Here is a 144,179-nt window from a genome sequence, read left to right as displayed (position 1 = left end):
ATCTTTTTAAGTAGGAGAACTTGCACAATTGGTGGCTGACTAAATATTTTTTTGCCCCGCTGTATTAACCCACTTGAGGACAGAAATGTGTAATAACTTAATTGCCCTTACAAAGGATCTAAAAATAGAAACATATATATTGCAAAAAGGATTGCAAAAAAAAACAAAAATCGCAAAACGCAAGAAATTGCAAAAAAAATCGCAAAGAATTGCAAAGAATTGCAAAGGCAAACATGTACAATGATAAAATTCCAAAAAGCTACAGACAGACGAGAAATTGGAAGATCTATATGCTGTGATTGAAAACCCTTATTATAAATTTTTCAAAAAAATGTCCCTTTTGCAAAAAAACTGCAAAAAAGGGGATGATATATGTAGGAGAGGAATTGCAAATGTAACAACTAAGATGATGAGATTTAAAAATTAGTAAGGAAACAATTCAAATCAATGACAATGTTCAGGCCTTTAGGCTGAAGGGTGTCTAAAATAAAGATCCACTTGGTCTCGCTTTGAGAGAGGAAAAGACAAGAAGATTCTATCCAAGAAAGAAGCGAAGTTTTTAGTTCCAGAAGCGGCAAAAACGCCAATCATTTATTATGTACCCAAGATTCATAAGAACCAAGAAAAACCACTGGGTAGACCCATAATAAGTGGGATAGACTCCTTCTTTTCAAGGTTAAGAGAATATTTAGACACTTTTCTACAGCCACTAGTACCAGAGGGTAAATCCTACCTGAAGGACAGCAAACAACTAATTCTGGATCTAAAAAATATGGTGACAGCAGAAGATTTTTTAGTAACCATTGATGTGAATTCACTGTATACCAACATTATACAGGAAGATGGCATAAGTAGTGCTGAATGGGCTTTGTAAACTCAAACACAGTTGCAACAAGCCCAAATCAACTACATTTTAGAAAGCCTAAGAATGGCAATGAGCCATAATCTCTTTTGGTACAAGGGAGAATACTATACGCAAATTAAGGGAGTAGCTATGGGGGCCAAATATGCCCCCAGTGTAGCGAACCTATTTCTTAAAAGATGGGAAGAGGAACAAATTTATGGTGTGAGAAGAGACAATCTAAAGTTGTACAAACGGTACATTGATGACATCATTAATATCTGGAGGGGTACAGAAGAAGATCTGAAGAGCTTTCTTGACTATATAAACCAGAACATTTATGGTATTACCTTTACAGGAGTGTGGGACAAACATAGTATTGATTATTTGGATCTCCAAATTTTCAAAGCAGGAGGGGAATTACATACCAGAACCTTTTTAAAAAAAACTGACCGTAACAGATACATCCCCACGAATAGCTGTCATCACCCTAAATGGGTAGGAAATGTACAAAAAGGTCAACTTATGCGCATTCGGTGCAATTGTAGTACCCTCCAAGACTATGACTGTCAGGCCAATGTACTCATTGAGAGATTCATGGAAAAAGGATACAAAAAGAAAAATCTGGAATCTCTAAAAAATGTAATTAAAATAAAGGACAGAAACAACATGATAGAACAGAAGAAAAGTGAGAAGAACAGCCGGTACAACGATATGGGCCTTTCTCACAGGATTCAGTCGACAATACAAACTGGTAGAAAGGGTTCTTAGGAAACACTGGGCCATTCTACAGTCTGACAATATTCTAAAAAGTATACTTATCACTCGGCTCCATCCTGTGTTGGGAAATCCACTATTTCCCTCTGGCTACACAGACAGCCGTTTTAAGCAAATTATGCGCCATGGCAGATTTCGATTAGGGGATTTTCTTGAAGCATCAAGGTTGAAGACAAGGTCGGAAATGCAATCGCTGTTCTGTCCGCCGCTGGATCCATGGCGGATGCAACAGCTTACACATTTCCTAACCTCCCTTAATAGGGGGGAAAGATCAGACCGCTTAAATGCACCATTAGAAAATGTATGCCTTTTGGAAGAGCCTTCTGCACATGGAGTATCAGAGGTATATAAAATATTAATATTAATAGATCCCTCTGAAGACTTTGTCCCAAGATTTCTTTCGAAATGGGAAAGAGATCTGGACATTACACTCTCCAAAGAGCAAAGGAGCTCTATTTTACACTTTGCTCATTACTCCTCAACTGCCAGCAAATACCAAGAGTTATGCTACAAAATTCTTACAAGGTGGTATAAAGTTCCATCATTACTACAAAAAATGTATCCAGAGCGGACAAATAAATGCTGGCGATGTGGAGAATCAGAGGGTAATATGCTCCACATCTTTTGGTCATGTCGAAAGTTAGTAGATTTCTGGTCTAAAGTACGAAAAACTGTAAGACAATTAACAGGGTCCGACCCAGCAAGATATCTTCTTCATCTTTCGGATCTCTCAAAGTGTACATATCGGAATTCTCTTGTGGCCCATCTTTTGAATGCATTATTTTGTAGCATTATTTTTTTCAGATGGTGATCCTCTGATCAGGAGGCTCTCATCACATCACTATACAGTAGTATATAATAGTGTGAACATCAATTAGTGTTTTTTGCTTTTTTTGTGCTTTTTCACCTCTTTGTCATACTATTATTTAAATACTGCCAGCATTTTTTGCACATTTGCACTTCTTATGCACTTTAGCACATACTAGCACCAGGAATCCCTCATGCATTTAGAGGGTCTGGAAGTAAGAACAGCGCCATTTCTATCCCCTTCTTCCCATATTATTCTATTTTCACCTCAGGGTGGATTTTATTGATAGAGGCTGCAGTTCTTTATATATGCTTTGTATTTTCTTACCATAAGCGCGGGAGTCTATACTATTTTGACTTGTCTCCGGGTACCAAGCAAGGTACAGACCAGTGCTGTTTCTTGGCCTAGGCCGACAAGGCCCAGGCCTAGGGTGGCACTTTGCGGGGGGCGGCAAAAAAGCTGCCCCCCTGCATGCAAAAAAGCCCCGGTTCCCGCGGCCGCACAAATACTGCCCCAGTGGCCGGCTTGCTGTAGCTTGTATTGTGGGCAGTATATGGAGCGCGCTTGGCCGGCGGGGAGGGGGTGGGGGGCGGCAGCGATGACGACGAGCGTCCCGATAGGCAGCCGGTGATTGGCCAGGCCGGCTGAAGGTAATCTGACTGGCGGAGGCGGAGCTCAATGCTCCGCCCACTCTCCTCCGCACGGCTAACTTCTTCACTGAATCTTCTCCCTGACCCTGGGTGATAGGAGGAGGAGAGAGAGAGAGAGAGAGGAGCACGAGGGGAATCCCCAGCCAGCGGCCAGGAGAGATGGTTATTTTACTATTACTAATGTGTGTCAAGTGCTCAATATTGAAGTTATTATACTGATGGCCACTGATAGGCTGCACTGATATGGGCACTGATGAGCTGCACTGATATGGGCACTGATAGGCTGCACTGATATAGGCACTGATATGTGCACTGATGAGCTGCACTGATATGGGCACTGATAGGCTGCACTGATATGGGCACTAATAGGCTGCACTGATATGAGCACTGATGAGCTGCACTGATATGGGCACTGATGAGCACTATTAGGCTGCACTTGTTGCCCCTGATGAGGCCACACTGATGGGCACTGATAAGGATTCTCTGATGGGCACTGATAAGGCTGTACTGATGGGCACTGATAGGCAGCACTGATGGCCACTGATGAGCTGCACTGATGGGCACTGATAAGGCTGCACCGGTTGCCCCTGATGAGCCTGTACTGATGGGCACTAATAATGCTGTACTGATGGGAACTGATAAGGCTGTACCAGTTGCCCCTGATGAGGCTGTACTGATGACACTGATAAGGATGTACTGATGGGCACTGATAAGGCTGTGCTGGTTGCCCCTGGTGAGGCCGCACTGATGGCCACTGATGAGCTGCACTGTTGGGCACTGATGGGGCTGCACTGATGACCACTGATAAGGCTGCACCGATGGGCACTGAAACGGCTGCACCAATGGGCACTGATAGGCTGCACCGGTTGCCCCTGATGAGGCTGCACTGATGGGCACTGATAGACGGCACTGATGGGCACTAATAGGCTGCACTGGTTGCCCCTGATGAGGCCGCACTTATGGCCACTGATGAGCTGCACTGATGGGGTTGCACTGATGAGCACTGATAAGGCTGTACTGATGTGCACTGATAGGCGGCACTAATGGGTGCTGATAGGCTGCACTGATGGCCACTGACTGATGAGGCCACTTGGTACCCACTTTTAATGTACAGAGCAGAAGAGGTGGAGCATAAATAGGAAGAGGTATGGTTTACAGATAGGGCAAGTCTTAAACAGGAATGGGTGTGGCCTTGACAGGAAGGGGTGACCCATATTTTAATTAGGGGTGCATGAGTTTAGTTAGGCCTAGGGCAGCACAAAACCTAAATACACCACTGGTACAGACCCACAGCAATTGGAAACCACATATGAGCAGTAAGGTTGTAGTAGCAGAACACAACTGCACCAGAGTCAAAAACAAACTTTAGCCATAGAATACTGTTTAACAAGTCCATTCTGCTATGTGTTATCTTCAATCATTCTATTGACTTTTGTACCTATTTATATATCCTTACAATAAACATTTATTTTAATATTCTTTAGTTTTCATTGCCCTAAAAATCCCTTTAGAGGTTTATGCAGTTTTTTTAACAAGTCCATCCAGCCAGAGGACAAACAAAAAGCAAAAAAAAGGAACAAGAGTCTGAGGGGAGACACGGCATGACTCCAGGTAGTACATGAGTTATAGTAATCTCCTTTAGCAGAGCTGTGAGTCAAGCTAATTGGGTCATAGCGAATTGTCAAAGCAGAAACAACTTGTGAGAGCATTTCCCTCCAAAGCTTGAGAGGTAACTGGTACTGGCCCTAGCTTTTGAACTGTAGGCAGATAACAGTAACATTGTAGGGCCATGGTAAGTGACCAAAATGCTTTAGAGTTATTAGCTGAGGGACATTGAGGGAGCCAACAACCTGTGTGCCACATCAGGATTCAGCTGAGCCAGAAGTAATTTCCACAGGGAAGGCTCATTCACATCCAGCTAATATTATGCCTCGAAGGCCTTCTCAAAGAAATGGGATTGCCCCAATGCTGTGATCTGAAGTCTGGCAGGGTACAGCATCGCATTGCATACGCATAAAATGTAGCGAATATCCTGATGCTTCTCTTGCAAGACGCAATATAATCTCCCGATCCTTGTAATTTAAAGGGGTTGTAAAGGTTTGATTTTTTTAAAATAACAAATATGTCATACTTACCTCCTCCGTGCAAGGGTTTTGCACAGAGGGGCCCCGATCCTCCTCTTCTGGGGTCCCTTGTGGTGCTCCTGGCTCCTCTTCTTCTCAAATGCCCCCACGGAAACCCACATTCCCTGGGGGCACTCGTGTGGGCGTGCTCCCTAGTCCTGCTGCTGTGTCCATTGACAGCAGGACTCGGCCTTGCCCCCCGGCTTCCGTGTCACTGGCTTTTATTAACAGCAGTGGGAGCCAATACTCCTGCTGCTATCAATCCAGCCAATGAGGACCCGAGACATCGGCTGGAGCTGCTCTGCTCGTCCCCGTTGCTGGAACGATTGGGTTCAGGTAAGTAAAAGGGGGGCTCTGGGGGGCTGCTGCACTACAAAAGATTTTTCACCTTAATGCATAGAATCCATTAAGGTGAAAAACCTCAAGGGTTTACAACCCCTTTAGGAGTCTAGCTAGAAATGGTCTTGGAGGATGACTTGGTGAAAGCGGATGAGTAGGGGTTCTATGAGCCCATTCGACTGCAAAGTGCAGTGTAAAGGCCTCTTTGCCAAATAAGGTGATCAGCCATTGCTTTATGAAGTCTGTTGGGTCCCTGCCCTCAATGCATTCTGGTAGACCCAAAATTCTAACATTGTTTCATCGCAGATGATTTTCAAAGTCCTCATTACGAACATTATTAGCTTTGGCGAGTTGAGAAGTATAACGGGTCTCAGCTATCAGCGGTGGCAGCTTATCTTCCACACCGCTCACCTGGCTTTCATCAGCAGTGTGCGCTCATGTATTTTCTGCAGGTCCTGCCGGAGCAGAGAGACTTCCACCTTCAACCCCCCCAGCTGATCTTGTACCGAGTGCACTGACGCAGTGCAATTGTGCACTGCCTTCAGGATATCGCTAAGCGTGGGTTGAGGGTCATCATCCTCCATATCTGTGTCAGGATCCAGATCAGGGTCTGCCTGGTCCCCTCTCGGCAGTGGCAGGGCATGGGTCGTCGCAAAGGCCGCTTCTAGATCCCCCTGTACCCCTGGGACCTGGCAGCTTTTGGGTGAAGAAGAGCATGTTTCTTGGGGGATCCTTTTTATAGAATTTTCCCGCCTTACTCACTTTTTCCTTTGTTTTATCCCTGGAGCCTCATAGTGTCCATTGTGGGTGAGAGGGTTGGGCACCATTTTGGGAGTCAGCAGCCGCTGTCTTTTCTCAGTTTTTGTGGGTCATAGCAGGACTCAGTAAGGGCCAGACTGCACCTTCGACATCCTGGTATCACTCACGATCGGTTCAGGTGGTCTGTATCAGCTGAAAGTGCCGGTAGAAGGATCATTGTGCGGATCGTCAGTGGGAGCTCCATGAAGCACCTCTGTTCACATGCCCATTCAGGCCACACCCCCTCTAGTTTCTTTTTTATGATAAAACCTGCCAGGTTTCTGCCTTTGAAATGTTGTCTTAGTAAATAAAGCTGACATTCTGCAAATGGAATCTGTATAATGCTTCTGCTTTTGTCTCAGAAATAATAAACTCTAAATATTATTTCATGAAAAAACCTGCATTGTCTTTCTTCTTCAATAGTAAAACCACTTACATAATGTGCAATGAGACTATACAATAATTCTTACTGTTGTCTCTGAAATAATACACTTTAATTTTTATTTAATGATAAAACCTGCCCCTTCTTTCCCTTTCAGAAGAAGCTGAAGAGAAGTTGGTGGTGCCACAAAGGGACCTCGCAGGCATTATACCATTGGAGCTAAGGTAAGTATTTTGAAGTTTGGTTACACTTGGTTACATAAGTCTGGATATAGAGAAGGCTCTTGATTTCTTTTGACTCTTTATAGTGGCTTTTCTTTCAGGTATACTCCAAATCTTTGATCCATTTTCAGGGTCATTAGGACATTATAGTCATTGTTATCCTAAGTATCATAAGAATAAGCAGTAGAACATGACTGTAGTGTTCATAGTCTCCAATATTCTTCCCACTGGTCATTAAGTCCCTATCTCTTCAACTGGAGAACCAATGTATACAGCAGCAATCAAAGTTTCTTCTGGCGGTGCATATAAACGTGGTTTTTATTTATGAAGTAGGAGCTCACTTTATATATTTTACATCTTTTAACTACCTATCAGAGGTGGGTGTTCATCTATACACTGGCTTATCAATGAGAGTTTTTTTTTTACATAAACTACGCCAGCTTTTATTTATATATAAATGTTATGATTGCGTTAAAGTACCATTAGAGTTCTATAAAAGCATGCTAACAGAATTTTATATTTATCCACCAAATATGAACATATCTTGTTAGACTGGTTTAGCAGAAAGAAATGGAAGTTTCAGCCAATTCAGTGTTTTCTACAGAAGTAAAAGGGTAATGAAACGCATAACATTTGCTTTAGAATCAAAGAAATGTCTAATGTATAACCTTCTTCATTCCACAAATTTCTTCCTTGCCCATGGCTCCAATCATAACAATGTAAAAGCCATGGCATCTCCTTCCTGGTTTGAACTTGAGATGTTTTCACTAAATGCAAACAACCCGTACTGACAATATGTTGAGTACATTCTGAAATGACTGATGAGCATGAGAATATCATTGAACCATGAGCTGTATACAGTATGTCATCATGCCTCTAGATGAAGGGCATTACTCTATAGCCATGTTTTCTACAATGTAAAAAGCAATACTCTATCAACATAGCAGCATGTGTTGCACATACAGGTAGCAGATCAATCTGGTCCTAATCAGGTTCCAAAAGGTGAAACGGTGTGCAGAGATTTACAAAAGTTTGCTTTTATATAGAAGTTGAATGTTAGAAATGGCCTGTAAATTATAATTTGTTAACTTTTTTTTTAAAGAGATTTTATTTGCCATACACATACCAAGTACTTTCTTTGCCACAAGTGATACATTCCATGTGTTACAGAGCTTATAGAGACACATTACACAGTCAAATCATTGGCATGTGTTAGCAAAAGATCAAGTTATGCAGGAGTACAGCATCACACAGCCAGATTGAGTCTAGCTGTTTAAATATACCTGGGAGTTCTGTAGCATTCTTAGTTGTATGACATCCATGTATGCATAAAGTACAATACAAGGAAAACAATAACTATGCAGCAGTATAAACCGAAAAAAAAATTGTGGAGTGCATTAGTTTTGTTGCTAGAAGGGCTAGAGATAACTTGCATTACATGTTACCAGTCTAGTGAGCCCGGTGAACTGTAAATCAAAGTATTAGTAAAACCAAGAACCATCTTCTCCCCTACTACCTAAGGGTCAACTGCCAGACATGTGACCCCATCCACTACACATAACTCAGTTGGTGTCCAGGGTCTCTTGTGAATCCCCCCATCTAAACCATATTTTGACAAATATTTTGGAACAATACTGACCCGGTCAGAGCGGATCCACTGGATCGCTATCACCTTCCTTGTGTAGAACTATAGTATACATAGAAATAATTTTTTTTTTCACAATAAAGTTTATTGTAAAAGTAAAGAAAAAATGAAAGGCAAAGAATGACAAGGTATATAATAGCACCTAGTATGCAAGTAGACAGCAAAAGGTAAAATGTTACTTCAAATATATACAACTTGTGTTGAACAAATTAGGTATGGCATAACAAATGATAGTTATTTGTTCATATAAAATGGAATCAATATAATTGTGAGTAAACAGAAGTTAAACAAGTATTCAGAGTTAGTAAACTGTTATCAGCAACAAAACTGTTATCAAAATGTTTAAGATGAAGACTTTTATTCATTTTGAGGATAGGAATGGATGATGAATATCGAAGAGGAGTACTGTTTTATATAGTATAATGTGGGTAAGGGTGTAGCTCTTAAAAGTAACTGCATCAAGAGTTTTAATTAGAAAGGATTCTTTTAAGGTCTCAGAGTGAAAATATATTATTATTATTATTATTATTATTATTATTATTATACAGGATTTATGCAGTTTACACAATAAAATACAAGAGGATTAAGAGGACCCTGCTCAGAAGAGCTTACAATCTAATAGGGTGGGGCAGGTGGTACAAAAGGTTGTAACTGTGGGGAATGAGCTGTTGGAAGTGGTAGGAGATTAGTTGGAGACGTGATAGGCTTTCCTGAAGAGATGAGTTTTCAGGGATCGCCTGAAGGTAGCAAAGGTAGGGGATAGCCGGACAGGTTGAGTTAGTGAGTTCCAGAGGATGGGGGAGGCTCTGGAGAAATCCTGGAGACGAGCATGGGAGGAGGAGATGAGAGAGCTTGAGAGCAGGAGGTCTTGAGAAGAGTGGAGAAATATACCAAGGTTTCCATCTAATGTGGAATTTAGTTGTGGTTTCTCTTTTTATTGCAATGGTTTCCTCCATTTCATATATTAGTTTGACCTTCAGTAACCAGTCTTTTATTGTTGGGGTATTTCTGTTTTTCCAATTCACCAGAATCAGCACTTTGGCGGCATTAAGTGTTGTGTTAGGTAGTTTTTGTATTTTTTGAAGGAAAGATCATATTTTTTGTATTTTTTGTATGAAAGAAATAATTTAGTGGCATCATCCAATTCTTCATCATCTTTCAAACCCAGCAAGCATCTCTCCGGGTTGCATGTATTGGGGGCAGATCGAAACTGTCTGCAATAAATTTTGTAACCTGAGACCAGAAGAGACGCACTTTGTCCCAATATCAAACCATACTGTATGTATAAATGAACCTTCTGCATTATTACACTTATGACGTAATGAGTTATCGCTATCCTCCCCATTTTAAACAAACAAAGAGGTGTGTAGTATGCTTGATGGAGATAATGCACATGAATCATCTTATTTTTAGATAAGATAATATTGGCCAAATAAGTAAAAAGGACTTCAGTCCATTATTCTTCTGATAAATCTGACAGAAAATCCGCCCATCGTTCCCATGCACGTTTACTGCTTTTCTCTCCAGTAAGAGTCTGGAAGCTGTAATATTTAGATACCAACTTAGAATGATCAAATAAGAATGAGCAATATAATAGCGGGTTGATTCATAGGGGTGCATTAGGTGATCTAGACAAAGGAAAAAACCCCACTAACTTGGAGGCCAGGATAAAGATTTTCCAGGAAAGTGGTAATAATCCATTCCCCAAACTCAGGGCTAGTCATTGAACATCTAACTAATGAATGCAACATGGCCTTATAATTTGTTAATTTTAATGAAAAAATAAATAATTGTTAACTGATATGATTTGTCTTTTCTTAAGTACCCTTTGAGATGTGTACATCTATTACTGGTACACCTTAATGCTTGGCATCCATGGCTCGAATTTCGGCTAAATCCTGCTGAATCAGCTGAAATTCAAGCCAGGGTCCCCCCCATCAGCACCACCTAGCTTAACAAAGTTAGTTTAAAAATCGACTGAGCCAGCTGGAAAATTGGCAGCTGAATGGTGTGTGCATCTTATTGGATGCAGTCATCATTCGAGTATTGAGACAGCCGCAAGTACTGGAGCTGTCTAAATACAATAGTTAAGTTCATCTCCCTGCATAAAAACTGTTTAGTATTGGTTGAATGAGATAAACCCACATGTGTATGGCTTTTCCAAATAATCCCTTTTGTTTTCAAATACAAAAATACCTACCTTAATTTGTCTTATATAAGATATATTTTCTAATATCCTAAACATTTTCTGTTTTTACCCCTCCTGTGTTTTTTTTTTTTTAACTATCTGTCAAAGCAGTGTTTTACTCACCTAAGTCCACCATCATGATCCCTTACTGATGCTGTTCTAGGTGCAGGGGATCAGTAATCCAGTTCTGTAGGTGTGCACATGCAGGACAGTCACCTTATGCTGTGGTCATCACATGCAGATTCTCTTCTAGATCTTGATAGGACCCCTAAGCTGGACAGCCAATTGGAAGTGTCCAAATCATGTAGGTGGTGATGTTGATACACAAAGAAGAACATTAAAGGGGTTGTAAAGTCAGAAGGTTTTTTTATCTTAATGCATTCTATGCATTCTAAGATAAAAAGCCTTCTGTGTGCAGCAGCCCTCCAATACTTACCTGAGCCCCATCTCAATCCAGCGATGGCCACGAGTTCCTCGGTCATCCAGTACTCTCCCTCCTGATTGTCTGAGACACATTGGCTCCCACTGCTGTCAATCAAAGTCAGTTAGCCAATCAGTAGAGAGAGGGGGTGGGGCCAAACCACAGCTCTGTGCCTGAATGGATACACGGAGCTGCAGCTCAGCTCGGGTGCCCCATAGCAAGCTGCTTGCTGTGGGGGCACTCGACAGGAGGGCGGGGCCAGGAGTGCGGAAGAGGGACCCAAGAAGAGGAGGATTCTAGTAAGTATAACATGTCTGTTATTAAAAAAAAAAAAAAAGAGACTTTAGTATCACTTTAATGCATTAATGAAGGTTTTCTTTTTTGCCAGCAATTAATTAGAGAGGATGAGGGAGGCACTCATGGGCGTCCGCAGAACTTTTTTCGGGGGGGCATAATTTTAAGGTCACCCATGCTCTGCGCCTTTTCGGCAATGTCATGAAGGGGAGTGGCTTAGTCATTACCAACATAAAGCCTCAGGCCAGGCCAGGGTCCCCATATAAATCCCCCTTTAAAGCAGGCCAGGGTCCCCCATATAGATCCCCCTTTAGAGCAGGCCAGGCTAGGGCAAGTCCCCCATAGAATAGACAAACAAAGAGTTAGAATAGGTTCCCCTTTACTTAGTCTTCTGACACTTACCTTTTTTTCACCTGTATATAGAGAAGAATCTCCAGGTTTTCCTGCAGCACCACACTCCAGGCTCTCCGGCCTCTCCACCTGCAAAGAATATATTACATATATATATTTTACACTCCACAAGTCCTCCTTGCTTCCTCCTCCTCTTCCTCGGCTTAGGGCTGCCTGCCTGTTCTCTGGTTCTCTCTCCCTCGCTGGGTGGCCACTGCACAGCACAGTCCCTCCCCCAGACAGTATCATAGATCACTCCGCAAGCAGGCAAGACTCCACCACCACTCCACTTGAGTGGGCGGCACCAGCCGGATCTACATCTCTCTCTACACATTACACAGGAGGGATTGGAGCCGAGTGGCTGAGCCAAAGCCCGAGCCTTCACATTAGGGATGAGGGAGGGATGGTCTCAGTGAGTCAGAGAGCAGCAGACTCAGAAAAAAGACTGCGGTGGCCACGGCGGACCTTGCAAGGACAGCTCATGGACGCCAGTGTCGGTGTATGGACACCTTGTTGATCCCTGATTCCAGGTTGCACTTGCCCACCCTTTCGGATGCCCATGGAGCCACTGTATGGGAGGGGAGAGGGAGCCCATAGTTCAGCTTTACATTACATACAGAATATTCACAGACATGAACATACTTACAGTGCACACAATGTAGACCATACTATCTTAAGGAAACCACGCTGGAAGAAAAATCTTGGGGGTATTGCATTTATAGTAACCCAATAGCAAAGGGGTGGTAGCCATGTTTCTACAATAAACCTCTCAAACAATAAAATATATAAAGTGGACTAAGTAATAAATTTGTATAGACAGGCTTTGAATAAACTATTCTATGCTACAAAATGTGAATCAGAGGTCAGCAGGGTCATCCCATTATCAACAACATCTAGCATGTGTCCTGTCCTGGCAGATAAGCCTACTGTGCCTAAATTCATGGGGTCATGGGAAGTCACTATTCACTAATAACTAAAATCACTGTTTGCTGAGCACTGAACACTCTACATACCAATAATTACACCATAATGATGCTTCCATTGGTGTGGTTAAGATTAACAGCTTATTGTAGAATCATAAATGGTCTCATTGAGGACTTCTGGTCTAATAGCTGGCATGCCTCCCCTATCCCTGCTGCTGACACAGAGCTGAGTTTTAACATTTTTTCTTGACAAAGGATTTGAACCAACTATAGTATTATGCATTTGTGTATTTAGCTTTGCACTAAATATCTCCTATAGAACAGAAAGTATCTGTTCTGGAATATTTAGTGCATAGTTATCAATATAAGTACATAAAACTATAGAGTTTAGAATGTTGTTAAAATATATATATATATAGATATATATATCTATAGATATATATATCTATAGATATATATATCTATATATATACACACTTTATCTGTTATATGCCGCATATACTGTACATATACTTTTTTGAAAGTGAACATAGCTTCGCCACACTGAACATACAGGGGTTGATTTACTAAAACTGGATAGTGTAGAATCTAGTGCATCTCTGCATAGAAACCAAACAGCTTCCAGGCTTTTTGTCAAAGCTTAATTGAACAAGCTGAAGTTAGAAGCTGATTGGCTACCATGCACAACTGCATCAGATTTTGCACTTTCCAATTTTAGTAAATCAACCCCACATTGTGCTTACAGAATAATCTCTACACCTACACTTGTAGTAAATCAAGCCCAGTGTCTCAGTCTTTTTTCAGTTAGCATTCCTTTTTTCAACTTTAATCATCTATGCAATCTTAAGAGCCACAGCCTGAAAGTATGCTGCTGCCAATCTCTTCCACATTAGACATTTGCAGGTTTTGTATCTCAGCGAAAGCCTTCTGCCACCTCTAAAAACTTGTCTTTATAATTATTTAGTCTTTTCTCACACCCATCTCCAATTTCCTCTTATCTCCTGGTGTTTTTATGCAGTCTTTAAGGCTTCATGTACACTTGGCCGTCATTTACCGCACTTTGTAATTTCCCACAGCCAGCGGTCTAAATGTCCCTGTCCTGAATGCAATTCCTCCGCGTTAAGGAGAGGGTGGTTGAACCTCACCTAACCGCAAACAGCTCAATAATAATGCCCCGTACACACGATCGGACATTGATAGGACATTCCAACAACAAAATCCATGGATTTTTTCCGACGGATGTTGGCTCAAACTTGTTTTGCATACACACGGTCGCACAAAGTTGCCGGAATTTCTGATCGCCAAGAACGCGGTGACGTACACCACGTACGACGAGAGTAGAAAAGGACAGTTCTGAACCAAGCGCGGCACCCTTTGGGCTCCTTTTGCTAATCTCGTGTTAGTAAAAGTTTGGTGAGAGACGATTCGCGCTTTTTCAGACTCGTGGTTTTCAGATCATTTTCTGCTGTTCAGTTTGTGCTTGTGGGTTTGTATCTGCTCTTCCGTGCGTGCAGTCAGTTCCTATTGGATTATTCAGTGCGATCTTGTCCACTCATTGCTGTTTTTCAGGTCGCTCTTCACAGGCCTTGCTGTTCTTCAGTGCGTTCTGTTACTTCGTTCTAAGCAGCCGACCGTTTTCTAGCCATGCTGCGTATACGTACTCCTCGTAGAGTTCGTGCTGTGCGGGGGCTTGGTGTTGGGGTCCTTACCTTGACACAAGTCCAGTCCATGACCAGGGTGGGGAGGAGTTCATGGACCAAGAATTGGTTGCTCCAGTGTGACCAGTTCTGTCATATGCCTTTGCTCCGTGAGATCCGTGAGAATAATCCTGACGATTTCAGGAACTTTCTCCGGATGACGGACCCCGTACTTTACCGTTTGTTGGCTTTGCTGATCCCCTATATCAGCATGCAGGATACCTGCATGAGGCAAGCCATCACTCCGGAGCAGAGGCTAGTCGCCACCCTGTGGTACTTGGCGACTGGGAGAAGCCTGCAGGACCTCAAGTTCTCAACAGGCATCTCCCCCAGGCTCTGGGGATCATTATCCCAGAGACCTGTTCTGCCATCATTCAGGTCCTGCAGAAGGAGTATATTAAGGTAAGATTTTTATCCTTTAACATCACATTTTATTGTATTTAATGTTTGATAATATATTGTATTTCTTTCCTCATTCCCTTATTACCATGATTGTAATATGCTGTGAATGTCCCCTTTGTTCTCATGCATGCTGGATTTTTATGTAATAATTTTTTTTGTCCTTCATACATATTTACCTTCACTTACCTCCCCAGCATGCTCTCCTGGCCCTATATTCACCTCATGTAGTCACTTAACAATGTATTTTGTCAGCTCCATAGTAGTGCTTTACCCTAAAAACCCCCTAAAATGTGAAAAAATGTGATTTGTGCTTTAAATTCAGGCAGAGTGCCAGAGTCTTTTTTTTGGGTCCCCAAATCATTTGGGACCCTCCCTCCCACCAACTGCTAAGTCAGCTGATACCAATTCTCTATCTATCCTCAATTCTCTATCTGCTGACTTTGCCAAACCCATACACACTATACCCATCTCTTTTGTGGTCAGATTTATGGATGAATTCCCCAAAGCATGTAGTGCAAGGGCCTGCCTGTATACTTTCAAATGGTACTGTTTAAAGTTTTTGTATACTATTCTTATCTTGATAGGTAATAGCAGAATGTAAAAATGTGCTAAAATGTGTACAATGTGTATTTATATCTTTGTATTATGACACTTCTTACCTGTCCAGCGGGCTGTCAATAGTGTAAGTAAGGAGGGGCTGGCCAAAGTAATACACATTATTTAGGCATTCATCTCTTAATGAAGTGGAGAGGGTTACCTGTCCAAAAGATCCCCCCCAAAAAATGTTAGAAATGGCCCATGGGGGGAGGAGGGGGAATCTGATAGGTGGACCTTATACCTTGGTCTTTCTAAACTCCCTAAAATAAATGTTATACTGATGTTGGGAAGAATGTTTGTGTCTAATCTGCTTTCGCTGTTTAGGTGCAAAATGATTAATTTATTTTTCTTGTTTGACTCCACAGTTTCCTTCCAACCCACAGGAATGACAGACTGTGGCCTCCCACTTTGCCCAGCGGTGGGACTTTCTCAACTGCGGAGGGGCAATTAATGGGAAACACATTCACATCGTCCCACCACCCAACTCAGGGTCATACTATTATAATTATAAGGGGTCCAATAGTATTGTGATGTTGGCAGTGGTGTCGGCTACTTATGAGTTTCTGTATGTGGACGTGGGGAAGAATGGCCGGATGTCCAATGGTGGAGTCATCGCCCAGATGGAGTTCTACAGGTGTCTCCAGAATGGCAGCTTGGACTTGCCACCTACAGAAGACAATGTGGAAGGACTCCCATTCGTCTTCATTGCTGATGAAGCGTTTGTGCTGGGGGACCATCTTATGCGGCCATTCCCGATGAGGACCCTCACCCCCGACCAGAGGGTTTTTAATTACCGGCTGGCCAGAGCCAGAAGAGTGGTGGAGAACACATTTGGAATCATGGCCAGCCAGTTCCGCTTATTTCTTACATCCATACACATGGCGGAGTACAAACTGAATCACATCATCCTGGCGTGCTGTGTTCTACACAACTTTTTAGGGCAAAATTCTGCCAACTATGCTGACTCAGTTTGGCCTGAAGCCGGAATTCATAATGAACCAACCCTGACGGCGCTTGAAAGTGGCCGTCCTGGCTTGCCCCCCCGAGTGCCCGTGAGGCCCGTCTTAGATACCTAGAATACTTTGCGGGTAGAGGGGCCATTAATATGCCAGACAATGTCTGAAACATTTTTCAAATAAAAAAATCATTTTAACTACTAAAATCTTTGGTGACATTTACTGCTTGTGTTTCTTTTAACTTACCCTGACAGAAATGTGGTGAGTCCTGAAAATGTCGTGATTGTGTAACATTACAAAGCACTGTTGGGTGTTATTTACTAAAGGCAAAGACACTTTGCACTACAAGTGCACTTGAAACTGCACTGAAACTGCACTTGTAGTGCAAAGTGGATTTGCCCTTAGGAAATAACCCCCATTGTCACAGAAAAGACCAATTTGAGCACAACAAAAGTGAAACAATAATCCACACATTCTTGATTATCAATCTTTTTAATACCAGCACAATCACATGTGCATTTGTAAAAGGTTTTTAAAACAAACCAACATGTTTGTTGTATAACAATTTTTTGGGTCACATTACTAAAAGTAGAAATGTCCATTTAAGGTAAAACAGGCATGTTTAAAACCAACAAGAAAGACACAAATCTGGAACTTACAAAGTTAAATTTTTGTAGAAATTGAAGGCAATATCATATATGAGTATTTCTAAACTGTGTTTGATATTGTGTTCAGATGGGGTGAAGTCACCACTGGAAAAGCCAAATTTTGAAATTGCACACAAATTGCCAAATGTCAACATGTGCTACCTGCCATCACGGGGTATCAAGGGATGTGTTTTGGGGGTGCAACCCCTTCCTCCCATCTACTTTATTATTGAGGAAGGGGTTGCACCCCCAAAACGCCTACATTGATCTCCTGTGATGGCAGATAGCACATGTTGACACACTGTGTGCATCTTCAAAATTTGGCTTTTTTCGAATATGTCTAAAAATGTTTGAAAATTTTAGATCCCCAAAAGCACCAAAAACTGAAAGGATTTGGAGGGGTTTTAAACTCTCCCTAAAACATCAGTGATGTTCTTCATTTTTTTTGAACATCATTGATGTTTTTCAGGATGTTTTCCAAGTCCCTATTACACCCCATGATCTCCCCGATCAGGATCTGTGCACTTTCAGAGGTGAAATGACCTGGATCCACAATATCACGATCACCTAAAAAGATAGAAACAAAAACACACCATGTATTATAAATCTGCCAGAATCCATCTCTTACGTGAGCCTGTGGTCGAAGACACTCACCTGTTGTGGTGACAATTTCCACCACATCTCCTTCCTCATTCTCCTCATGTTGTCTTTGGTGGGTCTCCACTTCTTCCTGAGGTGGGGGGTCTTTGGTCTCCTCGGATGAGGGGTGTCCTCCGAGTCTTTTCTCCCCTATGTGAAAAAAAATAGGTATACATAGCACACAGATATTTCATGGCAGAAATAGAAATATGAAACATTGCTTGGAAGTGGGGTACAATTGTCTCTTTTGGCAGAGTTCCAAGATGAAGAAATATTTTTTTCCTTTGTCAAGCTTGAATACTTACCTGCTTTGTAAAGCTTCACAGATGGAGTCACCCCTATAGTATACACTGGAGCACCTGTGTGGGCCCCCTAATAAAAAGGGTGTTCTGGTGACCCACACTAGTGCTCCAGCGTCCAGATGTGAAAACTGCTGCTGAGTGTCCTCTCCTTACACAGAATCTAGTTTGCATTTCATTCTAGTTACAAACCCATCTACACAACAAAATTATTTTAAGAGAAGTAGGCCATAAAAAATTTATTCAAATACATATGGCCAAAACAATGGTGTTTTCTAGGCCGAACGAACAATGTTTAATACGAACAAATAATGTGCCCATGAACATGAAGGTTGCCATTTTAAACTGTACAACAGTTAAGAAAACCACATGGAGCAGCACGAATGTCATAAAAATAAGGAATAGGAACACAGCACAACTACTTACTTTTTTGCAGCACTCTCCTGATCCTTCTGTACTGCTCGTGCTCCCTTAATTTCAGGTCTGACCACCGCTTCCTGAGCTGATCCTTGGATCGTCGTACCCCAAAATTCCGGTGCAGACTTTTGACTACTTTTGCCATGATCTTGGCCTTTCTGACATTGGGGTTGGGGTAAGGTCCATACTTCCCGTCATAGTTGGCCCTCTTCAGGATGTCCACCATCTCCAACATCTCCCCAAAGGACATATTTGATGCCTTAAATCGTCTCCTTCTGGATCAGGACATTTCAGGCTCCGGGCTTTCTTCCTCCTCCTCGTTGGTGTAATTATCAGACACCTGCTCTGTCTCCGCCATGTGCTCTTCCCCACTGCGACGAACGAGAGGGGGCGGGGGAAAAGACTAGAAAGAACGTCAGGGGCGGGCGGAGTTTCACGCGTGCGCAGTGTCTATAAAGCATAAATATGATCTGTGAGTGGAGGAAGGAGTAAGGGAGGCGCCGATCGTGATAACGAAGGTAAGATTTAATATTGGGCCTATACTGCTTCGAGATTGAGGCCTGTATTTGCACAAGTTTAGAAGACTTTAGGCTGACATTAGGTTTTGTCTTGTGTTGTGTCTTGCAGTTAAAATGGATATCTTGAAGGATCATGACTTTATGCCAGTCTTCATAGATATGTTCAGGGAGCTGCCCTGTCTGTGGCAGATAAACCACCCTGATTATAAGAACCAAACAAAGAGGAAGGCAGCGCTGGATAATTTGCTGCAATTTGTGTAGTCTGTGATCCCCATGGCAGACATCACCTATTTGAAGATCCTAATTGGTGGCCTGAGGAGCACTTATCTAAGGGAGCACAAGAAGGTCTAGGATTCCCAGAGATCAGGAGCTGTAGATGACATTTATGTCCCCAGGCTGTGGTACTATGACAGGCTGCATTTTCTGTCAGGTCAGACTGAACCCAGGCCAGCACTCTCCACTCTTCCTTCCACGCTTCCTTCCCCCCCAGCTGAGGCTTCTGACACCCAACCTGGGCCTTCCAGGCAGCAACATGTGGAGGAGCCCAGCTTGAGCCAGGTATAGCATTCTTCTAAAGATTTCTAGTTGTCTAATCAATGATGTTAAATAGATGTTAGTTTGGAGTACTAATTTATGATTGTGATTGATGAACCAAAAACTAAAACGATGTCCCTTTTTCATACACAGGGAAGTCTCAGCCAGGAGGTGGCCGGGCCAAGCAGGCTGCCCGATACCCAGGTCCCTACCCTCCGCATTCAAAGACAAAGTGGCATGAAGAGGAGTAACCTGGAGGAGGCTGCCATAGGCCTATTTTGGAAGGCTACTGTGGCCCTCAGAACACCCCACAGTGTGGAGGAGGACTTTGCTGCCATAACTGCATGCAACATGATGCAGATGGAGGAGGGACAACGACTCCTATGTGAGTTTTTAATTTTGGAAGCTCCAAATAAGGGGTTAAGGAACCAAATCACATGTGCAACTCACATTTGTCACCTCACCCATAGTCCTCCTCCTCCTCCTCCTCCAGGTCCTCCTCCTCCTCCTCCTCCAGGTCCTACTCCTCCTCCTGCCACACCTCCAACACCAGAGCCACAGCCGGGAAGGAAGCGTGGAAGGAAGGCCAGAGAGTGATGACCTGGGTTCAGTCTGGTCTGGCAAAATATGCATCCTCTTGTAGTACCACAGCCTGGGAACATACATGTCATCTGCTGCTTTCATGATCTCTGGGACTTCTGGACCAGACTGCGATCCCTTACATATGGACTCCTCAGGCCACCAATTTTGCTGTAAAATAATTGATGTGTGCCCTGGGGGCCAAAGGCTTCACCAATTTATGATGTTTATCCAGCGTTGCCTCCCTCTTTGTTTGGTTCTGAGCCCTTAATAAATGATTTTTTGTTTCAATTATACTCGCCTATGTGAGTTTTCCTTCAAAAAAGACAGTTTGTTTGTGAGGATTCAGGTACATTTCACATATACAATATGAAATTAACAAGAGACACCAACGCCAAACAATCTCCTTGAGATTAAATAATACAAGATAATAATGGTGTTGTGGTAAATTGACACACAAAACACACACAAAAATATTCAGGATGTAAAATCAAAAATAAAAACAAAAAAAGATCAGCCTTGAAAAAAATACAACCCAAAAAAAAGAAAAAAAAAATATAAAATCAGGCTTGAAAAAAATACAAAACAAAAAAAAATAGTATATAGATTTTTTGTCAGATGTGACAAATCAAAATATATTGAGGGAATCACGAGAAATAATAAAGAAAGAAGTTTGTGAGAAGTCTGTGTGAATATGAGCAGCAAACTATTTCATTCTTCTCACATTATAAAGAAGAAGAGAGTGCGCTGTATTACATCATTTTAAACATTGCAGCCTGATAAAAGTGCTATATCCATTCCGAATGCTAATTTTACCAGACCGAGCTGTTCCGTCTCAGAATTTCTTCTGAGCATGCGTGGCTATTTGTGCGTCGGAATTGGCCACACACAGTCGTAATTGACGCGATCGGATTTTGTTATCTGAAAATTTTATAGCCTGCTCTCAAACTTTGTGTGTCGGAAAATCCGATGGAAAAAGTCTGATGGAGCCCACACACGGTCGGAATTTCCGACAACAAGCTCCGATCGCACATTTTCCGTCGGAAAGTCCGACCGTGTGTACAGGGCATAAGTGTACGTTGACACATAGGCTTTTATGGAGTTGAGTTTGGGAGCTTTGGCAAAAAAATGCCAAAGCTCCTAAACTCAAGTTTAGGATCTGCTAATGTACATAAAGTGTTAGTTTTCACCATCATCTTTCCATTTAACCATTGGATGTCGGCAATGATTCTGTCCTCCATGATCCTTGTCTTTCCTTCCTAACTGTGAACAGCAGTCTTCTGCTGGTCATTAGAGTTACCCTGAAAAAATCCTAAGCACTACATTATTTTAGATGTACATTAACATGATTGCTACTGTAGACCTATAGCTGATTGCTGTCTTTGCCTCTCATAAAAATATCTGTAAAGTACTACACAGTGACAAGAGACTGCAATAATTACAACAAAATTGGTGCAATTATATCATCTACAGAAGGGGTGTCAAACTAAATTTCTTTACGGGATGCATTAGCATTGTATCTGGGTGGAGCTACATACAGAGTGCAGAGTTCAGGAGTGTGCTACATACAGAGTGCAGAATTCAGAAGTGTATTATGTACAGAGTGCAGAGTTCAAGAGTGCGTTACATACAGAGTGCAGAGTTCAGGAGTGTGATACATACAGAGTGTAGAGTTCAGGAGTATGCTACATACATAGTGCAGAGTTCAGGAGTGTATTACGTACAAAGTGCAGAGTTCAGGAGTGCATTACATACAGAGTGCAGAGTTCAGGAGTGCATTATGTGCAGAGTTCAGGGTGGTCCAGGGGTGTGTTATGTACCGAGTGCAGCATTCAGAGCTGTGCTGTGTACAGAATGCAGGGTTTAGAGGTGCACTATGCATAGTTTGCAACCCCAACTCCCTCCCACAAAGCTTCCTTGCATCTCTTTCACCTAAATGGCCCAGCTCTCGTACGTCCCTGTGTAGGTGCCATGTATTTGTAGGGAGATCATTCTCTCTCTGATTCTGGAGAGCTGTCCCCGCCGCGCCACACCGTGAGTGCTTGCAGGAATCTGTTAGCTCTGGGAGCCGCTGAGGGCAAAGCTGTCCCTTATAAACACAGAAGCCTTCTGTGTTTACAAGTGACAGTGAGAAGCAGAGGGTGAGAGCTGGAGGTGGCAGAATGCAGCAAAACTGGTTGTGAGGGCCACATGACAAGGCCTGGAGGGTCGCATTTGGCCCGCGGGCCTTGTGTTTGACAAATGTGATCTACAGTATACTTGTGAACCTCGCAAGTATGGGTATGTGTTTCAATAATACTGTTCATTCACAGTTGTCCTGATATGGAAATCATCCTAAGTACAGCTGTATTTCAAAAATGTTCTCAGAAATGCTCATATTAATTTGAAACTGTACATATTCCAAAATTTTTTCTTAAAGTTTGTGAATGATAAAAGTTGAGATTACTGATCTAACAATAGATGTCTCCAATTTTTCCCTTTACTTAAGGGGGGGGGGGGTATGTCAAAACTTCTTTGTGGGAAAGTTCTAATGAAGTCATCCACTAGACCCCCCCCCCCCCCCATTTCTGCTGCACACTAGTTCTGGGGCAAGTGAAGGTAAATATATTGGCTTAGTCTCTTGGATTCAGAATTCAACACATAAATCAGCAAATGGCTTCTTTTATCAGAGCCTTTTCACACAGGTGTTCTGCTTTAATACTGGACATTGTGCTGTCAGTCTCTTGAGAAATGCAGAGCTAGACTAAATTGTATAGATTCTCTGAAGCAAGCATCTGAGTCTATGTTATAGCTACCTGCAATGTAAGTTACAGCGTTTCAAGTGTAATTTAATTTTCCTTTACTCATTTATTTCCTTTTTGTTTATCTCTTCTTGAGTTATCACTGAAATACACATTTTAATTGTATTGTACCATTTTCAAACATCTCAGGCTTTTGAACATTTGCATGACATTTTCATTCAACCTACCTTCACTCCAAAAAAAAAAAAACCTTGATTCAGAACTTGGCAGGTTTTGCAAAAGTAATGGAAAACTTTCCATTGTTTGTGTTCTAATTGAAGTACCAAGAAAAACAAAATCAATTATTTTTGAACTAGATAGGAAAACCTAGAATGTGGATTCTGCTAGGTAACAATGGCTGATACAATTTTGTAAGCAATTTCCTAAGTCAAACAGTATTTTTTTAAATTCTGCTTAACTTTGCATTTAACAATATTACATAAAATTATTTTTAATTGTCATGTAGTATAATGTGATAAAGCAAGTAGCAAAATAGATTACTATTAAAGAAAACTGTTTGCAAGAGCAAACCTCAGCCTAACCTAAGTGCTGAAGACAACATAGCATTCAGTGGGTCCTTTTATCCCCCAGGTCGCTTTTTGGTTAAAGATTTCCTACACAAAGTGTTGTTTATGATTGGTGGAGTAAAAGACAAAAACGGCTGTTGGTCACTTCATATATATATATATATATATATATATATATATATATATATATATATACAAGTAAAAAATAAACATACAGGCATACCCCACTTTTAAGGACACAATGAGGCTTATTTACTAAAGCTAGAGAGTGCAAAATCAGGCTCACTTCTGCATAGAAACCAATGAGCTTCTAACCCCAGCTTGTTCAATTAAGCTTTGGTAATAAAACCTGGAAGCTCATTGGTTTCTATGCAGAAGTGAGCATGATTTTGCACTTTCCAGCTTTAGTAAATAAACCCTATTGTGTACTTAAAAGTGAGGTATGCCTGTATACAGTATACTGTATGCAAGTACAAATATACCTTTTTGGCATTATAATTTGATTCCATACCTTGGTTATATGTTTAAAACAAATGAATTACATATTGTGCCCTTTTCCTATCATGCACAGGAATTGCAAAACCAGGTGTGAGCTTTTAAGAGGTCAAATTTGTGATGATTATTGAAAAAAAAAAAAAGTATTTTCCTGAAGCACCAGCGAGAGGTTAATATACATAAAACAAGCTTGGATAGACTGGTGTCTTTATTCAACCTTACCAACTATGTAACTATATGTAACACACCTCAAAATACACTATATTGCCAAAAGTATTGGGATGCCTGCTTTTACATGCACATGAACTTTAATGGCATCCCAGTCTTAGTCCATAGGGTTCAATATTGGGTTGGCCCACCCGTTGCAGCTATAACAGCTTCAACTCTTCTGGGAAGGCTGTCCACAAAATTTAGGAGTGTGTCTATGGGAATGTTTGACCATTCTTCCAGAAGCGCATTTGTGAGGTCAGGCACTGATGTTGGACGAGAAGGTCTAGCTCGCAGTCTCCGCTCTAATTCATCCCAAAGGTGTTCTATTAGGTTGAGATCCAGACTCTGTGCAGGCCAGTCAAATTCCTCTACCTCAAACTCGCTCATCCATGTCTTTATGGACCTTACTTTGTGCACTGGTCCAAATCATTTGGTGGACTGGGGAATATGAGCTTCCCAGTGAATGGCTGTGCAGCGGGGGCATGTTAGGACAAGCCTGATCATTGGAGGAGAGCACACTAAGTTCCCAGCATAGCTAGAGAACTGACCATGGTGTGCTCTCCAGCTTAGTGTGGTCAGTTTTTAATAGGAAAGCAGAGGGGCTGGCAGGAACACAGGGATATCACATGAAGGAAGAATTACAAATTTTCCAGGATACTTTCTCATACAAGTACATGGAACAGCAGGTAGATATCAGGAATATGAGGTTTTGGGGTAACAAACTCTTTAACCACTTGTTGACTGCCTAACTAAGAAAATATGTCATGAATTTGCAGTTTAATACCGAGGTTATGGCTGTAGCTAGATGCCATAACCCCAGTATTAATTTCAGCAGCCTCTGCTCTTTCTGCTAGAAGTGATCCAAGCGGCTGATTAGCCACTGAATAACTTTTAGAAGCACTGGTAGGAGCTCATTGCGAAGCCCGGGAACAGATCCAGCGGTGGCAGCAGCAGGTTTTAGAGATTAGCAGAGGAAAGACAGACTTCACTCATCTCTATGGCCTAGGAGGCTCGGAGCAACGTTTGGACAGTTCTCGGCCAATGTAAACAAGGCCATTTTGTTTTTGGAAAGCATTAGATCAGAGATGTGGGATCTTATTGAACCCAGATCTCTCCATAAGGAGGACCTGTCATGCTTTATTGTTGTCAGTGGAGATGTTTACATTTCTTGTGACAGCAATAAAAGTGATAAAACATTTTTTTTAAAGGGGCAGTGTAAAAATAAATAAAGTACTTGCGTGCAGTGACAAACATATGTAGGTCATACCCACATATGTAAACGGTGTTCACGCCACACAAGTGAGGTGTCGTGGCGAAGCAATATTTCTAGGACTGGACCTCCTCTGTAACTCTAAACTGGTAACCTGTAAACATTTTTAAAGTGTCGCCTATGGAGATTTTTTATGTACTAAAGTTTGGGGTCATTCCACAAGTGTGTGCAATTTCAAAGAATGACATGTTAGATATCTTTTTACTCGGTGTAACATCTTCTTTCATTTTTTACAAAAAAATAGGTTATATATTGTGTTTTTTTCTAATTCATTAAAGTGTATTTTTTTTTTTAAAATGTGTTTGAAAAACCACTGCACAAATACCGTGCGACATAAAAAATTTAAATGACCACCACTGTATTCTCTAGGGCCTCTGCTAAAAATATATATATATAATGTTTGGGGGTTCTTAGTAATTTTCTAGCAAAAAAAAAAAAAAAATACAGATGTTTACTTTTATCGGTTTGACACTCTTCTTTTATCGTTCAGTGTTCATTGACAGGATATATTGGACCTTCCTCAAACCTACATTTGACCTCCTTCTTAGCTGCATCATCCTGCTTTAAGCTGCTTTTTCATTCCAATAGACTTGAATGTAGAGAGAAGCATGTGAACAAAAGCCTCTCGACAAAGGGCCATAACACGGTCATATTGCACTATAGGCATGTGCCTAAGAAAAGCATACTCATCTTGGAGTATACAAATTATAATATACTATCTATTTCTGAACAACACTAGATTGGATACAGTTGATTGCCTTGGAAGTAAATTTTTTAAACTCTATTCATTTATAGCTACATGTCTAATGCCGCGTACACACGAGCGGACATTACGGCGGACTTTGCCCGGCGGACTTTTCGATGTACTTTCCGACGGACTTTCTGAATGAACGGACTTGCCTACACACAATCCACCAAAGTCCGTCGAATTCGTACGTGATGACGTACGACCGGACTAAAACAAGGAAGTTCATAGCCAGTAGCCAATAGCTGCCCTAGCATGGCTTTTTGTCCGTCGAACTAGCATACAGACGGCGGACTTTTCGACCGGACTCGATTTCAACGGATAAATTTTAAACAAGTTTCAAATCTAAGTCCGTCCAACTTTTGAGAAAACAAAGTCCGCTGGAGCCCACACACATCGAATTGTCCGACAAAATCCAGTCCGCCGGGCAAAGTCCGCCGTAATGTCCGCTCGTGTGTACGCGGCATTAGGCTCCATGCACACAAGACGTTCAAAAAAGTCTTTTGGACTTCAGATTGCTGCCAGGAGACTGCTGCTTTGAAAATGCGCTTTTAAAGCGGAGGTCCACCCACTGCTGCAAAAATTAAAAACCAGCAGCTGCACATACTGCAGCTGCTGACTTTTAATAATCGTAAACTTACCTGTCCTTGAGTCCAGCGATGTCGGCACAGCATCTATCAGCTGTTGGGTGCATGCTGCCTCCATTGCGAGTAAGGGAATCCAGTAGTGAAGCCTACTGTGCATGCGTGAGGCTCCGCTCCTCTCTCCTACTGGCCCGGCGACCGGCGGTGACGTCAATACCCGTGGCTTAGGCTCCCGGAAGTGTGAACAGGATACCTGTGAAAGACAGTTATCCTGTCCCCCCCTAAAAGGGCCAAATGTGGCACTGTGGGGGGGGGAGTACAACAAGCGGAAGTTCCACTTTTGGGTGGAACTCCGCTTTAACAGTGTTTTTCTATGGCGTTTATGCACGCTTTTTGTGTGTTTTTCTGAGGCAGCGGTTTTGTAAAATTACAATAGCTTACATTCAGCTCTGTGATGTAAAAAAAAACGCTGAACGCTGATGAAAGCGCGTTTATGCTCATTTTTCAGCATTGAGTGTTTTTTGTGGTCACTGCTCTTGAACGTGACTTTAGGGCGTTCAGACAACAGCCCATAAACTCTCCTGCTGATAAATTTTTAAAAAACATCCATGTGTGCATGGACACATAGGAAAACAGAGGGGAGTTTAAGGGCTGTTTAAAAAAAAACGCCACAGCTGCAGTGTGCATGAGGCCTTACTTAACGTAACACATTTTATTTTTCCTAGAAGAAAATTTTTGTTGGTCACACCATTGGATTTACATCGCTAAGATACCTATCATATCCGGTATGTACAGTGACTTTCTTGGGTGTTTCAATGGTTGCTTACCTATTATAACTAACCAAGTAAACATACATGATTATACTGAATATTATTTTATGTGATTATGCTTTTAATTAACATATATTTTTTGCAACAAGGCAGCATCCATGTGCAGCTAACAGGCTTTTATGCAAATATTCCCATGCATTACATGTTAAGAAGTAAACTTAGAGGCAGGAATCCCAAATATTGGTGTGCTTACAACTTGCTTTGTGTTACACGGATGCTCCAGGGCTTTCTGCATTGATGTAGGAAAAGAGGTAAGCATTGTTTGGTCTGAAAGACAATATAAACTGTTGACATTTCTTGGGAAAAAAGTGTTCTTTTCTACAGCTCACTGCCTTCAAACACATTGTTTGTTTCTCTCTTGCTACTTGATTTAAAGATGTAAACACAGCTAGTATAATAATATTTAGCCTTGTGCATCTCTTCTGTTTACAACTGAAGTGTTTTCTGACAATGGAATTATAAATGCATGGCCCTTGGTCCAAATTTTTTAAAGCAGTATTAACCCCAAAACAATTTTTTTTTATACTTTTCAGCTTACCAATCATTAGACGTGGTGTCTGCATTCATTTTTTTAAGGCTTTTTTCCCACTGTTTTCACCTGGTGATCTGGCCAGTAACACGCCTCCTGTTTAGGAGTGCCTCCATTCTGGATGAAGGAGCACAGGGATCACATTTGCACAGCAGCATTGTCAGTCTGGGGGGTAGGAGAGTGTTAAATTTGCTAGCAGATTTGAATACACTAACAAATTGAAGCCAAACTCCAGCTTACGGCTCATATTCAGTTACAGCAAGCAGATATTTTCCTTTTAGGATAAAGGTAATACATGAATATATAAAAGCTGTTTATCGTAAGCATCTCTGTCAGCATTAAGTGGTTTGTCTCTTTCCTGTAAACTAATACATCTGGAAGAGAGCTTATTCTTTTGAAAAACGACTTACTGGGTGAATCACCAGATGAAAATAGAAGAAAGGAAGCCTAGAAAAAAAAGGAATGCAGCCATCACATCTATGAATTGGTAAGCTGCAATATACAGTAATAAATGTTTGCTTTGGGTTTAAGATACACTGCATGCAAACATGAGATTTAGACCCGTTTCACACTGGGGCGCTTTGCAGGTGCTACAGCGCTAAAAATAGTGCCTGCAAATCGCCCTGAAAGAGACGCTCCTGTCTCTCCAGTGTGAAAGCCCTGAGGGCTTTCACACTGGAGCTGTGCGCTGGCAGGATGCTAAAAAAAGTTCATCTTTGGAGCGGTGAAGGAGCTGTGTGTATACTGCTCCTCCACCGCGCCTGCCCATCAAAATCAATGGGCACCGCAACTGTACCACCGGCAAAGTGCTTAGCGCGGGTTTTAACCCTTTCTCGGCCGTTAGCAGGGTGGGTAAAAGCGCCCCGCTAGCGGACGAATAGCACCGCAATAATGATGGTAAAGCACCGCTAAAAATAACGGCGCTTTACCCCCAACGCACCCACCGCCCCAGTGTGAAAGGGGCCTTAAAGAGGAAGTAAACTTCCATACCTGACTTTTACCTTAAGGTAAGCCTATAATAAGGCTTACCTATAGGTAGTGTAAATATCTTCTATATGTGTACCGTTTAGAAGATATTTACATTACATGCAGCCAGTGACATAACTGGTGCATGTGCTCTGAAGGAACGGCCACCCATGCTGTTCCTTTCGAGCCCTGTGCCAATCACAAAGCCGAAGCCCGCAAACCCGGAAGCAAGACGGGTGAAGATGGAAAAAGCTGCAGCGCTGACATTGCGGCACTGAAACAGCTTCATTTTAAGTTTCATATAATGTGCTAGTATGCGATGCATACTAGCACATTATAACTACCTTGCAGGGGGAAAAAAAGGCCAGTGTACAACTGCTTTAATAAAGTGACTGCTGACTGGCCCTCGTTTTTTCGCTAGAATTTATTTTCAGCATCTGATGTTCATAGCCTCAATGGCACTTAATCTGAGTTTGTAAAAAGACAAGCCGAGTTTTGTTGTTGTGGAGCTTGCAAGCTTGAGATCATGATCATCTTAAAGTATAGGTAAACTTCTCTTACTTGCTACCTCTTGGTCTGCTTTGTTTTTTTGCTATCTTTTCAGTGGGTGAAAAAATACCTAAGAATTAACAAAAATCTTTTGAGCCAATACCCAATACCATCCTTTGCTCTCTGTTTGGATGCAGGGAGGTGTTATGGAGACAAGAAGGGGGTAAGGAGATGAAGAGAGCTTTGTATTCTTTGTAATGCATCAGAAAGTAAGTAGGCAGGGCTGGCAAAACTTGTTTTGGAATTCACAGCCAAAATACACTGGGGTCGATTTCCTAAAACTGGAGAGCGCAAAATGTGGTGCAGCTGTGCATGGAAGCCAATCAGCTTCTAACTTCAACTTGTTCAAATAAGCTTTGACAAAAAACCTGGAAGCTGATTTCTATGGAGAGCTGCACCAGATTTTGTACTCTCCAGTTTGAGTAAATCAACCCCACTGTATCGTTATGTCAAAGAGGAAATTTAGACATAGGGAAATGTGCATGTATTAAAGAGTTGTACAAAATATGCTTTTTTTGTGTTTTTGCCTTGGCAATCACTTACATTTTGCATCAGTGATCAGCTCATCTCAGGATAATAACATTTCAGTTTAATAGTCTTATCTAAAAACAGCTTGTAATACTCACACAGGTATACATATTGAACCAGACGGGGTCTTAATGTTTAATACATAAACATTACTGGTCTACCTGGCTTCAAAATGTTGTACACTAGAGAACAGAAAAACAATTTGATATTCTGGTATTTATTACATAATTACAGAGCTACATAGTTACATATAGTTACATAGTTAATCAGGTTGAAAAAAAATATCATCTAGTTCAACCAATAAAAGGGGGGAAAAAAATCATACAATCTCATATACACAACCCTATACCCACAGGCAAAAAATCCCACCAAAGCATAATCCAATTTGCTCCAGCAGGGGAAAAAATTCCTTCCTGATCCCCAATCGGATATTCCCTGGATCAACTTTACCTATAAATGTTAGTATCCAGTTATATTATATACATTTAGGAAAGAATACAGGCCTTTTTTAAGGCAATCTACTGAGCTGGACAAAACTAGCTCTTGAGAAAGTCTATTCCCCTTTTTCACAGCTCTTACTGTGAGGAAACCTTTCTGTATTTGGCAATTAAATCTCTTTTCCTCTAGACGAAAAGAGAGTCCCCTTCTCCTCTGTGATGACCTTAACATGAAAAACTCAACATCAAGTTAACTATATGGACCACTTATGTATTTATACATGTTGATCATATCCTTCTTAATCTCCTCTTCTCAAGAGAGAATAAATTCAGTTCCTCTAATCTGTCCTCATAGCTGAGCTCCTCTATGCCTCTTATCAGTTTGGTTGCCCTTCTCTGCACTTTCTCCAGTACCCCAATATCCTTTTTGTGAATTGGTGCCCAAAACTAAACTGCATATTCCAGATGAGGTCTTACTAATAATTTGTACAGGGACAAAATTATATTTTTCCCTCTGGAGTCCATACCTCTCTTAATACAAGAAATGTCTTTGCTCGCTTTGGAAACCACAGCTTGGCATTGCATGATATTATTAATCTTATGATCTACCAAAACACCTAGATCCTTCTCCACCATTGATTCCCCCAGTTGTACTCCCCCTAGTATGTAAGATGCATGCATATTCCTAGCCCCGAAGTGCATAACTTTACATTTATCAACATTAAACCTCATTTTCCACATAGTTGCCCAATTAAACAGTGCATTGAGGTCAGCTTGTAAGTTGGAGACATCCTGTAAGGACGTTATTCCACTGTATAGCCTGGTGTCATCTGCAAAGACTGAAAAGGTACTTTTAATCCCAGACCCTATATCATTTATAAAGATAATAAAAGTAAAAAGTAAGGGTCCCAACACTGAACCTAGGGGTCCACCACTGATAACCTTAGACCATTCAGAGTATGAATCATTAACCACTACTCTGAGTTTGGTCTTTTAGCCAGTTTTCTATCAATTTGCAAACTGATGTTTCCAAGCCTGTAGAGTTTACCTTACACATTGGCCATGTGTGGGAAACTGTGTCAAAGCTTTTGCAAAATCAAAGTATACCATGTCCACAGCCACCCCTCTGTCCAAGGTTTTACTTACCTCCTCATAAAAAGAAATTAAATTTGTTTGACAACTTCTGTCTTTCATGAATCAATGCTGTCTGTTGCTCATATATGTGTTTTTTTATTAAACTGTCCAATATCTTGCCAACTTTAGAAGTTAAAATAACAAGTCTATAGTTATGGTACTTGGTAAAGACTTTGATGCTTTTTAAATATAGGCACTAGGGATGTTCAGTTCGCACCAGAACTTGCGAACAGGTAAAAAATTTGTTTGAACACGCGAACACCGTTAAAGTCTATGGGACACGAACATGAATAATCAAAAGTGCTAATTTTAAAGGCTTATATGCAAGTTATTGTCATAAAAAGTGTTTGGGGACCTGGGTCCTGCCCCAGGGGACATGGATCAATGCAAAAAAAAGTTTTAAAAACGGCCGTTTTTTCAGGAGCAGTGATTTTAATAATGCTTAAAGTGAAACAATAAAAGTGCAATAGTACGCCTGTAAAGGGGCACATGTTTCCCGTGTTTAGAACAGTCTGACAGCAAAATGACATTTCAAAGGAAAAAAAGTCATTTAAAACTACTCACGGCTATTAATGAATTGCCGGTATGGCAATCCACATAAAAGTTCATTGATAAAAACGGCATGAGAATTCCCTACAGGGGAACCCCGAACCAAAATTAAAAAAAAAAATGACATGGGGGTCCCCCTAAATTCCATACCAGGCCCTTCAGGTCTGGCATGGATATCAAGGGGAACCCCGGCAAAATTAAAAAAAAAATGGGGTCCCACTCAAAATCTATACCAGACCCTTCAGGTCTGGTATGGATTTTAAGGGGAATCCCGCGCCAAATATAAAAAAAAAAACGGCGTGGGGTCCCCCCAAAAATCCATACCAGACCCTTATCCGAGCACGCAACCTGGCAGGCCGCAGGAAAAGAGGGGGGATGAGAGAGCGCCCCCCCTCCTAAACCGTACCAGGCCACATGCCCTCAACATTGGGAGGGTGCTTTGGGGTAGCCCCCCAAAACATCTTGTCCCCATGTTGATGGGGACCAGGGCCTCATCCCCACAACCCTTTCCGGGTGGTTGTGGGGGTCTACGGGCGGGGGGCTTATCGGAATCTGGAAGCCCCCTTTAACAAAGGGACCCCCAGATCCCGGCCCTCTCCCCTGTGTGAAATGGTAAGGGGTACCATTTCACAAAAAAACTGTCAAAAATGTTAAAAATGACAAGAGACAGTTTTTGACAATTCCTTTATTTCCTTTCTTCTATCTTCTATCTTCCTTCGGTTTCCTGCGGCCTGCCAGGTTGTGTGCTCAGATAAGGGTCTGGTATGGATTTTTGGGGGGACCCCACGCCGTTTTTTTTTTTTTTTTTGGCGCGGGGTTCCCCTTAAAATCCATACCAGACCTGAAGGGTCTGGTATGGAATTTAGGGGGACCCCCACGTCATTTTTTTCTTTAAATTTTGGTTCAGAGTTCCCCTGTGGGGAATTCCCATGCCGTTTTTATCAATGAACTTTTATGTGTATTGTCGGACCGGGAATTCATTAATAGCCGCGAGTAGTTTTAAATTACTTTTTTTTCCTTTGAAATGTCATTTTGCTGTCAGACTGTTCTAAACACGGGAAATATGTGCCCATTCACAGGCATACTATAGACACCCCCAGGTACAAAATTTAAAGGGATATTATACTTTTATTGTTTCACTTTAAGCATTATTAAAATCACTGCTCCCGAAAAAACGGCCGTTTTTAAAACTTTTTTTTGCATTGATCCATGTCCCTTGGGGCAGGACCCAGTTCCCCAAACACTTTTTATGACAATACCATGCATATAGGCCTTTAAAATTAGCACTTTTGATTTCTCCCATAGACTTTTAAAGGGTGTTCAGCTGCATTCGAATTTGCCGTGAACACCCCAAATTGTTCACTGTTCGGCAAACTGGCAAACAGCCGATGTTCGAGTCGAACATGAGTTCGACTCAAACTCGAAGCTCATCTCTAATAGGCAACACATTGGCCAATGTGTACCAATAGTACGACCAATCCAGTGGTACTATGCCAGTCATTAAAGAGTCCCTAAATATTAGAAACAATGGCTTTGAAATGACAGAGCTCAATTATTTATGATCCGTGGGTGGATGCCAGCTGGTCCAGGTACTTTATCCACCTTTATTCTGTCTAAATATTTCTGGACCATATCACTTTTGAACCATTGTGGATCATTTGGGGCTGTGTCAATACCATCCCTATTATGGACTTAAGCTCCCCCATGCTTCTTTGTACACTCAGAGCTGAAGAAAGTATTTAATACATTTATCCCCAGTCACTCACTCCAGATTATTTTGTAAGGGGCCTACATACTCAGACCTGACCTTCTTACTATTAATATATTTGAAGATTTTTTGGGGGTTTGTTCACTATCTTTTGCAATCTGTTGTTAGTTTTGAATTTTTGCATCCTTGATTTCCTTTTTACATATTCTGTTATATTCTTCTGATAGTGTTCCTTTATTTTTACTCTACTGGGCTTTTATTTTCATTAAAACTGTATTTTAACATGATAAAGGAACCCGGGAGATACACCAGATTTTCCAATATCATATACACTCAGTGCATCCTTTTAGGATATTTATGTTTTTCTATCATTTCTTCTTTAAAACCCCCTGTTAGAACCCCAGTAGTGTTGATGTGCTCCAGCAGAGCTTGTTGTGTGCCAGCAGCATATTGCTTTTTTAAGAGAAGATTTCTGAACGTTCCATCTGCTGAGGAGCATTTAAACTGATATAAGCATAGCAGAGGTCTTGCATGCTTATGCTGCTCTGCTCATACAGATATTAATGATTATGCCTGGTGAACCAGCTGATGTTTATGGTGAGGCACCATACTTTAAAAAATTAGTCAAGTAAAAAAGTGTTATTAATTACTGTAAAATGAATTTATTTAAACCTGGTGAGTTGTATTGCAGCTCAAGCAATCATTGCTGTTGGCAGAAAAAATGATGGGATGATCACTATTCATTGGAGAAAGATAAAAATTAAGACAAATCATGTTGATACTCTTCTTTTTTATAATCAACAGGATGGACTGCGTCATTCAGTCCTGATAAATTCAGGCATTTAATCTAGTATATTGTGTTTGTATTGTTAGACTGGTAAGTTTTTAGACTGTGTATATGTGTTAAATATATTTCCTCCCTACAGATTGTGAGGGGCTCCAGGATTTGTGTCTATTATGGAGAAAATAAACTTTTTGTTTTCTCAGATCCTAATACATTCTGGTCTTGGCCCTGAAGCCCAGAGGCTCTGTAAAGCTTTTGGTGGGGTAAGCTTCCATCCATAGGACCACATTTTATCTGTTAAACCTAGTACACACTGCTAGTTTTTTTTTTGTTCAACCCAGGGGGCTGAATGAAAAAAAAAAACTGACAGTCCCGGTGTTGGAACTGCTTTACTAACAATCTGATGTTAGTACAGCAATCTCCCCTGCTGTCCTATTGTGTTCAGACAGGAGACAGCCCCCTGCCAGAACACTCCCGTCAGCGTTCTCAGCCATTGGTTGAGAGCGCTGATAGGGAGCCAGTCGGCAGACCTTTTTCAGTTATGCCCCTTCAATAGAAGCCAAACGTCCATTTTCTGTCAGACCAGCTGCAGTGCGCACGGGTTTCTATTGAACTAGCCGATGCCACCCAACATTAAGCCCGTGTGTACGTGTCTTACGGCCGGGCTTCCAGATTCCGATAATCCCCCCGTCCGCAGACCCCAACAACCACTGACCAGGGTTGTCGGGAAGAGGCCTTTGTCCTCATCAACAAGGGGACAAGGTGCTTTGGGGTGGGGGTGCAGGACCCCCCTGGCCCAAAGCACCCACCCCCCCATGTTGAGGACATGTGGCCTGGTATGGTTCAGGAGGGGGGTGCTCGCTTGTCCCCACCCACTTTCCTGACCTGCCAGGCTGTGTGCTCGGATAAGGGTCTGGTATGAATTTTGGGGGGCCCCACTCCGTTTTTATGACGTGGGGGTTCCCCTTAAAATCTATACCAGACTGAAGTACCTGGTATGCTCTTGGAGGGCATTCACATTCCAAAGTTGGATCAGTTAATACAATGATCCGACTTTGATCTGACTTCAATGATATTCAATGGGCTGAAGTAGGATCAAAGTTGGACCACAGTAGTGCAGGAACTTTTTTCAAAGTCAGACCAACTTGTGTCAGACAAGTTAAGATGGCTCTCATAGGGAAACATTGATTTGCATACATCATGCGACATGAGCTCCCAATGTCAGAGCGTTTGTCATACTAGTGTGAACCCAGCCTTAGGCTGGGTTCACACTATACTACACGACAGTAGTACGACTTTCATACTACTTTGCTCTGCGACATCAGTCCTACATTGGTCCTACATTGATCCTACATTGGTCCTACATCCATCCGACTTTCATGAACAGGATACTACTTTGATCCAACTTTTCAGATAGTATACTTGTCCTTTGACCAATCAAAACTAACACACAATGGGAGGGGCTACAGAAGGGGGCAGGAAATAACACAATGTCGGATGCCAAAGTCGGATGGTTAGGACAAGGATCCAACTTTGATCCTACTTCAATGATAGTCAATGGGCTGATGTAGGATCAAAGTCGGACCAAAGTAGTACAGGGAGCATTTCTAAAGTCGGAACAACTTGTGTCGGACCAGTTAGGACGGCTCCCATAGGGAAACATTGAATTTCACACGGCATGCGACATTAGCTCCCAATGTCGGAGCGTTTGTCGGACCAGTGTGAACCCAGCCTTAGTCAGACTTCATTGATTAGTCTCAGCTGTGCAAAGGCCCTTTTATATTAGCTGACTGAGGCTCAGGGCTTACTCTCTCTGCTGTGAGAGCCTGCAGCTAGGTGAAAAGGCTGACTGCTAACAGAACACTAAAAAAAGGTACATGTTCTGCTTGTTAATTGTAGAATCCATTATTCTATGAACATACTATACAAAGCCCTCCTTCATTAAACTGTGTTTGTTTACTGCTGAACAAAAGTGCAGGGCAACTCCATTTGGACTGTTCCTGAGTGCCCCTGTCTCATGCATGGTTATTGCAGCCACTATCAGTTGAGCATGTTCCCCTTTTCCTGTCCCCTTATATTTTAAGATTAGAGGCCCTTTAATTAGATCTTGCTGCATAATGCCAATTCAGCAGTTGTGTATTATTTTGAAAATGTTCTGGAAACACCCGTATAAACATGTTAACAAATGTAACACATCAGCAATAAAAATAGCAGAGTACTTCAAAGCGCAAATAAAAGGTGATAATAATGTTTAAAAATTAGGGTATTGGTTTTTTGTTTTTCATCTCTTTTGAAGAATTAACTAAAGCCAACAAAGCAGAAACTATAGTCTCGAACTAAACAAACATTTAACAGTCAGTTGCAACTGTTTTCTAGATGATATGGTAAATAGTTCATAAGGAATGCATTTTATTCAAACACTCGCTGTGAAGCACAGTCGTCTAATCCCTTTACTTATGTGTGATGACATTTCTAAGTAAAAGAAACACAGGAAATGATACATGTAGCTATTGAAGAGAAAAATAATTTCTTGCTAAGAAAGTGATCATCAAAATCAGACTTTTTTTCTGTGGATCTATTGCACAGAAAATGATGTCAATGGTAATTTCCCCAGCTAAACTAAAATTTCTGCAATGTAAAAAGATATATGTGACCAATTATTTGTTAAGAATTACTACAGTAATTAGCAGAAATGTCAGTTCTAACATATGTAATTTTTGCCACAAAATCAATTTTGCACAAAAAATATTTTAAAGGTGCATTTATTTGTACACATTTTTATTCTCTTTACTTTCTGCCCAGAGGATGTCATATGACATCCTGGACTTTGTAAAAGCAATCCTGGTAGCTAAATAGCTAGATTGCTTTTACATGTGGCAGGAGGGGTCCCCTCAGCTGCCTTCCACTGCCTTTCCATGCTCTCCTGTGTCACCGGGGAGCCCGGGAGGCCGGTATTTTGTCACTTCCGGTTTTGCCAGGTTTAGCCATTACTTTCTTGTGAAAGTCCCGCATGCTGTATTTGCATCACATATGTGAGGTATCGCCGCAAACATCAGAATGAGCGCAATAATTCTAGTGCCAGGCCTCCTAACTTCTAACTTCTAAGCTGTTAACCTGTAAAGGCTTTTTAAAATGTCACCTATGGAGATTTTTAGGTACCGTAGTTTGACACCATTCCACTGGCGACGCAATTTTAAAGCATGGCATATTAGGTATCTATTTAAAATTGCAAAACCCTCCTTTTTATTCTCTAGGGCCTCTGCTTAAAATATTATGTTTAAGGGTTCTAAGTAACTTTCTAGAAAAAAAAATATGATTTTTACATAAAAAATGTCAGAATTGGCAGGGAAGTAGTTGCATTATTTAGGACATTATGATTACATTTTTTTCTTGAGTGAGAACTATATTCTATGAAGGTATTAATTAGTGGATTGGCTTACGGAACTCAATATTTTGCATACTGTTCAGGTTTTAAATATTTATGTACTCTAAACTGTCAGGCTTTATAAACTGGCAAAGTCTTCTTATAATACATTAGATGGCAAGGCATTGAGAAAAATGTGTGATCTGATTGGCTTGGGCCATGTTTTCATAGACATGTTTTCAGGACAAATAAAGCTTGATTTTTTTTTAAACTACAGGCCATTCTTCCACATGAAACAGCATCATTGTTAGGAATTAGCTAGCATTAGACCACATGGACCTAACAAGAATATAACAATCTGGTATATATTTTTTTTCAGTCTTCCTGAATTCAAGTAGAGTGTGTATACCGCTCAGGTGAGTGTTGAATAGCAATCCAGTGTGGGTGCCTGGCTCACCACTGCAGACTCCAAAAGAAACACTGGCCACACACCACACGAAGCTGTAGCAGATAAGATCCTGCCAGAAAACAGGACAGGACCAAATGTTGACGCGTTTCACACAGACATCTCGTGCTTAACCACTTGGCGTCCACGCGAAATTCAGGTCAACAGCGTGAACCCGAATTTCCAGGAGGCCGTCATATGACATCCTCCACTTTACACGCTCCCCTGCAGGGTGCGCACGGCGCAAGCTGTGATCACCGAGTCACTGAGACTCAGGTGATCACAGATCTCAGTAAGGGGCCGATCCCGGCCCCTTACCACATGATCAGCTGTCAGCCAATAACAGCCGATCACATGATGTAAACAAAAGCTTGGTAATCTTTTTTTTTTCTCCTCACACTGACAGCGTGAGGAGAAAAAAAGCCGATCACCAGTGTATGTGCAAGGGACAGTGGTCCCAAAGAGGAAGAGGCAATTCTGCCTCATCTGTGCCCACCAGTACCCCCTGCCAGTGCCACCTGCCAGTGCCCACAGTGCCCACCAGTGCCACCTATCAATGCCCATGAGTGCCACCTATCAATGCCCACAAGTGCCACCTATCAATGCCCACCAGTGGTGCCAATCAGTGCCACCTAGCAGTGCTGCCTATCAGTGTAACCAACCAGTGCCGATCAGTGCCCATCACTGCCACCCATCAGTGCCCATCACTACCACCCATCAGTGCCCATCACTACCACCCATCAGTGCCGCCTCATCAGCGTACATCAATGAAGGAGAAAAATTACCTGTTTGCAAAATTTTATTACAAAATATAAAAAAATATAAAACATTTTTTTTTAAATTCGGTCTTTTTAAATTTTTTTAACAAAAAATAAAAACCGCAAAGGTGATCAAATACCACCAAAAGAAAGCTCTATTTGTGAGTAAAAAATGATAAAAATGTCATTTGGGTACAGTATTGTATGACCACGCAATTGTCATTCAAAGTGCATCAGCGCTGTAAGCTGAAAATTGGTCTGGACAAGAGGGGGGTTTAAGTACCCAGAAAGCAAGTGGTTAATGATCGGTTATGATTAAGCACAAGATGTCTGTGTGAAACGCGTCAACATTTAGTGCTGTCCTGCTTTTCTGGCTATAGTGACAATAAAGGATTTTATCTGCTACAGCTCTGTGTGGTGTGCAGCCAGTGTTTCTTTTACATCAGCAGGGTCTGACCAAGATTTGATCCATCTATGGGCAGGTTGATTGTACCCAAGTTGGTACAACCAGCATGTTGGATTTTTAGCATGTGATTATTGCCAGCTGCCTGCTTTAGGGATCAGTTCTCCCTACTGTGTCGTAAGCAATTAAGTGCCTGTACTTATTTATTGTATTAGGATTTAAAGAGTTCAATCCAGATTGCAAAACAAAGGGTGCAACTATGAAAACTACTTACACATTAAATCAGTGATTGACACTTTCAAACATTATTAGATACGTGAATCCCCAGCATAGTTGTTCTGAAATGCCTGTTTAAAAAGATATTGATCTGCTCTTTTAGGTGATGTGTAGTGAAATGCTATCTGAAGCTTGTTCCCCTTAACGAGGAAGTAATTTTGCTACCTTTAATGCAAAATATGGTAAAACTCAAAGTTCTTGCTCCAGGAAACATTATTTATAAAAAAAAAAAAAAAAAATGAAAAAAAAAACAGGTGTTTGCTAGGAGCAATTAGAACCTCCAGTACTCTGCCACCTTTAGCAATAGTCTCATAGGATGTGGATTTGTTTTGAGCTACAAATGGGCTGGATGGTCAACTGCTGTGCTTCTTGTGCAGTTGAAATCCTGTGCCTGGAGCAGTACTATATTATTTATGCTGGACAAGTCATTTTGATTTCTTAAATGTGTTAACTGCTCAAAGAAATTGCAGTTGATGTGTATGTCAACATGTGTTTAATATAATAATTTGTAATCACTACTTTGTACAACTTCTTTCATAGCTCACACTTTAATTTTTACCCTCCTCTGTTGCTGGGACCCACATTCTACAAAATTTTGAATAGCATGTGTTCTTCAATAGATTCTAATCATATATGTTATAGTAATGTATAGAAATTAAATATAGATGCCTCACTTACAATGTTGTTGTTTTTATCTAGGTACCTCTGAGTGGGTTTGAAAATGATTGTAGGTACTTTAGATGACTGTGATATTTTAAAATACAAATTTGTAAAATATCATCAATTATATATCAATATATCAATAACGCTACGATTTAGTAGGATGATTGCCGCATGAATAATAATTAGTAAATTAAATTTGGGTACCTTCATCCTTCATTTCTCTATACAAATTCTTTATGAAGGATGAAGGTACCCAAATTTAATTTAATAATTATTATTCGTGCGGCAATCATCCTACTGAACTGCTTTTGGGTGGATAACACACCCCGATCTTAGGATCAAAAAATTCTTCCTTTCTAGATTTGCCAGTAACTAAAAGTTTATGTTTCAAACTCGAGACCTTTCTTTTCCCTCTACTTTCATTTGTTTGTTCATGAACCAGTTTGATCCAGTCATCATTCATTTTCCTTAGGTCATTGTGGGAATTGTTCCTATTACGGTTGAGATTAGACAATGGATGTTTTAGGTACAGCTTGGGGGGACTTTATGTCCAATATCCAGGCAGGGTGCCTTACTAATTATAAGACGGGTGATGAAACAAAAATCTTCTTGGATAGGATGTTTAATCTCTTAAAAAGAAAATCTCACTTATATTGGCAAATCCAATACTTTGAATCTTACGTCAAAGAAAACGTTTGCCCCCTAGGCCTTCGTATACAAATGTTTCCGACTATTAAGGACCCTTCCCCTGATTTCAAGAAAGCATGGGAAGGTACCTTAACGCAATGCAGCTTGGAACTGATGAAACAATTGACCATACAATATCGATCAGATATGACGATGTTGGACGGTGAAATTGAAAGATTGATAAATCAATTTCCAAATATAAAAGATTCAGCCCCCTTTACGGATAAGTGGAGGGAGGTAAAAGAACGTTTAGAAACTATCAACAAGCATATTATAACAAAAAAACAGGGTAAATTTCTTCAGGACAAGTTAGCATTCTCGGAAGGATAAGCGTATAAATGGTCAGGAAAATTGCATTCGAGAAAAAATAATTACCGTAATCGGAAACCCCCAAACGCCACAGTAACAGATTACACTGAGTCTGATTCTTCCTTGTCTTCTTTATCCTCACAGGTCACAACACAATCCACCATTCCACGTACACCCAGCATTCCACGGAAAAGGTCCCTCACGGGCGACAACCATCCCATCAAATTCCCCAAAAAGGGTAAACAACACGGTAAAACACTGAAAACACAACAGACACCTCGAAAGGGTTTGCAGACCCCCTCTGAGGGATCTACACAACCCACTTTACACAATATAATTCCCAAACTATTACAACCCAACATTCAGACACTTTTGTCACAACCTGGTTTTTTAGTGCAGGCAACTCCAGAACCCAACAAACAAGGGAATCTGGACGCGCATATACAAAAGACCCCACACCCAGGCACTTCTCACAACTAGACACAGTAGAGTCTAATGGTAGTGTCCACACATTGAACATTATCAATTTGACATCTTATTCACTCTCTCCTGAGGAAGAACAAGTCCTACAATTAGGACTGGGCTTTTGTCCCACGGAACCTATTAACATTTACAAGACCATAAAAGATCTCTACCTTTTTGCCAGGAATCTAACATTTAGCTATATTTTTGATCACGATCGTAAAAAGCTCAGGTTGGAGAAAGAGTTGGCAGAAAAAACAAAAAAAATTTCTATGGCCAAATTCCGAGCATTACGTGATTTAATGCTCTTGTACAATGAGGGAGCAGTAGACTCACAGGATGCCGATACTGACAATGATCTTTCTCAAATAAATTCAAGCAATACTAATTCTAGTCTTACTCATAAAGATCCCCTTAACAGTTTCAAACCTAAATCCCGAGCTTTCCCCGACCTAATGACATGCCCCTCTATTTGGGCCTTCTTACATGAGTGCATTCTTTCTCTCAAAAAAGAACAATGCGTTAGATCACCATCGAATTTAATCATCGAACAAAACAGAGCTATTAGAAAACTTAAAAAAAAGCCTGATTTAATCATAAAGCAGTCGGATAGGGGTGGAAATTTGGTATTGATGACGCACCAACAGTACCAAACTATGTGTTTAAAGATCTTATCGAACTCTAGTTGGTATTCCCCCATAGACACCTCTTTTATTCAATCAACTATTGACAAATTCAGGCACCTCATGGTTGGGGCCTTTTGCGAGGGCCTCATCGACGAGGATACCTTGAAATTCGTCAATACCCAAATGCCACGGACACCAACATTTTATGCACTCCCAAAGACGCATAAAAATTTGATGTCACCACCAGGCCGCCCAATCGTATCGGGTAAAGGATCACTCACAGAAAATGCGAGTAAGCTAGTAGACACATTCTTAATGCCACACGTACAAAGCTTACCCTCGTATATTCGCGATACCACGGACTTATTAAAACACATCGAGGGGATTCAAGTCCCTCTGGACGCCCTGCTCGTGGCCGTTGATGTCAAGGCTCTCTACTCGAGCATCCCCCACGAGCAGGGCGTCTGGATGGCTGGATCTTTCCTCATGGAGCAAGATCATAATACTTGGCCGGTTAACAATTTCATCCTAAAGTTGCTGGATTTTATCCTCACTAAGAATTATTTCACCTTTTTGGATCAACTTTGCCTTCAAACCCAAGGTGTCGCAATGGGCACATCATGTGCCCCGTCTTATGCCAATTTATATCTTGGTGACTGGGAACGTACTATTTTTGGGGATGAACAATTAGAATTCTTCCTAGACCATACCCTATGTTGGTATAGGTATATTGACGATCTATTGATCATCTGGACAGGTACCATAGAACTTCTCAACATGTTTATAGAAAGGCTGAATAACAATCAATACAATCTATACTTTACATATACGTATGATCTTCAGAGTGTGTCATTCCTTGATGTACAGATTACTAAGAACCCCTCAGGGAAATTGATTACGGATTTATTCCGTAAACCTACGGCAGGCAACACTCTATTGCATGCGTCTAGCTCACATCCCCGTCCTCTTATCCGCAGTATCCCTTATGCTCAATATTTGAGACTAAGAAGAAACTGCACGGAGGACGGGGACTTCCATCGACAGGCTGACGCACTACATACACGTTTATTAGCACGCGGTTACAGCCGCACTAACTTGAGAAAAGCTTTCAATAAAGCCTATGCCCTGGATCGTCAGACACTGCTGTATTGTCCCCCTCGTACCAAACGACCTCTCAATGCGGCAATCATTACTAGATATTCCACCCACCATCACCAGCTGCGCAATATACTTTCCAAACATTGGCATTTGCTGACTGACCATCACATTGTTAAAAAATACATTAAATCTACCCCTGAACTAGTATTCAGAAGGGCCACTTTACTGAAAGATAGACTTACCCATAGTCATTACAGAACTCCTAGGATTACATCCAAAGAGCCCCGTGGCACTTACAAATGTGGCAATTGTCCACACTGTCCATGGATTTTAGAGGGACACCAATTGATGCTCCCCAATGGTGAGCTACTATCCCCAAGACATTCGGCCAATTGTGGCACGAAAGGCATTATTTATTTAATGATCTGTGACTGCGGGGCGTTTTACGTGGGGAAGACCATTAGGGAGCTGAGGCAATGACTGGGAGATCACTTGTATGCATCAACAAATGGCAAACTCACTACTGTGGGGCGCCATATTGGGATTCACCACAAATTCAACCCGGATCATGTGAAATTTACTATATTGGAAGTCATCTCAGAGGACCCCAGAGGGGGTGACTGGGATCGAGAAATCCTGAAATGGAATCTTTCTGGTTAGAACGATTGAACGCTCTTACTCCCCCGGGCCTCAATGAGGCACATACATATAAGCATTTTTATAGCAAACACGATGATGCTTATGATCTCCCCAGCCCTGCGGCCGCTCCCTGATGGTACCTCTCTCCACTAATATTAGGTCACCCTATTTCCAGTCCCCCTCCCCCCTTCTCCTTTTCCTCCCCTCCCTTTCTTTTCCTTTTTTCTTCCCCTTCCCCTCCTTTTCCCATTGGTATTTCCCCCACTATCGGAAGTCCCTCTTGCCTTATCTCCCACACGTGAATATTATAGGCAGTCCTTTTCAATGCCAAGAAAATATGTAATATAATGACTGGTTTTCATATTTGTCTTTGTTTTTGTAATTTTGTGTATCAATATTTTGCGATTATTATAACATTACAAGGACTGTTCAGGTTGATTATTTACATGCATTTGGATTGGTCGATCGAACGCAATGTACAGAACTTCTGTTTGTATCACATTGTACTCTTCGCTTCAGCGATTTAAGATGCCCACCACTACTGTGCAGTGTGAGGAGTTTATTCTCCCCCAGTGGCAGGCATGTGGCCAGGGCCGATCCTAGGGTCACCGGCGCCTGGGTGCAGAAATATTTCTGGCGCCCCCACATGGGCGTGGTCATCTTACCAACTCCACCCGTTTACAAATGATTCTATGGCAATGACTCAAATACAGAGCTGCTCCCCTAAGAAGTCTTTGTTACCCTGAAATCCTCCCATGATCTCTTAACAATAAAGAAAATACAGGAAGAGAGAACACTAATGAGACCTGGAGGGGAGTCTCGCTGATCCACACAGAGAGGGCTTCTGTTAGAAAGAGTCCCCAGACATAATACAGGAGACGATCAGAGACTGCAGACATAGTACAGGAGATGGTCAGAGACTGCAGACATAGTACAGGAGATGATCAGAGACTGTAGACATGATACAAGAGACAGTCAGAGACTGCAGACATGATACAGGAGATGATCAGAGACTGCAGACATGGTACAGGAGAAGATCAGAGACTGCAGACATGGTACAGGAGATGATCAGAGACTGCAGACATGGTACAGGAGATGATCAGAGACTGCAGACATGGTACAGGAGATGATCAGAGACTGCAGACATAGTACAGGAGATGATCAGAGACTGCAGACATGGTACAGGAGATGATCAGAGACTGTAGACATGGTACAGGAGATGATCAGAGACTGCAGACATGGTACAGGAGATGATCAGAGACTGCAGACATGGTACAGGAGATGATCAGAGACTGCAGACATGGTACAGGAGATGATCAGAGACTGTAGACATGGTACAGGAGATGATCAGAGACTGCAGACATAGTACAGGAGATGATCAGAGACTGCAGACATGGTACAGGAGATGATCAGAGACTGTAGACATAGTACAGGAGATGATCAGAGACTGCAGACATGGTACAGGAGATGATCAGAGACTGCAGACATAGTAGAGGACGTGGTCAGAGACTGTAGACATGATACAAGAGACAGTCAGAGACTGCAGACATAGTACAGGAGGTGGTCAGAGACTGCAGACATAATACAGGAGATGATCAGAGACTGCAGATATGATACAAGAGAAGGTCAGAGACTGCAGACATGGTACAAGAGAAGGTCAGAGACTGCAGATATAATACAGGAGATAGTCAGAGACTGCAGACATAGTACAGGAGATGATCAGAGACTGCAGACATAGTACAAGAGATGATCAGAGACTGCAGACATAGTACAGGAGATGATCAGAGACTGCAGACATGATACAGGAGATGGTCAGAGACTGCAGACATGATACAAGAGAAGGTCAGAGACTGCAGATATAATACAGGAGATGGTCAGAGACTGCAGTTCCTATGGACATTAGTAGATAATGGCCGATTGGCCCTCTCACCTGACCCAGCGATGGTTCCTCTGATCAGGAGTAAGCTCACTCTGAATTGCCCGTGGTGACTCCGCTGGGTAGCACCCAGATCTGTATTCTGGCAATGACTCCATATTTTCTCCGCCAGGGATGGCACCAGGCTGTGTGGCTTTCCCTCTGGTGGCGCAGGGCAGTGGGGTTTCCTCTCTGATGGTGTTCCCTGAGCACTGCCCTCTCCCTCTGGAGTCCTGGGTGCACTTCCCTGAAAGCTTTCCCAGGCTCCTGTATCTCTCTCTCTCCCATTCAGCTGAGCCTGCTGTGTGGACTGCAGTTTCCGTGTTACAGTGGGGCTGCCAGTCCTCGGGACTACATGTCCCACAATCCTCTTCTCCTTTTTCTATTCTATTTTTCCCTGGCTGATATGAAGGCGGGGGAAGAAACATAGTGGGAGGCTGTGCTGGCCAGCGCCGCTCACTAGTATAGCAGTGCACGTGCGGAGGAGAGGGAGAGGAAGGGGCGAAAGAAGAGCCTGCAGCTGCAGTGACGTCACTAGGGTTGGTGTCACCAGGTGCGGTATAACATGGTGTCACCCTCCTTCCACCAACTTTAGTCGCCCCTCAGTACAGACCTCCCTCCACTAAGTATAGACCCCCACTAAGTATAAACCCCTCTCTCAGTACAGACCCCCCTTCATCAGTATAGACCCCCCCAGGACAAACCACCCCCCCTCCATTAGTAGACCCCCACCAGGACAACCCCCCCTCCATTAGTACAGATCCCCCCCAAGACAAAGCCCCCCTTCATTAGTACAGACCCCCCCAGGACAACCCCCCTCCATTAGTACAGACCCCCAGGACAAACCCCCCCCTCTATTAGTACAGACCCCCATGACAAACATCCTCCATTAGTACAGACCCCCTAGGAGAACCCCCCTCCACTAGTACAGACCCCCACAGGACAAATCCCCCCTTCATTACTACAGACCCCCCCAGGACAAACCCCCCCTCCATTAGTACAGACCCCCCAGGACAAATCCCCTCCATTACTACAGACCCCCCAGGAGAACCCCCCCTCCACTAGTACAGACCCCCACAGGACAAACCCCGCCTTCATTAGTACAGACCCCCCACCAGGATAAACCCCCCTCCATTAATACAGACCCCCCACCAGGACAAACCCCCCTCCATTAGTACAGACCCCCCCCAGGACCCCCCCTCCCTTAGTACAGACCCCCCGGACAAACACCCCCCCTCCATTAGTACAGACCCCCCAGAACAACCCCCCTCCATTAGTACAGACCCCCCAGGACAAACCCCCCTCCATTAGTACAGACCCCCAGGACAAATCCCTCCATTAGTACAGACCCCCAGGACAAATCCCCCCTCCATTAGTACAGACCCCCCCAAGACAACGCCCCCTCCATTAGTACAGACCCCCCAGGACAACCCCCCCATTAGTACAGACCCCCAGGACAACCCCCCATTAGTACAGACCCCCAGGACAACCCCCCATTAGTACAGACCCCCCCAGGACAACCCCCCATTAGTACAGACCGCCCCCCCAGGACAACCCCCCATTAGTACAGACCGCCCCCCCAGGACAACCCCCCCATTAGTACAGACCGCCCCCAGAGGACAACCCCCCCATTAGTACAGACCTCCCCAGGGACAAACCTCCCTCTATCAGTACAGACAGACACATTAACACCCGGGCAGCAGCTAGAGAGGACAGTGTGCAGCCGCGCCGCCCGGGTGAAGAACAGATCGAGACAGGCTGCAGGCAGCAGCTTAGGCGGGAGTGAGAGACAGCGGAGGAGAGAGAGAACCTGTGTCAGGCTGCAGGCACGGGCCGCCCCCCCCTCCTCCCCCCAGCGAAGTCACTGCGCGGCTGGTCTCTCTCAACACAGAGACCAGCCGCTCCGATCTCCGGCGGCTGCTCTCCTCTGACAGGAGGAGGAGGGAGGGGGGACAGGCTCTAGCAATGTAAAGCACAGCAGCGCCGGCGCGGCCGCTCCGCGGCGGTGAGCTGCTGCGGACAGAGCTACTTCTGGACACGGAGGGGAGGAGGAGGAGGGAGGGGAGCACTCTGGCGCTTCAGCGCCCCCACCTCTCTGGCGCCTGGGTGCACTGCACCCCGTGCACCCGCCTGGGACCGGCCCTGCATGTGGCTTTCCAGGCAGAGGAGGGGCCCCTCCTCCGGATCGGGCCTCCTTCCTCCGCCTCCTTCGGCGGTGTCTATCACCGCCAATCTAACGGGCTAGGCGCAGGCATGGATTAAGGTCCGTACTTGCACTCTAGGTGAAAGCCTGACCCGGAACCAATGTTGCAGATGCCTGAGCGCCGCACTTCTTCCGGGTTGGGGGTTTATAAGGCCGCCGGTATGGCGGCCTTGTATCTACGGCAGACACCTGGCAGGTTACCCATGCAGGGATGAGCCACAAGTAAGTTTACATTTGAATCCCCTTCTGTTTTCTCTACTTACCTGCTGTTTACTAGCAAACATTCTTTATCCTCAAAAGTATGACGGCGTTTTTCTCTTGTTCTCAGCTTAACTCTACAGGTCCGCTGTGACCATTGACATCCGCAGTATTTACCTATTACTTTTTTTACCTTCAAAAGCTGCAATGTTCTAACCTGCAATAACTGTCATACTATATGGTCCCCAAGTCAAAATCCTGCCTAAGGTGCAAACTATTGGACCCTCATTGACACTTTAGCAATGGTGGGTGTTTTTTGGTTACTCATCCATACTTATTAGATATACTATTGGTGGAGGACTGCTCCTTCCTCATTTTTCCCCCCTTTCCCCCCTTCCCTCCCTCCCCCTTTTTTCCCCCCTTTCTTTCCCTCCCTCCTCCTTTCTTTCCCCCCCTCCTTCCCTCCCCTTTTCTGCCGTTGATTCTGACCCTGTTCCCCTCCCCTTTCCCCCCCGGTTTCCCCCCCCTTTTTATTTTTTCTGTGTCCCCCAATTTCTGCCTCTCTCTTTTTCTTTTTCTTTCTCTTCTGTCTATCTTTCCTTACCTCTAACCCCCCTCTTTTCTCCTATCCCTTCCCCCTTTTTTCCTCTCCTCTCTCCTCCCACCTCCACCCCCTCCCCCCCCTCTGTCCCCTCCCTTTCTTTCCTACCCCCTCTCCCCCCCTCCTCCTCCCCTTTTTCTTTTCCCTCTTTCCCCCTTTCCCCCCCTCCCCTTTTCTTTTTTTTCTTTCTTTCTTTTTTTCTTCCTTTTTCTCTTCCCCCCTTCCCCTCCTCCCTCCCTTTCCTCCTTCTTTCCCACCCTCTTCCCTTCCCCTCCTGTTTCCTTCTCTTTCTTCCCTTTTCTTTTTCCCCTCCCTCCTTCCCCCTCCCACCCCCCTTTCCCCTTCCCCTGGTCACTTTACCATAATTCTTACTTCACCCGGGTGGTTCTTACTTACCTATAATCGATCCCTACCTTTATTATCTAATATATTTTTTATTCCTTTTACATATTAGTGTACTCTGCCGTAAAAAAAACCCCGTGCTCGCCCCCGGGGGAGCGCCCATTTCTTTTGGGCGTCTCACAGTGCCGTTCAAGCCCGGATTGGGCAGTGGTTGGTGTGTGTATACTTATCTGAAATGATTTATCACTCCAATATTCATGTTATGGTCAATGCATTTATTGTTATTTACTATATGTATAAGGGTAGTTATTTGATCCTTAGAGAATTCACTTGGACGCCTCCCGAAGAAGCGGTCAGAGATATGTAGAAAGATGTGATGTATACGAGAATAAGTTCTATGGGGAGCTGAAAAGTGAGTATAATCTCTAGCATTGGGATGTAATTCCCTCCATGTGTCTATCATTCCTAGTGAGTGTAAGAGCCGAGCAATACGGAGGCTCTGCTTGGGGGGTCGTTTGAGTTTGGAATTGCCTCGAGCTGATTTGCCAAGCATGTGATCAAAAGCAACATTTGAATCTCCTCCCATGATCGCTTTGCCCTCTAGGTGAGGAGAGAGAGGGAAGTTACCATCAAGGAGAAAAAAGAGGCCTGGCCTTTGTTAGGGCCTTAATATAAAATGGTGGAGAAGACTGTTCCATTTATATGTCCCTTTACTAGTATGTACCTTCCTTCACTGTCCTTAATAGTTTGGGAGATTAAAGGGGGTGCGTTTGGATATGAGGACAGCTACTCCTCTTTTTTTATCATCCGCGTTGGCTAGGAAGAAGGTGGGGTAATTACGGTGCATGAAGGATGGATTAAAGCTCTTCGGGAAATGGGTCTCCTGAATGAGGATGACTTCAAACCCCTTCGAGTGGTAGTTATGGAAGGCCTTACGCCTTTTAACTGGGGAATTTAGGCCTTGTGCATTGTGGAACGCTATTTTGAGGAATGTCTGTGTGAGAGGTTCGTCAGCCATGAACATGAGGGGGAAAAGTCGCATACACTGAACTGTTTCTTACCCGGTCCAGAGGAGTAGATCCATCCATCTGGGGAGTACAAGTCAAGCCTTGGGACCCATAATACCAGACACGACCAGCTCTCCTTGAAGGCACCTGGGGGGGGAGAGAGAAGGGCAGAGGAAGTAAGGACAGTCCAGGAAGAGAAAAGAGAATAGAAGAAAGCGAAAGAGATTGAGTCCAGCATACGATATATACTGGACCCTTTGGTTGCAGGACTGGGCAACCAGGACCTGCGCCGAAACACTAAAATATGAGGGGTTCGGTGAAAGGGCAGCCCTAAAAAGGGCTGCAAGCCTGTTATCACCAAGGGATCAAAAAAAAACTCCCCTAGCCCACAACAGGTGGAATGGCATTCGGCCCCGCTCCGGCCGCAGGGCACCTTGAAAAAGTAATGTGGGGGAGAGCCCCATACAGAAAATAACTAATTAAGCTCATAGAAGTAATGGCTAATGGAAGTAAACTAAAATCTCGTAGGTTGAGATAAAAACTGTAAACTGAAATAAACAGAACCAGTAAAACCAATAAGGGGAAAGACCGGCATTTCGCTTAACTGTGCAGCAATATGATGGGGAATCAAGACACGGGAAAAGGGTAAGGAGGGGGAGGGAGGTGATATGGAGGGATAAGGAAAGGGGACTGAGGAGAGGGGAGGTGGGGTAGGGTAAAGCATTTATGAGTTTGGGAATGTCCCAAGCTAAAACGTCTTCAACAATTACAAAGATGAAGTTCTGCAATCTTCAGGTAAGGAAGGGAGATGTAAAGGAAAATAAGTAGGGGTAACATATAAAACATAATTGCGGGTGATTGGGGAGAGTAGGTCCAGCGAAACTCCGAAGAGATCGGGAGTGTGTAGGAGAAGCTTCTACACCAACACAGGTTCCCGTTGAGATGGGAAGATTAGGGACATGGCCCTAGGGGTCAGTCATAATCAGTGATCATCTTGGGGGCATGGATTCGCGCTGCCTCTTTGGTTGCTGTTTCACCCACAACGGGGTAAGGGGGCTGTTTGGTGGAGGCCTCTTGGAGGAGTTTGGTCGGTTCTCTGAGTGGTGAGGAGACAGTCCCTGAGAGATGAGCCCAAGTTGGAGAAGCATGTCCTCGCCATATTGGAAATTCAAGAAACTGTAGGATTTTTCTGTGTAGTGGAATTGCAGGCGGAAGGGGAAGGCCCATTTGTACTTGATCATCTTCTGTAATAGAATGTCAAGAAGGGGTCTGAGGGATCTCCTTTTCTGAATCGTGGTTGGGGAGATGTCAGCAAAAATTTGAATTTTGTTGCCAAGTAAAGTGATATCATCCCTATAGTGAGATCTTTTCATAATTTCTTCTTTTACCCCATAAAAGTGTGGTTTAACCACTATATCCCAGGGGAGACCATCTTGGCGGGGGACTGGAGCAATCTGTGGGCCCTGTCCAATTCAAGCTTATGATCCGGGATATCTGGGATAATTTCTTTAATTAAAGATTTGACGGTGTCAGAGATATCCATGTTAGATTCAGGTATTCCTGGGATAATTTCTTTAATTAAAGATTTGACGGTGTCAGAGATATCCATGTTAGATTCAGGTATTCCTCGTACTCGGAAGTTATAGCGTCTGCTTCTGTTCTCTAAATCTTCGATTTTAGACAGAGCAGTCTCAAGTTGGTCTTGCAAGGACTGGATGCATGTTGTATTCTGGTTAGTACGTGCTGCAGATTCGTCCACATCCTGTTCAATAGCATCCATTCTGGCCCCTAGGCTCTGAAGGTCTGCTTTTATTGAAGAAGTGATTTGCATTGCATTTTGTGCTAGTCCTGCAGCCAGCATGTCAGAAAAGCTGCTGAGAAGCTGAGCCATTTCTGGGGGATAGTTGTGCGGTATAGGGGAGGCCTGTGGGGAATCAGCAATGCTGTCAGGGGAATGAAGCAGGGGAGAGTATGGGTTGCCGTCCTGCATTCTGCCCAGGAGTGATTCTGTGGAAGCAGGGGATGCCATAAAGCCCTGGGCGCCCTGGAAGTTACTCACAGTTATAGAGGCAGGTGTAGCTAGGGCCAGAGGAATCGCTGGGTCTTGCTGGATATCGGTGTCCCTGCATGAGGAAGCTGCGGCCGCCATCTTAGAAGGCAGAGGAGGGCCTGGGCCAAAGTTCAATTGCCAGTTCGCGTCTTTTTTCGGGTGGGCCCCAGACATTGAGGCTGATGCCTGGGACTATCAGGGTTATAGAGCCGGTCTATCCGAGGGGGTCCGCAAGCAGTAGCTGATGTATGGTGCACTGGAGGGCCAGAGCGGTGCGGAACTCCCGGCTAGCGTGGTGATCCAGAAGTCCCGCGCATGCGCACTCCCGCTATTTTAATTTAAAAAAAACTTTTAAAAACATACATTAGAGATTGCTTTTTTTTATACCCCAATATTGAGGAGATACCGAGGAGAGTACCGTATAGGACCCCCAGGATTCCTAAAGAGGAAGTTACCTTGATCCTGAGACCCACAGGCTGACACTATCCACGGAGGTGGGCTGAGACCTATAGATCCCTGGAGTAGGATCTTTGTATCCAAATGCTGTTATCTTAAAACAGTGAGGTGAGCTGCTAGAGAGCACTGAGGTGTCAGGAACCATTATAAGGATTAGAAACCAGTCACCCATCGGTTGGAAAATCACTCACCTCTGTCACCTTATTTTACACTATTGTGTCTCTATTTGGACTATATTGTGTTACACGTTTATTTCACTATTGCACATCCCTTATTGGGCACGAGTGTGGCTACCTTTGCACTAGTTTGATAACTATTATTAATATAATTTTGTTTTCCTGCTTTTGATTATATGCTACTGGATGTTCATATATAGTCTTATATTTAATTTGTTTTTTTTCTGATATATTGTCATTTAACAGTGCAACCTCATCACTTTATCACTTATCCCACTCAGATATCATCATCATAACATAGGGGTGTTCTGTAGTCCCTACAGAGATTTACAGCATTGTCACCTCACATTAGAACGTTAGGAACCTACAAGATATCTGGCAGAATTAATGAATATTTTTTTGCACTTATTAAGTAGATCTATTAAACACTTTCAATGCTATTGCATAAATCAAAAGACGTAAATAAGAGAAGTTCAATTCAGGGTTTATATATGGAATAAACTATCAAAGGCAGTGTGCAGTGTGGATTACATTTAGAGTTCCCACTAGACAACACATTAAGAGTCTGCAGAATGAGTGGAAATTAATACAGATTGACAGGGATACAGAGAAATGTATGAACTATCGAATCAGCTGCTGCAACTACCCACTGCCATATTTGCTCAATTTACTTACAAGTGACCAAAAGGGTTTAAAAAAGGCAAAAGCAAAAATTATACAAAAATGAATAGCTGTAAATTCTGTGTTTTTGTGCTGTCACCATTACCCTGTTGCTTTGGGCACAGGCTTACACCTCCAGCGCACTTAAATTCAAATTATTCACATTTGGTTTTAAAAACCTTGATGATCAAAATTGTTAGTTGAACTCCCTGTGAGCTTGCCACATTACTTTACATTTTTACTCCATCTCTACACAGATGAAATCTAATGCCGCGTACACACGGGAGGACTTTTCGACCGAACTGGTCCGACGGACCTTCAACTGACTTTTGACCGACTTCCGACGGACTTTTGAACAAATGGACTTGCCTACACACGATTATACCAAAGTCCAACGGATACGTATGTAATGGCGTACAACCGGACTAAAATAAGGGAGTTGATAGCCGGTAGCCAATAGTTGCCCTAGTGTGGGTTTTTGTCCGTCAGACTAGCATACAGACGAGCAGATTTTTCAATCAGACTTGAGTCCATCGGACAAATTTGAAACATGTTCCAAATCTAAAGTCCGTCAGATTTTTGACTGAAAAAGTCAGCTGCAGGTCCGATGGGGCCCACAAACAGTCAGATTGTCTGCCAGATTCGGTACGTTGGACCAGTCCGGTCGAAAAGTCCGCCCGTGTGTACATGGCATTAGTTGCACTATTCTAGGATTTTTCAAAGAGAAGTATTTTGGTATAGAGGTGATAATCCAAGGCACCACTGCACTGAGTTCCTGAGATCAATTCAAGAGCAATTTTTTATGCAAGCAGTGTAAAACTGGCCATAGATGGATCAAATTTTGTCCAGTCCAGCAGGGACCGGACAGATTTAGATCCACCTATGCCTGTTCCTGTCCAAGGGGGGTTGATCTAATGATATCTAATTATCAACCCCTCTTGAACGAGACAGCAGGTAAAGTTTTGTTCTATCAGCATATGCAGCCAATTGGCTGCAGCACTGATCAGTGTATTCTGACAGCAAAGGAGGAGCTGTCAGAATACACTCACTCTTGGGGTGGATTTCTGCATCCACCCTGTATGTGTATCCACCTCGAGTGGATACACATACTCAGCCTTAAAGCTCACATGTATGACTGTAACTTAAGACTGAGTCGTCCAATAAGACATGAGTCATTAAGATCAATAATCCACTTTGCAGATAAATTTTAGCTACTGAGGTCTGCAAACAACTGCATTTTTTTCAATAATGAAGTTACTGGGAGCCTGTAAATGCATGAAAAGAAGCCTAAAGTTCAAACTATTATTATAGTAATATATATACTAATATTAAATATGAATAAGTTCTCAAGTTCTCCCATATACTTACTTTGCCTATTATGTTGCTTTTGCATAGTTGTCAAAACTTGTCTGATTACACCAGCAGTTCCTGGAAGTCAAACTGGCAAATTGGCATATTTGGGATTGTTTATGCTTTCCTAACTTGCCTCACAAAAAATATAATTAAGGCAAGGCTGAGCAATTCTCAATAGATATGTAGCTAATGTGTATGAAAACGTATACCTGGCAATCCAAACTTATGGGCCATTTTGTTGATGTTAATTAAAGCACTTTTTTTTCCTTGTCAAAAGAAGTTTATTGAGTATACAATGTTATAAAGATACATAAAGTAAGTTTACAAGGATCTATAAAGTAAGCTCATTGTTTTACAGTAGGGTTTATATAGGTAAATATCATGAAATTTCAAATATTAAACATTGGGTTCACGTAAACCTAAATTAAAGATATATATCATTTCCTTAGTTACTTTTGTAGGTATTTAAATGATTTATACCTACTATACATATTGTTTACAAGTAGAGTGTATATAGGTCAAATAAATTCTGATAATGAGCTTTAATCGTAAGGTGGAGAAAAGGAAAGAGAAAGAAGAAAAAGGGTTGAAAGGTAGAGGTATGGTCCACAAGGTTGTCCCGCTCGTCAGCTTATTATTCTTTTTAGTTCTCTTTGAAGCCTTAGAATGGGTGTCTCTGTAAGTCATTTAATCTGTTACCATGGCAACAGGACAGAGTCATTGAAGTTTGACAGGAACTGTTGTTTTATCCAAGGATGCCAAAGTTTTTCAAATTTTGGAATTTGATTTTGATCGATGGCTACCATCTTAGCATGGGACACTGTATTATTCATTCTGTGAATTGTTTCTGCTAGTACCAATGTAGGAGATTTCCATGCCTTGGCCACAGTTTGTTTTGCAGCCGTTATTAGTTGGATCATAAGTTTGAATTGAGAGAGTGTTAACCATTCCGGTTTTAGATTAAGTAAAGTTAAATATGGATCTGGTTGTATTATTTTTTTAAATATTTTAGATGCAATCACGAAGACTTCCTTCCAGAAGGTTTGGATTACTGGGCACGTCCACCATATGTGTAAATATGTGCCTATTTCTGGGCATCCTCGAAAACAAAGAGCTGAGGTATTAGGTGAATATTTTGCCACTCTAGCGGGTACAAGGTACCAGCGAGTTAGGACTTTATAATTTGTCTCCAGTGCTAAGATGTTGGGTGAAGATGACTTAGATGTGAGCCATATGTTAGACCAGTCCGTGTCTTCTAAAGTTCGTCCCAGGTCCTCCTCCCACCTCTGAACGTAAGAGGGTCTATTAAGATTTGCTACTCCATATAATTGATTATAAAGTGATGAAATTGTACCTTTAGCAAATGGATCTTTTGTACAGATTGATTCAAAAATGGATAATTGGGATAATGGTGTATCCCCCTTTAGGAATGGTGTATAGAAATTTTTGATTTGGAGATATCTAAATATCTCAGAGTTTGGTAGATCATATTTTTCTCTAAGCGATGGGAATGAAAGGAATGATTTAGATGCTATGAAGTCATTTAGTGTCTGAATGCCTGATGTTGTCCAAGCTTTAAAAGAATTTGGGTAGATCCATGCCGGATAAAAGGCCGGATTTCTGATAAAAGAAAGGAGAGGATTGTGTGGAGATTGTAACTGATATTTGGTTTTTAGTTTATCCCAGAGAGATAAGAAGTGTTTAGTTATGGGATTATGAATTTTAAAGCGGTCTTTAGGATCAAGCCATAATAAATTTGATATTAATAGAGGGTCATTTTCTGAAGCCTCTATAAATACCCATAATGGGATTTCCTGTTTTGCATGGTATTTGGACAGACTGGCCAAATGTGCTGCTCTGTAGTAGTTAGTAAAATTAGGGTATCCCAGGCCTCCTTTATTTTTGGGAAGATGTAGTGTGTGTATAGGTATACGTGGTTTAGAAGAGCCCCATATAAATGAAGTTGCTCTTTTTTGTACTATTCTCAAAAAATAGGAAGGAATTGGAATAGGGAGGACTCTGAACAGATAAAGCAATTTGGGTAGAATAGTCATTTTGATTGCATTAATCTTCCCCATCCAGGATAAAGGAAGTTGCGACCATTGTTTTATTAGATTTGTGATCTGTCTTAATACAGGAGGATAATTGGTTGAGAATAAGTCAGAATGAGATGCTGTTAAATGAATTCCAAGATATGGGATTGATTTTTCTGCCCATGTGAATGGGAGTGCAGCCCTAGCCGGGATCAATTCCATGTTTGTGAGTGAAATATTAAGCACTAGGCATTTCTTAGGATTAATCATAAGGCCGGATAGGGCTGCAAATCCATCAAGAGCTGGTATTAAGTTAGGACCAGAGACCTGTGGTGATGATAGAAAAAGTAATATATCGTCTGCAAATATACATAATTTGTGTGTAATACCTCCTACTTCAATGCCAGTTATAGTTTGGTTTGTTCTGATGTATTGGGCCATGGGTTCGAGTATAAGGGCAAATAATAAGGGAGATAATGGGCAACCCTGTCGGGTACCTCTTTCGATATTAAAGGCTTCAGATTTGTATCCAGCATATTTTATATAGGCTTTGGGTTTATTATATAATGCTTTGATCCATGTTAAAAAGTGGGGTCCAAAACCCCATTTTTGTAATGAATATTGCATATATTGCCAGGATACTGTGTCAAATGCCCTCTTAATATCGAGAGATAGAAAACATAAAGGGATTTTCCGTTTTTTAGCAATATGTGCCAATAACACTGCCCTGCGTATATTATCGCCTGCCTGTCTATTTGGCATGAAGCCTACTTGATCTCTATGTATTAATTTTCCTATAATGTTATTGAGGCGTTTTGCTATTATTTTTGCTAATAATTTAATATCGAGGTTTACCAGAGAGATAGGCCGATAATTCACACAGGAAGTATCATCAGAAAGGGGTTTTGGGATCATACAAACAATTGCCATTAGTGTTTCTTGCCGAAAAGAATGTCCATCTAGAAGTTTGTTAAAAGTTTCAGTGAGAATGGGAGAGAGTATTTCTGAGAATGTTTTATAGTATAAAGCCGAGTAGCCGTCTGGGCCTGGTCTTTTGTTAAGTTTTAGGTCTTTTATGGCGTTAGCAACTTCATCTATAGTTATAGGCTCATCCAAACTGCTTTTTTGATTCTGAGATAACTCAGGTAAGGTTATTTTTGAGAAGAAGGATTCAGCCTCTGTAGGATTAAATTCATTGTTTGTCTTGTATAAAGTTGCGAGATGTGAGTGAAATTTATGGACTATTTTAACTGGATTACAAGTGTAAACATTTTTTGATAATTTCAAACGTATTGGTTTGAAAGATTTGTTAGTTGAATTTAATGCCCGAGCCAAATATGTACCTGGTTTGTTTGTATTCATGTAGAAATTGTGTTTGGAGCGTTTGAGGGATTTATCAACTGACTCAGTGAGAAATAGATCGTATTCCAATCTAGATTTTTCCAGATGAGATTTTGTACTCTGAGATGGATTATCTTGAAATGATATGTAGGCTGCATTAAAATTGAGTTCTAGTTTTTTTGCTAGATTTTTGCGTTCCCGTTTAAATAGTGCCATTTGTCTTTGTATTGTACCACGCAAGACAGGCTTATGAGCTTCCCACAGTGTTATTGGGGAGATGTCTGTTGTATTATTAATTGATATGTATTCCTTTAAAGCTTGTTCAATGGCCATCTGATGTAGTGGGTGTTTGAGCATTATGTCCGGTAAGTACCACGTTGTGTCATGCGCTTTTGGTATGGCTGAGGCTATAGTAGTGTATACTGCATTATGGTCAGACCACGGAATCGGAATTATATCTGATGCAATAATTTCTGGTATCATTCCTATTGTTAGAAAAATATGATCTATTCTGGTGAAGGTTTGATGAGGGTGCGAGAAATAAGTGAATTTCTTTTTCATTGGGTTACTTTCTCTCCATGAATCTACCAGATTGTATTTGGAAAGAAGTTGAGAAAAAGGTAATCTAGAGGTTATTTTTGATGGTGTAAAAGGTGATTTATCTAGAAATGGGAGGAGGACCTGGTTCGAATCCCCACACATTATCACTGTTCCTATTTTGTGTGTATTAATCACTTGTAATATATGTGAGAGGAATGGTGTAGGTTGTTTGTTAGGAGCGTAGTAGGAAATCACCGTGATTGCTGTATCCATTATATAACCCATGAGTATCAGGTATCTACCTTCTGGGTCTTTAATTTCTGATGATAAGGTGAATGGTGTGGATCTGTGAAATGCAATTAGAGTTCCCCTTTGCTTGGTACAGGCAGAAGCCGTGTAAATTTGTTGATAAAAAGGAGAAATATGTTTTGGAGTAGAATCTTTGGTGAAGTGTGTTTCTTGGAGGCATACTATGTGAGCCTTCTTGTTATGGAAAGTACGGAAGGCTTTGGTCCTTTTTTGAGGGACATTTATTCCCTGAACATTCAGGGAAAGTATATTCAGTGGTGCCATGGCAATAGATCAAATAGTTTTAACTTACTTTTTGTTATGCAGAGCTGACTGCGCAGATCAACCTGTGTGGACTGAAGAGATGAATAGATAGAAAAGAAACCAGTGAATTCTGGAGTAAAGAGTAAACAAAAAACATATGAGATTAGATGATACATTGTATAAATTATTTTTTGCAAGTAATCACAATTTACCCGTGAAAGAGAATAAATATCTCTCTCAGGGGAATAAGTGCCTTCGTCACACTCCCACATAATATGATTGGGAGAATGAGGAGGGCTAATGGGGGTACACGGATCTTCCACTTACAGGAGAGAAGTGCTATGTCAAAAGACATCAAAATGATGTTTCATTAATTGGAGTGCAGAAAATAGTTTTTGTTGAAATTATTTATTCCAGGGTGGTTGTATATGGTTAGTCTTGCCCTAGGCTAAATAATTCAGTTAGAAAGGTACTGTTAATAACTTTGGTATTGATGAAGATAGTTTGAATTATTTTGGGATTTTAGCCCTTTTAGAGTAAACAATTACATATTTTATTCATATGTAACTGTTTAGATATGTTAACTCATAAAATTGAGGTTGTATTGCTTCAGATTAGAATAAACAAAAACATAATTCTAGGAACTAGTTAGGTAATAATATATTTGTTTTAAGAAAAGAAAGAAAAAGCTTCCATCACTTCTGGATTATTGAACATATTTGTCCTAAAAAGTAATAAATCTATTGTTATTACCTGATAATATATAACTGAACAAGAATTTCCTTATTTCACTTATATATTCTAAGGCTATATGAATCAGAAGTAATAAGAAATATAACTGGAATGTAACATGATCCCACACAGTGTGTGACTATCAGGATGCAGTTACATTCAGTTATAAATACAGGTTTTTTATAGAGAACCATCTCTTAGTATAATAAATGAAGAGATATCAGGAATTAGGATGTCAGTCCATTGAATCTTCTTGGTCCATGGATGATGTGGCATAACGGCCTCTTTTGTGAGAATGATGATTCCTATTTTGTTCTGGAATTTTCTGGGTGCTGCCTGAAGGTGAAGATGATGCCATTCTTCTGCGTGTGGGAGTGTTGCTGCTTGTGGGTTCTGTCAGATTTAATTTTAAAAGGGTTTGTTGTAGTTCATCTGCTGATCTGCTTCTGTAAATTGTACCTTGGTAGTTAAATCTGACTGAAAAGGGGAAGCCCCATTGATACATAATGTTGTGGCGTTGCAGTTCCATTAGTTGGGGTTTCATGGATCGTCTTTTAGTAATAGTAAGTTGGGATAGGTCAGCAAAAATTTGATAATTGTGTCCTTGAAAATTAAGTTCCTTTTTTTCTCTTGCAGCAATTAGTATTTGTTCTTTCGTTCTGTAATAATGAAATTTTGTGATTATATCACGTGGGGGTCCATCTTTCTTTTTGGCTGTGAGGGCTCTGTGTACTCTGTCCAGTTCTAAACGTTCAATAGGGATATCTGGCTTTAGTTCTTGTAATAGAGCAGTAATAGTAGATTGCAGGTCTGTCACAGTTTCAGGTATTCCCCTTATGCGCAAGTTTGAACGTCTGGCTCTATTTTCGTAATCTTCGAGCTTAGTTTGAAGTATTAAATTCTCTTTTTTTAATTGTTCCAATTCTGTTATATTTTCTTGGGTTGTAATTTCAATTTCATCCATTTTTATTTCTAAGGCTGCGGTGCGGTTTCCCAGCTCTCTTATTTCTTTGGTTAGGCTTTTTGTTATTTGGTCTGAGGTTTGTTTTAAAGCCTTATGAAGCATCTTTTCAAATTGTAATAATATTACTGGGGATACTGAGGAGGCTTGTGGAGAAGTTTGTGAGAGGATTTGTTCTGTATCTGACTCAAATGGAGAGTCTTGCTGTGACATTTTCTGTCTGTGAGAGCGCCCTGATGCTGTATCTTGTGAGGTGACTGGAGCTGCTTCAGCTGCAGTGAGTGCCTGTGAGCTCTTTGTGAGGTGATTTTTATTTCTGCCACGGTTTCCTCCCAGTACCATATTTCCTGCCCAAACTTTCACAGTTTGTTCCCTGGGGCAAAAAGGTTCAAATGGATACCTTTTGAGTCTGCAGGCTCCGCTTTGTCCTTCTCTTCTCTCCTCAGCGGTGTGGAGCTCTAACAATGCATGTCTGCTCCGCTAGGCTCCGCCTCCTGCCCCCCAAAGCACTTTTTTTTAATAAAATGTGATGTTTGGATTAACTGGTTACTGATTTCTTATTTGTCCATTTCCAAGGTAAACAGCAAAATTGCTACAGAAAAATAGTATGTTTGCTTCTTTTCAATAATCTTTAAAATAGAAATCTGATTGTAAATAGAATGGTTGATGGATGTTACAATATTGTAGTCAATCAATCAATCAGTCAACTAAATCTGGGTACAAGAGGAGAAGTAAATAGGCATGGATGGGTAACTTAAGTTAAATCAAATATAACATGGGGTAGTTAGCTCTCTGGGTAGATGTGTTTATAAAGTGAGTCGATGGCAGACAGGGCCTTTATTTAAGGGCCTGGTAGCCTACCTTTATTAAAATGGCAGAAAGCAAAACAACAGTCCAATATAAAGTTTCCTGCGCAATGGATTATCTCCAGCTTCAGCAGAATATAAACACTGGAAAATGCTGAGTCACCTGGCTCATAAGCTCACTCAACTTCAACGGAAGTATCACACTGCTCCTCTTACCAGTCTCTCTGACTGTGTAGTCCAGGTCTCCTGGAATACTTGGCTCTCTAGCCTTTAGTCACAGCGCCCCACTGCACAGCCCACCTCTGGCCTATGGATTGGGGTTTTTTCTAACACCCCGATAGGAGTCAAACTGACTCCTCGATGAGACCCTCTGTCTCGTGGCTTCTGACTTCATCCTCTGACCCTTGATGAGACCTTCCATCTCCCCTACTGGGAGCTGTCTCCAAACTGGGAGCTCTGAGCTATTCTGAGACCTGGTATACAATGACCCTGCACACCTGTGTACTCAGCTAGGTTGCAGGTGTCTAGAAAAATCCGGAAACAGAATTGAATGTTCTCATTCAGAACTACAGGATACGGAGAAAGCCAAATACACAGCTTTCTTGCCCAGAAACACTAGTCTGGAATCTCGCATTTACCCTAAATACAAATCCTGTGTCACATTTTCCTATATTTTTCAGTGACAGAGCCTTGTACTGTCACACAAACTACTGTAGCTTAGACTTGGGGGACCTAGCCCTTCAGCATGAAACTTCAGTTGTGACTGCTACAGCACTTACAATAGTTATTCTGTAGCTGCTCTTTTACTCAGCACCACTTTTAAATCTATTCCACAGTCCGACTCCTGTGTGGTAGCAAAATCACCTCCGTGTTAGTGAAGGTTGAAGTTATTATGTTCTTATTCCTAGACAACTCCTCCTGATGACACCATCAATGTAAGCCATTATTGAAAAGCAGGGATGAGAGACTTTTGTCCTTGATCATGTCAGGGTCCACATAAGCACCTGTGAAGCTAAAAGAACTGATGGTTACCAAGCATTGTCCTTGCGCTAAAATGCATCTGCTGCTTCTAAGCAGGATTTTTTTAGTAATTATCTTGACACATTAAACTATATCAATGAACTCCTGTGAAACAGTCAAACTTTAGATTTATAAGTGCAGGTCCTCTTTAAATAAGATCAATAATACAAAGGCTGTAGATCACATATAATCCTAAATTGTCCTTTATTCTTTAAAAGAGTAATCAGTCCTTGGTATTCATAGGAAACAACAAGACTCTAACTTGTTTCAGCCATAACCTTACTCATAGCTAGGAGTAAGGCTATGGCTGAAATGTGAAAAAGTCTTGCCAACTGTTTGCTGTTTCAAAAAATAAAAGATAATTCAGCATATGTGGAATCCAGTCTTTGTATTATTTTTCATGGTTGTGAGGTATACAGGAGCCAGGCTGTTGAGATCAATATCCCAGGAGATTATTGTGGTATGAAGATAGAGTCACTTTTCTTTATGATGGTATGGACCCTCCTCTTTAAATATGAAGTAAAAAAAAATGAATAAATTATATCCACAGGCGGAGGTCTCAGCGGGGGGGGCATCGATAGTTTCAAGAAACTATTAGATAAGCACCTGAACGACCAGAATATACAAGGATATACAAGGTAATACTGACATATAATCACACACATAGGTTGGACTTGATGGACTTGTGTCTTTTTTCAACCTCACCTACTATGTAACTATGTATATGAGCAGCTATAATTTGCATGTCATTGTTTATTTGGTACAAACCAGCATATATTTACATACAGTTGCAAAGAAAGTAATTTGTCTTTTTGTTAACCTGTCTGAAACTTAAAAAAATTCCATGGTATATGAATAGTTTATTTGAATACAATCAGAATGAGGAAAGAACATATAGCACTAGCAAAATAAAGGTTTACTTCGAAGAAAAAAAGCAAAAGCCACAGCATTAAGGCTGAGTTCACCTTTTTTTCTAAATTCCAGCTTCTTTATGTACCAATATACCATCACTGTATACAGCAACAGCAACAATAATGTTGCAGAAAAGAAAAAGCTTTTTCTATATTTTAAGGCAGGCCTTACCTTGGTCTAAAGATTCTTCTATATAAAACTCCTTCATGACTTCCTGGTATACATTCTATAGGTCTAGAACATGAAAATTGACAATGGAATGAGGAAGTAGTTCAGCAGCTGACATCATTAAAACACACTCAGCACCTGCCCTCCCCCTCCAGGAGATTGCTACCGCCTACCTTGGTAGTTTCATGCTTTTTCAATATGGGCAATGTCAGTGAGCACTGTTCTACCTTAATACACAGCCAGTGTCTTCCTCTGCTGATTGATTGTTTTGTACCTTACCTTCTTGCATAGAGCGTTCATTTGCCAGCATGACCAGGAGCTGAGCGATCATATAAAAGTGTGGAGAAGAGCTGTAGTACAGAAAATAGGAGAAGTGTGTCCCTGGAAGTTTGTAACGCTCACCATACACTATACCATCTGATTGTACAATCTCTTTTATAGTCCAAGGGCCTGAGTGATTGGATAGATAGATGTGTTCTCCTATGATATTATTTTTGTATATCTAAAGGAGATTGTACAGAAATTGTACAATCGGATTGTATGATCACCTTTATACACCTAAACTGAACTAGTTGCACTTTAGATGCCGTTAATTGTTACTGGCACCCCAAACACGAGCAAATACACATTTTAGCATGTGCAAAATGAACGGTAAAAAAACATATTCATGTCGCAAGAAAAACGTGCATGGGTCCTGAAAGTGACAGTTGAATGTCTATACCCACTCCCTTCCATGTACTTGTATAAAGCTGGCTATACATTATGTAATCTGCTTGTACAATCGCTATACAATTTCTTTTAGATTTACAAAAGCTATAGAGTAGAAGGACCTATTCAATTTGTATCAAATCAGGAAGGCCTTTGCACTACACAGTTGATGGTACTGGTGATTGTACAATCAGATTGTATAGTGTATGGTCACCTTAAGGAAGAAGTAGGAAAGTGGATGGGAATAAAAAAGAGGTGGTATGATAATGAAGAAGGTGTGGTCCAGAGAGGCAAACACGTCCTATTCTGTGATGCAATAAGGCAGTGCATGAAGGTTCTTGGATGGTCACACGATGATACAAGAAGTCAGGCCTTCCTATATTTTTGAAAATTTGAACAGGGTGGTACAGACTGAAGGCTGACATGGACTAGGTAAGTAAGAGATAAACACATTGGGATGGATTGGTCAGAAAAGAGATTAGAAAAGACTTTGTTTTTTTTATGAAAAGTGAAATTCTCCCTGAAAGTGAGTCTTTAATCCTCCAGGGGACAGGTACAAGGAATCAAGATATAACTCAAATGTCAGAAAACTCAGATTTACAAAATCTTTCCAACATGCAAGGAATCTGTCAGAAAATACAGTTGTTTTTAAACAACTGGAATGTATTACAAGTACTTGTAAAGCAGCCTCAAACTGGCCATACAACACATATTTTGCCTAACACAGCTAAAAATACAATCCACTTTAAATCCCAGTTACTAAGCAGCAGACAAAATACCAATTAAAAGATATAAATCCTATAAAACAGTTGTAAAGGTTTTTTTTTTTTTTTTTAAATAACAAACATGTCTATACTTACCTGCTCTTTGCAATGTTATTGCACAGAGCGACTGCGAACCTCTTCTTCTCAGCTCAGCGCAGGCGATCCTGACCCCTCCTCTCTGTCCAGTGCCCCCATGGGAAGCCGCTTTCCATGGGGCACTTGTGTGTGCTCACTCTCGAGACCTGCTGCTGTGCTCATTAACATAGACAGCGAGACTCAGCTGCATCCCTGGCTCCCTCATGACTGGTTTTGATTGACAGAAATGGGAGCCAATGACTCCCGGTGCCCCATCAAAGCCAGCAAGACCTACAGACATGTACAGTGCTGGATTGAATGAGGGCTCAGGTAAGTAAAAGGCAGGAGGGGGGGGGTTGCTGATGCCTAAACATTTTTTTACCTTAATGCAAGGAATGCATTAAGGTAAAAAAAAATAGAGTTTAGAACCACTTGAACATCCTTTGGTTCAAATCAATGTTTATCCTATGGCTCTCTGGTCACTGTTCAGATATTATCTTCCATTTCATTATTACATTTTTCCACAAAAAACACAGATCTCTTGAGAATAAGCTAGCTGCATTTAGTGATGAGCTGAGCGCACCTAGGTTCAGTTCAAAGAGGTTTGGTCAACTATATCAAAAGCTCAGAAGCTGAATCTGAACCCCATTGAAGTCAATGTCTCTGTCAAATCAATGTGTTCCACTTTTAAGCCTAATAGTCAATGGATTAGCAAACAAGTATTGGGCACTGCACCAGGGGACATAGACCAATACAATAAAAAAAAAAAAAAAAAATACTGTTTAGCAGGGAGCATTACGTTTAATAATTCCTTCAAAAAACAGTGCTTGGGGGGAGTCCCTTAAACCAGCCTCTGATCTGGCGCATCTCTACCATGTAAATAAAATACTATAGCAAAGATGAGATTTACTAAGGGAAAAAGCTGTTTAACCATTTCTGGACCACCCACCGTTGTTATACATCATTACTTTGAAGGAGGACATTGTTGTTATGGCAGCAGCTAGCTGCCATAACCCTGGTATCCTCGTCTTCAGCGGGCAGTCTGGTTTAAGATAAAAGTGGTCTCTGTGGTGGATTCACTGCAAGATTACTTTTATCGGCGGTGGGAGAGGGGCCCCCCCTCCCTCTGTGATCTGGTGACCTCCACCGCTTACCAGAGCCGTCGGCAGCGGCCGAGGCGACCACGTCTGTCCCCTGCCTGGGTATGGAGATGAGTGAGGGAAAGATGGCCCCCACCCGTCTCCATATCACTGCAGGGCAGAAGCAATGTCAAAACGTCACTTCCGCCCATAGCTCTTAAAGGGCCATTTTTTTTTTTTTAAATGACAATTTTTTTTATTGCATTTTAATGTATATATGAGATCTGAGGTCTTTTTGACTCCACATTTCATATTTAAGAGGTCCTGTCATGCTTTTTTTCTATTACAAGGGATGTTTACATCCCTTGTAATAGGAATAAAAGTGACACAGTTTATTTTTTTTTTAAAAACTGTGTAAAAATGTAAAAAAAAGGTAAAATAAATGAGAAAAAAAAAATGTAAACACGCCCCGTCCCATTGAGCTCGCATGCAGAAGCGAATGCATATGTGACTAGCTTCCGCATATGCAAACGCTGTTCAAACCACACATGTGAGGTATCACCGCGATCGGTAGAGCGAGAGCAATAATTCTAGCCCTAGACCTCCTCTGTAACTTAAAACATGCAACCTGTAGAATTTTTTAAACTTTGCATGTGGAGATTTTTAAGGGTAAAAGTATGTCGCCATTTAACGAGCAGGCGCAATTTTGAAGCGTGACATGTTAGGTATCAATATACTCGGCATAACATTATCTTTCACAATATAAAAAAATTGGGCTAATTTTACTGTTGTCTTATTTTTTAATTCAAAAAAGTGTATTTTTTACAAAAAAAGTGCGCTTGTAAGACTGCTGCGCAAATACGGTGTGACAGAAAGTATTGCAACGACTGCCATTTTATTCTCTGGGGTGTTAGAAAAAAAATGTATAATGTTTGGGGGTTTTAAGTAATTTTCTAGCAAAAAAAAATAGTTTTTAACTTGTAAACAACAAATCTCAGAAAGAGGCTCGGTCCTTAAGTGGTTAAACTGCAGTTAATTAACATTTTCCTGCAAGCTTTCATTATCTTGTAAATAATGCAATGATGACACCTCATTGGGAGGACGAGGGCCTGATATGTTTTTTTGAGGGTGTTTATTGCATTATTTAGGGTGGGTCTCCACTATATTATTTACAAAATAAAGGAATCATGTAGGGAAATATGAATTAGTTGATATATGTGTATATATATATATATATATATATATATATATATATATATATATATATATAATCTCACAAAAGTGAGTACACCCCTAAATTTTTGTAAATATTTCATTACATCTTTTTATGTGACAACACTGAAGAAATGACACTTTGCTGCAATGTAAAGGAGTGTACAGCTTGCATAACAGTGTAAATTTGCTGTCCCCTCAAAATAACTCAACACACAGCCATTAATGTCTAAACCGCTGGTAAGTGAAAATGTGCAAATAGGGCCCAATTTGTCATTTTCCCTCCCCAGTGTCATGTGACTCGTTGGTGTTACAAGGTCTCAGGTGTGAATGGGGAGAAAGTGTGTTAAATTTGGTGTTATCACTCTCACTCTCTCATACTGGTCACTGGAAGTTCAACATGGCACCTCATGGCAAAGAACTATCCGAGGATCTGAAAAATAGAATTGTTGCTCTACATAAAGATGGCCTAGGTTATAAGAAGATTGCCAAGACCTTGTAATTGAGCTGCAGCACGGTAGCCAAGACCATACAGTGGTTTAACAGAAAAGGTTCCATTCAGAACAGGCCCCGCCATGGTCATCCAAAGAAGTTGAGTGCATGTGCTCAGCGTCATATCCAGAGGTTGTCTTTGGGAAATAGATGTATGAGTGCTGCCAGCATTGCTGCAGAGGTTGAAGGGGTGGGGGGGTCAGCCTGTCAGTGCTCAGCCCATACACCGCACACTGCATCAAATTGGTCTGCTTGGCTTTCATCAAAGAAGTTTGCTGAAGGCAAGCAGACTAAGTACATGGATTACTGGAACCATGTTCTGTGGTCTGATGACACCAAGATAAACGTATTTGGTTCAGATGGTGTCAAGCGTGTGTTGCGGCAACCAGGTGAAGAGTACAAAGACAAGTGTGTCTTGCCTACAGTCAAGCATGGTGGTGCCATGGTCTGGGGCTGCATGAGTGCTACCGGGACTGGGGAGATACAGTTCATTGGAGGAACCATGAATGCCAACATGTACTGTGACATATTGAAGCAGAGCATGATCCCATCCCTTCGGAGACTGGGCCGCAGGGCAGTATTCCAACATGATAATGACCCCAAACACACCTCCAAGACGACCACTGACTTGCTAAAGAAGCTCAGGGTAAAGGTGATGGACTGGCCAAGCATGTCTCCAGACCTAAACCCTATTGAGCATCTGTGGGGCATCCTCAAACAGAAGATGGAGGGACATAAGGTCTCTAACATCCACCAGCTCCGTGATGTTGTCATGGAGGAGTGGAAGTGGACTCCAGTGGCAACCTGTGAAGCTATGGTGAACTCCATGCCCAAGAGGGTTAAAGCAGTGCTAGAAAATAATGGTGGCCACACAAAATATTGACACTTTGGGCCCAATTTGGACATTTTCAGTTAGGGGTGTACTCACTTTTGTTGCCAGCAGTTTAGACATTAATGGCTGTGTGTTGAGTTATTTTGAGGGGACAGCAAATGTACGCTGTTATACAAGCTGTACACTCACTACTTTACATTGTAGCAAAGTGTTATTTCTTCAGTGTTGTCACATAAAAAGATGTAATGAAATATTTACAAAAATGTAGGGGTGTACTCACTTTTGTGAGATACTGTATATATATATATATTAGTTTTCCCAAATCAACACCAGAATCTATGGAGCTAGAATGGATATTGGGGGCTCCCAAATCCATACCAGATGCTAATCCCTAGTATGCAGCCTGGAAGGTGAGAAAAGAGAGGACAGTTGTGTTGCTTTCCCCTCCTGAACCATACCAGGCTAAATGTCCTCAACTTGGGGGGCACCTGTGTTGATTAAGAAAAGGGTCTTTTCCCTAAAACCCAGTCAGGTGGTTGTCGGGGAATCTGGAAGCCCCCATTAAGATAAGATAATATTCACCCCCCTTACATGAATACACAGCACTTCTATTCATTCACAAAAAAAAACTAGTTGTAAACAAACACACATACATTTTTTACAAGCCAGTTATAAAAATAAATAAATCAACCCAAAAATTCAGAATTGTAAATCCAGCACCAATCATAATTAGAGTTGTTGTTCGTCACCCTTCAGTCATCGAAAGAAAAAAAGCTATTGATACGCAAATCCATCAGCCAGCACCCTATTTCCACAGTATTGAAAACTCTCCAGAGCTGTCAATAGGCTTATAAACAAGGGGGCATGGATGTGATGATATCATTAGCTGAATATGGCCATGGCCATACTTAGTCTATGGCCATGGTCGTATTTGGTCATTGATGTCACCGTCACCCCACCCTTTGCTTATATGGTCAGGGATGCCCAACCATGTAAGTGAATGGAGCCAGTGATATCACTGGTTGTTAAGGACTTGGAGATGCCTGAACCCTCTGGAGTCCTTAAGGACCATTGACAGGTTGAAGCTGCCATGTATAATAGCAGTAGTAATACAGAACAGCTATGGTTTGGTCAAAACCTTAACCTTAAACATATTGTTTACTCTTGTTTACTTGTTCTGCAGACCCTATACCCCATACCCCCATACGACCTACTGTCTCTTTTTTTGCCTCATTTCATCAAGTCTGCTCATCCCTCATATGGAGAAGCAAGCCTCCCAGAATTAAACTTGACCACCTCACTCTACCAAACAGTAAAGGGGGAATCGCCCTCCCTGAACTTCGTCGCTATTACTGGGCAACTCAGGGCAGATCTGTGAGAGGGTCCCATAAGCTCTACCCACTATAAAATCCCTGCATAAGGAAGAAGCTCCTACACAGAGGCAAAGTTTCACACTGCACAGAAATGGTAGTTGAGTATGCCACAATTTAATTAGGAATACACAGCTCTTATATTTAGACAGTATTTATTTATTCCAGCATTCAACTTTAATCAGGATCATGGTACATCCAGTAGTAGTAAGTCAGATTCAACTGGACTTGTTCTATAAGGTTGAGTGCAGAGATATTAAGGCAGATGGTGTTGGTGTGGGTGACAGATAGTGTTGAAAGCCCCTTTCTCTGGTTTAACCACTTAAAGACCATGTTAAACCCCCTTCCCTTCCAGGCCATCTTTTCAGTTTTCAGCAATGTGATACTTTGACTGACAATTACCCGGTTATAAAATACTGTGCCCACATTCATTTTATATAATTTTTTAAAACAGATAGAGCTTTCGTTTAGTGATATGTAATCGCCACTGTTTTTTATATAAAGGAAGAAAGACATTTTGAAAAAAAAATGATTCCGTTTTACAACTTTCCAAAAAATAATCTTTCCTCATAAATTAAAGCCAAAATATATTCTGCTACAATTCTTAAAAAATAAGTTCATATTATTTAGACTGTGTTAAAGTTATACAGAGTTCTGTGAAGGACAGAAATAACTACAAGTACTGTCAGCCACTACGGAGAGTGCTGGTGATTGCTCTCATAGTAGTATTGGAGGTATGGACAGACAGCTGAGAGTCTGCAGGATCCCAGAATTGCAGCCACAACCTGCTGATCGCTAGTGCAAGTCAGGATGCAGAGTCAAAAAATAATAATAAATGCTCATTTTTTAACCTGCAAAAAGATGTGCATTTATTATTTTTTATAAAAAGGTGATCTTAGCCTTTAACACACTGTGTGGTTGGGTTTACTAAAGGCAAATAGACTGTGGACTTTGCAAGTGCTTGCACTCATTTTATTTAGTAAATGTAAATTTGGTAAAGCTTCTCTTTATAAAGGGTAGCCAACCGGGTGCAATGAAAAAAAAAAAGCATTTTTGCTCGTACATGATTGGATTATGAAAATCGGCAAAGCTTTACCACATTCTCTAAGAGCTGGGAAAATGTGTGCAACAGCACTTGCAAAGTGCACAGTCTATTTGCCTTTAGTAAATCCACCCCTATGTTTACATGTGCTACATTAAGAAATTCAATAATATTATTGGGCTGTCAACACAAAACAATAGATGAAAAACTGAGCCTACACTTTTTTTTTTTTTTTTAATGTAGTGCGCCATATCACACAGATATATCACAATATACTTGTGTGTTGGGATTGTCATACTTTATAAATGGCACCAGAACGTGCAGGTTTGCCATGTGTTACTGAGCATTGTGATACTGCAATTTATAGGTGTGAAGTCAGCTTAAGGGCCAGCTCACACCAGATGCAGTTTCGTACAGTTCTGTGTGCTTTTTTTCTGCACTAAAAATGCATGCACAGTGTTTTCCATGTATTCTAATGGCTCTAGTTCACACCAGTGCAGTCAGTTCCAGTCAGTTTCCGGTCAGTTTCTGCACTGGGAAACTGACCGGAAACTGACTGGAACTGACTGCACTGGTGTGAACTAGAGCCATTGGAATACATGGAAAAAACTGGATGCATTTTAGTACAGCAGACAGTAGAATGTGTTTTGTTTAATGAAATTCAGCAAGATGTATGTAACAAATGAGCCTTAGGTGTTCTCCTGCCTGTACACGGAAAATTGGTCACTTAAATGGCTTGATGGAAATAGTGATAGAATCTGGGGATTCTACACTATCTTCCTATGCTTGGTCAGGCTTCTTCTACCTATTCTCTCAGAGGAAAGTGTATTGAGCTAAAAATTAGCATAGTAAACAGTAAATGGGGGATCCCAATAATGTGCTTTTGGAGTAATAATATTACTAACTTCAGACCTGTTTGAGAGCAGAAATCTTTAAAATGTTTTCCATTCAATCCATCAGTGGCCATTTATGTTTTTAAATATAAGCAGCTTCATAGAAATTTACAGTAGATTCCATTTCATTTTTAAAGAAATCTTCTTTTAAGGCATTCAAGCACCTGGCTCAAAATAATTGCACAACTCTATCGGCTTCACCTTTAAATGAACCATTTTATGAATCATGAAGTTTCACATCTGCCATGATATTTTTGACATTTCAAAAGAGTTACTATGTATCTCTTCACTGTGTTGTTTTTGAATGTAAATAATAAATCAAACTGGGTAAGAGTGCAAAAACTCTAAGCTGTAATTTCTAAGCATGTCCTTACTTCCCCCTTACCACAAGCTGTCAACAGCAAAGACTTTGCATTTTGATACTGTAAACTGCTAAAGATGTTTCTCTTCTTTTGATATACTATATATATATATATATATATATATATATATATATATATATATATATATATATATATACACACACACACACACACTGTATTGTCAAAAGTATTGGGACGCCTATACACGCACATGAACTTTAACCACCTGTCGCCGTCAAATAACAGCAGAGCTGTGCAGCTCACGTCATATGATGACACCCAGTTCAGTCTTCCTGGCACATGGCGCAACCCCAATCTCGGAAAAGAGCCATGGTCGAGGCTCTTTCCCCATGTGATCGGCTGTGTCCAATCACATCTGATCACATGTAAACAAGGAAGTGCCGTTTATCGGCTCTCCTCGCCTCACACTGACAGACTGTGAGGTGAGGAGAGCCGTTCAGCAGCATCTCCTTACAGGGAAGATGTGTAAAGGTAATCAGGGCACTGATTATCAGTGCCCTGATTACAATGCAGCCCCAACAGTGCCCTTTAGTGATGCCACCCTGTGCCCATTAGTGACACCAGTCTGTGCCCATCAGTGACACCAGTCTGTGTCCATTAGTGACACCAGTCTGTGCCCATCAGTGAGGCCAATCTGTTCCCATTAGTTATGCCAATCAGTGCTGCCTTTCAGTGTCCATCAGTGCCTGCCCATCAGTGCCACCCATTAGTGTCCATCATTGCCACCCATCAGTGCCCATCAGTGCCACCTATCAGTGCTACCTATCAGTGCCCATCAGTGTCACCAATCAGTGCTCATCAGTGCTGTATATTAGTGCCACCTATCAGTGCTCATCAGTGCTGCATATCAGTGCCTCCTCATCAGTGCCATCCCATCAGTGCCCTTCAGTGCCGTCTCATCAGTGCCCATTAGTGACCATCAGTGCAGCTTATCAGTGCCCATCAGTGCCACCTATCAGTGTCCATCAGTGTTGCCTATCAGTGCTGCCTAACAGTGCCACCTATCAGTGCTTATCAGTGCTGCATATTAGTGCCGCCTCATCAGTGCCCATCAATGAAGCTTATCAGTGCCCATCAGTGCAGCTTCATCAGCGCACAACAGTGAAGAAGAAAAATTACTTATTTACAAAACAAATCCCAATTTTTGGTCTTTTTAAAATTTTTGTGCAAAAAATAAAAAACCCAGCCGTGATTAAACACCACCAAAAGAAATCTCTATTTGTGTGAAGAAAATTATAGAAAATTCATCTGGGCACAGTGTTGCATGACCACGCAATTGTCATTCAAAGTGCGACATCGCTGAAAGCTGAAAAATGGCCTGTTTTGAAGTATTACTGGCATCCCAGTCTTATGCCCCGTACACACGGTCGGATTTTCCGACGGAAAATATGTGATAGGACCTTGTTGTCAGAAATTCCGACCGTGTGTAGGCTCCATCACACATTTTCCATCGAATTTTCCGACACACAAAGTTTGAGAGCAGGATATAAAATTTTCCGACAACAAAATCTGTTGTCGGAAATTCTGATCGTGTGTACACAAATCCGACGGACAAAGTGCCACGCATGCTCAGAATAAATAAAGAGATGAAAGCTATTGGCCACTGCCCCTGTTTATAGTCCCGACGTACGTGTTTTACGTCACCGCGTTTAGAATGATCAGATTTTCCGACAACTTTGTGTGACCGTGTGTATGCAAGACAAGTTTGAGCCAACATCCGTCGGAAAAAATCCTAGGATTTTGTTGTCGGAATGTCCGAACAAAGTCCGACCGTGTGTACGGGGCATTAGTCTGTAGGGTTCAATATTAAGTTGGCTCACCCTTTACAGCTATAACAGCTTCAACTCTTCGGGGAAGGCTGTCCAGAAGGTTTAGGAGAGTGTCTATTGGAATGTTTGACCATTCTTCCAGAAGCACAATTGTGAGGTCAGGCACTGATATGGACGAGAAAGCCTGGTTCGCAGTCTCCACTCTAATTCATCCCAAAGGTGTTTTATCGGGTTGAGGTCAGGACTCTGTGCAGGCCAGTCAAGTTCCTCCACCCCAAACTCACTTAATCCATGTCTTAATGGACTTTGCTATGTGCAAAAAAGTCAAAGCGTTTTAGGGGACATGCATCCCCCTCCAAGCACATCTACTATAGATGTGATTGGAGCATAACTGGAATTGGAATGCGGTTAAATGTGAGGATCTGAAATCTGAATGCATCTAACAGTCCTCATGTCAAGGTTTCAGGTCTGTGTCAATCACATCTACCATTACAGTCCTTATGAAGGGGGATGCATTTCCCCCAAAAAACTATTGGTTTTACCTGTTAACTGTGAGCTGTCAACTTCCATAAATGTCTTAAATATATTCTCCGTTGTGATGAACTTTTATACTGACTGAGCCTCCTCACCCATTCAAAAATGCAAAACACTCTAGGAGAGGCATCACCTGTTTTTTTCTTTTTTTAAACTGTGTTTTTTTTAAAGAAAGGTTTACTTTAACATAAACCGTGCCTTAAAATTTAAATTGTAGGCAGTAATGTTACTTGACAATGAGGGACCATGTTTAAAAGGCCCAGTTTATTAAATATTGTACTTTTAGAGATGTGATATATGCTCTATGTATATACATGCAAACTGGGCACCATTAGCTTTTAAGAAGTAGAAATAATTATCCTATATGCAGTCAGGCAATACAATATATTGGTTTCCCGGGCGTTATCTATAAAGAACCTTAATGGTGTAATAATAAAATACATTCTCTCGCAGTGGCAGAGTAATGGCATTTCTTGATGTTCTATCTGGAATGGAATGACATCAGAAACCTATCATCAGTGGAGAACAGAGTGCCTTAAAAATGTATGGTTAGAGATTGTATACAGACATGGAAGAGTAATAGTGGCTGATATATTAAAAAAAATAAAAAAATAAAACGTTTGAGCTGTTTGCAAACACAGAATTGGTAGACAAAGACAAAATTGCTTGTTTTCTTTCTTGTCACTTTTCTAGATTTTTTAATACTTTGAGCTCACAGAGTCATTACCTGACACAATTATTCTTTCAAAGTTAATTACAAGATAGCCTAATTATATTTGATGATTAATGAAGAAATGAGCAGGGAAGCAATATAACCCAGGGACCATTGCTTTTATAAGATAAGTCAGTTTCTGTAATTAGAAATAGAGGAAGAAATGGGAAAACAAGATTGTCACTAGGGCAAACTGAATGAGAAAACACATTTGAAAAAGCTGATCTGAATAGTAAAAATAATCAGGCATATGCTTGTGGGAGAAATAGAAAAATAATGTCATAGACAGGGGCATGTCAGGATATGTTGGACCTCTAAATCTATTTAAATACATTCATAGTCAGTCATACATCTTACAAAGCCTTTGTAAAATTCATAAGATATTGTACCTCAAATGCTTGTTTGAGAAACAAAATCTGGCTTAAAATTAGGTAGCCATAGACCATTGACAGTAGTTGAAATGTTTGTAGTAAATAAACAACAACTGCCTGATTGATAGAGTGGGCTGTCTATGGAGCATAGCATTCTGGGAAGTAAAACTCTACCAGAACAACTGTAGTCTTTTAGATGTTAGCCTGTTCTCCATGGAGTGATTAACTTGGTAATAAGAATAACTGTCTGTAACACAGACATACAGACATGTAGGGTACATCTATATATTCCCATAAAACAATCTGCTGAAGGAAAGCACTTTTGTCTCATTATTTTATAAGACATACAAATTACTGCAGCTATGTATTATTTAATAAATCATTAAAGCTACAGTCCAGGCAAAAGCTAAATACTCAAATGAAATATATGTAAGTGAAATGTTTTACCTACTAAAAGAGTTGTATTTCTTTCTATCCATTCCTGAGATTTACAATGCCCCTTCAACAGCACAGCCATTTGGATGACACTACTTATAATTAAAGAATACAGTGGTGTCCCCTCTTCACCCAACCTGCTCACTGTACAGTAAAAGAACAACTGTAGACTGATGAGGCCATCCCTCTGCTCATTCAGCTCTCTGCTCTTATCATTATCTTCCTTGTCAACATATTTGCATGGAGCACTTCTGATTGGCTCCCAGTCCTGCCCCTCTCTCTCCCAGTGCAGGAAAGACTAGGAGGCAATTAGAGGCAATTAGTACCATAGTAACATCTTTAGCCAGGCCAATAACAGAAAACCTCCATATAACTAATCTAGGGTATATATGTTTTCTCTATGCAAAGCAGGCAGGTCGTGGCTGGTAGGAGGGTGTTGTAAATGGCTTCTTGAAAACATCACAGCATCCTGCTTCACTAATCCTCTCAACAGCCATCAGCGGTCTGGGTCTTCTGAGGAGTTATGCAAATATCAAAATGCCTTGGTGGGTAGATGCCAGTATGGAGGAATGAGCTTTCATAGGCAGGCTACAATTCCATGCAGACCATCCTAGGTAATGCTGAGCCTCCGTGGTGAAAAAAAATTAAATCTTTGAGGCTGGGTTCACGCAATTGGGAATTGGATGCAGGTTTCCCCACATTCAATTTGCATGACAGAAGAGTGTGCCCAGCTCTCAATGGAGCCGGTTCACAAATCTCCGGGATGGCCTACGGAGTGGTTTGCACAGGGGTTCTGTGCGTCTTTGGCTCAGTTTCAGGTACAAATTCAGGAAAAAAAATGTGAGCCTGATTCCTCCCTGAAATGGACAACAGGGATGCGCCGGACCCCTGCTGTGAGCCACGTCTGCACTAATTGTGAACCCATCCTCAATGAAAGGGACAGACCAGGGACAATCAGAATGTCCTCCAACCAGGAAATTGGGAAGGTTCCATCTGCACTGAAATAAAGCTATTTCAGTGCAGGAGAGGAGCCTGTACAACTGTGCATGGCTGAAATTCAGCTTTAATTTCAGCACAGAAATGGTGTCTTTTGCCAAGCTGTGCTGTCCAGCAAGGCTGTGTTATCACAGGTTTGAACGATTAGAAATGGAAACCCTTTGTAAGCTGAAAACAGATCTCTTTTATTTATTTAACCTGTGTTTTTTTTCTGTTTTCATGTTTAGCTTTAAGTCTTCACTTTATCCAGTATTCTGTAGATACAATTTAGAGATTCCTATACTCCAGTCAAAATGCAGTTCACAAGGCAGGCACATTGCTCACAAACCCTAAATAATTATTTTACTATTTCCTGGTAACTCACCACAAAGGTATTTCTCAGCACCTGGCTACTGTTTTGAAGAAAAAGATTTGAAAAAAATATTACCAACTAATCAAACATTTACACCGCTGACTAGGTATGAGTGAAAGGACCTGGGTTCAATTTGGAGGCTGTTCATCAAACTTATTGTAAAATCTGGAAATGTAAAAAAAATACTGTTCAGCAGGCAGAGAGTCCTCCTTTTTATGCAACTTCAAGAGCGACCAACTCTTTCAATAACATGCTTGGGAGATGCTTGAAGAAGTATGTGGTGTTCCAAATAGTAGGATTCTCATGAACAGTGCCAATGACACTGTACTTTTGCAACACATATTTTGCACGTGTAAACATTTTTTTATTTTACATTAATACTTGTCTTATCAGTAACACCCCGATCTAAGTCATTATAACTAGAAAACTGCAGGAAATTGTACTCCACTGTAGCCACTAGGAGCGACCAGGGTACCATGTGGTGTAGCCAATCACAGTTCACAACAATAAGCCATAAATGACAGCTAAAGCTATTGTTTATAACAGTGATTGTCAGTGTTATAACCAAATATAGTGCAAAAAAAAAATTCCTGATCACCATCCCCCAGAGTAATACAGTGTCACTATGGTGACACTGAACTACTCTGAGGACAGGATATTAAAAAAAAAATAGTAATAGTATTTAAAAAATTGAATTAAAAAATGTTTTTTTTTCATTTACATATGGTTACCAGTCAGTATCCCTGATCACGGCCACACCAGTCATATGATGACACTGTACTGCACTGGTGATAGTATGTAAAAAAAAAAATATTGTGAAAAAAAAACACATTTTTTTACATTTCTTCGTTTTCCCAAAACTTGTGACAAAAAATAACAACTTAAAAAACTCACCATGCCTCTTACTAAAACCTTGGACTGTCTACTTTCCGAAAAGGGGTAATTTGGGGGGGGGGTATTTGTACTGCCCTGGCATTTTAGAGCCTCAAGAAATTAGATCAATTAGGCAATCAGAACATCAGGATTGATCAACTTTCACATATACAGTATATACCATAGTTTGTAGGCTCTGTAACTTTAACATAGACTAAATAATATGCACTAATTGGGACTTTTTTTTAATAAAATTTGTGTAACAGAGTACAATTTGGCCTAAATTCATGAATAACTTGTATTTTATTGGATATGTATTATAACAGAAAGTAAAAAAATATTGTTTTTTTTTTCAAAATTGTTGTTTATATAATAAAAAATAAAAAAAAAATTTTGTATAGTTTTGCATGGCCGCACAATTGCCAGTTAAAGTAACACGGTGCTGTAAGCCATCAGCTACAACAGTTTGAAGGCATAGTTTGTGAGCTTATTTTTTTTTGCAGTACCACGCAGCCTATAAAAAGGTCAAAACACAAAAACACTTCAGATTCACAACACCACATTTCTCGAAACCCCTCCTATCCCCAATTCTTCCTAAAATATTTAAAATATAAACTTCAGGTATGTGTTTGAAAGAAACAGGCTAGAATCAGTACAGTATGGGAGTATTTAAAGGGGGAACAAATAAAAAAGGCTCTGCAGTGTGGTCCTTTTTAAAATGTGTACTGCAAACAGCACCACTGCGGTTTCGGCCCCTCCTGCAGTGTATCAACTATGATATAAGTAACAGCCATCTGAGAACCACATGCATAAGGAATCACATTACTGTGCACCAAAAGAACTTGTTGGGGGCAGCACCTCAATCATACCAGGTGGCAGCAAATGGCCCACATTCACTGTTAGGACAGGATCCCTTAATGGAAGCTGAAGTAGATTAACAGCATAAGTTGCAGGTCCTGCCCTTTTGTACCTACCTCCTGCATAAGAGTCCAAGGCAGCCGCCTTTTCTGTCAACCCTTTGGTCCAGCCCTGCCCCTGCTCCTCCTTGTTACTCCCTTTCCACCCTTCCTCCCTCTATAAGATTCTCTATCTGCATTTGTTGCAACATATGCTGTGTGAAGCGATACAGAGGGAAGTCTGACAACGTTTTTCAGAGGCTTACCTTTTACCACATATCAAGCAGGGAAGGGAGTCAGCATGAGCCACACCAAGTAGGGACAAATGTGCTTGAACCTCACCCTAAGTCATCTAATCTCACCCTGCCATCTCTAGCGGTATCCTTGAAAAAACAGGTGTATCTTTCACAGCTGCCTGGCCAGATGAAAAAAATAAAAAGCCCTCTAATTTCTCCTATGCCCAGTGTCTAAATGCCAGCTTGGCAAAAAAGCTGACTTTACAACTGCTCTCATGCTAGCTGATGGACTATGTCCCCCTCCACCGGTTTGGGGCCTGTGCTGCACCACAGTGGCAAATTCCAATTAACCATTATTGCTGAAAAGGCCATGTCTGCCTTTCACCAGCATCTCCAACAGTAATGTCTCTATATCACTGGACCATATAGCCAGGTAGGGTCTACTTGACCATAGACATGTGTTTTAGCAAGCACTGGCAATAATGTTTTCTTTCATTCACAGCTCGCTAGAAAAAATAATGGCTGCTGGGAATAATGCAGCACTGGGCACACTGCTGGAACTCGTGATGCTTCCCCATGCCCTGTGCACTAGTGATGGTGACAGTTCAGTCACCTCTTTTCACATCTCCTCACTGGCCTAATGCTTCAACTCCTCAGAACTAGTACACCCCGTATTGCCCAGAGCTTATGCAATGGCACAGGCAAAATGCTATAAATGTGAAGTAAGATGGTGCGCTAAATACACTACAACCTCTGTGCTAAAATGAGTATAAAGATAATTAAATAAACATAATTAAATAATTAATAGGTACAAAAATAGTGATACAATACTTGAAATTGCTTATATTACTGCTGAATAAATATACGGCTGATGGTGATTCATATAAACATTCATATGATGGTCCCAAATGGATATAAATATCAAGTCCATATATTACATTTTAGGTGTAGACAGCTGGTGTGGAACATAAACAGAGTGGAGTGATCACTGGCCCACTGATTATCTCCCTTAATGGGTAAAATTCAGCCTATGTTCCAATTGCACCTTGAATTGACTCACTGAATTCTTGGTGATACGCTGGTGTTTTAGCTCCAATAATTCAATTTTGTTCATGCAATTAGATACAAAGAAACTTTCATTGCGCAATGAACTTTTGATTCAAAACATCATGGCAACACAAACAAGGTGCACTCACTGTATTGGTAACATATGATAGCGCATAGAGCAGTCAGCCGCCCACCACGATCTCCTCCTCGCTTTGAGCTGCGAGTATGAATCAAGCACTACGGGTGACGTCACTTTGCTCCTACCGACGCATTGCATCACATGTCACGTGACTTTATCAAGGACCCTTTGTAATCACAAATGCATTAGTAGAAAAATGGTCAAACATTCCCATAGGCACACTCCTAAACCTTGTGGACAGCCTTCCCAGAAGAGTTTAAGTTGTTATAGTGGCAAAGGGTAGGCCAACTCAATATTGAACTCTACGGACTAAAACTGGGATGCCATTAAAGTTCATGTGTGTAAAGGCAGGCATCCCAATACTTTTGGTACTTTTACCGTGGTCGCGTAAAAACACAAAACGCTGCAAAATCGCTGCAAACTCTGCTAAATGCTTATGTGTACAATGACACATAGGCTTTTATGGATATGAATTTAGAAGCTTTAGCAAATAAATGGCAAAAGCTCCTAAACTCAACTAGGTCCTCTTTCAAACTCGTTTTGAGATTGGGGTAGAGATTGGGGTAGAGAATTCCTGAGGATGGGAGAGGCTCTGGAGAAGTCCTGAAGATTAGCATGGGAGGAGGAGACGAAGGAGCTAGGGAGCAGGAGGTCTTGAGTGGAGTGGAGGGAATGGTTTGGGTGATCTATAGAGACAAGGTTGGTGGTTTACACAGCTGTACTGAGTTAGGCGCACCTAGTGGCCACATAAAGAAGCTACGTAACATGACGGCTATTCACGCAGCCAAGCCATGTTGCCACAGTACAACTGCGGCCACTGGTCGGCAAGCGGTTGAACACTTTTACAGAGCTCTTTGTCAACAGGTCCCATACCAGAAACTCCATTCTGTAATATTATTATTATTATTATTATACAGGATTTATATAGCACCGACAGTTTACGCAGCGCTTTACAACATTAGGGCAGACAGTACAATACAATTCAATACAGGAGGAATCAGAGGGCCCTGCTCGTTAGAGCTTACAATCTAGGAGGGAGGGTCAAGTTATACAAAGGGTAATAGCTGTGGGGGATGAGCTAGTGAAGAAAATAGTGCAGTTGTTAGATGGAGGCAGGATAGGCTTCTCTGAAGAGGAATGTTTTCAGGGATCGCCTAAAAGTGGATAAAGTTGGAGACAGTCTGACAGATTGGGGTAGGGAATTCCAGAGGATGGGCGAGGCTCGGGAGAAGTCCTGGAGGCGGATATGGGAGGAGGTGATGAGGGAGCTAGAGAGCAGGAGGTCTTGGGAGGAACGGAGATGGCGATTAGGTTGGTATTTTGAGACTAGGTTAGTGATGTAGCTGGGGGCAGAGTTGTGGATGGCTTTGTAACTTATTGTTAGTATTTTGAATTTAATTCGTTGGGCGAGTGGTAGCCAATGGAGGGATTGGCAGAGAGGGGTAGCAGACACTGAGCGGTTTGTAAGGTGGATGAGTCTGGCAGCAGCATTCATGATGGACTGAAGGGGGATAGTCTATTTAAAGGTAAGCCAATGAGGAGTGAGTTGCAGTAGTCAAGGCGAGAGATAACCAGGGAGTGAATCAGGAGCTTTGTGGTTTCATTGGTTAGAAGGGGACGTAGTTTAGAGATGTTGCGGAGGTTGAGGCGGCAAGCTTTGGAAAGTGATTGGATGTGGGGCTGAAAGGAGAGTTCAGAGTCCAGGATAACACCTAGTACCCTGACATGTGGGGACGGGTGGATGGTTTTGCCATTGCTCTTGACAGAGAAGTCGGGGGAAGAGGAACGTGGGGGAGGAAATATTATAAGCTTGGTTTTGGACAAGTTTAGTTTGAGGAAGTGGTGTGACATCCATACAGATATGTCGGTTAGTAAGTTAGTGATGCGTGAGGAGACTGATGGAGTTAGTTGAGGGGTGGAGAGATAGATTTGTGTGTCATCAGCATAGAAATGATATTGAAAGCCGTGAGAGGCTATCAGCTGACCCAGGGAAGAGGTGTAGATTGAAAATAAAAGAGGTCCAAGAACAGAACCTTGGGGGACCCCGACAGAGAAGGGAAGAGGAGTGGAGGAAGTAGAATTGTAAGTGACACTGAAGGTGCGTTGGGATAGGTAGGATGAGAGCCACTGAAGAGCACAGTCACGGAGACCGAGGGAGTAAAGTTTTTTGAGAAGGAGGGGGTGGTCATATGCACTAGAACTATAAGATATTGCAGAAGTGGTCTGCTGTAGGGAAAGGGTCCAGTGGGGTCATGTGCATAGATGTCTGAAGTAACAATTTGTACATAAACTTCTTTCTGACAACATCATAAAAAGCTTGCAAGAGAAAGATAGAAGCTACCCCAGTTTGAAGTTCCATGAACTTTTAAAATCAGCCAATAACGACTTCATAGCAGAGATGTATAGGCTCATATACACCCAAGGACATCACAAGCAGGAAACCTATAGACCTGCATGCAGTTGAGCAGACAGCTCCATAGGAGATAGCCATCCAGAAATTGACAGAAGGGATCAATCTGCTCCAGACAGAGCCCCTTTGAAGCTGAGACAGGAAATCCCTGACCTGACTAGAGGAAGACCTCAGAGTAGGCCACAGGCAAATTTCATCCATGTGTTGGTGGGGCGGGGCAGTGACCTTACAGCCTCTACCTCATCCAATCAAAGGACACTTTGCATTTATTGAGAAAATGCAGTGTTTTCTGAATGGTGCCCATGCTGAGTGGGTGACCTCCTGTGTTCAGCAAGCATCAGGGCAGCCACACAGCACAGGACCCAGAAGCTAACAGCAATCACTATAGTAGAGGTGCCTACTACAGTGATTTCCAGCTTCCATGGAGATCCCACAGGTATTTCACATACATACTTACGGTGGTCGAAGTTGGACCAATAGGTAAAAATTACCATACCTAAATTTAAGTTTTAAGTTTCCCAAATTTAAAATTTTCCATTTTTTTCTTTAAAGGGATGAATTTGCTAAGTCACTAGGAACAGCAATAACAACCCACCTGTCCATGAAGGATATCGAAAAGCTGAAATCACCATGATCATCTGAAAACCTCAAATCAAGTTGATCCATTCATCCCTCTCTGCTGGCCACGCTAAGGCTTCATGTACACGGGACATTTTTACAACCTCTCCTGAATGATTTAACTTGACAGATAGTAACAAATGTTTAAAACACCCGTTTTGCCGCGTTTAAATGCCATGTTTAACGTCGTTTTTCAGCGTTTTGCCGCATTTGCGTTTAGAATCATTTAAAAAATATACAGTATCTCACAAAAGTGAGTACACCCTTAACATTTTCGTAAATATTTTATTATATCTTTTCATGTGACAACACTGAAGAAATGATACTTTGCTACAATGTAAAGTAGTGAGTGTACAGCTTGTATAACAGTGTAAATTTGCTGTCCCCTCAAAATAACTCAACACACAGCCATTAATGTAAAAATATTTTGTGTGGCCACCATTATTTTCCAACACTGCCTTAACCCTCTTGGGCATGGAGTTCACCAGAGCTTCACAGGTTGCCACTGGAGTCCTCTTCCACTCCTCCATAATGATATCACGGAGCTGGTGGATGTTAGAGACCTTGCGCTTCTCCACCTTCCGTTTGAGGATGCTCAATAGGGTTTAGGTCTGGAAACATGCTTGGACAGTCCATCACCTTTATCCTCAGCTTCTTTAGCAAGGCAGTGGTCGTCTTGGAGGTGTGTTTAGGGTCATTATTATGTTGGAATATTGCCCTGCGGCTCAGTCTCTGAAGGGAGGGGATCATTCTCTGCTTCAGTATGTCACAGTACATGTTGGCATTCATTGTTCCCTCAGTGAACTGTAGCTCCCCAGTGCCGGCAGCACTCATGCAGCCCCAGACCATGACACTCCCACCACCATGCTTGACTATAAGCAAGAAACACTTGTCTTTGTACTCCTCACCTAGTTGCCGCCACACACACTTGACACCATCTGAAGCAAATAAGTTTATCTTGGTCTCATCAGACCCCAGGACATGGTTCCAGAAATCCATGTCCTTACTCTACTTGTTAGCAAACTGTTTGCGGGCTTTCTTGTGCATCATCTTTAGAAGAGGCTTCCTTCTGGGAAGACAGCCATGCAGACCAATTTGATGCAGTGTGCGGCATATGGTCTGAGCACTGACAGGCTGGCCCCCACCCCTTCAACCTCTGCAGCAATGCTGGCAGCACTCATATGTCTATTTTCCAAAGACAACCTCTGGATATGATGCTGAGCACATGCACTCAACTTCTTTGGTCGACCATGGCGAGGCCTGTTCTGAGTGGAACCTGTCCTGTTAAATCGATGTATGGTCTTGGCCACCGTGCTGCAGCTCAGTTTCAGGGTCTTGGCAATCTTCTTATAGCCTAGGCCATCTTTATGTAGAGCAAAAATTCTTTTTCTTTCAGATCCTCAGAGAGTTTTTTGCCATGAGGGGCCATGTTGAACTTCCAGTGACCATTATGAGAGAGTGAGAACAATAACACCAAATTTAACACACCAATCCCCTATTCACACCTGAGACCTTGTAACACTAACGAGTCACATGACACCGGGGAGGGAAAATAGTTAAATGGGTGCAATTTGGGCATTTTCCCTTAAGGGTGTACTCACTTTTGTTGCCAGCGGTTTAGACATTAATGGCTGTGTGTTAAGTTATTTTGAGGGGGCAGCAAATTTACACTGTTATACAAGCTGTACACTCACTACTTTACATTGTAGCAAAGTGTCATTTCTTCAGTGTTGTCACATGAAAAGATCTAATAAAATATTTACAAAAATGTGAGGGGTATACTCACTTTTCTGAGATACTGTATATATATTTTTTTCTTCAAAATAGCATTTAGCCACGCTTAGCCGTGTTTAGCCGCATTTAGAAGTGTATGGCGCTTGCAATGCCTCTAAGCTCAGCTTCTGAACCCATTTTTTTGCGTTCCAAAAAAAGCCTCTAAACTCAACTCAACTGCCTAGAAACAATGTTACACAACCCTGTGTACATGTACTAATTAGATAACATAAGGAGAGTTCAGGAGCAGTTGAAAAAAACGCCCAACTGCTCTTAAACGTCTGTTTAGCAGCAGCAGTGTACATGAGGACTAATAAATGTCTCTGACAACTTTTAAATAAAGTTATTTACTTATATGAAATATTCCTAGTTTGCAGTTTTCAAGCTGTTCGATTGATATAAGCAAGAATAAGACATGAAAACATCCATAATGGTAGCAAAATTAAAGCTGTAAAATAGATCTTTTAAAACCTGTTTGGCTTTATTTCACAGTCTGATAAATGTAACCCAGAGTCAATTTCAGTATACATAGATCACATAGATAAATCTCTTGCCTTTAAACTTAGGGTAATCAGGCCATGCAGAGCATATTTATTGTTCCATGTCACAAACATTACCAACAAATATATAGTAGTTGAACCTAATCCTTAGTTAAATCTAATCCTAAGTTAAAGTAATCAACTTTTTTTTCTATTTTGCCAAATTTCATTGAATAAAGCTGAATGTGATGCATTGTTGCAAGTAAATTACCACTTAAATGTATGTGAAACAGACACATCTCTGTCCTACCTAAGAATGTGTCTCTGTCATTCCCTATCCCAGATTCCAAACAATAGAAATGAGTCTACCACAAATTTTCAAGAATTTTCAAGAACCTGGCTATTATTATTTAAAATACTGTGCAATGGAAACCTGTTAGAAAAAGTATTTATAAAAGAGATATAGAAACCAAAAAAATAATGCAAACAACAGATTATTTAGAATGTTCTTTTTTGATCTTTCTCCCAAATTTGTTTGTTACTGTCTTGTCTATGGACCTCTTTGTTTTGCTCTTACATAAGCTCTATTATCAATATATTTAGTCATGCCCAATTAACCTGCCTAATTCACCTGATTATTTGATAGTCTGTTATTTATATACTCAGGAGTCCCATATTTTTCCTTAGTTTCCAAACTTTCTACTAGAATGCTTTTGTGAATACCTTGTAGATATGCTTTCAAATCCACTCATTTCCCAAAAGTGAACAACACAGTTTAAATTAAATTTGGAATATTTTCTCCCTGTAGCTGTTTCTTTGAGAGATTTAAGAATATCCAGAAAGTTCTTTTTGCTACAATTACAGAATCTTCAAACGGTTTAAAATATTTATATCCCCCTCTTCATAAAATACACTATGAACAATGACTGTCTGTTCACACATATTCAAAACTTTTATTAGTCTAAAGCTTACCGCATAAATGCTGAAATAATACTGTAATTGTTAAAATTCCCCATATGGGCTACATAGCCTGTACGGTGCTCAAGATGTTGTTAATTATTAAAGATAATGGACTTTGACTGTATCTTTTTTGTCATCAGACACTTCTTGTTGTTAATCCAGATGATATCGCACAGATCTGTGGTGATGTAACTTCTGTCCTTTCCATTTCACTTGTGAACCTAGGGGGATTCATCTGGTGAGAAAGCAGAGGGTGTGAGAGAAGTCAGGGTGCACTGAAAGATGTGATTGTTCAATTGTCATCCACTACCCAGCCACCTGGTTACTATGATCATGCTGAGTGGACACATATAATGGGACACCTCAGACTGCAATGCCCCTTTACTTTCTTAAGGTCATGAACTAGAAGGCTTAAGAAATAGGTATTGTGACCTTATGTTTCTTCATTCATTTGGAAATATTCTCCTTTTTTTAAGGAACAAAGGCTGAGTGTAATTTGCTCATCTTCTTGTGTCTTTTGTAATTGATATTCTGGTACCATAGGCTACATTATAGTTTGGTTTGCCAGATTCATGTTTTTGCACCCTGTGATTTTATGAGGAAATCTATTAGATTTAAGTACATGGCTGAACCAAGAATTATTTATGTATTGTTGCAAGGTGTGATATTTAGAATCTGTCTTTCACAATGACCACATAGATTAAAAGTGAAGTGTATATATTTAAACAATCAAAGCCTAAAATGAATAGAAGTCTCAGCACAAATCACATCATTGATTGTTCTAGGTGCAATAAAGACAATTTCAGATAGAATATTATATTATATATCTGCTTTGAAGTACAGAGGATGATATTACTTAAAATAGATGGGAGTAATAGCAGTGTGATAAAGTGTCTGTAAAACATTTAATACTTCTCTTGACATATTTGAATATGCAAAGCGTAAGAGGGGACAGGCCCAACTAATAGTGGCAGCGGTAAAACATGCACAAGACAGGGACACACAGGAACAGTCCAAGCAGGCTTGCTCTGCACTTTTATACAGCAAAGCAGCAACCAAACATAGTTCAATGCAGGATAGCTTTGTACAGCAAGTCCATAGCATAAAGCAAATAACGCATCTGCTCACCTGAGCCATTAACTAAACTTACAGTATCTCACAAAAGTGAGTACACCCATCACATTTTTGTAAATATTTTATTATATCTTTTCATGTGTCAACACTGAAGAAATGACAATTTGCTACAATGTAAAGTAGTGAGGATACAGCCTGTAAAACAGTGTAAATTTGCTGCCCAATCAAAATAACTCAGCACACAGCCAATAATGTTTAAAAAGCTGGCAACAAAAGTGAGTACAGCCCTAATAGAAAATGTCCAAATTGGGCCCAAAGTGTCAATATTTTGTGTGGCCACCATTATTTTCCAGCACTGCCTTAACCCTCTTGGGCATGGAGTTCACAAGAGCTTCACAGGTTGCCATGGTTGCCACTCCTCTTCCACTCCTCCATGACAACATTATGGAGATGGTGAATGTTAGAGACCTTGCGCTCCTCCACCTTCTATTTGAGGATGCCCCACAGATGCTCAATAAGATTTAGGTCAGGAGATATGCTTGGACAGTCCATCACCTTTACCCTCAGCTTGTTTAGCAAGGCAGTGGTCGTCTTGGAGGTGTGTTTGGGGTCATTATCATGTTGGAATACTGGCCTGCAGCCCAGTCTCCAAAGGGAGGGGACAATGCTCTGCTTCAGTATGTCACAGTACATGTTGGCATTCATGGTTCCCTCAATGAACTGTAGCTCCCCAGTGCCAGCAGCACTCATGCAGCCCTAGATCATGACACTGCCACCACCATGCTTGACTGTAAGCAAGACACACTTGTCTTTGTACTCCTCACCTGGTTGTCTCCACACACGCTTGACACCATCTGAACCAAATAAGTTTACCTTGGTCTCATCAGACCATGGGACATGGTTCCAGTAATCCATGTCCTTAGTCTGCTTGTCTTCAGCAAACTGTTTGCAGGCTTTCTTGTGCATCATCTTCAGAAGGGGCTTCCTTCTGGGACGACAGCCATGCAAACCAATTTGATGCAGTGTGTGGCGTATGGTCTTAGCACTGACAAGCTGACCGCCCACACCTTCGACCTCTGCAGCAATGCTGGCAGCACTCGTACGTCTATTTCCCAAAGACAACCTCTGGATATGATGATGAGCACGTGCACTCAACTTCTTTGGTTGTCCGTGGCAAGGCCTGTTCTGAGTGGAACCTGTCCTGTTAAAACACTGTATGGTTTTGGCCACCATGCTGTAGCTCAGTTTCAAGGTCTTGGCAATCTTCTTACAGCCTAGGCCATCTTTATGTAGAGCAATAATTCTTTTTTTCAGATCCTCAGAGAGTTCTTTGCCATGGAGTGCCATGTTGAACTTCCAGTGACCAGTATGAGAGAGTGAGAGCAATAACACCAAATTTAACACACCTGCTCGCCATTCACACCTGAGACCTAGTAAAACTAACCAGTCATGTGACACTGGGGAGGGAAAATGGCTAAATGGGCCCAATTTGGACATTTTCACTTAGGGGTGTACTCACTTTTGTTACCAGCGGTTTAGACATTATTGGCTGTGTGTTGAGTTATTTTGAGGGAACAGCAAATTTACACTGTTATACAAGCTGTACACTCACTACTTTACATTGTAGCAAAGTGTAATTTCTTCAGTGTTGTCACATGAAAAGATATAATAAAATATTTACAAAAATGTGAAGGGTATACTCATTTTTTTGAGATACTGTATGTCAGTTCCTAAATAACAGGGTGCCACATGGGTTCCCTAAAACAAACAGGCAGCCTTTTCACTTAGAAGCAGGCTCAAATGTCAGAGAGGATGTGAAAGAGGCTGAATTGCATCAGTCTGTTTAGATATAAAAATGTCTGTGCACAGGTGAGACTAATTAATGAGGTCTGGCTAAAGATGGCCATATACTATAGAATCTGATTTTTTTAGATGCTCTCCTTTATATTTGCTGAGTTGCTACTAAAATACAAGGAGTCAAGCAGGCCATAGGTTATGTAATTTTCTTACCCACAACCACAGGTTGCAGAAAAGAAAATTGCTTGATTTCCCCATCAGCAAAGTCAATGTTGATGAGGGAATCCTTCCCACTGAGCTACTTTGTTCTAGCTGCTGGCAGTAATCGCATGTTAAAAATCCGATATGATGGTTGTATCCAAGTCAATCGATGGATCGACTTGGGTACAATCAGCCTGCATATAGATGGATCAAATCTATGCCGGTCCCTGATGAACCAGCTGAGATTCTATTCATCCATGGCTGGCTTGAAGCTGATTGGAACCAGAATAAACATGTTTTGACCAACTTAGAGATAAGTGGTCAATACCATCTGGTGAGTATGTAGCCCTTATGATGTTTTATGCACTGTGGTGAACAATTCACAAATCTGTAAGATATGGAGAATTTATTGAAAACTGTTTAAGCACATTCTGCACTGGGCATTTGATTTTAACCCAACTGCCTCAGTCTGCCTTTAAATATTTCTAAATGGCTGGGGCCGGGACCTCTGTCACATTGGTCACATGATCATAAGCTGGTCCTGCCAGATAGCAATCCTTAGAGTGTATCCAGAGCTGTCCTTGACAGCTTCGTTTTTGTGCTAAGAGTGTGTAGTAAGCGTACTCTCAGCACATAAACATTGACCGCCCAGTGACATATATGTGCAGCTTGTGGGCGTTAAACCCCACCCTTTTGCTACCCCACAGATGCATTGGGCAGTTGTAAAGGAGTTAAGCACACATATACAATGTCTATAGTCATAACCTTATAACAAATACCAGATACCACTCCAGGTCAGTCCACTCTTGCCTGCATCAAACACTGGGGGCATGTCCAGCTTGTTTCTGACACAATATTCAAATATGAATTATGACTGCACTCCAGTAGAATCAACTTCTTTATAGATGTAATTTAAACATAAATCTACACAAGGGTACAACAAGAGGTGTGATACATATCATGCTAAAAAGCGCTTAATCATAGAGTCACTCTAGGAGAACCTGGGTGACATTATTGACTAGATATGACCATATGTGGTTATGGATATATTTGGTCAATGCCATCACCCAGGCTCCCTAGGGTTGTGTTTATATTCCAACAATGGGTGAGGATCAATGTGGCATTGCTCGTCTGGGTGTCATTAACTGTGATTGCTACTGGATCCACAACACTGGGGGATGTTATTGACATTGATTTTACATCATGGCACATAACTTTTTTTTACTTTTAGGTCAGCTCATAGGAAATGACAAGAGTACTTCACTTCTGGGAAGGTCAACAGGTTCTTCTGAAAATGTTCATAGCATAAAAAAGGAAACTTATACAGCCATCACATCTACAGACTGGTAAGCTATACATATTTTAGTTCTTGGGTTTCGATGTACTTTAAACACAGGTTCTGAGATGGAACAAATACAGGCAGTCCCCGAGTTACGATTAGGTTAGGGACTGCGTGTTTGTTCTTAAGTCAGATTTGTTCGTAAGTCGGAAGTGCATGCACAGAATGGCGGAGACGTCATTTTCCGATGTTATCCAATGTTTTCCAATGTCGTTTTCCGATGTTTTTGGATGTTTCGGATGTTTTCTGCTGTTTTCCAACGTGTGCCATACACAAAAAGTTTACAGCTTTGACCAAAAATGTTGAAGTAAACTAAAGGCAAAACTTTTCTGGGTTTGGACAGAAGATGGTTTAGAATACTTGTCAGGTTTTTATTACTATCTCTGCCCCATCAGGGAGAGTCATCCTCTCTTTATATCCTGTTTGTTGTGATCATCAAAAGTGAAAGTAAAATAAATACCACATTTTCAGTTGTCCCCAATAGAGTAATAGAGGGGAAATATTTCAATGGGAAAACTAGTTCTGGTGACCCGAGGGGGGAATGGATTCTCTTAACTTGCAGGGATTTCCTCTCACTTCATATTTTGGTTATGGGGCAGGGAGTGAAGATAAATCTCCCCGATGGGACACAGATGGCAAAAAAAAACTGACAGGGGTTATAACCCTCCCTTACTCCAAAATGATACTTTAATATTACCTTGTTTGAGGCAAAACTGCAGTTCCTGACTACATACCTCCAGAAGACCAAATGAGCATAAAAGTACAAAAAATATATATATATATATATATATATATATATATATATATATATATATATATATATACACTGTAAGTGACTAAGTTTGCCCACAATTTGTTCTTGCTCAAAGCAAAAGCATGGGCATTTAGCTATATTGTATGGCTGGTACCCAAACAAGTGCATTTGTGTAGAGGCTAGCCAACTCACAGGTACATCAAAACACTGCCCGATGAGGGCAAGCTAGACATTTTTTTGCCACTTATTTCCACATCTGAGGTTTGTTTGTTACATACTGTATCTTTTTGCTCTGGAGGGGGCATAACATTGTGGGATTTAAAAGTGGAATTTTATTACAATATAATAATGGCTTATTTGACATTAAATAAAGTAGGAATTTCCTTTAATTAAAAATATGATAAAAATAAGTTTCATTGTTTTGTAGTTTTTTACTGATCATTGAAGCATTTTTCCCCATATTTCACTGTGACCTTTCTCAAATAATAAATATACAATTAAAAGCTGCAATTATGGATTTGTGGTACGGGTCTGAAATCATTCTCATATACGAGACCTCTGGACCTTGACGACATTTCTTGAAGCATGCAGAAAAATTTCTGTACATCAGCTCAGGCCACCTTTACATTCTAAAGTAATATTTGCTGAGCCGTTAATCTGTTTACATTAATTACAATTTTCAGCTCCTATATCAAGTTTAAAACTTTTCTATTAAATTACGCAAAGGGAGCCTACATGTTTCTCAATTCCACTTGCATATGCATGATGTGAATTTCCCTACAATCTTTCTCATCTAAATAAGAATATGACTAATTTGCATATATCTCGCTTATCCTGAAAATATGACATCTTTCTATCCTTCTGGCACTCAAATAGGTCACATAAGGCATTTTAAATCTCAACACTTCAGGCAGTTTAAAGGAGAATCATTTTAAATGAGCTATAATGTAGTATTTGTGTGCAAAATAGTTATCTGTGTATTCATATTTATTTATAAGCCTATGGATATGCACAAATAAGCAAAATAAACACAGTTTTCTGTTCAGAATTTTAAGTTTGACCATGAAGAGGTGTAATACATTGACCCTACATGTCTGTTTAATATATATATATATATATATATATATATATTACAGTACATATAATTAGTATTAATGCGTAATTAGTATTTCTGTTGATTAAATCCTGAGAGTCACTGTTCTTGCACAAAGTACAGTCTTGCCTGGCAGAGGAAGTGATCCTATTTTTTTCTGCTGCAGTTCCACTTTCACTTACAGTCACCTCTACCCTGTGACTGGACAGTACAAAGAGAAGGAGCAAACTAATAAACTAATTTCCACATCTCACTGCTTTCTCCTCCTATGAGCAAACTCCTTGCAATGCAACACACCTGACTGGCTCTGTGTGATGTTTCCCTCTCCCCCTCTCTTTCAGCACTGTACAGTAGACTTGTAGAGGCTGATAACAGGTAACATATAAGTATTTGCCTTGCTTGCGTTAAAAAGAACATTTAAAGCTGAAGTTTACCTGCAACAAATTCTACAGTTTTACATATTGCTTACCTGTAATTATGTCTCACACTGTGCACCAGGGCTGTGTTTTGGCCTAGGGCGGCACTTTGCGGGGGGTGGCAAAAAAAGCTGCCCCCCACATGAGAGAAAGTCCCCCCACCCAATTCCTGGCTCCCACAGCGGCCGCCTTGCTGTAGCGGCGCTGGTGTGTATGGACGTGCTTGATAGAGGGTGGAGGGGTGTGTGTATTGGCGTGCTTAGCAGAGCTCACGCCCCTCCACCCTCTGCCAAGCACGCCCATACACAGCAGCACCGCCCGCTACAGCAAGGCGGCCGCCATAGGCTGCATGTGTGCAAGGGGCGGGCGCGGGAGCCGGGAATCGGGAAGACGGGTGGGGGGACTTTCTCTCATGCGGCCAGTGACTGGTGGAGGTAGAGCCTTATGCTCCGCCTACCCACCTCCGCACTGCTTGACCCTTCTCCTCGGCACTGGGGTGGGGTCTGGCAGTGACATCAGGAGGAGAGAGAGAGAGAGAGGCACAAGGGAACCCCCCAGGACAGCAGGTAAAGTTATTTAATAAATTATATCAGTGTTATGGGAACAGTGTTGGCATTTGATGGCACAGTGGCTACAATTGATGGGCACAGTGACAGCATTTGAGGGCACTGTGGCTGCAATTGATGGGGCACAGTGGCTGCATTTGATGGGCACAGCAACTGCATTTGATGGCACAGTGGCTGCAATTGATGGGCACAGTGGCTGCATTTGGTGGGCACAGTGGCTGCAATTGATGGGCACAGTGGCTGAGTTTGGTGGGTACGGTGGCTGCAATTGATGGGCACAGTGGCTGCATTTGATGGACACAGTGGCTGCATTTGGTGGGTACAGTGGCTGCGTTTAATGGGGCACAATGGCTGCGTTTGATGGCACAGTGGCTGCTTTTGATGGGCACAGTGACAGTGTTTGAGGGCACAGTGGCTGCAATTGATGGGCACAGTGGCTGCGTTTTATGGCACAGTGGCTGCAATTGATGGGCACAGTGGCTGCGTTTGATGGGCACAGTAGCTTCGTTTGATGGCACAGTGGCTGCAATTGATGGACACAGTGGCTGCGTTTGGTGGGCACAGTGGCTGCATTTAATGGGGCACAATGGCTGCGTTTGATGGCACAGTGGCTGCGTTTGATGGGCACAGTAGCTGCGTTTGATGGCACAGTGGCTGCAATTGATGGGCACAGTGGCTGCGTTTTATGGCACAGTGGCTGCAATTGATGGGCACAGTGGCTGCGTTTTATGGCACAGTGGCTGCAATTGATGGGCACAGTGGCTGCGTTTGATGGGCACAGTAGCTGCGTTTGATGGCACAGTGGCTGCAATTGATGGACACAGTGGCTGCGTTTTATGGCACAGTGGCTGCAATTGATGGGCACAGTGGCTGCGTTTGATGGGCACAGTAGCTTCGTTTGATGGCACAGTGGCTGCAATTGATGGACACAGTGGCTGCGTTTGGTGGGCACAGTGGCTGCATTTAATGGGGCACAATGGCTGCGTTTGATGGCACAGTGGCTGCGTTTGATGGGCACAGTAGCTGCGTTTGATGGCACAGTGGCTGCAATTGATGGGCACAGTGGCTGCGTTTTATGGCACAGTGGCTGCAATTGATGGGCACAGTGGCTGCGTTTTATGGCAGAGTGGCTGCAATTGATGGGCACAGTGGCTGCGTTTGATGGGCACAGTAGCTGCGTTTGATGGCACAGTGGCTGCAATTGATGGACACAGTGGCTGCGTTTGGTGGGCACAGTGGCTGCGTTTAATGGGGCACAATGGCTGCGTTTGATGGCACAGTGGCTGTGTTTGGTGGGCACAGTGGCTGTGTTTAATGGGGCACAATGGCTGCAATTGATGGCCACAGTGGCTGCATTTTGTGGGCACAGTGGTTGCATTTGGTGGGCACAGTGGCTGCGTTTGGTGGGCACAGTGGCTGCGTTTGATGGGCACAGTGGCTGCATTTGGTGGGCACAGTGGCTGCAATTGATGGGCATAGTGGCTGCGTTTGGTGAGCACAGTGGCTGAGTTTGGTGGGCACAGTTGCTGTGTTTGATGGCCCAGTGGCTACAATTGATGGGCACAATGGCTGCGTTTGATGGAACAGTGGCTGCGTTTGATGGGGCACAGTGAGGCTGCAATTGATGTCTTTTTTTCTGAATTTTTTAGTTTGTTTGCGTCCCCCCGAAAAATTTTGAGCACCAGCCACCACTGGCATGTGCAAAGTGCTCCATGCATGCTAAAATCAATGCAAACCCTTTAAACAGTCCATATTTAGTGAAAGTGCATTAATATGCAGATCATGATATTGCAATAAAGTGCTCCATCAATGCTGAAATCAATGCAAACTCATTAAAGAAGAGTTCCTCCCCCACCCCATGAAAACATTAAAACTCAGCAGCTACAAATACTGTAGCTGCTGACTTTTAATATTAGGACACTTACCTGTCCAGGGATTCCGCGATGTCAACCCCCTAGCCGATTTTCAGATTGGCTCTCGGGTTTTGCCACCATCATTCATGGTAAGGGAAACCGGACGGTTCACTACTGCTTGTGTGCGAAACACGTTGCACTTTCTGAATGCCCCAGTGGAGGAAGGAGGAGGGGGGCCGAACTTCAGAGGGGGAAGCGCAGTCTCCAGGGAGTGGGGAAGGGTACCTGTCAAAAACAGGTACCCGTTCCCCCCTCCCCCCTGAAAGGTGCCAAATGAGCCTAAAGAGGAAGGGGTGTGGTTTACAGATGATAGGGTGGGTCTTAAACAGGAAGGGGTGTGGCCTCAGCAGCAAGGGGTGGGTCGTATTTAAATTAGGGGGGTGCATGAGTTTAGTCAGGCCTAGGGCAGCACAAAACCTAAATACACCACTGCTGTGCATGCAGCTGGTTCCTGGAAAAATCTTCACTGCAGGGATGCCCTGTCCTCTTCTTGCCTCTGAACTTCTGGCACTGCAATAAGTAACAGCTTTGGGTGTTAGACAGAATAGCAGAATATATGGTCAAATGGGGACACATCCCCTCCCTCCTATCCTCAATTGAGAAAAGTTATTTTATTGATTGCATTGCCTATAACACAATCTGTGAATGGGGGAGAGTCTGATCAGTCACAGGATTCTCTCCCCCATTTACATATCATGTTACAGGCAGTGTAATAAATTAAAGAAGTTTTCTCAGTGGAGGAGGAGGAGATGGAGGGGGCATGTCCCTGTTGGACCATCTGTATTGCTGTTCTGCCTGAAGACTTATTGCAGTGCTGGAAGTTCAGTGATAGGAAGAGGCTTACCCCCCAAAAAAACCTTTTGGCCCTTCCAAGCCTACTGGCCAGAGTTCAATGACCATTTTTCCGGGTGAATCTGCCCTATCATTCACCGGGATTGTGAGTCTCAAACCCACAAGATTTTCCTCAAACCCATGGTAGAGGCAAACCCTAACCTCATCCCTATTTGCTTTGCTGTAAATTGTATGTCCAACTGGATTTCATCACTTTATTTGTTCTGATTACTCTTCAGTTCTTTTTTTTTTCTTTTCCTGCCACCACAATTATATTATTCTCTGTATCTGACTAGATTTACCAAGTACACTTTTCCGTTGTTCCATAGCAACTCATTTGTATAGAGCCATCCTTTTTGGACCTTTTTTTCTCTAATCTCTTGTGTTTAAAACACAAACTAGCCTTTGGGTCTCAATAAAGAAATCATAAAAAAATAACTATAACTCTCCCATGACATTCGCTTTTCATATTTTACAATTTTCTTAGTGGCATCTCACTGTCTTTTGTACTCTTTGAACATTGCTTAAGTGCTATGACTCAGGTATTTATTTCACTGATTTTTTTTTTTCATCTGACTTTCTCTTACTTTACTTGTCCATGATGAAGTCTTTTTCTGTCAACCCACTTCTTCTTTACACTACATTCTTCAGCAGCTAGAGTAATTAGTATCTTGCTCAAACACCATTCAAAGTCCTCTTCTTCAGCCTAAGTTTCTTTTATCTTGGTCTGTTTTTTGTTTTTTTACTTTAAGCATTCATCTTCATTTGGTCCATACATTATAATAACAATGACAGACTTTTGATCATCCAAAATTTTTACAACCATAATTAATTTCATAATCTTGTTGGTTGCAAGATACCCAAAGCTAGCACGTGCTCCCTCCTTGTCTAGAAATACAGTGTAATGAAAGATGTGTTCTTAATTGTTTATACAAGTATATTTATACCAATGCCAGGAGCCTGGCGGACAAGATGGGTGAACTAGAGATACTGTTGTACAAGAAGGATTTGGATTTTGTGGGAATTTAAGAGATCTGGTTCAACAGCTCTCATGATTGGCTGGCAACCATTCAAGAGTCCTTTATCGCAAGGAAAGAGAGGGTAAAAAAGGGGGAGGGGTATGCCTGTATATCAAGAATAATGTACAAGTGAATGTGAGAGATGACATTACTAAGGAAGTTAGGGAGGAGGTGGAATCCTTATGGGTAGAGCTCCAAAGGGATGAAGCTAAGGGGAAATATTACTGGGAGTATGCTAAAGGCCCCCTAACCTGAGGGAGGAGGGGGAGGGGGATCTCCTATCACAAGTTGGATTAACAGCAAGGATGGGAAGTGTTATCATAATGGGGGATTTTAATTATCTAGACATAGACTAGGCGGAAGGAACCGCACATTCATCTAAGGCTCGCCAGTTCCTAAATGTCTTGTAGGACAATTTCATGGTTCAGATGGTAGACGCACCGACTAGAAATAAAGCGTTACTGAATCTACTGATTACCAACAATACAGACCTGATCACGGATATGGAAATATGGGTCAATTTAGAAACAGCGATCACAGGTCAATTGGCTTCAGTATAAATCACACAAAAAGGAAACATAAGGGGAATACAAAGACACTGAATTTCAAAAGAGCCAACTTCCCTAAACTACGAATTGGGATAAAATCCTAGGACCAAAGAACACGGAGGAGAGATGGGTTTGCTTTAAGGACATATTAAATAAGGGCATTAGCCAATGCATCCCATTGGGTAATATATTTAAAAGAGCGAACAAAAGTCCTGCATGGCTTAACTCCAGTGTAAAAATGCATATAAACGCAAAAGAGAAGGCCTTCAAAAAATACAAGGTTGAGGGATCATTATCAGCATTCAGACTTTATAAAGAATCCAACAAGAAATGTAAGGGTGCAATTAGGGCAGCTAAGATAGAACACGAAAGACACATAGCGGAAGAGAGCAAAAAAAATCCCAAGAAATTCTTTAAGTATGTAAACAGTAAAAAAGGCACGACAGACCATATTGGCCCCATAAAGAATGAGGAAGGACACCTGGTTACAAAGGATGAGGAGATGGCGAAGGTATTAAATTTATTCTTCTCCTCAGTCTTCATGAGGGAATCAGTGGGCTTTAGTAACCAACACTGCAGTGTTTATCCTTATGACACATCACAGGAAGCACCTCCATGGTTAACAGAGGACAGAATTAAAATTAGACTTGGGAAACTTAACATTAATAAATCGCCGGGACCAGATGGCTTGCACCGGAGGGTAGTTAGGCGAACTCAGTCAAGTAATTGCCAGACCATTGTTCCTAATTTTTACTGACAGTCTACTGACTGGAATGGTACCAGGTGATTGGAGAAAAGCCAGTGTAGCACCAATATTTAAAAAGGGCGCATAATGAAGGGTCATAGCATTATGCTGGGTCCCACATGGGATGGCTCAGAGGGGGCTGCAGTTTCTCTCTCCCTTTTATATATTTGCTAGGTTGCCATTGGTTGCCACTGTTGCTCAGGGCAGCAACAGTAAGAGGATTGGTAGCAAGGGCCAGCGTCAGGATTGGAGGAATTTGGCGGGCGCTGAGCAGCGCTGAAGAAGCCTATATAAGGGGCTGAGTGCAACGGTCACTGTCCGTGTGAAGCAGAACAAGCGACACCACAGAGCTGCAGCATGAAGCGCCGTTCGTCTGAAAGTCGGGAAGAACTCCTGTGCCGCCTTATTGAGAGAGCGGAGGGAGAGGGCGGTGAAGAATGGCTCCTTCAATGCCTAGGGGAGGAGCGCGACTCGGCTCCGCCTGCTGAGACATCACTCACTAAACAGAAGATGGAGGTAGCTTCGGCCCCAGTCGGAGGCGGGATTCGGCAGCAGCCGGGGAGGAAGAAGAAGCGAACGAGAACAGCGGCTTCACCTCAGGTAGCAAGGGAGGAGAGGGCTGGCACTTCAAGAACACAGAGAGAGCCGGCTATGAGGGAGAGCAGCGCTACTCAGCTTCCCCAGGCTGCTGCACTCAGTGAGCATCCGTCAATATCATATGATGGTGAGCAGTGTCAGTTTACAAATATGGCAGATGTTTCATTCCTAGTGAATTCATTGTCAAATATTTTACAACAATTTAAAAAGGCACAGACTGCTGGTGCTAATAATAATACTGATAATAGTTTTAAAGGAGCACAGGTCACTGGTGCTTTGAATGTTAAACAAACTAATGTTAATTCTCAAATTCTAGGGGCACAAAGAGAAAGGTTTGGTGCTAAGCATGTTGTGCATACCAGTAAAATTGATCAGAGGGCACAGATATCTGGTGCTTCTGAGCCTGTTGGTAGTGATACTGAAATATTTACAGGGGCACATGATTATGGTGCTGTTAAAAAATTACCATTGCATGAAGTTAGCTCAGTATGGCAAAACTTAAATGAGTCACAAATGACTGATCATGGCATGTTAAACCATGATGATGTGGTTAACTCTCCAGTGTCTGTTAATCCCATCCTGCCTATCAGGCCTTCAGCAGTGGCAGTTGGGGAGGCTTCTTTTAAGGAACCCTTACCATGTGTTCTGTCACCTTTAGGGTTCCATTTAGCCAAGCCTGTTAAAGAAAAGATTTGGAGAGGAGAATTCATTGACATATTATCTCTTTTGCCGGCTTCTAAAGAATTTTTGTTGAAATCTGACAGGCTGGCAGCGGATAGATCTGAGGAGGACAGGAGAAGGGCCATACCAAGGACCTTCCAAAATTGGTTGCAGGCTTTCTGCATTTATGCAGCAGTTATGGGTGAACGTTTCCCTGCAAAGTGTTCAGGTTTATTCCAACACTTAGATATTGTTGCAGAGGCCTTTCGTCATTTCGGTGGCTCTGCATGGTTCACATATGACGAAAATTTTCGCCAAAAATTGGCAGTCCACCCCTCCCTGCATTGGGGTTCCAAAGATGTTGGGCTATGGCTGAATCTCATGTTGCCGCCTAAGCTTCAGTTCACTCCAAAAGGGGTATCTAACGCACAGTCTGCGTTGCGTAAGGGATTTTGCTTTTCTTTCAATGAAGGGCAATGCAAGTTTCTCTCAAATTGCAGATACAGGCATGAATGCTCTCATTGTAGTGGGAACCATCCAGCTAGCAGGTGTTTTCGCAAATCTGCAGCGACAGCCTTTCAGCCATTTCCCGGGCACGCTCATGGGAAGGGCAGTGACTCCAGTGAACCTCCCAAGAATGCTCCCGTGGTTAGAGCGCTATCCAGATCACAGGATGGCGGTTCTGCTAACTGAAGGTTTCAAGGAGGGTTTTTTGGTCCCGGCCTTTCAAGGCTCGGGCTGTTCTATGGTTCAGAATTTAAAATCTGTTTATACTAATACTTCAGTGGTAAGAAAGAAAATTTACAAAGAGCTGGAAGAAGGGAGGGTGGCTGGTCCTTTTGCTTCCCCGCCATTCGCAAATTTTAGGCTTTCCCCGTTGGGTTTAGTTCCTAAAAAAGAACAAGGTTCTTACCGCCTGATACATCACCTTTCATATCTGGAGAACTCCTCTTTGAATGATGAGGTAGCTGGTGTTGAAGCTCCAGTTTGCTACGCATCATTCGATGAGGCTTTGGTTATACTAAGGAGTCATGGACAAGGGGCTTTGCTAGCCAAGGCAGATATTAAGTCAGCATTTCGTTTGCTCCCGGTCCATCCACAGGGCTTCAGTTCCCTAGGTTTTCAATTCTCGGGTGAATATTTCTTTGACAAATGTATGCCCATGGGGTTTTCTTTGTCTTGTTTTTATTTTGAAGCTTTTTCAACCTTTCTTCAGTGGATTTTGTCTGACCTCTATCCAGGTGGAGGTTTCCTACATTATCTAGATGATTTTTTATTTGTTGGCCCATCTGACTCCCCCTCATGCCTCAAATCTCTTCAGTTATTTTTTAATATTTATGAGCACTTTGGGATCCCTTTAGCAGCAGAAAAGACAGTGTTTCCATCCACTTCGATTGAATTTTTAGGGATTACCATCGATTCAGCTGCAATGGAATTTAAATTGCCTCTTCAAAAAATACAAAAAATGAGATCCATGATCTCAGTTTTTCTTTTAAGAAAGAAAGTATTATTGAAGGAGGCTCAATCTCTTCTGGGTCTGTTTGCCTTTGCAGCCAGAGTCATTCCAATGGCTAGGGTGTTTTCTCGCAAGTTTTCATTGGCAATCAAAGGTTTTACAAACCCATATTCCCATGTTCGGATCTCCAAGAGCGTTCGGGAAGACCTTAGAATTTGGGATGCTTTTTTGTGTCATTTTAATGGTTCTACTATATGACAACAGGATTTTGTTACTAACGAGCAGCTTAATTTTTTCACGGATGCAGCTGGGTCTTCAGGCTTTGGAGCATTTATGGATGGGCATTGGTGCGCAGGTGAGTGGCATCAGGACTGGTTACAAAAGGACATCATTCAAAATTTGGTCCTTTTGGAGCTTTACCCTGTGATAGTCTCTTTAGTAGTTTGGAAAGACGTGTTTGCGAATCGCAGAGTTCTGGTGCATACTGATAATAAAGGTGTTTTGTATGCAGTGAATACTTTATCCTCTAAATCTGAGCCGGTGATTAGGCTACTACGTTTTCTGGTTTTACAATGCATGCGATTCAATATCTGGTTGAAAGCAGAGCACATTCCGGGCGTACAAAATAATATTGCTGATGCTTTATCTCGTTCACAGTTCACGAGGTTTCGGGAATTGGCTCCGACATCGGATCAATGCGGAACTCCTTGCCCGGATTTCCTCTGGGGCTTAATATGGAGTTAATTCTTGGTAACTTCAAGAATTCAGTGTCGAAGAAAACGTGGTCAGATTATCGCCTATCCTGGTCCAGATGGTGCTCCTTTTGTCAGGACTTTGGTCTGGATTCTCTTGTTGTAACTTCTTATGTCTCCCTGTCTTTTGTGTCTTCATTGCTTCAAGCTAATCTTAGCCCAGCTTCTATCAGCAAAATTTTAGCGGGGGTCTCCTTCTTTCTCAAATTTGCAGGTTTGCCATCTCTAACCTCTTTTTTTCAGGTTAATCAAGTTTTAAAAGGTTTTAGGAGGTCAAAACCTTTATTGGATAACAGGCGCCCTATTTCGGCTGCTATATTGGTTGATCTCCTTAAGATTCTAGAAGTGGTGTGTTTCTCGGAATTTGAGTTAATTTTGTTTAGGGCCGTCTTTTCAGTTGCATTTTTTGGCGCCCTCAGAATTGGGGAATTTACATCTGAAAATAAAAGGTCCTCATCTTTTCTCCTCAAATCACATGTTATTGTGTATGATGGGTCCCTTAGCCTTTTCCTTTGTAGGTCTAAATCTCTTCCAACAGGTCAAGGTCATTGGATTTCTCTAGCTAGTTCTACTAATCCTACAATATGCCCGGTACTATTGGTGTCTAGATATATGTCAATTAGGCCATGTTCTGATGATTCCTTCTTTATCCATCAGGATCTGTCCTCTTTAACTAGGTATCAGTTTTCAGCTGTGTTGGCTGCTTCTCTGAAACGCTTGAACCTATCTGGTTTTTGCTTTTCTTCACATTCTTTTCGCATTGGGGCAGCCACCACAGCTGATTCTTTAGGTTTCCCGGCAGAAACTTTAAAAAGAATTGGCCGTTGGGGTAGTGATAGATATAAGATTTATGTTCGCCCTGATCTACTAATTTTGTAATCTCTTTTCAGGATCTTCCCCAGCTACGGTCTGGATTGTAGGTCATTCCTACGTTTTTTGGGCAGCCAAGCATGCAGAAACTAGAACCTACTCGGCTAATTTAGGTCTGGACTCTAAGTCTTTTACAGTTTTGTGGTCAGGTATTAGGGGTTTGAGGTGGAAAAATTTGAGAGATCATTTACTTCACCTATCTAATGTTTGGCCTTTACCCCAGATCTTGGTGCTTCATGCCGGGGGCAATGATTTAGGCAAAGTTAAGACGTGGGATCTTCTATGTGAAATTAAGAGGGATCTTTGTTATATTCAACTTTTATTCCCAAATGCTATAGTAGCATTTTCAGAGATGATCCCTCGTCTTCTATGGTCTCCCTCGGGCAACTTATTTTATGTGGATAAGATTAGAAGGCGTCTCAATAGAACAATCCATAGTTTTTTAAGTTCTTCCGGTGGCATATCTTTTCGCCACCTAGAATTAGAAGGTTTTGTACACGGTTTATTTCGTGGAGATATGGTCCATTTATCTGTGATAGGCTTAGATATATTTAATATGGGTTTACAAAATCTAATTGAATCAGCCACGGTGTTGGGGGGGGGCCTCGGCCGGCAGCACTGCTGCTGTCCTCAGCCGGTGGGGAGTAGTCGTCCAGCATTGTTGGATGGACACCATTTAATTTGTTCAATTGTAGCCAGGATGGCTTTATATTCTTTTAAATAAATTTGAGATTTTAGGTAACCCCTATGGATAGCACCGTGGCCTTATAAATACCAATTAATAAATGATTTGTTAAATTTAATTAACAGTGTTTGTCTTTATTATAATCCCATCTGTGCTAGCCCATGAAGGGTCATAGCATTATGCTGGGGCCCACATGGGATGGCTCAGAGGGGGCTGCAGTTTCTCTCTCCCTTTTATATATTTGCTAGGTTGCCATTGGTTGCCACTGTTGCTCAGGGCAGCAACAGTAAGAGGATTAGTAGCAAGGGCCAGCGTCAGGATTGGAGGAATTTGGCGGGCGCTGAGCAGCGCTGAAGAAGCCTATATAAGGGGCTGAGTGCAACGGTCACTGTCCGTGTGAAGCAGAACAAGCGACACCCACCCACCCGCCCCCTTTTTTGTCATGATGTTGTCCATGAGGGGGAGTAGTCGTCCAGCATTGTTGGATGGACACCATTTAATTTGTTCAATTGTAGCCAGGATGGCTTTATATTCTTTTAAATAAATTTGAGATTTTAGGTAACCCCTATGGATAACACCGTGGCCTTATAAATACCAATTAATAAATGATTTGTTAAATTTAATTAACAGTGTTTGTCTTTATTATAATCCCATCTGTGCTAGCCCATGCATCCCTGGGATTTACAAACCAGTTAGCCTAACATCAATAGTATGCAAGCTCTTGGAGGGGATGATAAGGCACTATATACATGATTTTAGTAACGAAAACGGTATCATTAGCAGTAATCAGCATGGATTCATGAAGAATCGTTCTTGCCAAACCAATCTATTAACCTTCTATGAGGAGGTGAGTTGCCATCTAGATAAAGGAAGGCCCATAAACATGGTGTATCTGGATTTTGCAAAAGCATTTGACACAGTTCCCCATAAAAGTTTACTGTACAATATAAGGTCCATTGGCATGGACCATAGGGTGAGTACATGGATTGCTGGCTACAAGGGCAAGTTCAGAGGGTGGTGATAAATGGGGAGTACTCAGAATGGTCAGAGGTAGGTAGTTGGATGCCCCAGGGTTCTGTGCTGGGTCCAATCCTATTTATTTTGTTGATAAACGATCTGGAGGATGGGGTAAACAGTTCAATCTCTGTGTTTGCTGACGATACTAAGCTAAGCAAGGCAATAACTTCTCTGCAGGATGTGGAAACCTTGCAAAAAGATCTGAATAAATTAATAGGGTGGCCAACTACATGGCAAATGCGGTTTAATGTAGAAAATTTTAAAATAATGCATTTGGGTGGTAAAAATATGAATGCAATCTATACACTGCAGGGAGAACCTCTGGGGGAATCTAGAATGGAAAAGGACCTGGGGGTTCTAGTAGATGATAGGCTCAGCAATGGCATGCAATGCCAAGCTGCTGCTAACAAAGCAAACAGAATATTGGCATGCATTAAAAAGGGGATCAACTCCAGGGATAAAACGATAATCCCACACATAGGTTTTACTTGATGGACTTGTGTATTTACCTCACTTACTATGTAACCATGTCACTATGCTAGCTCTCTTTAACCTGCTTCTTCCTGAGTTCTTTAACATTTAATTTTTATAAGGCATATGGGTTGATTTACTAAAGACCTGGTGCAGCTCTGCACAGAACACAATCAGCTTCCAGTTTTTTTGTCAAAGCCTAAGTGGACAAGCTGAATATGAAGCTGATTGGCTACAATGCACCAGATTTTGCATTTTCCGGTTTTAGTAAATCAACTCCATAGTCTTCACTTGTTGTAATTATTGTTACTTTCTTTTCAAAACTTAATTTTGAAGGGTATAGGAAATGAGACAGCAGAACTTAAGTACAGGGATGGACTTTTCTTTAGGGTTGTCTCCCCCAGAGGGTTGGCTCCTGCCAGTTCCCTGGTCATAAAGAGACAGATTAGTAACAAAAAAAATCATTCAAAGTAAAAAGACCATGAATCTGGTCATGTACATTGTGATGTCACGCATTTACTCACCTGCACAGTACACTGTTTTATATTACATTAATACATAATGCACATAAAATCTTATTAAATAATTAAATAACAATATGTTAAATGTTAAAATAGACTAATACTTAAAGGTTAAAGTTGAAACTTAGGTATAAATTTAATTTCATAGGTAAAGCTTAGACCAATGAAAATACGCATATTCCATACCTGACCAATCCCTGTGTAAGCTGCAAATCAATCTGTTAGTTGCCGCTACTACAGTTTTAGCAGTAGTCTTCCAGTTACAGTACGAAGTGGCTGCCCTTCATCATAGTAATCACAGGGGGCCTCTCATTTGGCACTGCCTTGTAAAAAGTGCAAAAGTAGTGTGAACCCAAATCACCTCAATTTTATCACACATATTCACTACCATCCTCTTTTAATTCGCCTAGATTAAATAAAGGTTAGGTATATACTGGTTAGACCTATTATCCCTGATTAAAACTCTCCTGCAGCTGGCCAGATATACACTACTGTATCCTCTACAGTTTCTTAATTTTTGTAGAAAGGTCCCAACCCATCATTTTTCTAGTAAATCTGGACCTAGCATTGCCATTTTTAAGAGATACTAAACACACACTGGTTAATTTACATTGTCCCTTCTATTTCTGTATGTGGGCGATTGCACTGTAATTATTTAATAAAAAATCCAAGTACCTTTTTCCTAAGCGATATACAGCTGTCACATGACCCAGCTCTTTGCCCACCTGTGTGCAGGGAAACATAAGCAGGAGGAGCTTCTAGACTTCTGTTACTGGCCACATGTTCAAAGTAAAAAAAAACAGCCTTTGGAATACAGAGTAAAAATAAATAATTAATATCAAGAAACAGTTTTAAATTGTCATACAAATATATATTTTAAAACAAATCAGCAGCAGGGCTATTTTCATCAATGAGAACAGGGCCAGCCTCAGTAACCTACTGGTCAATTTGGGTCTTCCAGTCAATGCAGGCCTATTCTAATTCTCACTGTGGTCTCCTGATTCTTAATGAAAGCTTAATAGAAATAAGCCATAAACAAGTAAGTTTTCATCAGAAGGGGGGCAGTCAGCAAACTGCTGGTCAATCTGCTATTTAATATGGTCCTATTTCCATTGCATAAAAACATACTGTATGTGGCTGCTAAAACTACCTGAAATGGATTAGATTGGGGTGCTGCCTCTGTATGTAAACCATGCTAATTTCATTCCACAGCCAAAGATGCCCAGCCAGTATACGTTTTTGCTAAGACTATCAATGATACTGTCCTATAACAGCATGTATACAGTACAAGGCATCCCCCGGGCATGATATTTAAATGACTTTTGTTATTTCAATGTTGCCCTAAAAGCTAATAGACCCTCTCCCTATTGTATTTTTTATTTTTTATTTTTTTGCGTTGGTACGTGTCCTTGATGGCAGTGCTTCTCTTGTTTTTTCACATTAGTTTGTCCATTAGCAATACAAATGGCCAGAATCTACTCACATGATTCTTCCCCCTATAGATATTAATGGGATTCACATACAAGTTCCAACAAGTTTTAGGTAAAAGAGAAATTCTGGAAGGCCACACTCCAAAAAAATCATCTTTATTAATGCATGAAACTCCAAGAGGATCTCTATTTTGGAGTGTGGCCGTTTGGGATTTCTCTCTTACCTGTGTGCAACATGCGAACTGGATAAGCACCCTTCCAAGGCAGGTGTTTTAGGTGTATGTAGCGTGGACTGACCTGGAGAAGTGGTCTTCTTCTGTTCATACAGGATTTGCTGAACCCAGGCACATTCGCCCATCTCTAGTGAACAGCAATAAAGAGAGCTTGGAGCAAAGTTTCCTCCAGAAAAGGTAAGTCCTTGAGCCCTTCAGTTTTTTTTTTTTTTAGTTCTCATTTAGTTAGATCTCAGTAAGACTGTTGAGCACTTTATTTTAACATTTGAGAATAGGTCCACTTTTTTGTTTGTTCTTCATAAAATAGACTGTTGTAACAACTGCAAATACAACTATTTAATTATAAGATGACTTCATGGGATCCCTGTGGAAATTTCACTAAATTCTTGGGAAATCCAGCTGTATGTCTCAAATTAGGTTTTTGCATGATATGTTCTTTTCAGACATTTCCCAAATAATTGCATACTATTTCCATAACCATATAAAGAAAAATATAAAATAAATAAGTTCATATATATCTAGGTATGAAGACATAGGGCATACGTATATATTTGATTAATCCTTTGGTAAACAAGACCACCTTTCATTTTCAAATTTCTTACAAAGACATACATCATAACACTTGAGCTAGTCCATTCTATAGAAATATAAGTTAGTTTTATGAGTTATTATAGCTGAGAGCAATTAAATAATCATTTAGTTAAGAAAGTATAATAAGTTCAGAAAGCATATATTTAATACACATTTTAAAACCTGTTCCATTTAGTTTCTCAGAGTTTATATGCCCAGGTGGGAAACATTCTGTGTATTATTTGATTATAAGATGTGTCTGAAGTGAGAACAAATTACAGAATTTTTTATTGAAATAGTAAATAATGCCAATAAAACATTTAGGGGATTAAATCATTTGCCAAAAAAGGTAAAGACTTCACTGTCATCACTTCCTAATTATGCAGCTTAATGTAAAAGAATCCAACAAATTTTTGTCAGGTGTGCATATTGCAGTTATTACTAACAGTGAATGTAAAAGCAGCAATTAGACTAAAAACCTGGATTAAGTGATAATGCATGTGATAGAAGCAAGTAGGTTATCTGGAAAACATTATAAATATAAGATTTGGGTTTCTGTTTGTATACTTATTACATGCGTCAACACAAACGCATAGGGATCTATTTATAAAAATTTTGTATAGCCATTCATCGAGAAGTATCTGCATGCACATTCGTTCTGTGTAAATTGAGTAAATAGAATGTTCTTTATTTTCTTTTCTGGAACAAATGTTCCTTTATTATGGACAATACTAAAATATACTATTATGACTATTAGATGGAGCTGAAAGGCATAATAAACACTTACATCTTTACAGCAAGAGATGCAATGTAACAATTTTAGAGAATGCTACAGGAATTATGTAACCAATGGTTAGGCTCTTAGGGGGAATTAGCATATAAATATAACCAATGGTTACATGTATTTGTTAATTCCCTCTAGCATTCTCTAGGATTGTTACATTGTATCTCTTACAAAGATGTATGTTTTCCCTATGCTCCCCAGGTTTATCTAGTGGCCATAATGCAATATTTCTCAACTGTTTATAATAAAATAATATTAATTCAGTGAATAGCCTTAAGAACATTCATTTTTGCCCATTAACACAGGATGAATGTACAAATGGCTATGCCATTTTTTCTTTAATATAAATAGACCTCATAGTAACAAGTCGCCTATCAATATGTGTGATTGTGTCTCTACTATCAAATTCTGATAAGGTTGGAAAATTACAGTATGTGAAAACTGTGGGCGCTATATAAATCCATTATAATAATAATAATAATAGTAATAATAATTATGTGTCTAACTGTGATATTACACATGTACTGTACATTGGCTTGTGTGTTTAAAACGTTTTTTACCGATAGTATCTGTGCACGATGCCTAACTTTGTCAACCTCATTAACCACTTGACGACCGCATCACGCCGATGTACGTCGGCAAGGTGGCACGGACAGGCAGAATCACGTACATACACGTGATCTGCCTTCCGCGGGTGGGGGGTCCGATCGGACCCCCCCGGTGCCCGAGGCGGTCGCCATTTGTTCCCGGGTGATCAGAGGTGAGGGGGAGGCCATCCATTCATGGCCACCCCCTCCCGATCGCTCCCGGCGAATGAAAATGCTTCCTCTCCCTCTGTAATGTAAACAGAGGGAGAGGAAGTGATGTCATCCCTCCTCGATCCGGTCTTTTCGATCTGGCACCGAGGAGAGAAGACATCCAAGTAAGTGCACCAACACTACACTTCCAGTAGAACACGCCAGGCACACTTTTCACCCCCATCACCCCCCGATCACCCCCCGATCACCCCCCTGTACCCCCTGTCACACTGACACCAATAGCAGTTTTTTTTTTTGCATTGGTGTCAGTTTGTGACAGTTATAAGTGTTAGGGCAGTTAGGTTAGCCCCCTTTAGGTCTAGGGTACCCCCCCTTAGGTCCAGGGTACCCCCCTAACCCCCCTAATAAAGGTTAACCCCTTGATCACCCCCCGTCGCCAGTGTCACTAAGCGATCGTTTTTCTGATCGCTGTATTAGTGACACAAGTGACGCTAGTTAGGGAGCTAAGTATATAGGTTCGCTGTCAGTGTTTTATAGCGACAGGGTTTGTGTCGCCCCAGGCAGCACCAGGTTAGCGCCAGTACCACTAACACCCACGCACGCAGCATACACCTCCCTTAGTGCTATAGTATCTGAGCGGATCGATATCTGATCCGATCAGATCTATACTAGCGTCCCCAGCAGTTTAGGGTTCCCATAAACACAGTGTTAGCTAGATCAACCCAGATACCTGCTAGCACCTGTGTTTTGCCCCTCGGCCCAGCCCTGCCCAACCCACCCAAGTGCAGTATCGATCAATCACTGACACTTACAAAACACTAAGCACACATAACTGCAGCGTTCACAGAGTCAGGCCTGATCCCTGCGATCGCTAACAGTTTTTTAGTAGCGTTTTGATACAGTCGCTAACAGTCAGGAGCTTTTTTGCTTTTGAGTCTCACTAGTGTACCCCTAAATTTAGAGCCCAAAATGGCAAATCGAAGGTACACTAGTGAAGAGGCCTACACGTTCCTGAGCATGACAGATAGTGAAGAGGAAGTCACTCATCTGTCAGATTCAGGCTCAGAATACGATCCTGTAGAGGACAGCGGCTCCATGACAGATAGCTCTGACGACAGAGTTGTGGTCCATGCCAAGGTCAGGCGTACCAGACCCCAATCTTCTTCTTCTGTCCTTGAAGTGCAAGAACCGCAGGGCTCTCATATGGAGCAGAGAAGTACTAGCGCCGCTATTCCTTCTGGTGAACTGGCAAGCACCAGCGGCCTACTACAACCTGGTCGTACATCCAGCTCTGCAGTATCACGTGGTGAGTCCCATAAGTGCAGTTCAAGCTGGCAAGGTGGCAAGCACAAGTAGTGTCCCTCTGCCACCAAGAAGACAAAGACAGGCCCATCGTGCCCATAGTGCCCTTCCTGCTGCATTCGCCAATCCGAATTGGGAACCCACCACTTCTGCAGCACCCGTACTTCCCCCATTCACTGGCCAACCCAGAATTCAGGTGGAAACAGTTGATTTTATGCCACTGGATTTTTATTCGCTGTTTTTCACCGAAGATCTCTATAGATCTATTGTGGACCAAAGCAATTTATACGCTGGTCAACACATCGCCGCTAATCCCCAGTCCTCCCTTGCCAGAGATTGGAGACCAATTACGGTCTCCAAATTTAAGATCTTTCTGGGCCTTTCCCTCAACATGGGCATAAATAAAAAGGGTAAGTTGCGGTCATATTGGTCCACTGACCCAATTTACCATATGCCTGTGTTCTCTGCTTCCATGGCCAGGGCACGATACGAGCAGATTTTGTGGTTCATGCACTTCAATGACAATGAACTCTGTCGTCCTCGTGGAGACCCTGGATACGATCGGCTCTACAAAATTCGGCCCCTCGTAAACCACTTCAACCAACGTTTTGCAGACTTGTTTACTCCCCATCAAGTTGTCTGCATTGATGAGTCCCTGATTACATTTTCTGGCCGCTTGTCATTCAAACAGTACCTTCCCAGCAAGCGTGTCAGATACGGGGTCAAGATATATAAGCTCTGTGACAGGGCCACAAGCTATACATGTAGTTTTATGGTTTACGAGGGCAAAGATAGTCACGTAGAGCCGACAAACTGCCCTGACTACATAGGAAGCACTGGCAAGATAGTGTGGGACTTGGTGTCACCCTTATTCGGAAAGGGGTACCACTTGTATGTGGACAATTATTACATGAGCGTGCCACTTTTTAGTCACTTGTTTGATCAGCAGATTGGAGCATGTGGCACAGTGCGACATAATCGCCGGGGCTTTCCCCAGCGGCTTGTAGATTCCCGTCTTAGGCTGGGGGAGAGAGCCTGCTTGAAGTGTAATAACTTGCTCGCTATGAAGTGGAGGGATAAGAAGAATGTTTTCGTTCTCACCTACCTTCATGCAAACACGACGACCCAAATTACTACGGCGACTGGTGTTGTTGAGAAACCCCTCTGTGTCCACGGATATAACCAAAATATGGAAGGGATGGACCTCAACGACCAGTTGTTGGCGCCGTACCTAGTTGCCCGTAAGGCCAGACGCTGGTACAAAAAAGTGTCTGTTTATTTATTTCAATTGGCTTTGCTGAACACTCATGTGCTATACAGAGCTTCAGGACGGACTGGATCCTTCCTTAAATTCCAGGAAGAGATCGTCAGAGCCCTTCTGTATCCAGACGGTGCTCCACCTCACCATCACCAACCAAATGCAGTAGGCCAACTGCATGAGAGGCATTTTCCTTATGCCCTCCCGAGTACCCCTACCCAACGAGCCCCCCAAAAAAGATGTTGTGTCTGTAGCAAGCGCGGATTTAGGCGTGACACCTGGTGTTATTGTCCCTCCTGTCCTGGCAATCCTGGTCTTTGCATCGGTGAATGTTTTGAACGCTACCATACACTAGTTGAGTATTAGCGTAGGGTACAGCACTGCACAGACTAGGACACACTTTCACAGGGTCTCCCAAGATGCCATCGCATTTTGAGTGACCCAAACCTGGTACCAGTTACAAAAGTTAAAGTTACTAAAAAAAGTGTAAAAAAAAATAAAAAAATAAAAACACAAAAAAATATAAAATAAAAAAACCAAAAATAGTTGTCGTTTTAATGTTCTCTCTCTCTGTTGCTGGACTTTGAGTGGTTATACCAGAATGATGCCTGCAGGTTTAGGTATAATCTTGGTATCATTCTTTTCAGCCAGCGGTCGGCTTTCATGTAAAAGCAATCCTAGCAGCTAATTAGTCTCTAGACTGCTTTTACAAGCAGTGGGAGGGAATGCCCCCCCACCGTCTTCCATGTTTTTCTCTGGCTCTCCTGTCCCAACAGGGAACCTGAAAATGCAGCCGGTGATTCAGCCAGCTGACCATAGAGCTGATCAGAGACCAGAATGGCTCCAAACATCTCTATGGCCTAAGAAACCGGAAACCACGAGCATTTCATGACTTAGATTTAGCCGGAAGTAAACAGCGCCATTGAGAAATTGGGAAAGCATTTTATCACACCGATCTTGGTGTGGTCAGATGCTTTGAGGGCAGGAGAGATCTAGGGTCTAATATACCCCAATTTTTTAAAAAAAGAGTACCTGTCACTACCTATTGCTATCATAGGGGATATTTACATTCCCTGAGATAACAACAAAAATGATTAAAAAACATAACAATGAAAGGAACAGTTTAAAAATAAGATAAAAAAAAAAAAAAGCACCCCTGCCCCCCCCCCCTGCTCTCGCGCAAAGGCGAAGGCAAGCGTCGGTCTGGCGTCAAATGTAAACAGCAATTGCACCATGCATGTGAGGTATCACCGCGAAGGTCAGATCAAGGGCAGTAATTTTAGCAGTAGACCTCCTCTGTAAATCTAAAGTGGTAACCTGTAAAGGCTTTTAAAGGCTTTTAAAAATGTATTTAGTTTGTCACCACTGCACGTTTGTGCGCAATTTTAAAGCATGTCATGTTTGGTATCCATGTACTCGGCCTAAGATCATCTTTTTTATTTTATCAAACATTTGGCCAATATAGTGTGTTTTAGTGCATTAAAATTTAAAAAAGTGTGTTTTTTCCCCAAAAAATGCATTTGAAAAATCGCTGTGCAATTACTGTGTGAAAAAAAAATTAAACACCCACCATTTTAATCTGTAGGGCATTTGCTTTAAAAAAATATATAATGTTTGGGGGTTCAAAGTAATTTTCTTGCAAAAAAAAATAATTTTTTCATGTAAACAAAAAGTGTCAGAAAGGGCTTTGTCTTCAAGTGGTTAGAAGAGTGGGTGATGTGTGACATAAGCTTCTAAATGTTGTGCATAAAATGCCAGGACAGTTCAAAACCCCCCCAAATGACCCCATTTTGGAAAGTAGACACCCCAAGCTATTTGCTGAGAGGCATGTCGAGTCCATGGAATATTTTATATTGTGACACAAGTTGCGGGAAAAAGACAATTTTTTTTTTTTTATGCACAAAGTTGTCACTAAATGATATATTGCTCAAACATGCCATGGGAATATGTGAAATTACACCCCAAAATAAATTCTGTTGCTTCTCCTGAGTACGGGGATACCACATGTGTGAGACTTTTTGGGAGCCTAGCCGCGTACGGGACCCCGAAAACCAAGCACCGCCTTCAGGCTTTCTAAGGGCGTAAATTTTTGATTTCACTCTTCACTGCCTATCACAGTTTCGGAGGCCATGGAATGCCCAGATGGCACAACCCCCCCCCCCAATGACCCCATTTTGTAAAATAGACACCCCAAGCTATTTGCTGAGAGGTATTGTGAGTATTTTGCAGACCTCACTTTTTGTCACAAACTTTTGAAAATTGAAAAAAGAAAAAAAATACATTTTTCTTGTCTTTCTTCATTTTCAAAAACAAATGAGAGCTGCAAAATACTCACAATGCCTCTCAGCAAATAGCTTGGGGTGTCTACTTTCCAAAATGGGGTCATGTTGGGGGGTTTTGTGCTATGTGGTAACCATGTGGTATCCCCGTACTCAGGAGAAGCAACAGAATATATTTTGGGGTGTAATTCCACATATGCCCATGGCATGTTTGAGCAATATATCATTTAGTGACAACTTTGTGCAAAAAAAAATGTGTTACTTTCCCGCAACTTGTGTCAAAATATAAAATATTCCATGGACTCAACATGCCTCTCAGCAAATAGCTTGGGGTGTCTACTTTCCAAAATGGGGTCATTTGGGGGGGGGTTTGTGCCATCTTGGCATTTTATGGCCTTCAAAACTGTGATAGGTAGTGAGGAGTGAAATCAAAAATTTACGCCCTTAGAAATCATGAAGGTGGTGATTGGTTTTCGGGGCCCCGTACGCGGCTAGGCTCCCAAAAAGTCCCACACATGTGGTATCCCCATACTCAGTAGAAGCAGCTAAATGTATTTTGGGGTGCAATTCCACATATGCCCATGGCCTGTGTGAGCAATATATCATTTAGTGACAACTTTGTGCAAAAAAAAAAAAATTTGTCACTTTCCCGCAACTTGTGTCAAAAAATAAAATATTCCATGGACTCAACATGCCTCTCAGCAAATAGCTTGGGGTGTCTACTTTCCAAAATGGGGTCATTTGGGGGGGGGGTTTTGTGCCATCTTGGCATTTTATGGCCTTCAAAACTGTGATAGGTAGTGAGGAGTGAAATCAAAAATTTACGCCCTTAGAAATCATGAAGGTGGTGATTGGTTTTCGGAGCCCCGTACGCGGCTAGGCTCCCAAAAAGTCCCACACATGTGGTATCCCCATACTCAGTAGAAGCAGCTAAATGTATTTTGGGGTGCAATTCCACATATGCCCATGGCCTGTGTGAGCACTATATCATTTAGTGACAACTTTGTGCAAAAAAAAAAAAAAAATTGTCATTTTCCCGCAACTTGTGTCAAAAAGTAAAATATTCCATGGACTCAACATGCCTCTCAGCAAATAGCTTGGGGTGTCTACTTTTTAAAATGGGGTCATTTGGGGGGTTTTTGTGCCATCTGGGCATTTTATGGCCTTCAAAACTGTGATAGGTAGTGAGGAGTGAAATCAAAAATTTATGCCCTTAGAAATCCTGAAGGCAGTGATTGGTTTTCGGGGCCCCGTACGCGGCTAGGCTCCCAAAAAGTCCCACACATGTGGTATCCCCGTACTCAGGAGAAGCAGCTGAATGTATTTTGGGGGGAAATTCCACATAGGCCCATGGCCTGTGTGAGCAATATATCATTTAGTGACAACGTTTTGTAAATATTTTTTTTTTTTGTCATTATTCAATCACTTGGGACAAAAAAAATAAATATTCAATGGGTTCAACATGCCTCTCAGCAATTTCCTTGGGGTGTCTACTCTCCAAAATGGGGTCATTTGGGGAGGTTTTGTACTGCCCTGCCATTTTAGCACCTCAAGAAATGACATAGGCAGTCATAAACTAAAAGCTGTGTAAATTCCAGAAAATGTACCCTAGTTTGTAGACGCTATAACTTTTGCGCAAAAGAATAAATATACGCTTATTGACATTTTTTTTACCAAAGACATGTGGCCGAATACATTTTGGCCTAAATGTATGACTAAAATTGAGTTTATTGGATTTTTTTTATAACAAACAGTAGAAAATATCATTTTTTTCACAATTTTCGGTCTTTTTCCGTTTATAGCGCAAAAAATAAAAACGGCAGAGGTGATCAAATACCATCAAAAGAAAGCTCTATTTGTGGCAAGAAAAGGACACAAATTTCGTTTGGGTACAGCATTGCATGACCGCGCAATTAGCAGTTAAATCGACGCAGTGCCAAATTGGAAAAAGTCCTCTGGTCCTTAGGCAGCATAATGGTCCGGGGCTGAAGTGGTTAAAGTGATTGTATTTAAACATTGCTAATACAGTGCTAATGCAAAGTATAGTGATACAGTATGTAGAGTGAGCTTTTCAACATTATTGAAACAGGGCTGTTTGGAGCACTGACAAATCCTAATTGCTGCCCAGCTTCAATGATGTCATTTCGCAGAGGAATATTTCTAGACTTTACCAGAGTTACCATATTGCATATCTCAGCCTCCTCACATAGTATATTTTTTATGTAAATATTGATAATAATTTTAATAATTTTTTTGTGTGAGCAAGTGACTTAATTTCCAGAAATAACAGGCTCATAACACAGTGTGTTTAGTATGTATGTTGGATTTTGGCATTAGCAGCATGGTGCAGTTTTTTCTGTGCCATTGTGCTTTTGACTCAACAAATATCTGTCAATTAAACTGTTTGCTGCTATGCCCCTGATCTGTTATAAATCCCACCTCACCGTAAAGTTAATTTCTCAAAAAGTATTGGTGCTGCAGCTTCATGATACCCGCACCAAGAATTTAGAGTACTGTAATCTTTTAAAACATGCTACATTAAGCAGCATTTAAAAATCAATTCTAGATTGATGAGTTCTTACCAACCAGGAAAGTGCACATTGTGCTACTACTAAAAATATAATTGTGCACCTTGCTAAAATCCCTAGCTGAAAGACCTGACTGATATTTCAAATTTTCATTCCAAAACTTGTCCTCTGTGCTAGACAAAATGGTACAATTGATGCTTTGTAATGTAAACTTGGCAGTGACTGTATCTTTAGAAATGTTGGTATAGAAGAAAACAAAACTACCTGGTAGTTGTTGCCACAAACTAGTACATTGTATTAGTGTGAATAACTAACAAAGGAAATGTATCCAAGGCTTCAGAAGAATTGTGTTAATAATTAGCCATGTGACTCAGGCTGTGATTGTTTAGCTTACTATTTTGAGCATCCAGAACATCCTAATTGTTGCATTTTTTTTTTTACTTTTGAGTTTTGTGCAACCTCCAAAAGTCCAATTTGCTTCCCAAAGTTGAGAGTTGGGGTGGCCTCTCCATCTCTTTCATGTCTAGCTGTCGGTCCTTAATTATGATGACTAGGCTCAGTAATCATTAGCTAGGTCTGGGAAGAGAGAAGATGTGGAATAGTCCTCAACTTTTGGAAGCAAATTATTTTCATATCAGTGTGCAACAGATTATTGAGGGACATAGACAAACACTGGTGCCTAAGGTTGAATAGTTATATTGCTGCTTTGCTTTTTTGTTTTAGGAGGACTTCCACTCTTCATGAAAAAATCTTGTGACAAAATTAGGGCATATAAGCCAATAGTGCTAGTGATAAATTACATTTGTGAAGAGTTACATACATAGGTAGTATACAGATTTCCCAAAGTGTTGCTGTGGTTGCAAGAAAACAACATTCAAACTATTAGGAGGTTTTAAAAAAATCTAATGGGTGCTGCCACTTTTTGTTTACAAGTTTAAATCAGGGTTTTTTGCTAGAAAATGTATTTATTACCAAACTTTATAATTTTTTCCAGCAAAGACACTAGGGAATAAAATGGTGATTGTTGCAATTTTTTATGTCCCACCGTATTTGCGCAGCGGTTTTGAAAACGCATTTTTTTTTTTGGAAAAAATACACTTTATTGAATAAAAAAAAAACACACTAGTTACCCCAATTTTTTGTATAATGTGAAAGTTGATGTTACGCGGAGTAAATAGATACCTAACATGTCACGCTTTGAAATTGCGCACGTTCCTGGAATGGTGACAAACTACGGTTTCCTAAAAACCTCCATAGACTATGCTTTAAACGCCTTTACAGGCTACCTGTTTAGAGTTACAGATGTGGTCTAGCACTAGAATTATTGCTCTCGCTCTAACACTTGTGGCGATACCTCACTTGTGGGGTTCGAATACCGTTTACATATGCGTGCGCGACTTACGTAAGCATGGAGGGGTGGGGCATTTACATTTTTTTCTTATTATTTATTTTACTTTTTAATTTTACACTGTCCCTTTATTTTTTTTTAACTTTTTATCACATTTATTCCTATTACAAGGAATGTAAACATCCCCTGTAATAAAAAATAAGCATGACAGGTCCTCTTTATGGAGAGATCTGGGGTCAAAAAGATCACAAATATCTTCCTTATCTTTTAAAGCAAAAGATAAAAAAAATAATTTTAAAGATCTTTCGCTTTAAAAAAATATATATATACTTTCTTCCAGCCTTGACTGGAAGTGACGTCATAACATCGCTTCGGTCCTCTAAGCCCATAGAGTTGATAAAAGAGTGTTAACACTGTTAGATCATTTCTCGGGTGAACTGGCGAAAATGGTAAGCCCGAGAAACACCATCACCCCCTCCCTTCGCATCAGAAACCATTCCAGTGGCTCATGAGCCACTCGGACCGGTTTCATGAGAAAGCCGGCCGCCTGCAGAGAAAACTTCTTCAGCCATAATCCCAGTAAAAAACACTTGTTGGCAGAATCGTATATATACTGTACGTATTGCGGTCAGCAAGTGGTTAATATTGTTACGAAATATTATTACCTAAGATTTTTTTATGAAAGGCTATAACTTTGAGTTTATTTCTTTTGCTCAAATAGTATATTTGTTTATCTTTAGGTCTATCATGTAGAAAAAACTCCCACTGGGTATAGAGTTAACCCTGAAACTATGGACCAACATTTCTTAATCCCTTTACCATGGGGGAATCTTTAAAATAATATTTAATCCTCCTACTGAAAAAGGTTATGTTTATTGCTCACAGTACAGCATGATAAGTCGTAAATACAATAAAAAAATAAAAGAATAAAGAATTATGTATTTGGCACACAGGGCAGTTCATATATTAACACCCCTTGTTGTATATTATAAAATAATTTTAAGTAATAATCATGATAAGAAAACAAAAAAAAAACGTCATCAAAAGTCTGTATGGTATTGGTGATCTGGTTTAGCACTGTTTGCTCAACTTTGCATTTAAACTTTGCAGACTCTGTCAGGCTGGAGATAAATTTGCTCACTCTTCAAAGAACTACAATAATTCTTTGGAGGAACCCCAGGGCTTCACAGAACCCTTGTTGAGAAAGGCTGATATAGACCCTTGTAGATTGTTCTACAAATAGAGTCTCTAATTTTTTTAGGTGAAAATGCAAGTTAATACAATAAAGAAAATAATTAAATGCAGACAAAAACTATATATAAAGCCTTAAACCTTGTATCTCTTTTCCAGTACAAATCCCAGTTAATAAAAACATTGTTCATTAATTATTAGGATGTACTTTACATTTGTAAAGCAATGTTTAATACCTATCAGACTAACTAGCCTTGTGATAAAGAATGTAGCCTGATGCTAAGGAAAAGTCATTAACAGCTTAAAACAAAGGGATATTATTTGTAATAAGAGGAGTATGCTATGGATAAGCATTTGGCTTTATGACTAAATAAATCAGCATTTATGTTCTCAACTGGTGTTTCCTGAAAACTGAAACATAATCCAGGTTAATTACAGCTGCCAGAGGTAACTTGTGCAATGTTATAATGAAATTAAAACTTGTCAAAAAGGAGTGACATTGACACATACTTGAAATGCAGAATAATGCATTAACACCTTGAATTCTATTGTCTAGCATGAATGACAGTGGTGGCAGAAATGCCCTAAAGAATATATTATCCATATTAATAGAAATGTTATTCTATTCAAAATTCCAGTGTTCCTTATGCTGAAAATGTGGTTAGGTAATACATCTCTTTTTATTTGGGATTACAGTTAATTTATTTCTAGATGCAACTTGCAAGTAATGTGTCCTGTTATTAGAAATTTACCACTTCAATAAGTGTCGACATATTCTCCCCAGTTTCTTTCGGGTATGGAGTTTTGAGCCTTCTTGATTGACCAGCAGGTGATGATGTTCTGGGGAGATACCTGGATTGTGCACTGACTACAATGTAAAGTATATTGCAATAAGGAAGGTAAGAAAACTTTATTGTGGAAGAGATATAGTATGTCTCTTTTGTAATAAAATAACTTCATGCAAACTTTTATCACTGAGACTGAAACATTTTAAGGTGAGGTAAGGTCAACAGAACAGGAATAGCGGAGAAATATTCCAATATACACACTTGTTCTGGTGACAATTGTCTAAGAGGGAATTTCTCTCTCTTTGGGGAATTTCCTCTTGCTTCATGTTGTGCCTACAGGACAGAAAGTGAAGGGAAACCTTTTTCATGTGACACAGGGCAAACAACCTGCAAGTTATTTTTTTACCATTCATTGGCCCAGCACTGACAGCTGACCTCCAGGTTTCGGGTCCTCCATACTGATGATCTATTTTAACTATTTAGCTTAAACTTTTATATTATGGGTGATTTTACAATCCAGGAATGGAAACTGTAAATAATGTGGATGGCCTCTCCTACTGCTCTAGAGCAGTAGAAGAGGCCACCTGCATTATTTATGGTTTCCATAGAGCCCTTGGAGAGGGAAACGGGGGATGTAGTGATGAAGGAGAGACATGAATGCTGGTGGGTGATATTGGGATTATAGGTACCTTGAGAGCACTTGGTGGAAAAATTTGGAGTGATGGGGAGATGTAGGTCACCAATGAGAACAGGTCAAGACATAAGTCCAAAGAAAATTCCCAGCTCAACTTACCAACCAGCCTGCAACCAACTGAATTATCCTGTTTAACACTTTGGGTTAAAAATAGGGGATTAGTTTGCACACATTTGCAAAAACATGCATAAGATTCATTTTTGTACTTATAGAAAAGAGATAAAAAAACACTATTTTAAAAGAATTTAAAATCAATACTAGTTAACACATGCTTAAATAACTTTATTTGCATATGCAGTAAAACACTAATAAATTGCAAAGAAAGTACTTCCTTTAGTTCTTGCATTCCAGGCTATCAGCTCCTCCCCTCCCAGATACCCAGTTTGTGAACATTAAAATTGTTAAGCTCAGGCAGAGCTCAGTTGCCACTGCTCCTGCTAGTAATTACAACTGTCAGCCATGGGTGTGTACCAGAACATTGTCTGTGGCTTAAAGGGACACACGTTGTAGGGGGGTTCAGTAGGAAGCGAAGCAAAGGTCCAGTAGTAAGTAATGCAAATTCCAGAGGTCAGTAGTAAGTGGCGCAGGGGTCAGGAGTATGCACATTTCAGGCGTCTGGATTAAGTTATACAGAGTTCAGGCATTGGTAGTAAGTGAGGTGAAGTTCTGGGTCAGTAGTAAGTGAGGTGGAGTTCAGAGGTCAGTAGTAAATAGTACAGAGGTCAGGCGTAAGTGGCCCTCTATTCAGAAATATAGCCACACAGACCTCCCCTGCACAGAATACATTCTCTCTGGACTGTGGTTCCCCCTGTCCTCTGTCCCCAGCCGGACTTCTGTCTTTTTGCTGGGTTCAGTAGAGTTAGAACTATTGTGGTTGGCCTTAGCAACAGCCAATTACAGTACTCGTCACGTTGGAAACAGAGACCCACCCCCCAGCATTAGACTGACACTGCTCTCCTCTTCCATCTCCTCCCTAGTGAGCTCAGGCATGTTTACACATAAGTGTTGGTGGGAAGCTGTCAAAGCTAACAGCTAGTCATAGGTGGTGTAAGCTTTCCCCACCCTGCAGCCACATATATGCAAGAAGCCTCATCAAACGTTTCCTAAGTTCCCTTTGTTGCCTAGTATGGCCACCTGCATTCTAGCAACCAATGAAGCTGAAATGAAGCACATTGTCAGTGTGAAAGAGGTCAGCACTGACAGCAGTGTCATGTATGTGGTACACATGGCCCCAAGTGGATGCACAGCAATGGGGAAACGCTGTTCGATGTCTTTGCTGCAATGGCAATTGTCACTTGCAGCATCAGCAAAGATCCATCCATATTTTATGGGGGGCTGGAATGAGTTCAGGAGTGTTTGGACCACACACCAAATCTACCTGAGCAGTTTGCCGAGAAGCTGTCAAATCTGACAGCCAATCACAGTTAGAAGAGGCATTTCCGACCCCTTGCAAGGGGTCAGAAAATGCTGTGCATCAACTTGGGGCCCATGTGCACCACATACATTGCACCCACAAAGGTTATGTCATACCTGTTAGTGCTGACATCTTTCACACTGACAATGTGCTTCATTCCAGCTTCATTGGTTGCTAGGATGCAGGGGGCCATACTGGGCAACAAAGGGAACTTAGGAAACATTTGATGAGGCTTCTTCTTTAAGGAAACCTGAGTGCAGTTTCTGGTTTTAGCAACTGGTTCCACTTGTTGCCTGGAATTTCTTTTTTAAGAGTATGTTTCATAGAAGATTATTTTACAGCTGTGAACATTGTTTTAGAATTGGTTCTGTAACTTTAGAATACTAGTTTTTTATTTTTATACAGTATTTATATTTTCCCATAACATTTCCTTAAAGCTTCAGAGTATCGCTCGCCAGACACTTTTATTGGCTGGACCAATGTAATGTCACTCCCGTGTATGCACAGGAGTGCAGCTGGCTTTGGTATTGCAGAATTTCTACAGTAAGCTGCACATGAACAGCTCACCATACGGGGCCAGACCGGCAGAAAGGTAACTTTAATGTAGAAGAGACAAATCATGGGCGAGACCCTCTGTCTCCCTTGAGCTGGCTGGGCCCAAATTGAGAGCGGTCTCCAAACTGTGAGTTCTGAGTTATCCTTATATTTGTGTATATAACGACCCTGCACAACTTTGTACTCAGGCTGCAAAAACCTGGTAAAATCCTTAATGTCAATCCTGTGTCATATTCTCCTCCATTTCCACAGTGACAGGTTCTCACTTTATTACAACAGTTTTCCTGAAAAGTGAAATATGTGCTTTCATTCTATGTATGTACATTGTGAAGTATCTGAGGAGGATTTAAAGACTGTTATAGGCAGTTATTCATTATTAATGCACACAGAATTATTTTTTCACATTGTTAGATGTATCTTAAAGCTCAACTCTGGGCACACAAACTATCAAACTGTATTGTGAACTGTAAAACGGGAGGGCCAACTTTCAAATATTTCTGCAAGTACCAAAAAAAAAAAGAATCATCCTAGCCCCCCAGGATTTAAAATCTTATATAATACTATTCCCCATAATGATGGTATTGCAGCCTGCCTTCAATATCTTCAGAAATTGGACAAGCCTGTTAAAGCAATTACCCAGTTTATGCAATTAATCCTAACATACATTTACTTTTCCTTTGGCCAGAATCTAGATGTAGAGTCCCATAAAACCCATGACCTACTTCCACTTCCTTGATGGAATGTTGATCTATCTAGACTGAAAAATGAGAATTAACTTTTCCAATTTCACAGGAACTACAACTTCCACTTCATGATAAAACAAATTAAGCTATTTACAAACAGAAATATTGTACACTTCCTGGACACTACAATACATATTAAAAGAGAAAATTTGCAAATATCCATCTACAGAAATCCCACGGATTGTCCCACATTCCTCAGATTTGACAACTTCCATCCCAGTCACATACAAGAACCTGTCATCTATAGTCAGGACATAAGGCACAATCAGATTTGCTCAAACATCACACACTAAAATACCTAGTTGAAACACCTCAGTCAGGGGAGATTTCATAAAACAAGGATATAATCCAGTGACAATAAACACACAGATCAGGAAAGCTCCCACAGCCCAAAGATGAGAGACTTCTAGAAATATTCCTAAAATTGTTACTACTAGGGTATCAACAACTACTTAGTCTAAAAAAGCTTATTGTAAGCAATTGCCTAAACCGCTCAATACCAAATGAAACATCTCCCTACGTGCATAAGAGATGTGAGACCTGGATACATATCCACAGCACCAATAGGGTACCAGTACAGTATCAAAAAATATGTTTAAAAAAGCAAAAGTCTTTCAAACATTAGTAGCGCTTAAGAAGTTCATATGTAAAGAAAGATAAAAAGTTCCACTTATGTTTTACAAAGCAGGGTGTGGGGTAGTGGTTGATCTGTTTCTACAAAATGTTGAACACCAAATCTCTGCAGATCAAAATCCCAGATAAATCCTTCACCACATTGCTTCTATGGGAATCCCCTATAGCTAATTCACTTACCAGACAGGGGATTCCCATAGAACCAATGTGGTGAAGGATTTATCTGGGATTTATCTGGCATTTTGATCTGCAGAGATTTGGTGTTCAACATTTTGTATGAACAGATCAGCTACTACCCCACACCCTGCTTTGTAAAACATAAGTGGAACTTTTTGTCTTTATTTACATATGAACTTCTTAAGCGCTACTAATGTTTGAAAGACTTTTGTTTTTTAAACATATTTTTTGATACAGTTTATATTTTTTATAGTGGCAGCTTTAATACTTTATAATTTTTTGCATGAGCGCTGAGGGAGAAATACTTTGAATTTGTTTATTTCTCATTGTTACCAGTACTGGTACCTCAAGGGTACCAGTACAGAATCCAAGTTAACTTCTGCTGCAGATTCTCAAATGTGATATACCTGATAATGTGGGTTATTTACGAAAGGCAAATCCACTTTGCACTACAAGGGCAAACTACAAGTGCAAAGTGAAATTGCACTGAAAGTGCACTTGGAAGTGAAGTCGCTGTAAATCTGAGGGATAGATCTGAAATGAGGGGAAGCTCTGCTGATTTTATTATCCAATAATGTGCAAGCTAAAATGCCTTTTCCTTGCATGTCCCCCTTGGATCTACAGTGACTGCATTTTCAAGTGCACATTGCACTTGCAGTTTGCACTTGTAGTGCAAAGTGGATTTGCCTTTAATAAATAACCCCCACTGTGTGCAAAGTGCCTTACAAAACCCAACGTTGAGGACACAGGTCAAACTCTGTGCCATCAAATGAACCTACATATATTCACAATTAACAACAAGAAAATGGACATTCCTGTAGTGGTCTATTTCTGCAGCAAAGGCCATAGCATAAATCAGTGTTTCTCAACTCCAGTCCTCAAGGCGCCCCAACAGGTCATGTTTTCAGGATTTCCCTCAGATGAAACGGCTGTGGTAATTACTAAGGCAGTGAAACTGATCAAATCACCTGTGCAAAATAATGGAAGGTCTGAAAACATGACCTGTTGGGGCGCCTTGAGGACTGGAGTTGAGAAACACTGGCATAAATGATCCCACAATTGTAGGCAACTTTAAATCACAGAATGTAAATGTAAATGTATACACAGATTCAAAATACTGGAAAATAGTCTAAATAGAGATGAAAATATATGTGCCACTATGGTTTTATATAATCTTTTAACCTCTGTCAAAAAACCGTTGAAGTATTTGACCAAAAGGATAGACAGTTCAAAGGACTCTGTGGGAGCATAAGTTTGCAATGACAATAGTAGCATTTCATTGATTGTGCCTTATCTCTGAGTTATTATCCCACTAATACTTCTAAACTCTGATCTCTTATCTCTTAAAATGGTCAAGAAAAGTAGTTGTATTTTTTAAATGTGAACATTTTATTGTCTTCCTTTGCATTTCTGTGTAAAAATATGTGAGTGTCAGAACAATTTTTAGAAAGCATAGATCTGGCCAGGGGCATATTCCTCTGTCTTGCCAAAAAAACATCTTTTGCATCACCCAAACCACTCCCAAAGGGCTGCCCACACAATATCTGGCTGTGGAGGAACATGTGTTGGCATAAGCACATCAATAAAAACAGAATTTATATTTTAAACATTTTTTACGTTATTTCAGGCTTAAAGTGACTGTAAAGGCTCATTTTTTTCCTATAAAAATAATAAACATGTTATACTTATCTGCTCTGTTGTAGTGGATTTGCACAGAGCAGCCCAGCCAGATCCTCTTCTTCTTTGGTCCCTCTTCTGTGATCCTCCTCCCTCCTGGTCAGTGCCCCTATGGCAAGCAGCTTGCTATGGGGGCACCTGAGCTGAGTCACAGCTCCCTGTGTTCATTCAGACATGGTGCCCCGACCCGGCCTCACCCCCTCTTTCTCCTGATTGGCTAGCTGACTTTGATTGACAGCAGCAGAAGCCAACAGCGCTGCTGCTGTGTTTCAGCCAATCAGGAATCTCGGAAGGCTGAGACACTCGAGAACGTCGCTGGACAGAGAAGGACCTCAGGTAAGTGTTAGGGGGCTGAGGGGGGCTGCTGCACACAGAAGGCTTTTTTTATCTCAAAGGAGAAGTCTAGCCTGAGCTTTTTAGGCTGTGCTTCTCCTCTGGGTCACAGGAGTGCAATACGTTTTGCACTCCTGTTACCCATTTTTAATGGAGAGCAGTCTGAAGTCTGCTCTCCGCTCACTTCACTGCTATCAGCCAAGGCAGCGCGTCATCCCGACTTCCGAAGTCTGGATCCGCCAGCTGCCTTGACTGATGGCAGTCTCAGCAGCTCAGTGCCGCTCCCCGCCCCTCCACAGCTCATCGCTCCAATGACCGTGGAGGATCAGAGCAGAAGAGATGCTGACTCACAGGCAGCATCTCTCTGCTCGGGGAGTGGAGAGAACCGAGCCATAGGCGGTGTTCAGTGGCTTGGTTCTCAGTGCAGAGACGCTGGGGGACACCTCCAGCATCGTTATGATGCTGCATCCACCTAGGTAAGTATGACTATAAAAAAAGAAAAACATACTTCTCTTTTAATGCATAGAATGCAGTAAGATAAAAAATCTTCTGCCTTTACAACTCCTTTAAGTTTACCACCTTGGCAGGATCAAGTGTTTATAATTCATTGCTTGGAGTTCAGCTTTAACACAGACAAAACTTCATAATGACATGTTAAGTTATATAAATAGTAAACTACTGCACAACCAACATTCTTGATGACCAATAACCTTTCAGATGAAACCAAATGAAATTTTCCACAGTTCTAAATTGCATATTTAACACATTTAGACTGATTTGCTAAAGATGTTGAGAATCTTCAATAAAAAATAGTATTGATATTAACTTTGATTATCTAATCATGTCAAAGGCATCTGCAAATTAAGGTATTCTATGTGAACAGGAATTTGCTTTTCACATGATCGGAAAATCAAAGTGAACTTTAACCACTTCCCACCTGGCCTATAGCAGAATGACGGCCGGTCGGTGGTTCAGTTATCCTGACTGGGCGTCATATGACGCCCTGCAGGATAACAGTCACTGCGCATCCGTGCGGCGATCCGTGGTGCGGTGTGTCAGTCTGACACACCGCTACACTGATCACGGTAAAGAGCCTCCGGCGGAGGCTCTTTACCACATGATTAGCCGTGTCCAATCATGGCTGATCATGATGTAAACAGGAAGAGCCATTGATCGGCTTTTCCTCACTTGCATCTGACAGACGCGAGTAGAGGAGAGCTGATCGGCAGCTCTCCTGACAGGGGGATCTGCACTGATTTTTTATCCCTCGTATGCCCACACTGGACCACCAGGGAAGCCACCAGGACTACCAGGGAAGCCCCCAACATGTGGATGGCCAGGTATGTACCCCATGGCCATCCACATATACAAAAATATGCCAAATATATGCCAATTAGTGCCCACAAATGGGCACTGACTGGCAACATTATGCAGCAGATCAGACAAGTGATACCCAGCAATGCCACCCATCAGTGTCATCAGTGCCACCCATCAGTGTCCATCAGTGCCACCTCTCAGTGCCCATAAGTGCCCACCTATCAGTGCCCATCAGTGCCCATCTGTGCCACCCATCAGTGCCACCCATAAGTACCCATCAGTGCCACCCATAAGTATCCATCAGTGCCGCCTATGTGTGCCCATCAGTGCCACATACCAGTGCCACCTATCAGTGCCCATCAGTGCCGCCTATCAGTGCCTATCATCAGTGCCACCTCATTGATGTCACCTCATCGGTGCCCAATGGTGCCGCCTTATCAGTGCCAGTCAGTGCAGCCATATCAGTGCCCATCATTGAAGGAGAAAACGTACTTATTTACAAATTTTTTTTAACAGAAACGAAGAAAAACTTTATTTTTTTCAAAATTTTCAGTCTTTTTTTATTTAATGCGCAAAAAATAAAAATCACAGAGGTGATCAAATACCACCAAAAGAAAGCTCTATTTGTGGGAATAAAATGATAAAAAATTTGTTTGGGTACAGTGTAGCATGACCGCGCAATTGTCATTCAAATTGAAACAGCGCTGAAAGCTGAAAATTGGCTTGGGCAGGAAGGTGTATAAGTGCCTGGTATTGAAGTGGTTAACACAATCTTTCACTATTCACTAACAAATTGCAACAATAGTCAGTTTGCTCATCATTACTGTTAAGTATCTAATTTAACCTAACTGTATACATCTATTTGTTGTTGTAGTACCAAGGACATACAAGGTATACACATTAGGGACAGCTGTTTTACCAGTATTTATTTTTTGTATGATATCGCTATGTTTTCATACAAGAACATGAATCACTGTGTTGCGCTGGCATCCATTTTAGATCGTAGAGTTTTATTAAAGGAAGCACATACAAAATTGCACTTAATTCCAGTGCTAAAACCTAAGGATTTTTGCAGAATTTGGTCTTTTGTGTGACATGGCTTATATTCGTTTATCACATGAATGAACAAAGTCCTTTGAAGCACCTAAAACATGACACGTGGCATGCCATTTATAGGCCTTGTTCAGCTCCAGGCAAGGATCATAGAGATGATCCCAGTTTAACAATATAAGTAAGTGGAAACAAGGCCTAAGTATTAAGTGAGAACAGTAAATAGTAGGTGTGCGGTTAGGAAACAGAGCTGAACAATGTTTCAAAACATTTATGTAATTTTTGCATAAATAATGTATTGATCCATTTAAATCAACCTTTCCTTCATTCTTTAAGTTATCTTTATTGGATCTCTTGATATCCTCTGATAGTTAAGCACAGGGATTTAAAATTTGTTCTAACCTAAGTAAGTGCTGGAAATAAAATGTGACATTTTTTAATAATTCATTTGATCTTTCATCTCCTTCTTTGAAGGGAATATATAGGGTTTTGTACATAATTTCCTTCTTTATTATGGTTAGAGAGAGCATGCACCAAGGTGTATTAAGAGACGCCCCCTTGAACTTTGATGGCAGAAGTAAAATGTAAAGGACCAAGGTAGGTAAAAAAAGCACAAGGGTGCCAACTTTAGTAAAGTGCAAAATGGTAGAAAAAATAAATAAATAAATAAATAAATATATATATATATATATATATATATATATATATATATATATATATATATATATATATATATATATATATATATATATATATATATATATATCACATACAAACACAATGGCTTAAAAAGGTATTGCAATGGTACATCAGTAAATCAACATGAACAAGAAATAATTAGTACATGTTAACGCAAGCTGGTAGTCAAAGGATCACTAGTTTGACCAGGAAAGGTCAGCAAACTGGACTCTTAGACATAAACCCGACATGTTTCGGAAATTGTTTGTGCAATGGTGTGCATTTTCCTTCTTCCGGGGTAATTTTAGAATGGGTAATTATGTTCTTGTCTGCAACATAAATATAGGTATATAATAATATTTGCATGGCAACATCCAATAAATATTAATACTATCAACAACCTTCTATGGATAATACCCAGCAGCAAGACCAAAAGTACTTACATATAATAGATTCACTGCATGTTTGACAAAGATGACGGACAATACAGGAATGTTTTACATGCCGGCTGTGCACATCCATACACATACACGATATGGGTGGTTAAAGCGTGTATCCACAACCCTGTCGTCGGAACGTGTTCACAAAAGGTGTCTGACGGTCACCACAGCAGCAGAATGTGTACTGTGGAGACAATGGTAAGAGAAGGGGGATGAGTCCCTCTCTTGGCAAAGGTTCATGTATATATACAAAGTAGGTTGTATTGTAAGCAGCAAAAGGTACTGTGGATAACTGATCCAAAGTTTTGCTCAGCAAGTTTAAAGATCAAAGTATTTACCTTCAGGATTGATGGCGTAAGTGGTGTTGACATCAGGTCAGCAGCCGGCATACTAACAAAGCCCTGTGGGCGTTGGTAGTTAAATACCAGGCTGTGTCTGGCGCCAGTCAATCAGATTTGCGCCTGCCATCTCGCTTGATCAGCTGTAGGGAAACAGCTGATTGCGAGATCCAGGCGCCTTTCAGACACAGAGGTGTATGGCGTAGCCACGCCCACTGGGTGTGATGACATCACACATCCCAGAATTCCCAGCTCATGATGCTATGGGACAACAAGGGGAACACAATTGCTCCTCCTAGCACATAAGGCCGACACAGAGACGGAACATTCCATCATCCAGTCGGCCTGCACTGGTGGAGTTTACCCGCCGGGTGTCTACGTAGGGACAAGGGCAGGTGGAGATGCAGCAAAGAGCCATCTAGTGGATGGATGAATGGACAGCCAAAAGATTTACAGATTACAGAAAATCATCACACAATACAGGGCATATTGGGGATGGCAAGAAGAACAAAAAAGGGAGAAAAAAAGGGGTGATTAGAAAGAAAGGAAAAAAAAACAAGAGAGACTTGTTAATGAAATTCCAAAATAAGATAAAAATGACATGAGGTCCTACAGGTTTAGCTCGCAAACCCCGGATGTAAATCCTGGGAGAAATGATCTGAAATGGACTGTTTCGTTCAACCCAGGCGGTTGAGTGGCCTGTAGGTTGAAAATCCACCTGGATTCGCACTGGAGGAGGCGTTTGTTGAAGTCGCCTCCTCTGGGGCGAAAATGCACTTGATCCAGTGCCAAGAAGAGTACCTTGGGAAGTGATTTTGGATGCACCATGGCCATATGTCTGCCAATGACTGCATCTGGATCACGTTTACGAATTGTTAAAGTATGTTGGTAGATTCTTTTCCAAAATTCGTTAATCGTCTTCCCGACATAGTAGCAGCCACATTCACAAGTGAACAGGTACACTACGTCGGGAGTTGTGCAGTTAACATAGTGTTTTGGGTGGAATCGTTGACCATTAGTTAGGTCAATGTTATTTCTTCTATCCATGTATTGGCAGTATGGACAGCCCCCACAGGAGAAAGTGCCTAGCATTTTGCATGCATCACCCCTGTTAGGTTGATATTCACTGCTACCCTATCACCCACAGAACGGGCTCTTCTAAATGTAACAGCTGGTATGTTGGGGACAAACTGAGACAAGAAGGGGTCCATGGTCAATAAGTGCCAGTACCTATTTACGATTCGCCTGAACTGCTTATGTTGTGCTGAATATGTGGTGATGATCCTACATGTGTCGTCCGTGGGCGGTTCTTTTTGTACAGTAGCCTCCCTGGCGGTTTTCCCGAGTGTGGCTCGGGGTTAAAATTCAGTCCCATTAGCGGTAACCCCGAGCCACACTCGGGATCGCATTGCAGGATCCTGGGGCAGCGTTACTTACCTTGTCCCCGGGATCCTGCGATGTCCCCCGCAGTGTCCGAGGGCTCCGTCCTCCTCCGAAGCCTCTCCGTGCCAGGCTCCATTCCCTGCGAGCGGCGCGACGCACGGGGGCGGAGCCTGGCGGCAAATTAAAAAAAAAGTAAAAATCATAACACATACAGTACTGTAATCTTACAGATTACAGTACTGTATGAAATTATTTCACATCCCTTTTGTCCCCAGTGCTTTGTCCTATGCCCTGCATGCAGTTTTACATGATATACACTGTTCTTTCTGCCTGGAAACTGGAGATTGTCCATAGCAACCAAAAAGTGTCCCTTTACGTCAAAAGTGGCTTTAGACCAGCTAGAAAACAGCGATAGTAAATTAGAACACTTGCAGAATTGAGCGATAGTGAATTGTGGGGAAATTTATTTTATTACTATTTTTTTTTTTTTTTTTAATTATTTATTTTTATTTATTATATTATAATTTATGTTTTTGTGTTTCAAACTTTATCATACCCGGGATATCTACTAGACTCTGGTTTGGACAGATTTAAGTGTGTTATTGTTAAGATTTACAGACCTACAATATAAAACGCCAAATTTCCATGCAAAATAATTGTACCGCTTTCAGCACCTAAAATCCGAAATAATCATACCGCCAGGGAGGTTAAGTAGGTCACAACGGGACAGTATAATTGTTTTTTTGTAGGCCTTTTTCAGACAGGTATTAGAATAACCTCTTTTGAGGAGTGTTTTTCTGAGAATATCCACTTCGTTTTTAAAAGTAGTATCATCTGAGCAATTTCGGCGAACCCTAAGGTACTGGCTGTAGGGTATAGACATAAGCAGGGGTTTTGAATGGAAACTCGTTGTGTGAAGCAGCGAGTTCCCTGCTGTAGGTATATGATATATTTGACTTTATAAACTTCCATCTGGTTGTTTCTTGACAAGTACATCCAGAAATTTAATTTCAGTAGTGCTATGCGACATAGTAAAACTAATGGGAATTACTATGTTGCACTTCTTGGCACTGGATTAAGTGCATTTTTGCCCCAGAGGAGGCAACTTCAACAAACGCCTCCTCCAGTGCAAATCCAGGTAGATTTTCAACCTGCAGGCCACTCAACCACTTGGGTAGAACGAAGCAATCAATTTCATATCATTTCTCCCAGGATTTACATCCGGGGTTTGCGAGCTAAACCTGTAGGACCTCATGTTATTTTTATCTTATTTTGTAATTTCATTAACAAGTCTCTATTATTTTTACCATTCTTTCTAATCACCCTTTTTTTCTCCCTTTTTTGTTCTTCTTGCCATCCCCAATATGTCCTGTATTGTGTGATGATTTTCAGGTAATCTGTAAACGTTCAGGCTGTTCATTCATCCATTCACTAGATGGATCTTTGCCGCATCTCCACCTGCCCTTGTCCCTACGTCGACACCCGGAGGGTAAGCTCCACCAGTGCAGGCCGACTGGACAATGGAATGTTCCGTCTCTGTGTCGGCCTTATGTGCTGGGAGGAGCAATTGTGTTCCCCTCATTGTCCCGTAGCGTCACGAGCTGGGAATTCCCTCCTGCAGGTGATGCGGGGATGCATGACATCAGCACTCCCCGGAGGGCATGGCTACGCCGCGCACCTCCGTGTCTGAAAGGCACCTGGATCTCGCAATCAGCTGTTTCCCTACAGCTGATCAAGCGAGATGGCAGGCGCAAATCTGATTGACTGGCGCCAGACACAGCCTGGTATTTAACTACCGACGTCCACAGGGCTTTGTTAGTATGCCGACTGCTGACCTGATGTCAACACCACTTACGCCATCACTCCTGAAGGTAAATACTTTGCTCTTTAAACTTGCTGAGCAAAACTTTGGATCAGTTATCCACAGTACCTTTTGCTACTTACTATACAACCTACTTTGTTTATATACATGCATCTTTGCCAAGAGAGAGACTCACCCCGCTTCTCTTACCATTGTCTCCACAGTGCACATTCTGCTGCTGTGGCGACTGTCAGGCACCTTTTGTGAAGACGTTCCGACAACAGGGTTGTGGATACACGCTTTAACCACCCATATCGTGTATGTGTATGGACGTGCACAGCCGGCATGTAAAACTTTCCATCATCTTTGTCAAACATGCAGTGAATCTATTATATGTAAGTACTTTTGGTCTTGCTACTTGGCATTATCCATAGAAGGTTGTTGATAGTATTAATATTTATTGGATATTGCCATGCAATTTTTTTTTTTTTTTTTTTTCTAACATTTTGCACTTTAGCAAAGTTGGCACCTTTGTGCTTGTTTTACCTACCTTGGTCCTTTACATTTTACTTCTGCCATCAAAGTCCAAGGGGGCGTCTCTTAATACACCTTGGTGCATGCTCTCTCTAACCATAATAAATAAGGAAATTATGTACAAAACCCCATACATTCCCTTCAAAGAAGGAGATGAAAGATCAAATGGCTGACCTTTCCTGGTGAAGCTAGTGATCCTTTGACTACCAGCTTGGGTTAATATGTACTAATTATTTCTTGTGCTTTTTTTACCTACCTTGATCCTTTACATTTTACTTCTGCCATCAAAGTCCAAGGGGGCATCTCTTAATGCACCTTGGTGCATGCTCTTTTTATGATGCTATTTAGGATGTTGGTAGTAACATCACACTATCCAATTCTCTACATTTTTTTATTATGGTTAGACTAAAAAAAAATAACAGTTTAAAAACATTTAGTTTCTTTTTGTCAGTTATGTGTGAAACATAGCACCTTCATATTTGGTTTTCTGCTTCTGGACAGCCAGATAGATATGTTTTATATTTTAAATGCTCTCGGTTTGCCTGATGTTTAAATAGCTTCATGACTCAGTTTCTCATCCCAGTGACAATTTTTTGGGATGGATCAGTCCAAAGTTTTAATCAGAAAAACAGTGCCTGAAATCAAGCAGCTCCACCCTGCTGTCACCTTGGCAGTCCCATAGTGGTCATGGAACCCTTTGCCAAACTGGCAAAACTCAAACCCAAACTGCCCCACCCCCCATCTGCTAAGGTTAAGTAAGGGTCTAAATGTTACTTTATGCAAGAAATATTATATGTAGAGTATATAGTATATACAGTCAAGTGAAAAGTAAGTACATTCAATGTAAACTGTTGACTTTTTTCACATATTTGAGCAGGCAAACTCAAATAGATCTTGATTCAAACAGTGCCTAATGATAAAGCTAATATGCTTGAACAAATGACATGGCGTATATAATTTAATTACCTCAATTAACAAAAATGCAGATTTGTCATATGGAAAAAGTAAGTAAACCAATACATTTACCACCACTTCAGATCCATGAAATTAGAATCCAATTCCAGATTAGGTGCCAGTGATTAGAACCTACTTTTGAAGCTATCATACAATAATCTGATCATTAGTACACAACTTTCGTCTGAAATTTTTCAAAGGGACAAACACAAAAATGTTTCTTGTATAATACCAGATCATACGATTTTCATTTAATCAATACAGTTTTCGTCCAAAAATACAATACAAATACTTTACATTACTTCCGAAATGTATTCTGTCGTATGAGATTTTTTGTGCTTTAGAAACCTATTCGTTTTCGATATGGAGACTAACATACAGAAAAAACTGACGATCATTCGTCCGATAATCTCATTGTGTGTACTAGGCTTTAGGGAGCATGCAGATGGAATTTGTCTTATTTTAAACTTGAGACATCTAGGGTCTGGTGTATTCTTTGCTATTGAGTAGTGTTATCATGCCAAGATCAGTAAAGCTCTATTAAGGCACTCAGGAAGAAAATTGTGGATGCCTACAAATCTGGACAGAGATTTAAAAAGATGAAAACTGATTTAAAATCAATTTATTCGACAGAAGGAAAATAATGTTCAAGTGACATAGATTTCAAACAAATGCTATTTTGTCCAGGACTGGCAAGCCTAACAAATTCATCCCAACAACCTCAACCCCAACAACAGTTTGATGCTATAAGTCAAAACTTTTTTGTGAGATGTTAAGGTAAATCTTGCAACAGTTGAGGTCAAAGTGTATGCATCTACAATCAGTATGAAATTCTGTTTAACCTACTTGCAAGGTGTGTTAAGAAAAAGCCTTTGTTGTCCAAAAAGAACATTTGCAATTAAACTTATAGGCAAAGACCAGGCTTTCTGGATCAATGTTAAAAGAAAGATACAAAGAATATAACAGAATATGTAAAAATCTAGACTGCAAAAATTCAAATTGAACAAGAGAATGCAAAAGAGAGTAAGACAAACCTTCCAAAAATTCTTCAAATATATTAATAGTAAAAAGGTCAGGTCTGAGCATTTAGACCCTTGATTTCTTTTTATGAAAAAGTAAGCAAACACTTCGTAGTAGTGGTTTTGGATATAATATACTTAGACTTTACAAAAGTGTTCGATAAAGTTCTCTCTTGAGAAGAGGTAATTGGGGGGGGGGGGGTATGATCACCATGTATAAATGCAAATGTGGTCCATTAACCACTTCAACCCTGGAAGATTTGGCTGCTCAATGACCAGGCCATTTTTTGCGATACAGCACTGTGTCGCTTTAACTGACAATTGCGTAGTCATGCGACGCTGTACCCAAACAAAATTGGCATCCTTTTTTCCCACAAATAGAGCTTTCTTTTGGTGGTATTTGATCACCTCTGCGGTTTTTATTTCTTGCGCTATAAACAAAAGAAGAACAACAATTTTGAAAAAAACACAATATTTTTTACTTTTTGCTATAATAAATATCCCAAATAAAAAATAAAATAAAAAAAAAATGTATTCCTCAGTTTAGGCCGATATGTATTCTACATATTTTTGGTTAAAAAATCGCAATAAGCGTATATTGCGTAATGATTGATTTGTGCAAAAGTTATAGCGTCTATAAAATAGAGGATAGATTTATGGCATTTTTATTATTTATTTTTTTTTACTAGTAATGGCGGCGAACAGTTATTTTTATTTGGATTGCAATATTGTGGTGGACAAATCGGACACTTTTGACAGATTTTTGGGACTCGTGACATTTATACAGCGATCAGTGCTATAAAACTGAATATTTTATAAATGACACTGGCAGGGAAGGGGTTAACACTAGGGGGCGATCAAGGGGTTAACTGTGTTCCCTGGGTGTGTTCTAACTCTAGAGGGATGGGACTGACTAGGGGAGGAGAGAGATAGGTGGTTATACTTAGTATGAACACACGATCTGTCTCCTCTCCCCTGGGAGAACCGGGATGTGTGTGTTTACACACACACATCCCCGTTCTCGTTCTGTCATGCGTGATCGCAGGTGCCCGGTGACATTCGCATCAGCTCTGGGGACATGCTTCGGGCATCTTCGGGACATGCTTCTTTATGTCTTAAAGCGGGGGTCCACCTATCTATCGTTTTTTTTTTTTTTTGAGTTCATTCACAAACTTTTCTTCTCAGCATTACATACTCACATATTGTGTGTAATATGTCCGCCTGTGTCAGATTTCGTCGGAAAGAATAACTTATATTATTCACTGCAGGCGGTTTCCATCTTCATTGTGGGCATTTGAAGCCCACAAGCATTTATTTTCCTGGATGTGGTGAATGCTGTCCTCCCAGCATTCACCGCTCATTCCCGCACATGCTCAGTGGCATCCTGGGAAGCCTGAGACTAGCTCCCAGGAGTCTGGGAGAGGCTAGAAACATGCCTATTCCCACGGGAGGAGAACCAGGAAGTACAAAGAAGAATAGAAAAATAAAAGGTAATTACGGCGATTTAAATTTTTTTAAATGGCATGTCAGCATCTAGGCAAGGAAGAGAATACATACAGATATTGTTCAAAATTTGGGTGGAACCCCGCTTTAAAGAGCCGACATACAGCTATGACGGCTCGCGCAGGGGAGCCAACCTGCCACAGTATAACTGCAGTGGCTGGTCTGAAATCGGTTAAGTGAACATGCAGCATTATTCACTTACAAAGGCCAATTTTTATCTCCAGGAAAACAGGCCTAACCTTTTTTCATAGAAAGACTTTTTCACAGTAAGAGATGTGAAAACATAGAAAAGAGTCCCCAAGGAACTAGTTCTGGCCTGCTCAGTTGATTGTTTTTAAAAAAAGTGCTGGATACATTCCTAAATATACAGAATATAGGTGGATATGAGCATTTATGAGTTATAACATCAAATATTGTTGATCCAGAGAATTTTCAATTGCTTTGAGGGATCAGGAAGATTTTCTTTCCTGTGCTGCAGCAAATAGGATCATGCTTTCATTGTTTTTTTTTTTGTTTGTTTCCTTCTTCTGAATCAACTGTGGGTGTAGGTTTCTGTATAGGGAGATTTTCTATTTATTTATACATTTTTTTCTATTGGCTGAACTAGGTTGACTCGTGTGTTTTTTTTCAACTTGACTAGCCTATTTACTGTAAATATGTAAATATACTGAAGATTGATCAATCAAAGATAGTGTTGTTTGGTCACAGTAATAGTAGACATGTTTGCCTCAAACTGAAAACATTTATTTCAGAAGAAGAACATCAAAACAACAGTAAACAGTGGTGGTAGAAAAGTTACGATTTGGAGTTGCTTTGCTGCCTCAGGCCTAGGCAGCTGGAAGTCAACTATACATTCTGCATCATATCAAGTGTGCTTGATGTGAATGTGAGGTCACCTGTCCAAAAGTTTCAATTGAAAGGGAGTCTTTCAAAACCCTAATGATCTGGTTACATATTGTAGGGGTATTGAAATGGGTAGTTCATGCAATGAAACCCACAAATATCTTGCCACTGAAGGTATTTTGCCTTGAGAAGTGGTCAAAAATGTTAGACACTGGTGGGCAGTTATACAAAATGCCTACAAGTCATTTCCACCAAAGGGGGTAATAGCAGCGTTTGAAACAAATGATGTACTTATTCATTCCACAATACACCATTACTTCTACTTATATGTTTGTTAAATGATTGAAAAGGCAATATTTTTTTGTGTTCTTATAAAAGTTAAGTATATCACTGTTTATCTGCAAGCACTGTTAGAATAAAGATTGAATGTTTGCCTCTTCAAATATGTTGAAAAAAGTCAACACTTTCAATGGGGTGTACTTAAGTTTTCACATAACTGTATTCAGCTTCCTTTTAAATAATACAGCTGACTGTATGCCTCTTAATAAATGCAAGTAATTGAAATAATATAAGCATCACTGATAGGTCAGAGGTACTATAATCTGGTCAAAGTTTTCAAATTGCATGGATAAATCTATAATACACAATACATGATTGATAGACACAATTGTCTGAAACTGTCAGGAAACAGCTAGTTCCAAATGCAAGCTAGTTCAGAGACAGGCAGATGTCTGGCCCTCCTTATGGATTTTTAAAGTGTTACTAAACCTAGGACCCTGCATTCACTATATCTGATCTCCCACAGTACACAGAACATTGAAATGCAATTATTTGGCTAAATATAAACTGCTAAATACCTTTTTCTCATCAGAAGTATGTAGCAGTCCTGTTGTCAGGTCACCTGAGACATCTATTTAAAAAGATATAGCAATCTTGAATTAAAATTGCATATTGGTAGAAACATAACTACTGTACAGAAACATAATTCTTGACATGTTTCGCTAGAGTATATAGCTTCTTCAGGAGATTTGTAGTTGTCTGTGTACAGCGTATTCACTACAATATATAAAAGACATTAAAAAAATACAAATAAAGACAGATGTCAGCAATTAAACATCTTTATACAAAAAAGCAACAATTGCACAGAATCAGTTGAAAATACTCTTACCCCAAAAGTGCTCTTGGGTCAGTATGCAAACATACCCAGGTCAGTGGACCGCCAATTCAAGGATATTTTTAAATAGATGTATTAAATAAAATGTGTTATTTTTATTATACATGATATAGTTTTTTGTTGTTTCAGGCACCTTAAAAGTATTTGGGATGTGGTGCCTTGTTCCACCTATCCTGCACCTTTTCAAGCGAAAAGACAGCAGTCGGTGGGACGCCTCCCATCGAGGCAAAGCTTTTTTTTTCCTATTTTTGGGGTCCATTGGTGATGTAAATAAAGAAGGATGGACATCGCGTGACACTTTTTTTTTACTTTTTTAATAAAGGAATTGTCAAAAACTGTCTTTTGTGTTTTTTACTTTTTGAAACTTTTTTGGGTGAATGGTTAGGGGTACAATGTACCCGATACCCATTCACATAGGGGGAGGCTGGGATCTGGGGGCCCTCTTGTTGAAGGGGGCTTCCAGATTCTGATAAGCCCCCCACCCACAGAACCCCACAACCACCGGGCAAAGGTTGTGAGGATGAGGCCTTTGTCCCCAACAAGATGGGGACAAGGTGCTCTGGGGGGGAACTCAAAGCACTCTCCCCATGTTGAGGGCATGTGGCCTGGTATGGTTCAGGAGGGGGGGCACTCACTCGCCCCCCCTATCCTGTCCTCCAGGCTGCATGCTCGGATAAGGATCTGGTATGGATTTTGGGGGGACCCCATGCCAATTTTTTTTTGGCGCCGAGTTCCCCTTAAAATTTATACCAGAGCTGAAGGGCATGGTATTGATTTTGGGGGACCCCACGTCTTTTTTTTATTTTGGCGTGGAGTTACCCTTAATATCCATACTAGACCCGAAGGGTCTGGTATAGACTGGAGGGGAAACCCACACCGTTTTTTTTCCTTGATTTTTATCTATATTAACAGGAGTCGGCAATACATTACAGCGATGAGCAAGTTTAAATGACATTTTTTCCTTTTGAAGTGTAATTTTGCTGGGAGACTGTAAAACACATCAGACAGATGCGATACTTTACAGGCAGACTAAGGGGACCCCCCGGGCATGATATTTACAGGAATATTTTATTTTTATTGTTTCATTTTAAGCATTAAAAACCACTGCTCCTAAAAAAACAGTCACTTTTTATGGCAATAACTTGCATATAAGCCTTTAAAATGAGCACTTTTGATTTTTCATGTTCGTGTCCCTTACAGTTTAATAGTGTTTGCATGTTCACACAATTTTTTTGCCTGTTCGCATGTTCTGGTGCAAACTGAATGGGGGGGGGCGTTCGGCTCATCCCCTTTACTAGTAAGAGTACCACATTGTCATAATAAAAGTGTATGAAACAGAGTGAGCAAAGAAACATCTTGATTACAATAATTCTATCATTTAAAGTGGATTTTAAAGATCTTTTAAAATTGACATTACATTCTTTTCTGTTAATATCTGTGTCAAACATGACAATAACAACCAGAGATGTATAAATGTATGCAAGTCAATATTAATCTAGGAGTGTGCCCATTTACTTGATGTGGATATTACAAACTTTGATTTTATTTCACACCAAAAATGTTTGCCACATTTTAGGTAATTGAACCTTATATAAGAAAGAATATGGCTCCCAGGGTTCTAATTACTTTTAATTATTCAACCAGTTTTTTCAATAAAATATATACAGTGTATGGTTTTGTTTATAAAGTGTGCAATACTCTACGTGACCAGCTTAAAATTCACTTGATGGGATAACTAGTTCTCTATATGTTTTCTAGACCAATAGTCAATTGTATCAGCGAAAATGAAGGTAAAGAGATCTAAAATATATAGAGATATAGCTTAGTTATTTCCCTTTATAAAATAACATTTACTTATAACCTCAGTTGTTTGAACAGTTAAAAACAATATAATTTCAGCTGAAAAACTTGCTAAACATCTGAAATAACTGTAGGGGGTCACTCATGGAAAGTCATTACTATTTTTTTCGTAATCATACACAGTAACATAAACTGTTTATTACCTCCATGGTCAAAAATAGTTACTAAAATATCTTTGAATATTTGAATGCTCACTCAACCAAAATAAGTCTCATATAATATTCTATCATTGATAAAGCATGTTGTCAAATGGTTGTATGCCAATGGCCCACGTAAAGTCAGATGCCCTTGAGAGATCAAAGGAAACAAATATGAACGAATAGATCAGTTGCAATCAGATCAGTAATAAGTTAAAAGATTTATGTAAAAAATGTACCTTATGTATTTGTATTGCCCAGTTGCCATCATCAAGAAAACTTCATCCTCCAAGGAGCTGAGTATGTGATGAAGCTTGGCACCTCATTTTAATCTCCTGCCGGGGGCACACTGCACATGTGTGGGCTTGGAACATGGAAGTATGGGTTTGCAGCTCAGAAGGACACTCACTCCTGGGATGCTGGTCAGATTGTCCCAAAACTGGGCAGGATGGATTGATTGCCTCAGTGAGAGTTTTTCTGGCAGGCTTTGGGGATGTCCCTCATGTCCTAATGGTAAGGCTTTTAACCAGTTCCTACCCACAGTACATTTACTGCGGGCGGGCAGTATGGGCAGGCTGGATCACGAACATGTATGTCACCAGCTGATGGGTGCACAGTGCACCGCTCTCATGACCACTATGTCCAGTTTGAGCAGCCAGGGTATCACATGATCACATGTATGGGTTTTAATCACAATAACTCTGCTTAGTATTGTGATGCTGTGATTGACCCACAGTCATCACTTGGTACCTGGGTTAATCACAGCACCCTGTACCATGTGATAGCTGTGGGCCAATCACAGCTGTTACAAATTTAACCTGTTAATGACAGTTCAAAACATTCCTGTTACAGTGATCATCATTGTAACAGCAATCAAAGTGTAAAACAAATTCCTGATCACCCACCCTAGAGTAGTACAGTGTCACTATGCTGACACTGTACTACTCTGATTAAAGTATGTAAAAATAAAATAGCATACAGTAGTAATAATAAAATGTGCAGAGTGTGTGTTGTGTAAAATTATTGCACAAAATACCTTATTTACAGCTCCGCTGGGTGTTCACGAGACCTCCGACCACTCTCCTCCTCTCCTCCCGGCTGATGTCAGCGGGGAATCTCAGCTCCCCCCACTGTAGTTTTTGGAGCGGGGAAGGAGAGCTCCGGCAGTTCACATGAGTGCCCAGAGGCGCTCCAAATAGGGTATTTTGGGCA

This window comes from Aquarana catesbeiana, linkage group LG03, assembly GCF_042186555.1.
Source record: "Aquarana catesbeiana isolate 2022-GZ linkage group LG03, ASM4218655v1, whole genome shotgun sequence".
In the NCBI taxonomy this organism is placed as follows: Eukaryota; Metazoa; Chordata; class Amphibia; order Anura; family Ranidae; genus Aquarana; species Aquarana catesbeiana.
This window is presented reverse-complemented; position numbering follows the sequence as displayed.